The sequence below is a fragment of the Haliotis rufescens genome, unplaced genomic scaffold (genome assembly GCF_023055435.1).
Source record: "Haliotis rufescens isolate VD_foot unplaced genomic scaffold, xgHalRufe1.0.p SCAF_2, whole genome shotgun sequence".
NCBI lineage: Eukaryota > Metazoa > Mollusca > Gastropoda > Lepetellida > Haliotidae > Haliotis > Haliotis rufescens.
The window spans coordinates 60,147,875-60,292,053 of NW_025963890.1; the positions used below are offsets into that span (position 1 = coordinate 60,147,875).

General features: G+C 40.0%; 1 protein-coding gene across 1 annotated transcript; it reads left to right on the forward strand.

Annotated features, from left to right (window-relative positions):
* Positions 1 to 45,220: 45,220 nt before the first annotated feature.
* LOC124143754 (trissin receptor-like) lies at positions 45,221 to 101,382 on the forward strand. The gene is made up of 4 exons (XM_046512829.2): positions 45,221 to 45,309; positions 57,292 to 57,756; positions 91,853 to 92,013; positions 99,819 to 101,382. The coding sequence occupies exons 2-4, from the start codon at positions 57,591 to 57,593 to the stop codon at positions 101,037 to 101,039; spliced, it is 1,548 nt and encodes a 515-aa protein (XP_046368785.2). The 5' UTR covers positions 45,221 to 45,309; positions 57,292 to 57,590; the 3' UTR covers positions 101,040 to 101,382.
* The last annotated feature ends 42,797 nt before the right edge of the window (positions 101,383 to 144,179 follow it).

Sequence of the window (144,179 nt, forward strand, 5' to 3'; positions counted from 1 at the left end):
ATTATAGCTTCGGGTATTGCCCGAATTAACCTTCATCTCTCTGAGATTTAACATGATCTGCACGACTATGCGGTCATACTGGATACACATATGACTAAATGATACAATTGTCCAGAAATGGTTTGATGATAAAACTAAGTAAAGCATTGCATGGAAATGTAAATTTTGAAATGAAATTTATCTTGAATCTGTGTAATTATTCTTGTAGACGCAGGCGTAAATATATTACATTGCCATGAGCATTATCTCATCGATGTTAAGATCGAGATTTAGCAAACTTAGGTACATATAGTGTATACTCTGTGAAATGAGGACACGTTTTCTAAAAAAAACTACCGAAGTTACATGAATGAAAGTTCACATGCTTACCAAAGAGATACTTGCCGAAAATTGGTCCCGTCAATTCTGTTTTACAGAGTTAGTTCCCTTGATCCATGTTATTTCACTTGGTGCATAGAACCTGCAATGGTGACTTGCCGTAAAAGGCGACTATGCTTGTCGTAAGAGGCCAATAACGTGATCGGGTGGTCAGGCTCGCTGACTTGGTTTTATGCATGTCATCGATCCCAATTGCGTGGATTGGTGTTTATGATGTCAATCACTGGATTGTCTGGTCCAGACTCGATTATTTACAGATCGCCATCATATAGCTAGAATATTGCTGGATGCGGCGTAAAACAACAAACCAAACCAAACCTGCAATGGGAACAGGTTTCTAAGAAACTACTGATGTTAGCCTATCTAAGAGATTTCGATCAAGACTGAGTTATTTTCTCCAGAGAAGGGGCCTTTTGTGTGTATTAATTTCACATTTAATCATTTTTTCTGATGACATAAAACGGCCCAAGTGCCTATCTTTCTTCAGGGCTTTATTGGGCTCTGTTTTATACAAACAAACAAAATTCTAATGTCATAGCGACGACGCTGTTTTCTTGTATTTACATTGAAATGATTCCAACGGACATGAATTTATTTAATATGCTGCTCGAAATAGTTTGCCTATAAATCCAGTGTCGCTTTTGAATGCAATCAATCAAAATGAAACTCACACTGAGTACAAATTGAAGTATTTCGAAATGTCACTAAGCAGGATCTAAACTCTCAGTCAGTCCAGTTTTCAACACTTTCTCGGGTTTACAAGTTGTAAATCGTGTATTCTAGTGACACGGCGTCGCATCAGGACACCTCTCTGGAGACTCTTGCCATGACATGATCACAACGCAACAATTTATCTTGAACTTTCTCCCGTTGCAGCATTACTGATAAGTAGTCTTCTCCTCAATGGATTACGACAGCCAATCCGATTAATCCCACTTGAGGCTGACATATTTGCTGAAGAAATGCACATTTACCAATCATCCTGTCTTAATCCTCTGCCACACCGAGTGGTAGTTTCACAGCAGTTAACGGCTATCTGGATTAGGGTTAACAACATTATTACAACAGCCACTGACAAAATGGATGTGAAGTGCTTGATGTTGAGACGTCAGTTTCTGTTGAGAAAGTGTGCTCTTCTGTGCTTCCAATTGTATTTGTAATTTGAATTGGTAGAAATGTTCTGAATTCTATGTTAAATATATCTGGTGTTATCTTTACATCATAGTAAATATATAAATGTTCATTTCCCCTGACTAGCGGAACATATGGGCAATGCAAAATAAAGAAAGGGTCGCCATTACGCCATCTGTGTTGTAAGAACCGACAGAATTTAGAATCCAAGGCAAAGTCTACAATGTATGACCTGGTTGATTTTGTCTCCTAATATTGGTTTGCTGCGGCGGTGTAGCTGGCGTAATAATAACTAGGGTGAAACATTCATTCGTCAATCAAATGAAAACTATCCCACAGCTCACATCGATACCTGGAAAAGTAAGTACACTTGCATGTAAGGTAACTGTAAGATTATTTTAGTGACAGGTTATGTGCACTAAATGTGATAACAAATACATAAATGTCGTTTTCGGTACTATATGCCGCCTGACAAGTGAGTAGCGTCATTCATTAATATAAGGACAGTGTTACGAGGTGATTTCCAAATTGAAGCGCAAAGGTTAACCCAGAAATCAGTACTACAGAACTTAATTGTGAAATCATGTAATTACCACACAAGATCATTGAGTTATTTACAGATTATATGGAAACACACAGTTTGGTTAATAATCACAAAAGGCAATACAGCGGGTCCAATGAGTATCAGCAGCAATACGTCAAATGTCAAATGTCAATTTTGTTAAAAGAGGCGCGTGCTCTGTTCTTGAATCCGGAATAGTGTTGGAAGCTGGTTGGAATTTGGTGTCTTCAGATAAAAATCCAATCCGCACTTGGCAAATATATAAGGCGCAAGTTAGGTCGTAAAATGCCTCGAATAGCTCTCTTGTCGCTCTTACAAAGGAACAATCTCAGATCAACGGATCATTTGATATTCTAGGGTCAGCGACCGTGAGAAGCCGCAACTGAGATAACGAACAAACACGAGTGGGAATTCGTGTTTAGAATTGATAGCCAGCAACCTGTTTCTCGTAAGAGGTGACTTAATGGACTGGGTGGTCGGCCTCGGTGACTTGGTTGATTGCGTGACATCGGTTTCATTGGTCGCCGGCATTTTTATTTCAGGTGGGTAAATCAGTGGAAGGGAGTTGGCTATTAGATATCAGATCATCGCTATACCTGAAGCTATATTAAACCAAATTACCTTGTTTTGACTTTTCTAATCCGAGCAGAAATTCCTATTTATTTGCATGAAAGAAAGATCCGAAGGAATGGGAGCACAGTTGGTGTCCTAAATGTCTTAAAGCCAAATTTTACACACATTATTAATGAGCACAACATTACATATATTGTTTTCTCAGTAAACTTCAGATGGCATTTGCTTTTATTTTGACCCATGCTAATGCTCGTGTTACAGTGGAATCGAACAATGGACTCATGTCATGACGTAATAATTATGAAAAGAATCAGTTCTCTGTTTTGAGGACCAACCATAGTGGAGGTAAATGCAGACAGAATTGCAACTTGGACTTCATATGTCGGCAGCTGCTCATTACACGTAAGTTATGACGCGTGAAGATCCGGGTTAGAATCGGTCTTCAGCTACCCATGCTTGTCGTAAGAGCCGATAAACGGGATCGGTCTGTCAGACACGCTGACATGGTTGACGCATGTCATCTTATTCCCATTGCGTAGATCGATGCTCATGATGGCAATCACTGGATCGTCTGATCCAGACATGAATCTGGAATATTGCTGAGTGCGGCTTCAAACAACACACAAACAAAATATGTGATGTATGATGAGTGTTTTGAACAACACTGATAAAGGAGTCAAGATAGCTCGATAAGTGTCCTTTTTAACATATGTTCTATCTTACGTTAGTTGTATGACCTAGATTTGGCCATGTTTATACATTCGGTTGGTGAGAAAGAAGACACGGAACAACAAACTGAAAGCTTGTTCACCAATCCCAACTCATTTCAATGAATAAAAATATGTTTAAACCACAAACTGAACATTTCCAAATTGTTTGATTCATTCCAAACTGAAAGGCCACAGGCCCATAGTTCAACGTATCTACAAGGTATGGGTGTTTCTTCTAACTAATAATGCATGATGTATGTACAATGCAATATTTTGTTATAAAGTAATATTTGAAGTTGACATGAGAATGCAAAACAAATTAATATTTGGAAAAGTTATAAACTTCTTTGGAATATACTTGTTTCTTAATTGACGATAGAGTTTACACACAAGCATAAACTGATACTCATTATCTGCAACATTAAGGCCACATGATGTACAGATATTGTTAGACTATTTAAATATACCTTTATAGATCTTTAAACCATAATATCCTGCTCTGATTTTTTATTTACAAGCTGATTCTCGTCATCTCTCAACAAGCAAATATGGGTTAGTCTATTTAAAGCCTTGTCGTATGTTTAGGATCTTGCCGATGGCGCCTAATGGTAATACAATAATATGGATAATAGACGCTAATTGTGGAGTCTTTAGGCGCCGAATGTCATCAGCTGACGTTACAACAGCACAGTGGTGTAAAATAGGACAACTGTGCTACTTATTAACCCATATTTGAAGTGCACACTTCAATCTTACCATCCATTGCTGGACGCAATATAATAGGTCCCTGACTGTGGTGATTGTCTCCTTTCCTCCACACAGTAATTAACGGTCTGGAAAAACGGAAACAATTTTATGTATTACATGTTTGACATGTTTTACAACTAAGTACAGTCATTATGTTTCAACATCGCAATTTTACAACATTTGAACCCTGTAAGGTGTTTTTTCGTCCTCTTTCCAGCTTCTGGAATAAAATTCCAATCTTGATGAACTTCAGGTATATGCAGCCTGCTCTGTAATATGACCTTAAGGCACTAGTCTGTATAATTGTCATCTTAATATCCGTATTTGCAATAAAAGTATATCGTCGGTGAGAAAGTGTTTCTCATAAACAGAAGACGTATTGCCTTTACAAATACATTGATTACTTCACACCAGATCACCTGTATTCATCTCACCCCGAGCTTGTTCTTGACTGTAATGATACAGTTGGTTGGTTGGTTGGTTGGTTGTTTAACGCCGCACTCAGCAATATTCCAGCTATATGACGGCGGTCTGTAAATAATCGAGTCTGGACCAGACAATCCAGTGATTAATAGCATGAGCATCGATCCACGCAATTGGGATCGATGACATGTATCAACCAAGTCAGCGAGCCTGACCACCCGATCCCGTTAGTCGCCTTTTACGACAAGCATAGTCGCCTTTTACGGCAAGTATGGGTTGCCGAAGACCTATTCTACCCCGGAATCTGGTGGTGGTATGGGATGTGTGGGGGAGACGTATGTATTCACATACTCTGCTGTTACCGTGTCCCCTAATTCGTTCCTCGTTTATTATCAGGGGTCTGAGGGGCGATTCGTCAGACAAGCTGCCAATGTGTGCTGTAACACTGACAATGCATAAAATATTGGTATAGCTTACTTACATCGAATTAATCACTGAACTATAACTTTCGTTTATACTTTCTCGACGAAGAGTGGACGGACCCCACGTCATGGCTGACGATCCTCAATTTCGATCTGGATCGACTGTCCTTAATAGAACATTCACTTTCGATAAGATGATTAATTTAACAACAGCTAGTATTTACATATTATATCCAGCCAGAAACTATCATTTTTAGTGCTTGAAACATTTTATGTGACGTTCAGGCTGGGTTTTGGCTAAACAAGACAAATCTTTCTTTGTATTTCAAACAGCAAATGCAGATAGTTAATCGTAGTATACACAAGTTTACATACCGGTAATTATCCCAAGTATGTGATGACATCCTGATGAAGTGACTTATTAAAGACGTAAATGGACTGTAGGCATAAACTAACCTCAGTAATGAGCCATTTGACCGCCTCCGTGGTCTAGTGGTAGAGCGTCCGCCCGGAGAGCGGAAGGTCCGGGGTTCGATCCCCGGCCGCGTCATACCAAAAGACGTTAAAAGATGATACTTGTTGTTACCCTGTCTGGCGCTCGGAGTCAGTATACTGTGTCTGAGTGGGGTATTCATGTTAAACTGCGGCATGGCACCTCAGTGAGCTAGCACTATAAATCGGCATCAGTCCGGACTGGTACAAGCAGCCACACAAACACACACACGTACATGCACGTCGCTATATAAGTGCAATAATCTTGGACGCGACGTTAAACCCCATTTCACCTCACCACCTCATCAGCCATTTGTTGATACTCAATATTCACCATGTTACCCTTGGTCCCAATACTGATCTTACGTATCGATCTAACGTCTCGCATATGTTCGCGACAGTAACAATAAGCCGATGCATTAAGGACCATATAAATTCTCTTGAGCATACATGTCTTTCACAAGGTGTCACTGTCAAGGTCATTCCAGATGGACTGACACCTCGCGTTCACTTCTAATTGCAGTCAACAGCGGGATGAGCCTGTTGAGCGTAACACACTCTATACATGGTTGACATGTTACCTCGCTAACAAGGAAGTATGAAGTAGTTGAGACGCCATTTCTGAAATTAAAAGAGAAGAGGACAGGTGCCGATTTATACTTGGTCTAGGTAAGTCAAATCACATAATTTCAGTGTATTTCTAAGAACGTCAATTCATCACACAATGATAAATTGTGTATTATCCAAAGAAACAATTCTTTGGTCCAAAACTGTTACACCCAGGATGTTGCTACGTGTAAAATATACTGATCCATGAACGTTTACTTGGTGAATGGAATCTGGCGAATTATAGATGGTCTTCTTCTACTTCTTCGTATTATTTACAGATTGAAATACAAAATGCAAAGAGGGTTTGGGTGATCCTGTCACAGTCAGGCTGGTTAGGCCCATCATCAGCTCAGGGCCCTTGCACCCTTATACGCAGCCCAGACAGCGGATTGACTTTTCCCAGGAAACGCTGCCCAGTCAAACCTACCCAGATTATTTTCGAGAATGTGAAGACTACCTAACACTGCAGCCTCCTTCTCCTTCTCCCTCTCCCAGTGTCAGTCAACAGATTGGGAGGTGCCACACCTAATGCACCGAGAACAATAGGGAGTCGGACAACTTGGGATGCAAGCGTGACATTTCGAAAGCGATGTCCGCATATTGGCCATGTTTTTCCTGAATCTTGCCAATCATATTAGTGTCAAAAGGGACAGAAATTTCAATGGTATAAATGATTTCATTGGAATTATCAAAAAGGACAAGATCAGGTTGTTGGCCTGAATACCTCTGAGCCTGTAAACGGGCCCATTCGAAATAATTTTGTATTTATCATTTTCCATGAAGCCCTCTACATATTCCGGATCGTACCCTGGATGGACCTCTGTGTTCATAGATAGTAAGTGTGCCAACATACCTGTACACTTTCTGTTCAGTTCAAAAGGTGTATTTGTACAAGAAACTATTTAATGTGTCTTGACTCAACGTGGCTAAGCACAAATCGTAACATTATTATCGGGATAAGCTTCTACATTCACCCTATTTCACTATCATGTGAAAGCAATTTGCAATAGTTAGGAAACCTCATTGATAGCATTTAACAACGTGCCAAAGTGTTTGGTCCGAGTATTAGACATGGCACATAATTCTGGCTTTTCGTCTCACTGTCTGTGCTTCTGTGGCAAGTATTCATTGACGTGTGGCTCAAAATAGAATATTTATTCTCCATTTTAGCTACCCGTGTTCATAAGTGATGCCGTATAATTCTTTGAATTTGAAAATAAATCCTGCTAAGCGTAAAGCTCTCGAGCAGTTCGACGCTTTGACAGCACAGACTCAATATCTCCGTCACTGACTGTCTTGCCTGCATTCCCACTGAGCCATATATTCGGAAGGAATCCTTTTGTTAGTTCCTGCCAAAAGACAAACGTTTACGAACATGTTGAAGGTTGACCTTTCAGAAGCTGCATTTCTTTTCGTGAAAACAAGGTATAATCACCATTATATAATGATTCATAAACACATGCTTATGACATAATTGGAATCATACAATTGTCTCTGCTTTCAGCATAGATTTCTCAGAGTATCAGTGATCCATTCATATACAGTAAACTACGTTTATAACGAACACGCTTATAACGAACTGACGGATATAACGAACCTACTTTTTTGTCCCGACTATTTGCTGTCGTTATGCTGTATATATGCTTATAACGAACTACGGGTATAACGATCTAAAATTAGTGGTCCCTTTGAGTTCGTTATAACCGTAGTTTACTGTAGTTTTCACCGCTACTTGCGTTTTACGCCCAATGTCATCTGTTTTGTGCGGATATTCGAGGCTGGTTATTTTATGGAGTTGACGTTTTATGGTTATTATTATGGAAAGAGTTTTGTCGGCGTAGAATGTTGTTCATAATATCAGTCATTGGATTGTGTGGCCCAGACTGGATTCAATTTGTTTGCAGGCTGTCGTCTTACAGCCGGATTGTTGATGAGTGCCAACATGGAGTTTTCATATCTTCGTCCTCACTGGCATTGACTTTTTTAATGACACGTGACGCGTACTAGCGGTTAAGAAGGACATGAGTCCTTCGCATATTTTTCATCACAATTTTACTTTCTATTCGATATTTATTATTCGATGAAGAAATTTTATTCATGCGATGCTGAGGTATTGCATCACGCTCTTATCCTTAAGTTGGTGACTACTTTCCGTAACAGTACTCAGTGAAAGGTGACATGAGGTATTGATATTTAAACAATGATAGGGTGTTGTTCGTTGGTTAAGAAGAAAAACCGCTGAAAATTAACCGTGGTAGGTTTTAAGTGTAAAGGAATATAAACATAAAGTGTTTCATATATAATCCTATCTGTGTTTGATTGTATGTAGTTTACATGATAACGCCTGTCCGGGTGATATTTGACACAATAGGAACATGGGTAATAACACACATTCCTGTTTCGTTTTAGCTTCCTATTTCTCCGTTTGTGTAACACGTCTTTGATGTTTTGCAGACAAAGATGAACTAAATTGTTTGTCCATTAAACAATTATTTGTCAAAGACATGTTTGATTGATACGATCACAAATTTGATATGGATGAGCAAATTGATGCTTTCTGATGAAAATTGTCTGCCCTATGCCAATAGCGCATACCGTAACATCCGTTTAGTTTGTACTCAATGATGATTTTTCTACTCTCTCCACAACAGTAGTTCCTTTTCCGTGATATTATTTGCTATGATTAACAAAGGGTTCCTTTAATTTGCAACACATTTGGTACACAGCAGTGGTTGCTTCATCACTGATGTGCATAGAAGAAGTTCCTTTGTCCTCGATGCTGGCAACATTTGTTCCTTGGGCCTATCACTAAAGATTGTTTGAAGTTCGTTCTCGTCTCCTTGTTGTACAGACCCGTGAAGATCCGGGGTAGAATAGGTCTTCAGCAACCTATGCTTGCCGTAAAAGGCGACTGTGCTTGTCGTAAAAGGCGACTAACGAGATCGGGTGGTCAGGCTCGCTATCTTGGTTGATGCATGTCATTGATCCCAATTGCGTGGATCGATGCTTATGATGTCAATCACTGGATTGTCTGGTCCAGACTCGATTATTTACAGACTGCCGTCATATGGCTGGAATATTGCTGACTTTGGTGGTAAACAACAAACCAACCAAACTAACCAACCTTGTTTTACATACTATAGAAACGTCATCCGATATTAGGATTAGTTGGGTTTTTTTCTATCTGTGTTTTTTCCATTGATTGCTGGCTATAACCTTAGGTTTGTAGCTATAATGATCATACATAGCAATGATTTCTGCATTATTTACAATGTATGTGTATTGATGATATATATATTTCATTGTAATGTATGCACTAATGTTTCCTTTGTTCCTTACATTGAAATGAACCCCTATGCCACCTTACAAGTTATTAGGATGTTCTCAACACACAATAATATACTTCCATGAGTGAATACTAGTTCTGTGCATAACAGATTTTTGTAGCAGTTGCGATATCTACTGCAATACTTTAGGACTTACCAAAATAAGCTTAGGTTCCTAACAACTGTTAATACAGAATTAAGTAAGTTGTCAAATACAAAGATTACAAACGGAAGTCGATTTTACTAATTGTCAGACAGACAGACAGACAGACATGTTTATTTAGTAAAAGGCCAATGGCCCAAAATACAGCAAGTGAGCATGACATTTACAGGGCACAGAATTTATCATTAATTATTTTGTGAGCATAATATAAGAATTTACAAACTAGAAATAATGTTTGCTCATTATAATTACTAAGAATATTTATTACATGAGAATTACTGTAATGAGTAGGCATAGGAAGATTAACAAGGTATTTTTGTCTTAGGGCAGAATATAAATTACAATTAAAGAGTACATGGAATTCATCCTCAATGACATTAACTCCCTTACTACTACAATAGTTACAGAATCTGAGTGAACGGTCTGTTTTACTATATCTGCCAGTTTCTAAAGCTATTTTAAAATTTGAACATCTGAATTTAGTAAAAACAATTCTTAAATGGGTAGGGAGTGGACATGACAAGTACCCTTCAACATTTAACATGGATTTAAAATGCTTATAAAGATCACATTTTGGAGAAGAGTTTACAGAAGCACTCCAGAATTGCTGTAAATTATCTTTGAGCCTTTGCTTAAAATGGAGAATAAAAGCTTTAGAGTCACCCACCTCTTGATTGAGCCATACAAAACCAAACCCAAACTGGAATAAAATATTTCTAACTTTAGTCGCCTAAGTTACCCGCCAAACATCATCTAAAGCTAGATTTAAGCATTAAATAGCATTGGGAAGGTAATCTGTGGGGTTGAAGATGTAAGAGCCTGCACCAATATTTAATTACTTTAGTCATGTAAGTGAGTTGTAAAGGAAACCTCCCACATTCCCCTAAAACCATATTTGAGCTATTTAACTCATATTTTAACTAATTGTGTATATCTATAGTTATATATAAATTATACTCCCTGTCATCTTGATTCTTTGATTCGCAGTTGACACTTTATGTATCATGTATTATGTTACCACGTACCACCGATAGTGGTTAAAAGGGAAATAAAGATTCTGAATCTAAGCTTCCAAATACAACACAGCACAAGTAAGTGCAAAACATAACATAGAATGGAATTTTTCTCTCACTAACCTGCTCTATTCACCTTTCAGCAGCCTAATATGGATTAGCCTATTTAAAGTGTTGACCTATCTCTAGGTCATCGTAGAAGGAGGTCTAATGTGGATGCAATAATATGGGTGATGGGCGCTAATTGTAGATTCCTGCAAGAGCATAATAAGCGAGGACAGTATCCTTCGTTCAATCAATGAGGAACATTTAGAGATAATGACTCGCAAAACGCGAAGCTGTACGCTCGATTGTTAGCATCGAGCGAATATATGGATAGATCACTGGCGAATACCGTCAGTCGATCAAGAAATCCCACTTGCACTTGACGTGACTGTCATGATACATTTTGGTTTATTTGTAAACTAGGAACACTTCTCCTGCGTGTGATAGCGTGGGTCATTCATTTAACACCGCCCTGTATTTACGTCGTATCAGAAGAGACTGAATAAGAGGGTATTATTACACAGCACAAAAAATCTATTTCTATCTGACAATTCATTGATAATATTTCCCTAACTGAGTTTTCTTTTTAGTCTGTACGCAACACAGTAATTTACCGTCTGGTAAAAAGGAAACACCATACCCCATCTTGTGTGTGTAGGGCGTGATGTAACCGGTGATATATTCAAGTATATATTTCGACGGTAGGATGTATATTTAAAGCTTATTAGTTACCTGGAATATCGCTGAAAGTGGCGTTCTCCAAATCATGCTATTTAAAGACAAATCTGGTTCAAGATCATAGGAGTTGACGGTCCAGTATATTCAATGTGCTCTTTTATCATCTGCATGACGAACATTTGGTTCCATTTAGGTTCTGTGAACATCATGCAGAGAAAAACAAGGTGAAAGCTTCGATACTGACTGGTGAATCTGTTCACTGTACTGGTTGCTGGCTATCTATAGCCCATTTTTTTGTGTTGTTGAAAAATAATGTATTCTTTTCAATGTTCTTAACGTGTTTGGGGGCCACAGGTGGCCCAGTCGTCTAAGGCGCTGCGATTCGCTGTGCAGAGCTGCGTCCCTTGGGCACGCCAGAAACCTATGATTGTGGGTTCGAATCCCGGTTCCCCCTGATTATGTTTCTAGGTTTGTCAGCACCATACCCGTGCTCGTGGGTTTCACCGAAGTGGTAAACATCCGAGACCTGCATCACTTCGGGCTTTCCTCTCACATGAAACTGACACGCTGTGAAATAAATGGAATACAGTTAAAAACGGCGTTAAACCCAACTCACTCACTCGCGTTTTAATTTGAAACTGTGATAATTTAGTTATGATACTGTCCTTCGATGACAGGTTATATTAGTCTCACTCAATCACCGAACTGTGTCACTGATCTTTTTACCATGGTTAAAAGGGCACACAGCATGCCAAACTCCTTATTGGGACTTATATAGCTTTATAGGACGCCCTGGTGTGATAATATATACTGAATCGCAACAGACACCTCACCATGGATAGATATAAGAGAACCCTTATTTGTCCAAACACTGTAAACATATTTTGATACATATTAATTAAAAAGATGAAATTTGGCAAAACTGATCATCAAGGTTGAAATTAATGTGTCAAATGTTCTTAAAGTGAAACACAACACTCGTCTGATGTTATGGTTGAAATACTGCCGATTTGACGTTAAACTTGAACTCACTCACTCACACAAGGAATGGATGAGGCGCTTGACGAAGGTCATGGACACTTGAGCCCACACCCTGCGGAACGCCAGTTCAGCTGCAGCTGTCGGCCTTGGTCGGACGTCATTGGGCCGTCTTTGAATCTCGTCCCAAAGGTACTTTACGTCACAGTGGTATTTAAATCGGGACTGACAGCAGGCCACTGCATGGTGGAAGTCTCGTGTTGCTCTCGCAGTGTGGGCACGGGCGTTATCATGCTGAAACTCGTGGTTGCGGCGACGTGCCACATGAGGTATAGCGTGTGGTCTCAAGACTTGATCAATGTACCGAGCTGCTGTGACACCATTGCCTCTCCCAGGACCGATGTTCTGGAAGACCACAAGGCCGACCCTCTGTACAAGACCAATTCCACCCCACACCATGATGCCACCCCCAATAGTCTCTATCAACAACACAAGCATCAGAATAACGTTTTCCACGTCGTCGACAGACTCTCTCTCTGTCATCTGCTGTTGAGATACAGTAACGGCTCTTGTCTGAGAAGAGGACTCTTCTCCACTGCTGGTGGCGCCAATGTTGGTGCTGTGTTGCCCACTGAAGACGGTCCCAGCGATGACGTGGTGTCAGAATGGGTCCTCGGTGTGTCTGACGATCCTGACGTCGTATGGTGAGCCTTGGTCTTCCACTACGTGGTCGGTCATCTGTAGTGTTGGTGGTCTGGTACCTTTGCTGGAGCCTGTATATGGTCCTTACGTGGACTTGAAAGGCTTTGGCTCCTTGCCAGATTTTTATAGGGCAAGAAATGGGGAACGCAGGTGCATTTCAATTTGCACGGAACTCACGTGCATCGGGTTACAATGGCCGTTGTCGTGATGCGTTTGGGAGATCGGTTTTATTGTCATCTGCTTTGGGTTTTTTATCATCAAATTTCATTTTTCCGGACAAGGTAATGTTAAATTTTAGAAACTTTGACAAAAATTACCCGGCCAGATATTTAAATTGCAACTTTTCATGCAATGTTACTTGGGGGGACGTTTCTTTTGCGGTTCAGTATATTTCCATTTCAGTAAATACGATATAGTATTTATGATAAAGTGACTAGTAGTGTGCTGAGACAAATTATTTTAGGGACACAAAGTATTTTGTATCGAATATGTACATACACTTTGTACACGGGGTAAATTATTCTTCCACCAGAAGACGCTGTTTTCGGCAGCAAGGTTTTGAAGAGAGATGCGTGGGGTTTACGCCAATTTAAAGCTGTTTCAGTTTTTACAAACATTTAAAATTTACAGAAAAATCCAAGGAACTGATGAGGGTTCAATATGACAATCACATCGCGTCATACCAAAATACGTTAAAAAGATGGTACTTGTTGTTACCCTGTCTGGCGCCCGGCATTAAGGGGCTAAAACAAGGACTGCTCGGCTCGGAGTCAGTTTACTGTGTCTGAATGGGGTATTCATGTTAAACTGGTATTCATGGTATCTCACTAGCTAGCACTATAAGTCGGCATCAGTCCGGACTAGTACAAGCAGCCACACACACACACACACACACACACACACGTACATGCACGTCGCTATATAAGTGCAATAATCTTGGACGCGACGTTAAACCCCATTTCACCTCACCTTCCGGAGAGTAGAAAGTAGTAGAAGCTGGGATCCCAGTCATGGTCAATATACATCTTTGATAGCACTTTTCCTACCATCCATTATATACTATAAACATATTAAGCCCACCAAATGAAATCAAAATAAACGTCGTCATTAAAACTGCATCAGGATCTAGGACCTAGAATCGATTTCACAAACATGATTAACATAACTACTATACCTCAGGTTAAGCTTACCTGTCAGATGCACTGATCAATTAAAACTCCACACCTTTTGTATAAATGCTGTAGATGTAAACCAAACTAATGTGTTATTTTCTTGGCACAAAAAGGCCCCATATTCTCTTAGAGGCCTCTGTTTTTCCTCTGTTTACCTAATTTCTTACTTTTAATCAATTGTTCTAAACTTAGATATTGCTTGCATCGAGGAAAAACATTAATCTTTGTGTCACAGTCATGGTCACCTGAGCCATTCCCCGCCCTCTCCCCATCGAAAATTTATAAGCTCTTGTATAAAGTTGATAAAAAAACTAGCGTATCAAATAGCAAAAAGAATTGGGCAACACTTATTAAGTGATCAGTCATGAGGATTATGCTTTGGACATCAATATGCCAAAAGGAGTTGAAAATAAACACAATCTTGTGTTTTCTGTATCCCAAAAGTACAAAGATTTTTTTCCGCAAAACATGTCTGGAAAGTTATCAAGTGGTTCATGTAGATTTACTTACTCTCTTCGTAAACGTAAATTTATATGCAAAAAACTAATTCCGCACATTTGACAAAGAAAACAAGGACAGTCCAGTTTCACAGCTAATACGGTTTCATAGCTACTAGGATCTCATTTTCTACAAAGGTAAATTTCATTGTACCTCGAACGTTCGTACAATGCAGTCAAAGATGCATGCTACTTATAGTCAAAGCTTCATCGTATCATTATATGTAAAAACACGTATGTGATATTTACAACAAATTGTGAAACAATGTTATTTTTCCCTAAGATTCATGATTGGTCCATCCGTCATTATATTCTGTAAGCTTATATCAACAATTAACTGTCCTTGTGTATACATCATGTAAAACGCAAATGTACCACTTACCCGAGAACTAAATATCTGTTTGATATTGGAATGTTATGAACTACACTTTACGCACGCTTTACAGCTTCCGGAATGAAATCCTTTATTTAAATAAGCATTAGTTTTCTGTCTTCGTGTCTTTCAATTTGCTCTTTGGGTTGACTAATGATTAAGTGTATTGTTTTTCCAAATATATGGATCACTTTATAACAGAACACCTTCTATTTATCTCTTTCCCGATCTATTTTCTGACTTCATTGGTATAGCTTGGTGTATGTGTTTACATTCTCTTCTCATTAGTACAGGCTATTTGGAGTACCATCAACTCATCAAAGACCCCAATCAGCCAGGATCCTGTTGTTTATATTACTGGCTTCATTCTTTGTTTATGTCACTGACTTCACCGATGATTGTGGTTACTCCCCTTGTGTGTACATAACAGGCTTCTCCACTCCAGTATATCTACATCTGATATCTACTCTCCTGGATAAACATTGCCTCCTACCTGTATATATATGACCCGTGAAGATTCCGGGGTGGAATAGGTCTTCAGCAACCCATGCTTGCCGTAAAAGGTGACTATGCTTGTCGTAAATGGCGACTAACGGGATCGGGTGGTCAGGCTCGCTGACTTGGTTGATGCATGTCATCGATCCCAAATGCGTGGATCGATGCTCATGATATTGATCACTGGATTGTCTGGTTCAGACTCGATTATTTCCAGACCGCCGTCATATAGCTGGAATATTGCTGAGTGCGGCGTTAAACAACAACAACCAACCAACCTACCTGTATATATTTCTGTTAACCATACTCTGTCCACACTTGCTTGATAGCGGTGTTAGAACCTACATCGAAACGTTGCTCTTAATTGTAATAAAAAAGTTGTACATAGATAAATTCTTATCCTTAGTCTATTCTGTTTAGTAAATTATTGCTCGTGGTCTTCGGGACGACCCCTTAGAAATAATGTCAACCCATTGAGAGCGAATATTTACCATTCTGACTGACAAGTCATTAAACATTTGTTTTAAATAATACATCTGCCTCTAATACATCATCGACATCCAAACATTTAATCGTAATGGACATATTGACAAATATACTGAATTCCAAGTGGAAAAACGGAAACTGGTATACGATGACAAAATGGCAGCCACAACAACATCGCTCCCTGGACCGATCTGTAACCGATTTTTTTTTCTTTTAGAATGATATAACCACAACTGGTATTCACATATCCTTTCTAAAGAGTAACGCATATTTAGTTGAAGCAGTTTGATAAAGGCTTTAGTTTACGCAAGACGCTTTATCTGTATTTCAAACGCTCTGTGTACAAAGTCTATAAATCGAATTATACTTTTACTCTAGCTTACATAATATTGATAACCTAGACGTTTCTTATCCCGAGTTTGTTAGACTATTTTCACAAAAGGACACTTATTGAAGTCAGGGATTGTTTGCATAAACGGACTTCAGCTCACATAAACCCTTTGTTGTTAATCAATGTTCTTTATGTGTCCCTCGGTCCCAATACGCCTGTATTGATCCAACGTCTCAGATATGCTCTCCACTGTATCAATATTCTGGTGCAATAAGAAACCTTATGAATTCTCTTGAGCATACGTGTAGCCTTTCACATGTTTCGGCTGTCAAGGAAGGAAAGTCTCCAAAATAAAAGCGACAAACCCCGTTCCATATTCATAAGAAATATCTGCCGAAAGCAGGGTCGATTGTACCTTTCCGACTACATCATGTCAAATAGTGTTGATACCAGATGTTCGCAATAAGGAGAGCATATCCTGCCCTACCGGTGGCACCCGTCACAAACACATGCAAAGGGCAAGTCAATTATTCACCCGAATAAACACGGGCACATATGGTACAAGTCAAAATAGAGAATTGCATTTGACAATTCATTTACCTTTGTCACCTTTGCGTGATTTTGAATACCAGTTACCGAAAACGTTTTGACCTAATATTGTTATAGAAGCTATAATTTTCGAAACGCGTCCATTTGACAAAACAACTGAAATTATGACAGATGTGAAGCAAATTTGGAAAGATTAAAAGTCGTGAAAAGCTGTCGACAAAATCCTTAGTATCTTTTGCTGGGCTCAAAACTTCCTTCCTGAAAAGTCAAAATATGGACATCATTTTTGTCACTGATGCGTCAAATTTAAAAATGTCCTCCACATGTCTACCACAAAACACTTTGAAAGCTTTACTGAGGTCTGCAATGTTGTAAACCTTGACACAACAACTTATGACGCTCTTTGAAATCTTGGTAGAAAGAGCATGCTCGATTGTATTTCAAAAGTTATATATAAAGTATTGCTCGACATGGAGGGTAAAGTTGACGATTGAAAAGTTGAAGTAATCCCTCTTGTCATAGTCTTCCCTTGATCTCATGTTAAGGTTTCTAACATCCAAGTAATCAATACATGTACATTAGCTGATACCCTTAGACTCTTATGTCGTCCCAATTGCGTGATAATGTTTTCAATAATGAGCACCTTGCAGTATCACTGTCACAAAAGTGAGACGGGTATCGTACATTGAAAGCATCATCTCAAACGAAATATGTAACTATATTCAAACGGAGAAAACCAATGCACCCGTTGAGATATGGCCATTTCTTGATTTACAATTTTGCATGTGTGTGAACATATTCGGTACGAGTCTTTTACTAACTTAATCATAAGAAATTAAGAAAATAAGAGTCTATTGTACGATTCAGATATAGTGTTGTCAGGGACTATTTGCTTACGAATAATGCCGATAAGGAATAAGAGCGAAAAATACTTTCCATAATCATAAGAACTTTCCGTTTTACGATACCGACGTTATCATAAGCATTTGTTTATAAATCACTATCAGATAGCGATAACAGTTGTTTAACTTGAATTTTAGTAGTTTTTAATTGATCTGTCATATGCGGTTTCGCTGTCGATATATGTCTTCCGACAAACTTAATTACACTTATAAACATGCTTCCCCTTCTCGCGAGCATCCCGTGTCATCACTGAGTTTCAGTGGTCCTTTCATATAATTTTCACAGCTATTTTGCCCTTAAGGCCAGATGGAATCTGTTTCGGCAGATAATCAAGACGGATTATTCTCTTGCATTGACAAATTATATTTATAGAATTGTTAAAAATAATATTAAGTTCCATCAATTTAATGAGTACATTAGTTGCTGTAAATTCATTTATCTTGGTATAATTGCTGAGAGAAAATAGTTCATCTATTTATCTGAAACTTAGGTTCAATGTTTGAGCAAGGTGAATGTCCTTTCTTTGATTTGACTAAAGTAGTAACTACATTCGACTCGTATGCAGTATCAGTTTGGAGAAGGCACCACTTAGTGCCAATGGGGATGCCTACTACTTGTCTTAATTCAAAACGTTAACGCCAGAGAATAATCAATCTCGATTATCCCCCGAAACAGATTCCGCATGGCGCTAAAGACAAACTAAATGAAAAAATCACGTCATTGATGATAGCAGGTTTTCGCTAAAACAGTAAGCATGTCTAGCTGTACCGGTGAAGATGTTCTATCCCAAAATGTGACAAAGATATTCTCAATCAGTAAATCCAGCAACCTACATATTTGGGTATCATATGTTGGTTAACATCTTCTGATGTTAACTTTCACCCTTTTTCTTAAGAAAGATCACTTCTGTCTATTACAAAACCAGTAGAATGTTTGAATGTCACTTCTTTTATAACCAATATTGACAGTTAATGTATATGTTAAATGTTCCTTGTCTAAATGTCATACAGATTTTGTGATCAGTCAATAACAATGATTAAACTCCAACCCTCCTCTTAAACTGTTTAATAGTTTGTTTGGAAGGTAAAACTTTGAACTTGTATAAAGAAGTGACAGATTCACGCGCACAAATTATGAAGTGTCATTGGTAAAACTATGTTTAGCAGACTGACACGAATAATTGTCCAATTACTTTCCGATGGCAAAGTACGACCTCCTATCACGTTGTATTGTTTTAAGATGAATGTAATGTTTACTTTTATATTTATCACTTAAAAATGTCAGTGTATCTGCCAGTCCTGAAACAAATTAGCGAGACACGGACAGATGGAAATAAATAATTGTACTCATTTAAAGTACTTCTTATGCTTCCATTTTTATAAAATTGTACAAAATTTTTTATACAAATGTAGGATCGTGTCACAAGTGTCACGTATGACACTTTCTAACAATCGAACCGTGTACATGTCATTTCTTTGGTTAACAAATTTTCTTTCTGCCTCGAAGACGATGTTCATTTGCACATCATATGTCGCTAATGTTGAGATGTTCAAAATCCCCAGTTTCCCAAAGCCACGCATGGTGCCTCTCATACCCAAGTTCCAATAACCTGGAAGCCAGAGCCAGTTCACCTTGTAAATAATTGTTGGTGTATAGTTCTTGGATGTACGTGTCGGTTGGCTTGTACGCGATTGCCTGTGTGCAGTCAAATATGGATAAATGCGCGTCGTTTGGGTAGCATTGAAATATATGCTGGCTTGTTAAATAATACTTTTTGAGGTGATGTTCTTGTAGGATGATTTGTAAAAAAAAAAAGTCAAAGTAATTAGGTAGGCTCTGTAATCAAGTGTTATTTTACATATACTACTTTGACTACTTTACTTGTAGACAGACCCGTGAAGATTCCGGGGTAGAATAGCTCTTCAGCAACCCATGCTTGCCGTAAAAGGTGACTATGCTTGTCGTAAAAGGAGACTAACGGGATCGGGTGGTCAGGCTCGCTGACTTGGTTGATGCATGTCATCGATCCCAATTGCGTGGATCGATGCTCATGATGTCAATCACTGGATTGTCTGGTCCAGACTCGATTATTTTACAGACCGCCCTCATATAGCTGGAATATTGCTGAGTGCGGCGTTAAACAACAAACCAACAACAACAACTTGTAGACAGGGCTAATGGCCGATTGAATGCCGTACGTCATTTTGTGGAATGCAAGAGAGAAAGGATACACGAACCAACAGAATTGGGACTGTGAACAAAAGTATGTCTACCCCTTGTGCGTTTGACACAATACTATGATAGTCATGTGTGTGACTTGTGCACACATGGGAATATATGTGTATGGCAAACTGAAGAACAAATTCATCCTATAAATTACGGCATTACCAGTGTTGAAGTATCTCATATATTCTATGCAGTTATGAGGTGTATTTCATGTAAGTCTGAGGGGCGGTCGGGTAGCCTCGTGGTTAAAGCGTTCGCTCGTCATGCCGAAGACCCGGTTTCGATTCCCGACATGGGTACAGTGTGTGAAGCCCATTTCTGGTGTCCCCCGCCGTGATATTGCTGGAATATTGCTAAAAGCGGCGTAAAACCATACTCACTCACTCATGTAAGTCTGAGCGTTGCTGACTCTATCTTAGTAGTTTAGTTTAGCCGTAGACTTGGTGAAATCTAGTAGAAGTTAGTCTAGGTTCTCAGAAATTACGTATACTATTTTGTTAGTGGTAATAGTTCTTGTAAAACTGATCTTATGCTTTATGCCTTTCGTTCGTGGTCGCTTGTGTGCTGCAATTATTACTTAATTTATTTATTCAATTTAGTCCTTTTATCGTATGTTGTGCTGTTGACGAAAAGTATCAGAGCATTTAAATTTGCTATGATGGTTTTCTTAAACTTGGCTCCAGAAAACATAACTTGCATCCATCACACAATATGTAATTATCTAACAGTTGATATCAATTCTTCTATACATGAACTGAGAGGACGTGTCATCATTTATCTTAACTAAGTATAAATAGTGTAGTTCTGTCTTTACAGTGGAGTGAGTATTTCTAGAGCTGATCGTCGTATATATAGAATAAAACTTTACCGTTGTAGTCTGGCCGTATCTTGCAGGGACTATTGCTACAGACTGATATTAACTATCGTCACTGTGGAATTTCATTATGACGACACACGTCTCTTATCTCTATCGTTCAATTTCTGAAACGCTGTCGAGCTACAACGGATACCGTGGCTCACCTTTTATTCCATTTCAACACTCTTCAACGCATTGATAGCAATGTGTGTGTCCCGAACACTACCCACGGCACATAAATCAGAATCCACGACTCAGTGTCTGTGCCCTATTCATTGATGTGTTGCTTCAAATCGAATATTTATCTCCAAGTTTATCTACCTGTATTACAATGGGTTGCTCTAGAATTCTTTGGATTTATCAAGCAAAAAATATATGTGGACGAGCACAAAGTTCCCTGACTCTAAGACGCTTTGACAGCACAGACTCAGTATCTGCGCCACCGACGTGCCTTGTCTGCATTTCTACTAAGCCGTAGATTCTAAAGGTAGTCTTTAGTTCATGCACGAAGTAAAGTAATGAAATTTGTTAGATGTAGACCTCGTAGAGACTGCATTTCTTTCATACCTGTAGCATTAAACCTTCTATTGATTCATTATTCTGGAAGTAATATCTGAAACTGTCATTGAGTGTTTTTTCATGCCAAGTGTTTCTACAAGGACTAATGATACTGAAACGTGATAAACCAAGATACAAGAGCGTGATACTTATCTGTTATGATTAACCTAACTAGGTTTAATCTCAATTTCTGAAGCATCCTATTGTCCCAAACAATCGTATTCCCGAAATAGTGGTATTTGTTACATTGTCTGTTTTGATTGATCTTACAAAATCTCCGAAGCAACATATTCAAAATATATAGTATATATTAGGCGTTTCGTTATCCCCGCTGACATGTACAGTGGACCTGTCATCAGGTTGGTATATCATCAATATGTATATCTTTACTTTATCATGAGCTCCTATTTACTACGCTGTGATAGTGCTGGAACTGTGCTAAAAGCGGCGTAAACCATACTCAATCACTCGATCACTCCAGTTCACTCGACCTTTTAGCTTTCATTTTTGCAATGTTCCAGTCATATCATGGCGGTGCACATCTGAAATTGTACCAATGTGGGGAATCTAAAACAGGACTTCTGCGTGTCGAGCTAACGCTTTATCCCCTAGCCTCTCCATCCGCACACATCTAGTGACCAACAAGCATAAACCACTTTCCAAATCTATCGTGTTTACTTCAGTAGCTCGACTGCAATAAAAAAATCTTTGAGCATGCAACACATTTAATTACACATACAATTGTGTCGCCGTCAACCAACCAACATAGTTCTTGCACACTCAAGTCCTCTAATTACCCCTCTTCAAAACAGTATAGATAGCTACCAACTGTCACAAGACACTCCTACAGCAGTCATCAAACCAAAGTACATCCACACACCTTCGTGTTACTTATATCCAGCATAAACTATATCCTCATACCATTTTGTTACCATTTTCCAACTTATATTGCATCCACACCCAATAGTGTGTTACTTCTGCTGGTAGAGCAGGACATACTTATCCTTTTCGCGGACAACTGGTGTCGTCATTGGTTTTTAGCGATCCATTATATATTTTTCACCCCAATTTTTTTTGTTTACGCCCAATGAAATCTGCAGATATTCGAGACTGCAGATAATCTGGCGTTGACGTTTTATGCCTATACTAGTATATTTCATCCAACATTCCGATAGTTTTTAATTGATCTGTCATATGCGGTCTCGCAGTCGATATATGTCTTCCGACAAACTTAATTACGCTTATAAACATGCTTCCCCTTCTCGCGAACATCCGGTGTCATCACTGATTTTCAGTGGTCCTTTCATATAATTTTCACAGCTATTTTGCCCTTTACGCCAGATGGAATCTGTTTCGGCAGATAATCAAGACGGATTATTCTCTTGCATTGACAAATTATATTTATAGAATTGTTAAAAATAATATTAAGTTCCATCAATTTAATGAGTACATTAGTTGCTGTAAATTCATTTATCTTGGTATAGTTGCTGAGAGAAAATAGTTCATCTATTTATCTGAAACTTAGGTTCAATGTTTGAGCAAGGTGAATGTCCTTTCTTTGATTTGACTAAAGTTGTAACTACATTCGACTCGTATGCAGTATCAGTTTGGAGAAAGCACCACTTAGTGCCAATGGGGATGCCTACTACTTGTCTTAATTCAAAACGTTAACGCCAGAGAATAATCAATCTCGATTATCCCCCGAAACAGATTCCGCATGGCGCTAAAGACAAACTAAATGAAAAAATCACGTCATTGATGATAGCAGGTTTTCGCTAAAACAGTAAGCATGTCTAGCTGTACCGGTGAAGATGTTCTATCCCAAAATGTGACAAAGATATTCTCAATCAGGAAATCCAGCATCCACATATTTGGGTATCATATGTTGGTTAACATCTTCTGATGTTAACTTTCACCCTTTTTCTTAAGAAAGATCACTTCTGTCTATTACAAAACCAGTAGAATGTTTGAATGTCACTTCTTTTATAACCAATATTGACAGTTAATGTATATGTTAAATGTTCCTTGTCTAAATGTCATACAGATTTTGTGATCAGTCAATAACAATGATTAAACTCCAACCCTCCTCTTAAACTGTTTAATAGTTTGTTTGGAAGGTAAAACTTTGAACTTGTATAAAGAAGTGACAGATTCACGGGCACACATTATGAAGTGTCACTGGTAAAACTATGTTTAGCAGACTGACACGAATAATTGTCCAATTACTTTCCGATGGCAAAGAACGACCTCCTATCACGTTGTATGTTTTAAGATGAATGTAATGTTTACTTTTATATTTATCACTTAAAAATGTCAGTGTATCTGCCAGTCCTGAAACAAATTAGCGAGACACGGCCAGATGGAAATAAATAATTGTATTCATTTAAAGTACTTCTTATGCTTCCATTTTTATAAAATTGTACAAAAAAATTTATACAAATGTAGGATCGTGTCACAAGTTGTCACGTATGACACTTTCTAACAATCGAACCGTGTACATGTCATTTCTTTGGTTAACAAATTTTCTTTCTGCCTCGAAGACGATGTTCATTTGCACATCATATGTCGCTAATGTCTTAAATCAATGAGATGTTCAAAATCCCCAGTTTCCCAAAGCCACGCATGGTGCCTCTCATACCCAAGTTCCAATAACCTGGAAGCCAGAGCCAGTTCACCTTGTAAATAATTGTTGGTGCATAGTGCTTGGATGTACGTGTCGGTTGGCTTGTACGCGATTGCCTGTGTGCAGTCAAATATGGATAAATGCGCGTCGTTTGGGTAGCATTGAAATATATGCTGGCTTGTTTAATAATAATTTTTGAGGTGATGTTCTTGTAGGATGATTTGTAAAAAAAAAAGTCAAAGTAATTAGGTAGGCTCTGTAATCAAGTGTTATTTTACATATACTACTTTGACTACTTTACTTGTAGACAGGCCCGTGAAGATTCCGGGGTAGAATAGGTCTTCAGCAACCCATGCTTGTCGTAAAAGGTGACTATGCTTGACTGCAGATAATCTGGCGTTGACGTTTTATGCCTATACTAGTATATTTCATCCAACATTCATATCACCCACACAGTATTGTGTTACTCGTATCCAACATCCACTACATCCAAACACCAATGTGGTTCTTATATCCAAACATTAACTACACCCCGACGATATTGTGGTGCTAGCATCAAATACGAGTGTAGCCTACATCTACAAACCATTGTGTTCATTGTATCCAACATGCACTATATCTACACATCATTGTTACTTGTATACAACATATTCTACATCCACACATCGTTGTTACTTGTTTACAAAATTAACTGCAACCACACACCATTTGTGTTACTTCTATACAACATACACAACAGCCACACACTATTGTGTTTCTGGCATCAAACCTAACCTGCATCCCCACGCCATTGTGTTTCTTGCCATAAAAAAATACTTCACTCTCCCTTATATTAACTGTACACACATACACTTCAACACACCGCCATATGACCTTCGTAAACAATTGATACACCGCATCTTTATCCTACCTTGCTGCTTTCATCCAAAACTAGCTACCCTCTCGAACTCCAACCACACTCGGTTGTATTGCTACACTATTTATACACGGTCCGTTCCTGTCTTTCACAATAGTCTTCACAGCATCATATTTCTATCGGGGGTACGTGTACCATACATCATTTCCCATGATCCACAGCCGGAAGCAGGAATGGGTTTTTTGTTTTCTATTTGGGACTATAACCGACATCAGCATTAGCATGGCAGCGAAACCAATTGCAAGACTTATCGGTCGTTTCGTGTTGTAGAAGGTCTGAAAGCATGATACCACTAACGTAACCATCTCAGTGCTCTGGGTTGGTTGGTTGGTTTGTTGTTTAACGCCGCACTCAGCAATATTCCAGCTATATGACGGCGGTCTGTAAAATAATCGAGTCTGGACCAGACAATCCAGTGATTGACACCATGAGCATCGATGCACGCAACTGGGATCAATGACATGTATCAACCAAGTCAGCGAGCCTGACCCCCCGATCCCGTTAGTCTCCTTTTACGACAAGCATAGTCGCCTTTTACGGCAAGTATGGGTTGCTGAAGAGCTATTCTACCCCGGAATCTTCACGGGTCCAGTGCTCTTGGGATGCTTTGACTGCTTTGTCGTCTGAACTTATTCCCCTTCAGATAATCTATAACAAATCGCTTTTATTCTCAAAGGTCATATTTTCCTTGCCATCAGACATTGTAGCAACCATCGGTTTCACGTGTAGACAAACAAGTACCTCATTAACTTTCTTAATCTCTCATTAAGGTGTTTCTGTAACTCTGCCTGAAGACTCTGATAACAATGGAACCACACACTATTGTACAGTTGTGTTTCCCTGACGATGAATAATAATCTTATTAAACCAAGTGAACTCTTTTACCAGCAAACAAATGACGCTTTCAAAGTTGTACATTGCGACCTCAACTATAAAACATTCCGTATGCTTCGGGGGTACGGGTGGCCCAATCGTCTAAGGCGCCGCGATCGCTGTGCAGAGTTGCGTCCCCTGGGCATGCCAGAAACCTATGATTGTGGGTTCGAATCCCGGTTCGCCTCGATTATGATTCTAGGTTTGTCTGCACCATACCCGTGCTTGTGGGTTTCACCGAAGTGGTAAACGTCTAAGGCCTGCATCACTTCGACCTTCCTCCCACATTAAGCTGACACGCCGTGATATAACTGGAATAATGTTAAAAGTGGCGTTAAACCCAACTCACTCATTCACTCACTCATATTTCCGTCAGTCACAACTCCCACTGCTTGGAAGCCTTTGACGTGTACCATACATCATTTCCCATGATCCATAGCAGGAAGCAGGAATGGTTTTTTGTTTTGTATTTGGGACAATAACCGACATCAGCATTAGCATGGCAGTGAAACCAATTGCAAGACTTATCGGTCGTTTCGTGTTGTAGAAGGTCTGAAGCACGATACCACTAACGTAATTATCTCACTGCACTGGGGATGCTTTGACTGCTTTGTCGTCTGAACTTATACCCCTTCAGATAATCTATACCAAATCGCTTTTATTCTCAAAGGTCATATTTTCCTTGTCATCAGACAATGTAGCGGTTTCACGTGTAGACAAACAAGTACCTCATTAACTTTCTTAATCTCTCAATAAGGTGTTTCTGTAACTCTGCCTGAAGACTCTGGTAACAATGGAACCACACATTATTGTACAGTTGTGTTTCCCTGACGATGAAGAATAATCTTATGAAACAAAGTGAACTCTTTTACCAGCAAACAAATGAGACTTTCAAAGTTGTACATTGCGACCTCAAACATAAAACATTCCGTATGCTTCGGGGGTACGGGTGGCCCAATCGTCTAAGGCGCCGCGATCGCTGTGCAGAGTTGCTTCCCCTGTGCATGCCAGAAACCTATGATTGTGGGTTCAAATCCCGGTTCGCCCCGATTATGTTTCTAGGTTTGTCAGCACCATACCCGTGCTCGTTGGTTTCACCGAAGTGGTAAACATCTGAGACCTGCAGCACTTCGGGCTTTCCTCCCACATTAAGCTGACACGCCGCGATATAACTGTTATAATGTTAAAAGCGGCGTTAAACCAAACTCACTCACTCACTCACTCATATTTCTGCAATATATTAACAACTCCCACTGCTTGGAAGCCTTTGACGTGTACCATACATCATTTCCCATGATCCATAGCCGGAAGCAGGAATGTCTTTTTTGTTTTGTATTTGGGACTTTAACCGACATCAGCATTAGCATCGTAGCGAAACCAATTGCAAGGCCTTATTGTGGTCGTTTCATGTTGTAGAAGGACTGAAAGCACGATACCACTAACGTGATCATCTCAGTGCACTGGGGATGCTTTGACTGCTTTGTCGTCTGAACTTATACCCCTTCAGTAATTTGTAATCTATTACAAATGGCTTGTATTCTCAAAGGTCATATTTTCCTTGTCATCAGACAATGTAGCGGTTTCATTCAAACTGCATTATACCAATGGAAGCAAATAAAATGGTGTCTTCCTGATATGTTGTTCAGTTAATTTTTATATTTTTCTCACTGGCATTGTGTCCCAATAATGTTACAATCAGTTTGGGCAGATACTCAATTATTCTCTGTCGTTGACGCTTCTAAATTGCCAAGGTCGATACTGCATGCCCACTTTGATGACAGTGTTGAAGTTAGGGCTAGCTAATGGTGCAAATTGTTTAGCATAGATTTGCTATTCCATAAATTGAATATACTGAAAACAGCTGATGGCCATAAACGCTTGGGATGCAAGCATGGGACTAACTTATTAAGCAGTGTAATTGTTGGATGAAGGTTCTAAATTCTCAAAGACATTATGTTACAAATATAACAAACGTAGGCAGATCATCTCTGACAAGTTACTGTAAATTGTCCATGCAGTCATACTAATGACTAAACCAGTTATTACTGTACAACACGAAATCAAGTATCACAGGACATTGCTGTGCTATACTTCCAACTCCTGTGAAATATACACGAAATTAAATGTCGGAATATTAGAATGTAATTTGGTTATTTGGATTAAAACAATCCACATATATTATCCATTATATTATCGTTATTGTACTGAAAACAAATAACATTTATTTCACTTTCCTGTGGATTAAACACCATTCTTGGTTATTTAGAGGGTCGTTATAATTAAACTATAAAGTGGCCGATGTTAGTGACGAACTGGTCATAATATATCATATTAATATACTATTTTATAAAGAACGTAATTATAGATCATTCGTCATTCAAATAAATATTATACTTTACAAAGATTGCCTTTTGAGGAAAGTGAATCATACATTTCATCATATATTTATGAATAATAGTTTCCACATGCGACGAATTGAAGTATTTTGGGATGTCCCAAGAACCGATGACCCTCGATTAAATATGTGTACATATTTTAGGAAAGCTTCTTTTAAGTAAATTGCTTGTTCATATTGAAATATGGATGGAAATACTGGGGTCGCTATCTATTCTATTCCTCTGTGTTTGCCTTTTCGAATTTGTTTCGTCGGATAATCGAGACTGGTATTCTCTGGCGATGACGTTTTATCTTTATTTACCGCCGAACCAAATACACGTCACAACTGTAGCGTTCATAGTATTTCACCTTTTACATGTAGATCGATACACAATGTATCGGTAAAGGTAATTCGCCTATAAGAAAGTATCAAAATGTAGCACGTGTGTGTAGTAGCACGTACTATGGACTCAACGTTTAGCAGAGATCTCTTGTGATTATGATATAAATGGTTATGTCAGTGGTTCATTCGAGTACGATCCCAACTCTAGGTCTATCTATCTTAGCGCTTCGACAATCATAAGTCTAACCTTCATGAAGATAATTAAATGGTCTGAATGCTACAATGGCTTTGTGAATGGGACCCTGCCTCTCTTTGCCTTAAGAAACCGCTATGATACACTGTTTGTGAAGGCGGATTTGTTCGCAGTCTATTTCAATACATCGGTATTGTGCCGACTACTCTGATCTTGAACCTTTAAGGCTGGATGCTAACAAACAGGATAACACCTTTCATGTCAACATAGCTCCACACGTAACACATTGCCTGATCGTTCATTTTCTCAAATGGGTGATTGAGTTAAGATTTAGCGTCACATCGGCAGTATTTCAGCCATATCGTGAATGAGACAAATGATTTCTGGTAACGTATTCAGACTAACGAGACAAATAAAGGATGAGAGCAGTGGAGGACTGAAGACGTCATGTACTTTTTTCACGGCTCATTCTTTGTAGCATCTAATGATGTCTGGTATCTTCAGACAAGATTAAACCGGGGAAGCGGAAGGTCCGGGGTTCGAACCCCGGCCGCATCATACCAAAAGACGTTGAAATATGGTACTTGTTGTTACCCTGTCTGGCACTCGTCATTAAGGGGTATGCATATTAAACTACGGAATGCTATCTCAGTGTGCTAGCACTATAAATCGCCATCAATCCGGACGAGTACACTCAAGCAGCCACAAACACACACGTGCATGCTCGTCGCCATATAATTGCAATAATCTTGGACGCGACGTTAAACCCCATTTCACCTCACCTCGGACAAGATTAATTGAACACAAATGCTTCTTCAGTTGTGCACCATATCTTCCAATTTGAGAGTATCACTTCACATTATACACTTTGTTGAGACAGAAAGTATTATATAAGGCCACACATGAAATAGTTTTACGGGACAGAAGCATGCCTGTGAGCATGCGTTCTTCTTGCCTAAATATCCCATTCCAAAATGTCTTGCTGGTGTTATATCTGTGAGGATGTCCAGCATTTCACATATTGTTGTCTCAGTAAACTTCAGATGACATTTATTTCATATTTGACAAATTGTCTTGAACCTTTGAACAATGAGGTGAAACTATATCCATGGTCACCACGGTTGTGACAAACGTCCCATGGATCAAGGCATAAATGTAAACCCTATATTCTGATCTCCACTCAACAGTGTTACTGATGATAAAGGACATAGACATAGACGATAACCTGTTTTCATCATTGTGTCAGAGATTCGGGAGTGTAGATTTCTAAAGATAGAGTTTTTATTTTGCTGTTTTCAGTTTGATTCTTTTCTTATTTTGACCCACATCAATACCTTTCTTGTTTCTATGTATAACTGAGAATAATGTAGGGGATACAAACCAAGGATATAAAAGAACAATGGTGCTCTTAAGGACAAACCAGGGTTATATAAGGATTTGAGGATTTTTATATTGTGGTTTGTGCAAATTCAATGGGTTTTTTCCTACTTTGCGCACTCATGTTTTCAGTCACCCGTTTACCTGAGACAAATTGATTAGAAAGATTGAAGATTGCTGACGGTGGCGTTAAACAACATTCACGTAGATCCGAATGTGCTCGAGAAAGCCGGTTGTGAGAACCGAGATCGTCCGCTTAAGAATGTTTTCGTTTATCTGAAAATTGTAATTAAACATGATTGAAAACACACTTGAATGTTAAGTTTCGAAAAAATATGTACGGGGCAGTAAAAGTTAAAATTGGCTGTGGAGAGTTGCGACCATTAAATACAATACAAGGATTCACTGGTAAGGGGAGTGATGGCATTCGCCACGATTATTACCCTTGGTATACCAGCACCCATGTGGCTCTTTCACCGATGTGGTAACTGTTTCTAGTCATATCAGTTACATACTTTTCACCGTTATCTATTTCGGCAGACTATTCTCTGGCGTTTACGTGTTATTTTACAATGTGTCGGTGTTGGCTTTCCTACCACAATAAGTTTGTAATCCGTATCTGTATGAGTGAGTGTATGAGGATGATTAACGCCATCTTGAACAGTATTCCAGTTATTACGGCACGTCAGCTTGATGTGGTAGGAAACCCCGAAATGATGCAGGTCTTAGACGTTTACCACTCCGGTGAAACCCACGAGCACGGGTGTGGTGCAGACAAACCTAGAAACACAAGTATTTGTCACAAAGTGACGAAATGTCCGCCGCCTTTATATACACCATAGTATCAAATATGAAGACAATCCAGCGATTAGTTCTTGAGATATTGCGGCAACACCATTTTCCAACACCAAAAGCAGATTTGCCTGCTGTGACCTTGAAAATGGGGTCAAGGTCACCAAAACCGACTGGTGTCTGCGGAGTCTGTATATACACCAAAGTTCCAAATATGAAGACAATCCAGCGATTAGTTCTTGAGATATCGCGGCAACACCGTTTTCCAACTCCAAAAGCAGATTTGCCTGTCGTGAATACCATATCCCCCGCTCCGCGCTTTCGCGCGGCGGGGGACAATAATCGGGGCGAACAGGGATTCAAACCCACGATCACTGGTTTCTGATGTGCCCAAGGGACACGACTCTGCACAGTGAATTACAGCGACCTACAACTGGGCCGCCCTTATCTAAATTACTGTCCAATGCGACGATGAAAACAATTCATTCACTCACTGAAATACGATTCTAAATACGATATTATACGGAGAGTCAGTAACAAATAAGACCTTACGAAGTTAGATTTCTGTTATTCCGACATCATTGGCTCTTCAGTCACACCGGCTCTTTATACCTGATCAAAAGATAGAACACCACCGGGTAGAACTGTCACTGGTGATGTAACTAACTCACTTTCAATTAACAAATAAAATATCAGACTTACACGTGCAAGGAAGGCAGCAATCACTTTCTACAAGAATCATACAGAAAAACTATATGTAATTAATGAAATGCCACGCACAATGTGGACATGGTGCCGAGCTTACCCAGTGCTATCTGTCACAGTGTCAGAGGTAATTGTTGAACTATATTTTAAACCAGTCAGCCTTGGTTTCAGCCATATGCGTCTAAACCCCGTCGGCTTCTTGCGTTTGGTCCCCTTTGTAATCCTAACTTTTTGACAAGATACAAGGAAAACAGAATGCAAACTCGTCATTTTAAACACTTTTGTCATTTTAGGCATAATTGTCTGTGCATAGGGAATCAATATGTTACTTTCCGAAAACCAATCGAAATAAAGAAATCGACTTGCCAACAAACACCATAAATAATTCGAATTCCAGTGGGTTTTCGTTTTTTTTAACTCGCCCCGGCCAGTTTCGTCCTAGATCCCCAATTTATCATCGTACCCATGCTTGGGTTGTTTGTCCTAATATAATACCTCTTTAACAGTCATTTAAAGTCTGTATTACCTACCGGTATTCAATGTGGTGTTAAACTTGACTCACTCACTCACTCACTCACTCACTCACTTATATAAGAGAGCGTCAATACACTAAATATACATCTGGAGACAAGTTCGACGTTGAATTAATTAAATGGAATACCAATTGTTTTTACAGTTATCATTAAATCAAGAATGTGAAATTCAATGTAAATAACCACTGTGATCTCCATGGACCCGAACAACTGTATCACATGCAGTATACAGTATTTCAAGTGTAATATACAGTATACCACATGCAGTAATATACAGCGGGCTGATATGGCACTGCAACTTGATACTGCCTTAAAGGTCAAGAGTAAGATCATCCGGGCGACCACTGCACATGAGGACGAGATACTACGTGGCATTGCTGTATTACCTTATAAAGAATAGTGTGAATGTTAGAAAGAGATATATCCATCTAGACCGGCGCGAGCTGGGCAGTGGAGATCTGGGAGCTAACACGAAACAGCTGGTGAAGCTCCCATGCGCAATAAAAAGTTGTGGACCCGCAAACGGACTTGTGTTTTAAATTTGAAGAATAATCCCCTAGGAACAACAACCATTTTCTACGGCGGATAACTGCCTGGCATTGTCTGGGCATATGATGGATGAGGGATGGAAGTTTTTGGGCAAACAGTTCATACTGTAAGACAATACATTGCGTTCGCGAACGCCAAGTTCATTCTTTACTGTATCTGCAAAGCTCATGGGCGTGTCTCTGAATAACCTCAATTCGTCACTGAACATGAGATGACCGCAGTGCCCAAACAGCCTGACGTTATGACTCCGTGCCAGTTCCGTTCTTAAACGTTAGTTACCTGCAGCCAATTCGAAATCAGTCACTGGGCGACGACTTGCTGCATGCAGCTCCAGCGAATACGATGTGTGCTTTGGTAATTTAACCCTCTATATTTCCTTCCCTGAATGTGACAACAATATGGATTGATGCTAACAGAGACCATATGATGCAAATCACTCCTCGGGCGACACTTTTCCATAATTTTACATCAAAAATCGTATTTCTGAATTCAAACAATATATAAATTCTCAAAACAATAGAAACGAAACATCCAAGGTTCCATTGCATAACATGATATGGCAAGGGTGAGCATGTTCTGTCCTACTATGTGAAACATATATCTCTATAAAATCAATCTCATCAAGTATATAACTCAGTATCACCAAAGAGCAGTCATTGGCTATGCATAAATATTTAAAGCAATAGGAGACAGGTGGCCCAATGTTCTCAGGAACTCAACAAGCAAAGTTGGGTTTTAATCCAGGCAAGATTCTTCTGGAGGAGGTTCGAATTCCACATATGACGATCATTTGTTGGTCATCAACAAATACGTAGTGTTGTAGTACATGTGCACAACGTTGGCGTTTCCTGTTGCATTTCGCTGACACTACTTCAAATAACGGGCTCATTTAACTTATATATTTAGGTTTGCGAAAGTTACATGGGGATGAGTAATAGTTGCAAAGATGTAACCAAACGTTATCTTTGTCTCACATATGTATAATTATATGCGTACATACAAAGTAAATAAATTATTATGAAAATATTCCTTACTTAATTATTACACTAAACAGGTTTATGGTATTTGCCAACAAGCATAAGAGGGAGACACGCCCTGTCCTAGACCTGCAGCCTCTAGGAGGTGAAGGGCAGGGCACCAGTCTGGCTCTATCCGACCTATTTCCCCATACAGCATTTCACTGCGGTGAAACGTTGACCAATTTACGTGAAGCGGGGCTGTCTGTCGAGACAGACCTACAGCATATAACTATGCGTTAACCGTTAACCGAGTGTTTAAGTTTCCGAGTAGCGAGATTTTAGCACTTTTGGAAAGTGTGAATAGCTATAGGAGTTAACATTTTACCATTAGGGGGGTAACTCTCATAGAGAAGTATTGTTCATGGTTAAAATGAACAAACGCACTCACAACGTTTTTGGTTTCATTTTTAACAATATCTGCATGTCACCACAAATCTTCTTTATTATAAATAATGTAGCTATTACATTGAAAAGATGAATTATGAAAAAGTATTAATAACTTTACTACTGTAGATATACCAATGTCAACAATATCACGTATACCACAGTAAAAGTGTCAACTTAATACCCCTTGTTCCTTGAAATCAATAACAAGCGTTTCAGGAAGTCATTGTTGTGAAAACATATTACCAGTTTTGTTTTCATAATATGTTTGCTTTCTACTTTTATATTACAGAAATATTTACGGGATCGGGTGGTCAGGCTCGCTGACTTGGTTGATGCATGTCATCGATCCCAATTGCGTTGATCGATGCTCATGGTATAAATCACTGGATTGTCTGGTCCAGGCTCGATTATTTACAGACCGCCGTCATATAACTGGAATATTGCTGAGTGCGGCGTTAAACAACAAACCAACCAATCAACCAACATCAATATTTCAACTGAAATGTGCCATATTCATATTCCTGATTCTGAAGTTACCAACTGCAAATTACAGTTTGTTCTATCTTCTGGGTTACAAATCTGCGCTTTATGACAGTGTAGGTACTTCAATAATTTATCTGCGCCGTGTTGATCCTCTGAAAGTTATCGTGTAACTGATGTTGTACAACCCCCTTGATTTAAGTGTACCCGCTGCCTGCCATATACACAATATATTGTTAAACGCACATGTCTGTGATCATGAACAAATAAGTCAGTAACTGGATTCGATCGGCTGTAATTTTGCACATTGTCTCGGTAAGTGACAACCGGGACGCTAGACTTCCAGTCACACTCAAAGTAATTCGCACCTGCCGCGTTATTCATAAAATATATACAATGTGAACCACATGTGACACGTTTTTTGGCACAGTTGCAATATTCTGGAAGCGATTTTAACACGGTATAAACACAAAGAACAAATGGCTGTGGTTGTTTATGAAGTTCGTAGGATTATTTTCATATTGCTTGTGTTTCTTTTTAGGAGATTCATTTTGCTACAATCTGTCTGGTGCTTCCATGTTTTAACTTAGGCGTTGTTTATGTCTTTAAATAAAGATCAATATATCATAAGAGACCATGATTACCAAGTAGCTCAGCATAGTTTAAAGATGGACATTATAGAAATAATCATGGCAATTATGAATTCAGTTTTTTTATTAAACAGGGCACCAGAGTTGTGTTTTATTTAAATATATGGTCATACGCAAAAAAAATATACGACTGGTAGGTAGGTGATTATCACGCTGCTTTTAGCAATATTCCAGCAATATCACGACGGGATTACCAGAAAATGGGCTTCACAAATTGCACCCATATGAGAAATCGAACCCGCACCGTGGGCGTGACGAGCTAACACTTTAACTACTAGGCAACCTCACCGCCCCACAGGTAGGTGGAGAAGAAAGCAAACCAACAATACATTTGGAACGATTCATATATATTCCTATAACTAATGTTTATCAACGTTCCCAAAGCGTTCGCAAAAAATGCTGTTTGGGGTTTTTTTAATATTTGCCGTGATATTTTAGACCGTACGTGATATGTCAAAACTTTTTCACACTTTTATGATTCGGATCATCGCTATTAAACAACATACAACACAAAGTTTATAAGAGATAACAAAGTTAAGCTGCTCTTTCTGTTATCTTATCTGATGCCCGCAATTGAAATTTGAAGCATCTGCATCACGAACCCCTGCCATATCAGCCAATGAAGCCGTTTGTGGGAATAAAGTCGTTACTGTTATTTCACCGATTCCGTTTTCAGTGGCACGTGTTGACATTTCACAATTACAGACCATTTCTATTTGACGTAATCGCTGGCTGGTTGTACGTGCGAGTCTCTGGGACTACAGCTATATGCACACCAAGCCCGTCCCGGTGGAATCGTTTACTCGAGTGAATATCTCTAAGAGATCACGACAGTTAAGGTAAATTAGTAAACAAATATATCTTGACAGCTCTCCGACAAAATGTCATAAATATGTGAACAATTGGTCGTAAATGTTGTTTACGTCTGAGAAATACTGAAAGTCATCCATCTTAAAGTTAAATGATGTTTTACACTGCGTATGTATCAGAAGTGGTGGAACGACCTCTTGTCATGACATGGCAATGTATTTTATGAATGTTTTTATATTTCCTTTTGAAAGCGTGACAAATGAAGCATTCTGATGTGTCTAGTTTTTACTACCACCGAAAAATAATCCAACTGACAAATACAATGCAGTTCCAAAGCGTTTGAACTCTCAAACACTAACGTGATCGACAGTGTCATCTCAGGTAGTCACGAAAAATGTGTTTGCGATACCTGAGCGATTTCACTATCCAACTTGTAGACACCATGTATGTTTAGTGACTCACGTTAGCAGCACCTTGAAACTGTTACTTCAACCACTCGATATCCCGTTTACGATCAATAATATGGTCTGGGTGAGAGTAGTGGGCAACGGATATGTATATTTATACATATATACGACCCCCCTGAAGATCCGGGTTAGATAAGGTCTCAAGAGGCGGTCATACTCGCTGATTTGGTTGATGCATGTCATCGTATCCTAAACACGCAGATCGATGCGCGTAATGTCAACCGCTTGGTTGTCTGGTGCAGACTGGGTTAACTACAGGCCGCCGTCATATAGCTGGACTGTTGCTGCGTGTGGCGTAAACCAAAACAAATGTGACAATCGATGTAGATGCTGGTACTTAAGCTGTCATATGCTGTGAGACCTCGTTACCATAACTCCTCGGAACCGTCGTGTGTTTGTTTGTTTGCAGTCAACCAGGTCACCTGACACCTTATCCATTTTGTCAACTCATACAACAACAGACCCGTGAAGATTCGGGTAGAGAATAGGTCTTCAGCCCATTCTTGCCGTAACAGGCAACTATACTTGTCATAAGAGGCGACTTTCGGGATCTGGTGGTCAGGCTCGCTGACTTGGTTGATGATGCATGTCATCGTATCACAATTGTGTAGATTGATGTTCATGATGTCAATCACTGAAATGTCTGGTCAAGTCTCGATTACTTACATACCGCCGTCACATAGCTGGAATATTGCTGAGTGCGGCGTTAAACAACAAACCAACAAACAAACAAAATATACAACAACACAGGTTCCTGGGCACCAATTGAGAGAACACAGAAGTAAGTAAATTCTGTCTTCATGTCACGGTTTAGTTCTTCCCTGGCCACCTCACAAATCTATATTATACATCTTATAAACCCACTACACATATTGCAGACAGTTGAGGTGACCACTGACCCAAAAAGCCGTTTAAACTACACATCAAGTACAATACTGACTTTATCGGGTTACGGAATTCCACTAAGATACCTTATATAAATTGATATCACGAACATTGATCCACGCAATTATGATCGATGACGTGCGATCCCGTTAGTTGCCTCCTACGACAAGCTCAGTCGCATTTTACGGCAAGCATGGGTTGGTGAAGACCTATTCTACCCCGGATCTTCACGGGTCAGCATCTCATGTGGGAGCTTTGACACCTACGGTAACCTATAGTCTAAAACTCATTTTATCTTATAAAGTGTAAGTGAAAGTGTTGCAATTTAGATAAACGTTTATTGCCAGTAAAACGTATGCTTATAAATACATAACCTCTTTAGGTGTTTCAGTGTTCTATTTAGACATACTTGCTCAAATAAGATATCATTCTCCTATGTATATTATCATTTGTTGCAGGAGACTTTAACGTCGAAAGAGATAGTGATATTTGTCTTAAACTCAACTTGGCAAAACAAAAAAGTAGCAAGGGGACTGGGCTCCGACTAAATTTGATTCAAATCCTAAAAACACAACCTCATTGTCTTCTATCTAAATATGTTGTCGCACTCAGCAATATTCCAGCTGTATGACGGCGGTCCGTAAATAATCGAGTCTGGAACAGATGATCCAGTGATTGACATCATGAGCATCCATCCACGCAATTTGGATACGATGACATGCATCAACCAAGTCAGCGAGCCTGACCACCCTAGCCCGTTAGTCACCTCTTACGATAAGCGCAGTCGCCTTTTATAGTATGCATGGGTTGCTGAAGACCTAGTCTACCCCGGATCTTCACGTGTCACATGGAACAGCAGCTCCTGATATCATGACTGCATCCGTCCTCTAGGTTATCTTCATGAACGTAATGAGTGAGTATTGTTTTACGCGGCTGTCAGCAATATGACAGTTGGGACACACGAAATGGGCTTCACACATTGCATCCATCTGGGGAATCGAACCCGGGTGTTTTGCGTGACTAGCGAACGCTTTAACTATTAGGCTACTCCTACGCCCCTTTGAACTGAATGATACCTTACGTTATAAATAGATTATGTCTTATTTGTATGTGCTGAACCTTCCCCTGCAACTGTCATTTTATTGTGAAAATGTTGATGAAATATTCAGGGTAGCCACTGACAAGCAGTGGTTTAGATACAAGAACCTCACACTCACATATAAGCGTGTCATCGGCACAGGGCCGGCTCATCTTGGTGAGCCAGTTTAAGAGTACTGTCCTTCGCAACCCCTACGCCAAGTCATTTGAGGTCCCTGAAGTGGATCTCAGTTCCTTCGGAGCGAGATCTGCCGCCTATAATACAGCTGTTACGTGGAATTCATTTCCTGGAGAAGTAAGATCGGTTCAAGAAAGAAGACATTCCTGTAGATAATGATTTACATATTGACTTTCAGAACACATTGGCGTGGATGTTAGTGCTGTATTATTATTCTCCAAGGAAGCGCTGCCTAGTCAAACCAACCGAGAACTTTTCGTAGAATTTGAAGACTCCCCAACACTGCAGCCTTCTGCATTACCCAGATTGTCAGAAGGACGGTATTCCTGGCTTGCTAGCAAACCCGTGTACTCATTATTTTTCATTATTATTACTATTATTATTATAATCATTTACAGATTAAAATAAAAAATAGAGCAAAGAGGGTTCTGCTGCTCCTGGCACAGTCAGGCTGGTTAGGCTCATCATCAGCTCAGGGTCCTTGCCCCCTCTACACGCAACCCAAACTTCAAATGGGACATCTCCCAGGAAACGCTGCCTAGTCAAACCCACCGGAAAATGTTAAGACTCCCAACACTGCAGCCTTCTGCATTACCCCGATTTTCAGAAGGGCTGAATTCCTGGTAGCAAACCCGGGTACTCCCCCAATGTCAGTTAACAGATTGTTGTTATTATTATTATGTACAGATAAAAATATTGAATGCAGCAAACAGGGTTTGGGTGCTCCTGGCACAGTCAGACTGGTTAGGCTCATCAACAGCTCAGATAGCTTCTCATTGAAAAAACTGATATGACACATCACTTGGTTGACACTCATTTCTGTACCGTCCAGAAGTACAGAGCCATCAACAAAGTCAACATTGACATTGAGATTATGTCACACATCCTTGGCTCTTTTAAGGAGTCTGTGGAATGCCTTGTTTTCATCATGAGTCTTGACATGCTTCATAAGAGGATCATCAGACAACTAAATGTGCGCAAGGTGCACAACACAATTCTATCATGAAGAACCTTCATGTTAATCAATCCACACCCTGCCATATAAGCGATTGAGGGAGCGAGGGTGGTGGGATCTATTGTCTGACATGATTCTTCGTGTGAGGGTGTCAATACCCTGAATTTCTTGTTTCGTCCAATCAACAACACCAACAAAGAATACGAAAGGACGGGTACAACTTATTCATATGATGGTTTGACGTTATTGCGAGCGTTCAGCTCTAACTTCCAGATTTGAAATTTTAGGAGCATTGTGTCTCATACGGTTTAACTTAAATATCATTTTATCAGACCATGCTGAAAAATATATTTGAATAATGCTACTTTAATCTGTTTCATGGGACATACAGTTTACAAATGTGCTATAAAACGTTCATATAACTAAAGGAGCACTTTATGTAGTATATCGTCTTCATTAGAGATAATATACTAAGTAAATATAATTTAATTATTATTCGATATTTACATAGAATCAATACATTCAAGGCTTGCCCACGCGCTTGTCAAAGCGTTACACTGTTTCGTCATGCAAATAAGTAAGTATCATTTCCATGTAGATTATGTCATCTGCCATGCGTTTGAAATCGGGCTCTGTAAGAACTTCCCGGTGTACTCCGTAACATCTTAAATCGCTGAATATTCAACATGAAATTTAGTTCGTGCAATGCGCCAACTTTCCATGAAGTAAAATTGTGAAACATTTGAAGTATATATATATTGTTTTAGCCCACCTGCCCTGTATTCTAATGGTCACTTAGTGTTGTGCGTCTTCTTTTGTGCTACTGTAAAGGGTATGTTTAAACTTGTTTTCTTCTGCTTTCGAAAAGCATGACGAAATGATCGGAAACTTCTTGCAATCGTGTCTTGTCTGAATGGGACTGAAATCCATTTAATGCATTCAAATTCAGTTGGGTTTTAAAATGAAATTGAAAAGGCTTTCAAAATCTTCTCGGAAACCACAAGTTTCAAAAATTGAAACGTTAAGTGCATGATAATGACTGATAGGAAGTGAAGTTAGAAGCATTATGATCGGCCCTCAACTGAAGCAGTTGTCTGCGGTGCTGCAAAAACAACGTTTTCGGCTTTACAACTGCTTTAATTAACGGATTGGACGAAAACGTTTTCTTAATGTGACAATACCAAAAGAAAGGTCCAAGACATCCCAGTGTAGAATATTCAGTTGGGTTTTATCATTAAAAAGTATATTTCTGGAGAACCTAGGCAATGTCATATCCAATGTCGTTGTTATGTCTTTTAATTAATTAATTATCCCACGTACTAGGATGACAATGTCATTTGATGTACAATTAATACTTTTATAAATTTGTTGAACGTATCATAACTTGATTAAAACGGACCTGATAAGAGTACAAAGCATTCGTCCACAGTGCAACTCAGTACTGATCTTGATGATGATACTTCCCTCTGAGGGGGAATGTAAGACCATGTTGTTCAAATTATATTTATTCCTGCCATGTTTTATAATCATAGCATATGTGTTGTTTTAATGTTTGGCTCAATTTGTCAGCCATCGCAAACAACTGAGGGGACGATGCAAATCCTGCTGGGGTCCATGTAGGTAGCAAAAGTACTGTTAGTCCCCGTGTTCCCCAGTGTGGTGATCTGCCTTCAGTTGGTGGTGATCTATAGCCCGCTTTTATATTGTGTTGTTGAATGCTAATTATTTTTATATGTTATCAAACCAGCTTCACATACGTCTGTGATAGAGCGGAAGGTCCGGGGTTCGATCCCCGACCGTGTCATACCAAAAGACGTTAAAAGATGGTACTTGTTTTTACCCTGTCTGGCGCTCGGCATTAAGGGGCTTAAACAAGGACTGGTCGGCTCGGAGTCAGTATACTGTGTCTGAGTGGGGTATTCATGTCAAACTGCGGCATGGTATCTCAGTGAGCTAGCACTATAAATCGGCATCAGTCCGGACTAGTACAAGCAGCCACACACACACACACACACACACACACACACACACACACACACACGTGCATGCACGTCGCTATATAAGTGCAATAATCTTGGACGCGACGTTAAACCCCATTTCACCCCACCTTCGTCTGTGATATTCTAGTTATTATACTGTCCTTTGACGACAGAATGTTATATAGTTTAAATATATATTAATAATGTCAAATTTTGTCTTTTCACGATATTGCTGAAATATTGCCGATGTGACGTTAACCTTTAACTAACTCACAGATAATGATACTGAGACAAAAGATGTTGAAAGTATCAATAATTCCTCTTTTCGGTTTTATTTATCATATGAATAAAGCTGGATGCTGCTTAGATTAACATTGTATTCGTGAGTGAAGCCCATTTCTTGTGCCCCATGAAGATTCCGGGGTAGAATAGCTCTTCAGCAACCAATGCTTGCCGTAAAAGGTGACTATGCTTGTCGTAAAAGGCGACTAACGGGATCGGGTGGTCAGGCTCGGTGACTTGGTTGATGCATGTCATCGATCCCAATTGCGTGGATCGATGCTCATGATATTAATCACTGGATTGTCTGGTTCAGACTCGATTATTTACAGACCGCCGTCATATAGCTGGAATATTGCTGAGTGCGGCGTTAAACAACAAACCAACCAACCAACCAAGTTAGTTACCATTCACATGTGTACAAGCCATTTCCATGACAATCATATCTTGACTGGTCACTCAATTGGTGTCGGACAATATATTGAAGCATATTCGGAAGCAAGTCGCAAATTGCAGAAAGTAAGACTGGGATACATTCCCACAATGGAAAGCGACTGAACAATTTGGAAGCTATGAAAGATATCCCCTCATCAGGCGCGCTGCTCTCGTTCTCTGCCCCACGGCGCTTGGACTGCAAGACTGTTGATGAGGAAGCAGGAATAGGTCGGACTCTGTGGACAACAGTCAGCGTGCCACTTTCTCATTCCAGATGCACACCTCTCAAACACTTGGCAACCAAATACATGACCAGGAATTACTGCTCTGACATTACTCGTCATGATGGGTAGATTGTTGACTGTCTCTTAATTCGGTGCATTCATGGACATATTTCGTATTTGAGATTCTGACTATTAAAGGATACATTACAGATGCCAATAACCTATGGGATGTGATACGCATCGTCAACAACGAATCATCGCTCACTCATTCTTGATGCAATATTCCACTGGCTTTGGAGACTGACTTGCTTTTATGGGGAATTTACATGACTACACGTAATAGTATCGTTCTCTCTAACCAATGAATCTTTCGGGCTAAATGCGTCCGTAAACACCTGAAGTCAGCTATGGCATTGCAGAAATGCGATAATCTTATTGGAGGACAGCAACTTGGATTTTCAGGATAGGGGACTTTGCTGATCTGTCCTCGGGCCACGTGGGTCGTTGCGCGTATTGTTAGTTATTGCTTTGCTGGTTCAAGATACAATTAATTAGAGGCCGCCTGTATATGGCTTAAATATTGCTCACTAATAAATAAATACTGTCAAATACCATTCAGTTCAATCAGAAAGTTTTCATGTGGAAGTCGTTTATTCAGTGAAAGGACATTACTCCCAATTGAAGAAGTCCGAAACACATTCTACATGTACCTAATGAGGGGCGCATATATATACAGTTAAATGAACATTACTACGCGACCATGCTACGTTTATTCCGAAGAGCGTACTTCCGGGCGATTTTGCTGCATTCCATACCACTCGGTGCCACGTGGCAGTTACACCATTCGGATATCCCTCAGCTTGATCTTTCAGCTACACTTCATAGCTCTCTACAGGACATTTGTGCATTTGTGCGCGCGCCTGTGTGTACGTGTGTGTGTGAGAGAGTGTATGTATGCGTGTATTTGCGTGCGTGTGTGTGTGTGTGTGTGTGCCGCACAATTCGAGATATATGACGGTGGTCTGTAAATAATTAGGCTGGACCCGACTATCCTTGGATTGACACCACCACGCAATTTGGAAACAATGTCACGCAGTCATCCGAGCCCAACCACCCGTTCTTTTCAATCACATCTCACAACAAGTAATAGGTCAGACTCGCTTGAGTGCTTGTCATTGTTTCCTAATTGCGTGGATCGATGCTCATGGTGTCAGAGACTGGATGTAGTCGCGTCATACAACGAGTAATAGGTTGCTGAGGATCTATATTTATATCCGAGGTATTCAGGTTCATGTTTGTCAGCAGCAACCCATATTTTGTGGTAATATTCATTTAGGAAGGTTTAGTGGTCACCATACGTTGTCTGACTGTTTATGTCTAACGTATTCCGACAGAGTGGATTAACAACTTCGGATCGAGTGGTCAGGCTCTGTGACTTGGCGCATTGCGTGTCATCGTAGCCGAGGGCGTGGAACGTTGCTCCTGCTATCAACCACTGATTTACGTGGCCCATGCTTTTGTATTGATTGTTGCGGCGAAAACCACCATTCACCCCCACACCCTTCATATTGAAATATTACTGGTCTCTTAGTTTGAAAGCAATATTTGAAAGGAAGTCATTTGAAACATAACCGTCATAGGCGGTAATGATGATGTCGTTTTCTTAAAAGAATAACTATCAGGTGAAATTTATAAATATGTCCATTTTATCATGACGGTCACGTGAAACATAAAGCAAATTGTATTCTTAGGACGCTACTATTTACAGTGAGTAATTCTGATTGAAGTGCGTTGGGATCTCGACCGTATTTGACGTAATAAGCGCCAAGAGCGCTCTCAAAATTAGAAATATGGGGCTCTTAATAGAATATTATTTTGGTGAAAAAACAGAGTTGAAAGATCGTAAATTTCGTGGTTTATGCTGACAGCCTGAAATGTTCACATACGACAGATATATTTTTCCAGAATTTAATTGCCCGTGATTAAGGGTGTATATATAACACACGAGTGCGTATTATACACGAATAAATAAGTCTTGTGTATATTGATCAATCGGAAGGGGTGCTGATTTGGATTGTTCACTAGCCAATATATTAGCAAATATCGCCGTGGGCGTTGATTAGAACGGGGCGCGTATTACGTTGAATACGGTAGTATTCCATTTACTCTCCCAAAATAGGTCCCTGTTCCTAATCAAATCAGAAAAAAAGATTGTATTTTTTATTGTTATTATTATTGGAAAATACTCAATACGTTCAAACATTTAAAATAATCGTTAGAAGTACAATAATTGCACAAAGGATCAAACTTACACCTTATGTAGTCCTAAACCGTTTGTTGTGTGTCTATCCCAATTGGTTGTATCCTCTTCAAAGATTTACAAATCAAATCAAGTTCAATTTCCACAGTTGCCCCATACACTATTAGTGTTTATTATAATTTCTTGTAGCTACTAATTTGATTTAAATCAGAAAGGCAACAATTACATGTTGGCGCCCTGTTATAAGGTAGCAACGTGTATACACTTGCACGTGGCACCATGGCACAATCGTCGAGACCCCCCCTGACTAATTGAGTCCAAAGAACAACCACATCTACTGGTCGTTAATGGAGCAATCCTAGGAAAGTCCCCGGTCCTGTGACACTCGAGTATTTAGATCCCAGGCCATACGCGAGCAGAGTTTGCTCAGCCCATGTCTAAATCGATCGAAGGCTGGGCATAGATTGGCTTTGACAAGACTTTAGCGTCAGTGCATCTGGACATTCTGGAGGCTCTGGACGTTAGGTAAGTTCATCCCAGCTTTACCTTTCTCCAAATCAGGTATTTAATTGAGTAGCAAATATTTGAGTATACATCATTTGACGTATTCCTTCTACGACTTGTATGCCGTGTCATGATAGAATGTGCGATGAATCTCTATTGACTTGCTTTGGTATTTTACATGTAGAACAACCTTTAGGAATCCGTAGAAGGTTTTTAATTTACAATTGATCTGTAATAACCTAATTAGATTTTAATCGAAATAAAACAACGAAATCAAAATGTATTCAGTATTCTTCTACTTTGCCGTTAAGAGAATTTGGAAGATAGCTTTCTTCGGATTAAACTTGGAGTGTGTAATTATATGTTATGACAGGAATTCGAAAATCGTTTAAGACTAAGAACTGGCCTTGAAGTCTTTAATAGGAACAAATAGGACGAGAATCATAAAATTTAATGTGTGCATACTGCAGTTTAACAAAGTATTAAGCTTTTTATTTTAAATAATTATTAAGTAGTCACACGAAGACAATCAAGTGCAATGGATATTGCAGCATGACTATCACAATTTTATGGTCCCATTTGAAGGTCTAATGAGCGAAAGAACGTTCGTGATAAAAACCTGAACATCGACAACAATATCATGTTCTTTCTTTGATCAAGGGAAGTGTCCCAAGAGTAAGACTGTTGTTGCGTTACCTATAAAGACGCTTCCTTCATCATGAAACCTTTACACAGGCTGAAGGAATAACAAAGCACAAATCGTCCTTCATACGCACAGTAAAGCAGCAGTATAATCATTCAGTATCGTCCGCCTACCCCTACATATTCGATATCCGATACATACGACGGAAGTAACATGTGACACTGTATGTTCACATCGTTACGTTACTACAGCATTTCTGTATGAAGAAGCTAAGTATCTGCATTCACATTAATTCGTTTGTAGCATACTCTCATATTGAAAGGATGATAGGGTAGGCTAGTGACTAAAGTGTTAGTTTGTCACGCGGGTGGTTCGGGTTCGATTCCCCCCCTGGGTACAATGTGGGAAGCTCATTACTGGTGTCCCTTGAGTGATATTGCTGGAATGTTGCAAAAATCTGCATAAAACCATACTCATTCACTCAGTCACATTGCAAATTGCTTTATTCAAAACAAAATACCCAGCTTTTAAAATGTCTTATTTGCAATGATATATATTTTTGTCAGATAATAGAACAATATTTCCTCATTCACTGTTTGTTTTATAATTTATGAAACTGTTTTCAGTATTTAGTACCGTGCTATTATTTAAGTAGTTTTCATCAAAACGTTAAACGTCTAAGGCCTGCTTTTAGCGTCATTTGGACTTTCCTCCTTACCAAGCTGACACGCCGTGATAAAATCGAAATACTGTTCAAAGCGGCGTAAAACCAAACGTAAAAGTGTTTGTCACAAAACCGGTGTTCCCCTTGCAAAATTAATCCTATTGAAACGATCATGGTATTTTAATCTGTACGCATATGTTTACCCTTGTTCAGATGTGTTTGTTTATATGCTTTAATGCATAACAACTCGCGTCCTCCCTCGAACAAACTATAATCCCTCTCTTGAAGCATTAAAAAAGGAAATGGTAGCGGTAGGAATACATTCATCAGGGTAATCCTTCACTCAAATCTGTCCCAAGCCGTTCATGGTGAGAGCCAGTTATCTGTAAATGACCTTTAGCTAGTATCGTAAGACCTCGCCCCGCAGGGAAGCAAATGGTTTTGATTCCTTTGGATTCAGATGAAATACACAGTTACATCATTAATACTGTTGATGTCCTGCTGCTCGTTGGCCTTGATCCTTCTGCATTCTGTAATAACGTAGTTAACGTCGATTTAAGAGGGTTAAATTATTTTAATTGGATGTTTGTCTTAATTTTGTGTAACCTCACTTTTGGCGATAGGCAATGTCAATAGCTGACAAATATTACATTGCAATGGGCATGCCTGATAGATGCGTTTATGGATGAGTTGTTTGTGTGAACGCATGAGCAAGAAGATAAAAGATTGGAGATTTCTAGTTCGTGGTAACATACACGAACAGATGATTGCCAGTTCAAGCTTAAGGTCGGGGTAGAACACATAATAGCAGAAGTTAAGGCCAAGGTCAAGATTACATTCACAATAGCATGATCAAGGAAAACGGTTAAGTAAGAAAGTGTGTTACATAACGTTCCATTATTGAGTTGGGTGAATACGTGTGGTAGTCCAGCAATATGTGTCGTTGACAGTATGCATTTGCTGCCGATATGCGCCTTTGGAGTACCATAAAAATATCCTTAATTACTAATTCATTCATACTTGATGCATGAAGACGTGTCAAGAAGATATTAGGGGTTTCCTCATCTGTCTAGTCAATTTCAAGTTAATTAGATCGCAGGTCGGGGGGAGATAAAGCAACAGATCAGATCCAGGTTATCAATATACATTATATTGTTCTGAAAAGAATTACTACAACAATAGCCTCTTGGATTTTGAAAAATAGTGCATTAGATTTCTTAAAGTTGGGACAGATTTAGACTGCGATATTTATATAATGTATTTCATTTTCTTTCATTTTGAATTCGTTTGTCGTTTACCGCCGCACTCAGCAATATTACAGCTATATGACGGCGGCCTGTGAATAATCGAATCTGGACCAGATATGCCAGGGATTGATGTTATGGACTGTTGAAGTCGTTTGATCAAGCTTCAAGGCCTCAGGAAAGCCTTCAAAAGTTCCAAATTTTGACGCATCAGTGAAAATGATTATGGTTGATGCAATTCCCTATTTTGACTCCGTGTTTGTTTCAGGTGAACAATTGTCTTGTTTTCGTGGCAGGTGACACCGGTGTCGCTCACCTTTTCGCTAACACCTGGTATCATCACTATTTGTTATTGGTTCATAAACAGATACTCATAACATAGTCGTAATCGTACAATCGACTCTACGTTTAGATTTCAGAGAACGCATTTCATTACATCGGAAGGAGCTTTCTATACTTGTAATAATTATAATAATTATAATAATAGATCCCACCACCCTCGTTCTTCCCTCAATCGCTTATATTTTACCAATTATACTGGGAGGGCGTGGTTTGATTAACGTGGAGGCTCTGTATTGTGCACTTTTACACACATTTACTTGTCTAATGATCTTCTTGTGAAGCATGTCAGGACTCATGAAAACAAGGCAATCCACAGTTTCTTAAACGAGCCAAGTAAGTGGGCCATTATCTTAATGTCAATGTTAATTTTGTTGTTGATTTTGTACTGCTGAACGGTACAGACATGAGTGTCAACCAAGCGAAATGCCATATCAGTTTACTCATTTCTTCAAGCAGAGGCTATATGAACGAGCACTGTACCGAGTTATGTGCAGTGTGTTGAGATCAGCAACCCGGCAGTGTCCTTCGCTTGGATGACGTCGGCTGGTCTGAAAAATGAGACAGAAGGTTTTCTGTTTGTTGCTCAGGACCAGTCACTTCCCACTCGAAACGGTGTGTGATTTTGCATCCAAATGTAAATATGAAATGTAGGTTATGCAATGAATTTAATGAGACTGTCCAACATACTGTCAGCGGGGCCCAGCTTTGGCATAAACACAGTATGCAAAGCGACATGATGGGAGTGCCCTCGGTCATTTATTACCGTTTGAGCCATGCTTGTGGTTTTGACACAGAGGTCCACCCATGGTACATCCAAGAATATGTAGAGGGCGTCATGGAAAATAATAAATAAAAAATTGTTTGGAATAGGCCCGTATACGGCCTCCGACGTATCCAGGCCAACAAACCTGATCTTGTAACTTTTGATAACTTTTTGATAAATCAAATTCAATCATTTATATCGTAACTTTTCTGTCCCTTTTGACACAAACGTGATTGACAAGATTCAGGAAAAAACATGGCAAATATGCGGACCTCGTTTTCGAAATGTCACACTTGCATCCCAAGTACCAACTTGTGCGACTCCCCATTGTTTTCAGCGCCCTAGGTTTGGTTCCTCCCAATCTGTTGACTGATATTTGGAGAGTATCCAGATTTGCTACCAGGAACACAGCCCTTCTGACAATCTGGGTAATGCAGAAGGCTGCAGTGTTGGGGAGTCGTCACATTCTCCGAAAAGTTCTGGACAGGTTTGACTAGGCAGCGCATCCTGGGAGAAGTCCCATTCGCTGTCTGAGCTGCGTGTAGAGGGGGCCAGGCCCTGAGCTGATGATGAGCCTTACCAGCCTGACTGTGCCAGGATCACCGAAACCCTCTTTGCTACATTTTTTATTTTAATCTGTACATAATAATAACAATCCGTTGACTGACATTGGTAGAGTACCCGGGTTTGCTACCAGGAATACAGCCCTTCTGACAATCTGGGTAATGCAGAAGGCTGCAGTGTTGGGGAATCTTCACATTCTCCGAAATGTTCTGGGTGTGTTTGACTAGTCCCATTCGCTGTCTGGGCTGCGTGTGGAAGGGGCAAGGGCCCTGAACTGATGATGAGCCTAACCATCCTAACTGTGCCACGATCACCCGAACCTTCTTTGCTGCATTGTTTCGTATTTATTCGTAAATAGTAATAGTTACTATTATAATAATATTACGGACATGTGCAAAGCGTTTCACTATTATTACCCCAGTCAATGGATCACTGCGCCTGATTTCATTCTCAGCCCCCTGTACTGCAACGAACCCTTCGAGAAGGTCCAACCAACAATTCTGCATGTGGAAACAAAGTACAAAGGGGATTGCCGCCAACTTGTATGTGCTATGATTATACGAGCCACACGCTGTCACACATTCATTAGCTTTTGGGTCTCATGCATCCTCCCCATTCTGATAACAAAGTCGATAACAGTAGCTATTCAGACATTCTTAGCCTGTAGGCGACACGACATCTGTACACAGCTTAATTAGCCTGATATTGAAACATGAGAATTCCTTTTTTAAACAAACAGTTATTGTTGCTACAAAATGAAGAGCAAATTGCAACAGATCCACAAATAATTGTTCACACTGCAAAGGTTGCGGCTTCATTTGAAACCTTGACGGATGGAACGTCAGCGCACGACGAATAGGCCAGAGATGGAAATTGTTACCTCGTTGATTTCAGAGTAAGAAAGTTGGTTCGCGCTTTCTAATAAATCTCAAATACGACGCCTTGTTGGATTTAGGATCCGTTACCTAACCCAAATGTTCTGCCCACGGAACTGATGTCATTACACGAGTCAATCCATCTCAGACAAGTAACACGCTTTCATCAGCCCTAACGACGCCGACGTTTGAGGTTTGTTTTCAATATCTGCGTATTCCTGGCTTTCCTAGAAATCACGTTGAGTGAGTGAGTGAGTGAGTATGGTTTTACGCCGCTTTTAGCAATATTCCAGCAATATCACGGCGGGGGTCACCAGAAATGGGCTTCACACATTGTACCCATGTCGGGAATCGAACCCGGGTCTTCGGCGTGACGAGCGAACGCTTTAACCACTAGGCTACCCGACCGCCCAGAAATCACGTTGAAGCGTACAAAGGCGTCTAATATAGAAGTTAAAGTTCAAATTAATTTGTGCAACATTAATAAACAAATCAATGACTACCATCTTGTTTTAACTATTCTTTAATGATTAAAGCGTAGACAAAAGGTACCACCCATTAGATTTTAAAATGTTAAAACAATTTCTTATTATCAGAAGACATTAGGCACAACTGACATTTTCTTTCAGCTTGGATATATTTACAGATATATTCTCAAGGACAGGCTCTCATAAGCAGTTGAATAAGACATACTTTATTAGCATCTGTGAAATTGAGAGAGCACATGTGTCTGTAGTGTAAACGAATGACACAACGTTTCTTGATGGAAATGTTAGATGAAGTGGGCGCCGTTTCACAAAGCGCTCTTAGCTTACGCTTGTCACGACTTAAGTGGGTCTTACATTGACTGTGTATTTCCCAGGGACCAGTTTCAATAAAGTCATCTCAGCGCTAAAACTACGTAGCTCACTACTCTATAATAGGGCGATGGCCGCAGCTATGGTCTGTGGAGCCAAAACGTGATTAGGCGATGCAATCGGTTTTGAAGGCCAGGTCTCATTTCACAACGTTTGTTTGTTGTTATTATTAAACGCCGCAGTCAGCAATATTCCAGGTGTATGACGGTGGTCAGTAACTGCTCGATCTGATTAACACCTATCTACGTAATAGCATTCATCAACCAAGTCAGATAGATTGACCACACGATACCGTTAGTCGCCTCTTACGACCTACTCGTAGTCTTGACACTGTCGTAAGTTTGTTAGGTGGGCAGGTCTTGGTCCTATTATATTTGTGTAGACCGGTTTTGAAAAATATATTTCAGTGTAACAAGGTTCAGGAAGTGGTGTCATCATCCTACCCGATCTGTGTTATACTAAATGACTTGTAAAGATTTTACAAAACTAAGTTTGTTAACTTTCTTATGTGAGGTGGGCAGGTCTTGGTCCTATTATATTTGTGTAGGCCGATTTTGAAAAAGATATTTCAATGTTACAAGGTTCAGGAAGTGGTGTCATCATCCTACCCGATCTGTGTTATACTAAATGACTTGTAAAGATTTTACAAAACTAATCCATGCACGCTTATGCCGTATACTTTGTAACGCAGAATAGGTACCTTATAATATTACGAATATTTTATCAGCAATTGAATGTTGGTCCGACGTGAAATACGTAGCGGGCACAATTACTGGCGTCACATAAAAATATAATGTTTATGCAGTTTTGCCTCTTTTACTCTACACACATACGAATATGTAAAATCGTTAGACATTGTCCTGTTTAATTAACGTTGTGGCAACTGACCTACTTTCTTGATTAGTACAGGAAAGTACGTAGACTAATGAAAGCAATAGATTTGTGCTGAATATTGACTTATTCCTTCCCACGTGTTCTATTCTACCATTAAGGCAGACTATTACGACCATGGTCTATGAGGTTTCACGATAACATTTATCTTTTCATTGGAATGTCAATATAACAGAAACATTATTAATATTATTTACAGATTAAAATATAAAATGCAGCAAAGATGGAATGGGTGATCCTGGCACAGTCAGGCTCATCATCAGCTCAGGGCCCTGGCCCCCGTCTACACGCAGCCCAGACAGCAAATGGGACTTCTCCCAGGATGTGCTGCCTAGTCAAACCTATCCAGAACTTTTCGGAGAATGTGACGACTCCCCAACACTGCACAGTCTTCTGCATTACCCAGATTGTCAGAAGGGCTGAATTCCTGGTAGCAAACCCGGGTACTCTCCCATGTGGCAGTCAACAGATTGGGAGGTACCAAACCTAAGGCACCGAGAACAATGGGGAGTCGGACAAGTTGGTACTTGGGATGCAAGCGTGACATTTCAAAAGCGAGGTCCGCATATGTGCCAGGTTTTTCGTCAATCTTGTCAATCACATCAGTGTCAAAGGGGACAGAAAATTCAATGATATAAATGATTTCATTGGATTTATCAAAAAGGACAAGATCAGGTCTGTTGGCCTGGATACGTCTAAGGCTGTAAATGGGCCTATTCCAAAGGATTTTGTATTTATCATTTTCCATGACGCCCTCTACATATTCCGGGTCGTACCATGGGTGGACCTCTGTATCATCCACTGACAATATATTGAACAGTCTCATTAAATTCATTAAGTAATCTACATTTCATATTTACATATGGATGCAAAATCACACATAGACGGTTTCGAGTGGGAAGTGACTCGTCCTGAGCAGCAAACAGAAAACATTCTGTTTCACTTTTCAGGCCAGACGACGTCATCCAAGCGAAGGATTCTGCAGGATTGCTGGTCTTCTCAACATACTGCACATAACACGATACAGTGGTCGTTCAGAACTGAAGAACTGAGTCTGGGCCGATTTGATATGGCACTTCGCTTGGTTGACACTCATGTCTGTACCGTTCAGCAATACAGAACCATCAACGAAATCAACACCGACAATTTAGATTATGTCTCACATCCTTGGCTCGTTTTAGAAAACTATGGAAGTTTTTACATGCTTCACGAGAGGATCATCAGACATATAAATGTGTGCAAAAGTAAACAAAACAATTCTATCACGAAGAGCCCCAACGTTAATCAAACCACGTCCTCCCATAATGATTGGTAAATATGACCGATTGAGGGAACAGCGAGGGTGGTGGGATCTATTGTCTGACATGATTCTTCGTGTGAGGGTGTCAATATACTGAATTTCTTGTTTCGTCCAATCAACAATACCAAAAGAATATGAAAGGATGGGTACAGCATAAGTATTTGTGGCTTTTAATTTATTGCAAGCGTTCAGCTCTGAACTCCAGATTTTCTTAAGTCTACATTTGTACTTTGCCCGTAGTTTTTCCTTGATATGGGCATCCTGGAGTGTGTACATAATCTGTAAGTACGTATAGGCCTGACCTTCCATAAGATGGACAATAACTCCTCCTCCAAGTAAGCTGACTGATCCTCCCTCTTCTATCTAGCCACGTTTCAAATGAAGAATGTTGCATTTGTCGAGTCCAAAAGACATGCCGATATCATTAGAAAATGACTCGACAAGGAGAATCTGTTTTTTTAGTGTGGATAATCCATTGGCAATAAGTTCAAGGTCATCCATGTAAAGGAGGTGAGTCAGGGGTGTTGGGAATCTGTGCTAAGGTGGTCCAGGATGATAACCTTCCTCTTTGCTAAGCAAAAAGCTTAAAGGATTTACTGACAAACAGAAAAGCAAAGGGCTAAAAGGATCGCCCTGAAATATTCCTCTTCTGATAGAAATGGCTTCCGAAGTCACCACCTGTCCCTGCGAGTACATCTCAAGTTGAGTTGACAAGCAATACATTAAATACTTGAGTAAAACAAGTACTCGCTCGGGGAAGTCAATACATTCAGTGGCCGCAAAATCCATTAGTGAGATACAGAATCATAAGCTTTCTTGTAGTCTATCCAACACATTGAGAGGTAAGACATCCTGTAAATATTTTGTTTTCAAACAAGTAATAGGGCGGACGTTTTGGGGATCAGTCAAATCACCTTTCTTTTGGGGAAGTATTGTTCGACCCTTGCACAACCAAGGCGAAACATCCACTGTTTCCACAAGAGAATTAAAACAATGAAGTAATGGTGTTTGGACACAAGGAACCAGTTTCCAAAACCGGTTTCGAATACCTTGAGGTCCTAGCGCCGTATTAGATTTGGACTTTTTAATCACATTTTTCAGGCAATCAGGTGTAATGAAACACAACAATGGCGATTTTATTTTTCCCGTACACAATCATTATATTCCTCTACTCATGGTTCCTCGAGGTTACAGATGCCAGGTATAGACCACAACTGTTTCCAAAACCTTTCACTGGAATCCACGATGAGTCTTTTCTCATCACTGTCATTGGATGTATTTAGTTGCCTGTAAAATTGTTTTCTTATTAAATTTAAACCATTTGTTTTGTCTGATGAAATTATGTTTCTTGTCCCACTTTCTTTTTCTTTTTGTCCAAACCTTATTATTAGTATCATTATGTTTACCGTGAAATTCTTTGGGTTATTTATAGCTTATAAGTAGATATACATCCACCTAAATCAATAAATACTTTTCAAAAAGAGAGTTGATGATACATATATGGCAACCGGCCTGTTTCACGATAAACATTGCAAGATAAAGTTGGATGTAGTACTCTACTACGCCCTTTAATCCATACTTGTGAAACACATGACGCTCTTGACTTCGACTAATTTGAAAAGAAACACTAAACGTACGAGTGAGTGACATTCTTTACTTTTTCGTCTCTTCATATTCTGAACGTTATTGAATTATATCGTCTGTTATGACAGTAATATACTTCACAATTCCTCGAGCTTCGCCCTAAATCAGATTAAACTGCCTTTCAATGAAAAAGTAGAAGCTGTGAGCGTTTTATCTGAAACTGACTTTTTGCAAAGACAAATCAAATAAGAAGTTGTTTTTTGTGTGTTTTTATAAGCTTCGAAACTGACAGTCCGAAAAAAATCAGGGGACTGTATATGCTGTGTTTTAGACGGACATTCATAGTTAAAGAAAAAAGCAATCATTACGAAATTCTTATGAAAAATTACAACATAACAATATATTGAGGTACCCTCCAGGCGATAACATGTGAACATATGTTGCAAGGGGATGGGTATAATATGATAGCACAACATACCGCAGATATGGCAATAATTGTGCCATCACATTGAGAAACGAGAATATTTAATCTATCTGATGTCACTGAAATTGTACATACATGTACACTGACTGAACCGTAGCTTATTTCCATCATATTTCCTGTCCAAAATGTATTTTCACGCTTTGAATAACAGAATACAATGATAGCCCATACAGTTCCCTATTTTGACTTGTATCATATGTTCCGTGTTTGTTTCAGGTTAACAGTTGACTTGCCTCTGCGTGTAGTTGTGACGGGTGCCACCGGTGGGGCAGGGTACGCTCACCTTTCAGTGATAACCTGGTACCACTATTGGATATTGACTCATAAACACATGTTCATGATGTAGTCGGTACAATAAACACTGCCAAAAGCAGAGATTTCATGTGTATATGCAAAGGGTTTTATCGCTTTTATTTGAATAGTATGAACCTGCATTTTTTACATATACTACTCAAAAGAAGTTAAAGAACACCCGATTCTTTCATATTACTATAGTTAATCTGTCTTGGCATGTGAGATTAACTATAGTAATATGAAAGAATTGGGTGTTCTTTAACTTCTTTTGAGTAGTATATATTCGATAGTATCAGTATTTACATTGCTTTAGTATTGTCGTGAAATTATACTTATGTACATACGATGGTTGCAAAATATGCATGAAGATTTATGTACTTTTATAGTAAATTGTTCAATGCCATTGGAGACTAAAAGCCAGAAAACAGAAAACGCTTTTTTTCGCCTCTTCCCGAGGCAAGAGCGTTAACTGACTTTAAAGTCCAGTTTCCACCCTTGCCGAACAAAGCTGGAATTCCTGGGCTTGATCGTAGCGCCACCAGTTTTGTTTGTTTATTTGTTGTTTAACGCCGCACTTAGCAATATTCCCGCTGTATGACGGCGGTCTGTAAAATAATCGAGTCTGGACCAGACAATCCAGTGATTGACATACGTTAGTTAACTCTCTTGCCTCGGGAAGATGTACATGTACGTGTATTTACTAGTTGTGAGACGGACGTTCATGCCGTCACTCTCCAATGTAACACATGCATGGCTGAATACCACGCTTTTTGGCCTTTGAAAAAGATCCTTACAAAGAAGAGGATTAGAACGCCATGGTCAGTCCAGAAGATTTGAAGGTTTCGAGCCCATTTCACATCATAGAGTTCTTGAAAGGCATTTAGAGGTGATACACATAAGGAAGAGAATTTATGAATGTCAATTTTTTTTATTATGAGGCACACAACGTTTCGGGGTACATACTTACTCCTTTATTCGCCTGAATCAGTGTCAAATAGCGATGGTCCCAGGTGTTTGCGAAACTGTGAGCGTATCCTGCCCCAAGAAACTAAACGCATGTTCACATTTGCTTTAAATTGTTACCTCATTTAACATTTCCACACAAACATCTCAGCTCTTTGAATAAACCATTTACGTACATCATTAAATAATACTTACGACCTCAATCTCAGTTTAGTCTACGTTGACTTTTCAGAGCCAATAATACATACGGCCTTCACAGCTTAATAATGTCATATGTCATGATTGCAGAGCCGTTTCAAAAGTACATACTAATACATAATTTATATGTGAGACTATTCTCGGCTCAATGCGTACATATAGCTCATCTTTTGCAGCTCGGTCTGGTTTCTAAATGGTATTAAGCAAAGGTGCGTCCATGTCAACCCTAATCTAGAAGCTGGCTCTAATGATCTTCAACATATTTCTTTAGGATTACACAACAGGATGACACCATGACATTTTAATATTTTAATATGACTTCTTTCATCTCTTGCAGCCACCACCTTTGGAAATGTCATCTGGTACCGACAGTCTGACAAGTATCTTAGGGTGGGTACAGATCAATGAGAAGAATTAACAAGAACGCTGACATTTTGTGTGTGGAGGATTCCAGGAATTAAATCTTTTTGCATATCTAGTTTTAGAATAAGGTGAAGTAATCTCCAGCTATTTGTGACAAAATTGGAAGTGGAGACGTTGCTACGACGTACCTGGACCTATGGCGGAAAGGTTTCAGAAGCATCCGTGACTTGGCTATCGTTTAAGAAAGTATAGACGTTGAGGGGTTTTGAATTTATGAAAATGGATTTCATGAAGAATTACAGTTTCCCCAATGGGTCATATGGGAATGTTAACTTTTCCTTCATGCCAAGGCAGAATTTTGTCAACCCTCTATCGGACACAAGTATGAGAATTCTCTTCATCGCAATCTACGCCTTTGTCTTCATATGCTGTTTCTTTGGTAAGTATTTTCCGGAATTCACCTTTATTTTGAGCCTGTGGTTTCGGTAAATGATATTAAAATATTGTGAAAGTTTCAAACATTTGATCCCGAATGAAACAATTCGATCAGCTTGGTTTCCGAGATTACCATGTGTCGATCAAAAAGGGTTCCGATATGATGTATAAGCATATTGGTTATAGTTGAGATTCTAGGTACATGGTTTCGTCTTTTAATGCTAGATATCTCTTAAATCAGTATCTTAAGCTTGATAACTTATTAAAATTGGATTTATCTTAGTCTTATCAAAATATTTTCCAAAGTAACGTTCGCCTCCGTGCTCTCGTGGTAAAGCGTCTGTCCCCGGAAAGCGGAAGGTCCGGGGTTTGATCCCCGGCCGCGTCATACCACAAGACGTTTAAAGATGGTACTTGTTGTTAAAGTAGTGGGCAGAAGAACTAACACGTGGCGGGGAGAGCCTTGAAGACGAACCCCGTCCAGGAAGGCCCGTCACGTCAGCAACACAAGAAATAATCCAGAGAATCTACGATATGGTGATGACTGAGCGTCATATTGCCCGTTCAGCAGGCATTTCCCAAGAGACAGTCATGTACATCCCACTATCGCAGAAACTTTGGCAATGAAAAAATAATAGTTCCTTCGGTTCCAAAGCTCCTAACATCTGACTAAAAACGCACCTGGCACAATATATCTCATGCTAAGCTAGTTGATACAGAATGGTTCTTGCAACGATTTTAGACTATGAGTGAAACCTGGGTACCTGGGTTCACTACTCTAAACATCACTGAAAACAGTGAAAGCATTTGACATCACCACCACGAAAGAAGGCAAACCATTCCGTGTTATGGCATTCTGAGGCATGCTGAGGGTCATGGTGGACTACCATCCAAAAGATCAGACAAATCAAGCAGCATTTTATGCTGTACTTTTGAAGCACTTACGGGATGAAATTTAAACATTAATACAGGTGGAAATCAGTGAAAAGGTATGCTCTCCAACCAGGACAAGTCACCAGTGCTCACTCACATCAGTGTTGCATGGCTACTATTCACGAGTGTTTCTTTGAACCCCTTCAGCCACCTGATCTGGCTCCGTCATACTTCCATCTGTTCCTTAACATAAAGAAAGCTCGAGCCCATTTCCACTCCAAAGATGAGGGCATAGCAGCTGTGGAGAACCTATGGGACAGCCAGGTGAAGGACTTCTACAAAACTTAGATAAACTCCCCCCAACACCATTGGCAAAAGTGTATCAATGTGGAAGGGGATTGATGTTGAAATCAGTGTCTTTAAGGGGGCACGGGTAGCCCAGTCGTCTAAGGCGCCGCGATTCGCTGTGTGGAGTTCGTCCCTTAGGCACGCCAGAAACCTATGATTGTGGGTTCGAATCCCGTTTCGCCCCGATTATGTTTCTATGGTCAGCACCATACCCGTGCTCGTGGGTTTCATCGAAGTGGTAAACGTCCGAGACCTGCATCACTTCGGGCTTTCCTCCCACATTAAGCTGACACGCATTGATATAACTGGAATACTGTTAAAAGCGGCGTTAAACCCAACTCACTCACTCACTAATATCTTTAAGTCAAATCTTTGCACGTAAGGCTCCGAACCTCTCGTATATACATGTGGGGCCATAAGACGTTGCCTCAGTGGGGTGGCCAATCTAGTGCACGACCACATGCTGGTCATTTCCAATATTTATTTAGCTGTAGATCTTTTAAAGAACATATGTTATCATATATACCACAAGGACACCATGTAAACCTATATCACAACTATATGCAAGGGTAGTAAAGAAACTGTCACGTATTATTGCCCTGTAACATTTATATTGTGTTGTTGTTGTTGTTTAACACCGCAGCCAGCTTTATGACGGCGGTCTGTAAATAATCGAGTCTGGACCAGACAATCCAGTGATTGATACCACGAACATCGATCTACGCAATTGGGATACAATGACATGCATCAACCAAGTCAGCGAGCCTGACCACCCGATCCCGTTAGTCGCCTCTTACGACAAGCATAGTCGCCTTTTACGTTGTAGTATACAGTGTGCAGTACAAGCATGGTCGCCATTTACGCTGTAGTATACAGTATGCAGTACGACAAGCATAGTCGCCGTTTACGCTGTAGTATACAGTGTGCAGTACGACAAGCATAGTCGCCATTTACGTTGTAGTATACAGTGTGCAGTACGACAAGCATAGTCGCCGTTTACGCTGTAGTATACAGTGTGCAGTACGACAAGTATAGTCGACATTTACGTTGTAGTATACAGTGTGCAGTACAAGCATAGTCGCCTTTTACGTTGTAGTATACAGTGTGCAGTACAAGCATAGTCGCCATTTACGCTGTAGTATACAGTGTGCAGTACGACAAGCATAGTCGCCATTTACGTTGTAGTATACAGTGTGCAGTACGACAAGCATAGTCGCCATTTACGCTGTAGTATACAGTGTGCAGTACAAGCATAGTCGCCATTTACGCTGTAGTATACAGTGTGCAGTACAAGCATAGTCGCCGTTTACGTTGTAGTATACAGTATACAGTACGACAAGCATAGTCGCCATTTACGCTGTAGTATACAGTGTGCAGTACGACAAGCATAGTCGCCATTTACGTTGTAGTATACAGTGTGCAGTACGACAAGCATAGTCGACATTTACGCTGTAGTATACAGTGTGCAGTACGACAAGCATAGTCGCCATTTACGCTGTAGTATACAGTGTGCAGTACGACAAGCATAGTCGCCATTTACGCTGTAGTATACAGTGTGCAGTACGACAAGCATAGTCGCCGTTTACGCTGTAGTATACAGTGTGCAGTACAAGCATAGTCGCCATTTACGTTGTAGTATACAGTATACAGTACGACAAGCATAGTCGCCATTTACGCTGTAGTATACAGTGTGCAGTACGACAAGCATAGTCGCCATTTACGTTGTAGTATACAGTGTGCAGTACGACAAGCATAGTCGCCATTTACGTTGTAGTATACAGTGTGCAGTACAAGTATAGTCGCCGTTTACGCTGTAGTATACAGTGTGCAGTACGACAAGCATAGTCGCCATTTACGCTGTAGTATACAGTGTGCAGTACAAGCATAGTCGCCATTTACGCTGTAGTATACAGTGTGCAGTACGACAAGCATAGTCGCCATTTACGCTGTAGTATACAGTGTGCAGTACAAGCATAGTCGCCATTTACGCTGTAGTATACAGTGTTCAGTACAAGCATAATCGCCATTTACGCTGTAGTATACAGTGTGCAGTACAAGCATAGTTGCCATTTACGCTGTAGTATACAGTGTGCAGTACGACAAGCACAGTCGCCGTTTACGTTGTAGTATACAGTGTGCAGTACGACAAGCATAGTCGCCATTTACGCTGTAGTATACAGTGTGCAGTACGACAAGCATAGTCGCCTTTTACGTTGTAGTATACAGTGTGCAGTACAAGCATAGTCGCCATTTACGCTGTAGTATACAGTTAGCAGTACGACTAGCATAGTCGCCATTTACGCTGTAGTATACAGTGTGCAGTACAAGCATAGTCGCCATTTACGCTGTAGTATACAGTGTGCAGTACGACAAGCATAGTCGCCATTTACGCTGTAGTATACAGTGTGCAGTGAGAAAATACACATGCTGTCACTGGGTTAGCCCTTAGAAGATGATTATATCAGCATATTCTCGTTTTCATACCAACCCCTAAGATAGTCCTTCTGACAGCCGAGCCACTTGGTGTGTCCTCATAACTTCAATTATGACGCGTGTTGACAACACACTGGCGTTATCTTTCCAAATCATATTACCGATGTAATCTAAGCTGGATATTTTACCACTAACAAATCACGAAGTGATATTACTCTGCAATAACAGTAATGAACCTGTCACTTGGTACATGAAGTAATAGCCATGGTGACACATAAACAGTTACATTTTAGATGGGCTTGATATCAACCATGTTATAAATATCAATGCACGGACAGGGGCTGTAACATCGGCATGAGATATATATTTCAGTACTGACGTTTCTGCAGGTTACTTTATTTCCCATTTATAACAAATGTGTTTAAGACCCACACTGACTACAAATAGCCCGCAAGGTGTTTCAGTTTTTAAACAATGACGGACAACGTAAACACAATCGAATGTCGAGAGAAGCTTCTTGATATCCGTACGTCAACAAAGACCGTCAAATTTCCTATCAACTTGAATGACAAACCTTGGATACCACAAATGGTACCATCACCCGTCAATACAGTGTCTGTAGTTTTGTCATACAAAATCGAATTGGTCGTGTTTGATCGTCTTCATCAATCACAGTGGGCGGAGCGTATTTAGAGTTGGGCTATAAATAGCAAAGAGCATGGCCATGTGGACTATCCTACTCCGTGTGCGAAATACGCATCAGTCGGAAAGCGCACGTTAAATCTCCAAAGTAAGTAAGTAAGTAAGTAAGTAAGCCATGTGGACAAGTGACATATTTCATGCATTTGTGATCAAATTGCACATTCGTGACCAACTCGTGTTATTCCGGGACAAGCCGAATAGCGACTCGTGCCCCTCTCATGGCCATTTTTGCGACCGGGTTCCGTCTTAGCGCAAACGGACATACCTGAAACTCGTTGCGTAATGGTTCACATATATTTCCTCATATATTATATATATTTCAGATGCAATTTCGGGACGAGCGGAATTATACAGTATGATTGAACACATATAACTGTGTCTTGGGTATATTTTTAGATGCAAGACATGTAAAATCAAAACTTATTTCTGAGGGATTCTTTGGTGAAGAACTTGAAATCATACGCGCATTCTGATTGGTTTGTCGTGTTTTTGCACATAACATTCATCGATAGGGGGACGAGTCTTCTTCCAGGTTACGGAAAGAGGCGAGTGGTGACGAATGCAAATTGCATTGTGATGTTGATATTTACGGATGAACAGCAGCACAACAACAGTTGCGGTTAATATGACAGTAACGATACATAAATACGACATTGACGTAAGTTACGTGGTTATTAGGAATAAGATTTTTTTTCAGTTTTATCCGAAAACGCCATTGATATTTTGGTATTAAGTTAGTTTTGGTCACTTGTATTCAACAGTTATCATATCTCACAATAATCAGAACGCATTTGTAAACTTCAGTTCTTTTAACGTGTTTTTGCATAGGCCTAATTTGAAACACTAGAAGTTACACAAATATTTCTTACCTTGACAACAATATATGACTATGTCCCGTGTATCAACATAACAATAAACAGATCCCAATAGGTAACGAAATAAAACTAGATATTTTGACCTACTTTAGGCCTATCTTTATAATATTGTACTTACCATAAACGAAAAATCCAATACACATATTCAAAGAGATTTTAATTAAGAATTTCCTTTTTTCACATACTTTTCACACACAAAACTGAGTTTCATCATCAGATCCACATATTTCCCATGTATGCTTGTTCAGTAGATTTGGATACACTTCGTCTTAAAACACAATCTGTCATCACTTCCCGTTTTGTCCACACCAATCCTTCACCTACTCCTACGTTAAATATCCGTTACTTCAAGACCAAGTATCTAGGACCTCTCCAAGCACTTCGTCTATTCCAGCAATATAGTCCAGATGTGTTTGTAGCGCTTTTTGCGAATGAACGAATTTCTGCAACTTGGTGGGGCACCATTCCCTAACCACGACTGCCTGTGTTCTGTCACGCATCATCGCATGGTTGACAAAAGCAGTGAGAACAGACATTTTCGCCTTCATCTGGTTCGATAATGAAATCTGGCTGTGACACTGATCCAATAATCCTAAAAATCGGCACTGAATTTGTCAAAGTTTCTGTTGCACTTGCAAAGGCGGGAAGAGAAGCGCCATCTTGTTGATTCGAGTTGACAAGCGGACTGATGTCATCTTGAATTAGAACTCCTCGATAAAGTCATCAATGTGATAATCGAAATGACCCAAGGCTTCCCTGATCATCTCGAACAACTCTTCCGTCAAATTATGCGTCACATGAAAATGCTTGTCACAAGACAAGTGAACTTGCAAAGTACGTCACAGTTGTTGGAAGCCGTAATCCAGTTTGGATGCGTGCTCTGGGCGTGGTTACAAGGCGATTGCGTGGTCGGAAAGGTTTTAGAGAGTGAGTGAGTGAGTTTGGTCTAAGGCCGCTTTTAACAGTATTCCAGTTATATCACGGCGTGTCAGCTTAATGTGGGAGGAAAGCCCGAAGTGATGCAGGTCTCAGACGTTTACCACTTCGGTGAAACCCACGAGCACGGGTATGGTGCTGACAAACCTAGAAACATAAACGGGGCGAACCGGGATTCCAACCCACAATCATAGGTTTCTGGCGTGCCCAAGGGACGCAACTCTGTACAGCGAATCGTGGCGCCTTAGACCACTGGGCCACCCGTGCCCCCGGTTTTAGAGAGTTATCAGAAGAATATTGTTTCATTAAATCGTGCCTTATCCCATTTGTAACTTTTATATACCAATAAGTGCAATCAAAGAATACCGTGAATAGCATGTCTTTTTTATAATAGTATTCACGTAAACAATTCTTTCTTAAAACTGCAAATTAATATGTTTTAAATCACCTCGGGGTCCTAACTCTGATCACGTGGGTGGATTGAGGTGAAGGAATCTTGTGAGAACGCCGTGATTGACCAGGAAGATTATCGAAGCATTGACATTATGACAGACGCTCGTCATGGATGGAGTAAAGCTGCAGCTGAGAGCGATATAGTTGTTATGAGCTGCCGGACCAAAACATGTGTTCATACCGAAGTATTCACAAAGGAGAATGATCCGTGTGGCCAGCGACATGAAATGCATGGTGTTCGTAAATTGTATAACAATCGTGATGAAAATAATGTTGAAATCCATGTTCACGCAAATTACAGAAATACCAGTGTGAGCAAATATTTATCTGCCCATCGTTTCGAAGTATATAAGGTTGTCCGTATTTTTTTTAGTTCCCCATCTCCGTTCCGATGTTTTCGTATGTCATTTTTTCAGGGCTGTTGAAAATTGTGCACCGATCTGATAAAAACTGATTACTACCATTGCATAGTCATAAAAAACAAGCCAACTTTATCTTTCTTCAGCTGTTTATTAAAACTTCGTTTCCGAAGCAAATTTTAAATTGACTTGATCTACGTCATGAATTAATTTAAAGACTGATATGTGTTTTAAACTTTAAAATATCCTAAAATATGTTACAGAATTACTGAAAGAGAGTTTTAATTTTTAGGAATACATTTTTTTCGCCCTCCCGCTCTCATGTTGGTTGAGGTTGCAGTTGAGAAACTATGAATATAGAAAAAAGAACGGAATAATGCAAACGCTACTGAGCATGCCACAAAAGGAATCAACAGGGAATTAAAATCTGGGTCACGATGACCCGCGAAGTATCACAGAGTGACTTAGCCTCAAGAGCTTTCCGACAAGTGTGCCTCTGCCAAAACTATGGTGACCGAGAGGGGACATCGCTTTCTCGCTTTCAATTACGGTCGCGAGAAAGCGATAAGGTGATAACGTGAGACGAGCAAGTGATAACGTGAGACGAGAAAACGATAGCACCAGTCGAGAAAGCGATAGCACCAGACGAGAAAGCGATTGCACAAAACGAGAAAGCGATATCTCGTGTTGTTGCTTTCTGGCTGTAAAGCAATATCGCCCACAATATTATAAGGGTCGCATATGATATCTAATTCATTTGTTAAACCACACCTGTTTTTTTCTTCATTTTGGAGGCCTGAGGTGGGGGGTTTTCATAAAAGAGAGCTGCGATTTTTTTTCCTCCTTTGGGTTCGCTATCTTATTCGTGTGTTGAAAATATTTTTGTAACAATAATTTTCAAACTTTTGGGGAATTTTTATGCACTCTCAGATATTTCTCTTGTATGTCTGATAATGTTTTGCCTCTTCAATAATTGTACATAGGGTGTTGTTTATCTTTAATGATACCGTTGGATAGCCTATGTTCTGCGCTTTATTATAATACTTACATCTGGCGTATGGATCTAGTAGTCAGTTTGTTCTTGTTTTCCACATGTTTAGAAACAACGTTGGCTAAGCGGCCCAGACTATCGTGTTCCCTGCTGTCCAGGAGCGATATATATATACTTCTGTCAGGATCTTATGTCTTTATCCCCAGGCTTCGTTAGATTGTTTACGATTGTCTCACGACTGGGTTGTCTCGCGAAACTCAGGTTTCGATAAGAAATGATTGCGGGCACTTTTGATCTAGTACTGACTTACTCTGGTTGTATTGAGCTAAACTTAGAAACTAGGGTTCCCCATACTCAGTTTAATTTTCTAGTAATCCATGGATAACCAACCTTCTGATTGTCTAGCTTTTGGGGAATTTGAGTATTTCCTTGCTCAGTCAAAGTGGCTTGCTGAATCTTTAGTCTTTTTGACAAGTTTGATATTCAGACGTTCTCGTCTAGTTTATAGTCCAAGTGACTTTTTTTAGCGCGATAGGCACTCTGTGTTTATTTCCCGTCCTACAACTCATTAGAGTGTTGAGTCAATTAACTCAGGTGTTAATTAGTCGCAGCCGACTTAATTGGCTGTCTACGCATCTGGTCTGTGTCTTGTAAAAGTGTTGTTTTAGCTACTCTTATTTTATTACTGTAATACAGTGGCCTAGCCAAGGTGCTCGTGTACTTGCTCTGATTTAATTAATCGGCGATCTTTGTCAGTTCAGATTTTGATCCTATTATTGTCATCTATTGGTAGAATTAGCTGTTATTGATAAACCTGTGAATCTATTGCCACGTTGTCATTATTACTTTATTCTTGTTCAGCGACACCCTTGATCATTGTAGCACAGCTCCGTGACACACGACAATCACCTGAAGAATGTTGTAACCCTGAAACAACTTATGAACAGGAGTCGTATTGCGCACTTTGATTCTTCGTAGTAAGAGCAAGCTTGAACGTACCTCAAAATTTTGAAATGTAGACACCAAATATTGGAGATGCTTGAATATTACTCGAAATAAATGCAAAGTTGACGACATGCCTCACACAGTTCTATGGAGAGCTTTTGTCACTCTAAATGCCATATTAAATCTTATAATATAAAAATTATAATCTCCACCTTCATGTCGGGAATCGAACCCGGGTCTACGGCGTGACGAGCGAACGCTTTACCAACTAGGCTACCCGACCGCCCCTCTTACAATTTGTGTTGTATGACAGACAAAAACATAGTGGCGTATGAATGACTATAATAAGATTGGTTAGGATGTCAAATTGTCGGAGCCTGAAAAGAGTTGTACATTTTGTTATCATAAAGTAACATACAAGTTCGTTTTGCAGTCCTGCTATTGTTGTTGAGTAAGTTACAGCGTTGTTGCACGTTTACTTTTAGTATAGACGATCACTTATAAAACTCTATATGTTCAGTATGCTGCAAAAAGCAGGTGCGCCTCTACGCTGGATGCTCAAAGCACACATACTTATACTTAGTGCTGTCCGGTAGTATAAGCTAGTGAACAATGCAGATAAGGAATATACGCGACAAAACCCTTTCCACTCGTGCCAAACTAGGCAGTAATAAAGGAATTATACTTTGGCTGGACTAACGAGTCTGTGCATCGTCCAATCAAAATCGCGTATCGAAATCGATATCCGGTTCGTAAACTGCCATGCAGATTTCGGTCGCATGCAGAATTTGCAAAGCATATCAACTTCGCGTCAACAGATATTTGACTATCGAGCCTAGACATTCCAGCATAGTTCGGCAAGGGTGGAAACTGGACGTTTCAGTCAGTTGACTCCCTTGCCTCGGGAAGATGGAATTTATGAATCACTATCAAATAGCGACGATACAAGATGTTGGTGAACAGAACAAACAAACAATCTGGTTCGAGAAACTGTTAAGCATACCATACGAATGTCATTTATTTGAATGTCAGAGACAACATATTAACCTTGATATCACATTTAAGCATATTGTCATTGTCATCATTTCTAGTACGGCTCTGATGAATCCCACGGGGTGTAAAGTCGATAACACTGCATTGTAGGTACCATCACAGCCTGCAGAATGTGCCATTGGGGAGATATGTATTCGAAGGTTTCTGATGAAATGGGGACATAATGTGTCCGTCAAACGTAAGGATGTCCGCATAGTAAATTGAAAACGCGAACGCCAGAGAATAATCAGTCTCGATTATCTGTCGACACAGAGTCACCAGCAACCCATGCGTGTCGTAAGAAACGACTAACGGATCGGGTAGTAGCCATTAACAATACATAATTAAGAAAGCTGAAGACATTGTGTTAACCTGTAATGAGTAAGAAAGCAGGATCTTAGTCTGTTTCAAAATAACTAATTGTTGAACATGCATCGTATTCAATGAATCCAGACATTGATGCAGGTCCCTGCCTTGTTGAATATAATCATGATCATGAGGACTCGTTTAGCGTACTTCTTAACGTCAATTCAAGGCATATATGAATACGATCTTTCCGATCAGGTAGCCATGATATATCGTTAAAGACGGTTTTCGTTTGATTTACCGTGGCCATGAATGATGGTGTAGCGTACCTCGTTGCATCTAGACATATAGGTTTCTTGGAGCATAGTCGTGATTTATCGAAAACCACGATCTTAGGTTGGTTGATGGTAGCTATGAACATACCACTCGATCTTTGATAGGGATATTCTGCGTGTCCTGGTGGGGACAGAATGTAATTGATTGCTTGGATATGTCGTTATACCACTACGATACTATACTGTCATGGACCTAACACATTTTAGCTTCATCTCAAGTTTGACTAAACATCAGTAAACATGTTCAGAAGTTGTTTCCCATGAGTTTCTCAACATTATAAAAGAGTTTGGTATAAAACGTTGTAACAGTGTACTATTTTGACACACGTCGTAGCATTAAGGCGTATTCAAACTGCATAATACATCCATGTTTGGTCGTTAATTAGAGTAATGCACATGTGATATATATAATACTGATATGAATATATCCACACATGATTTACAATCTCGAGACTGTTTGTGTCGACTTCATAATCAGCGTCTCTTTATAAAGTGTACATACCTCACAATCGCTATCTTTATAATAGGGCTCAAAATGGAATATGATACGCCTCCTAGTACATTTCCAGTTGAAGTGTTTAGTACCGTCCGTGAAACCATATTGACATTGATTTCACATTTGAGCATAGTATCATCATTTCCGGTATATGGCTCTGATGTATACCTTGGGGTGTAAAGTTGATATCACTGTACATTGCACGTACCATCACAGTTCGCAGAATTTGTCATTGGGGAGATATGTATACTACGGGCCATAATACGTCTGTCAAATGTGAGGATAACTCTTTAGTTAATTGAGAACGTGAACACGAGATAATATTCAATCTCGATTATCTGACGAAACAGAATACACTGGGTGGACATTTACAAGGCAAGGCAGTTGTGCAATTAACATGTGATGACATTAGGTGTTCGCGAAATGGGTAAGAATGTCCTGATTTTGATTGCTCATTTTATTTGTTTCCTCTCACCATTGCTACACCCTCAAACCAAATGAATAAATTATGTACAATCTCAATGAAAACCGGTGCACAAAAAGGTCATGTGTATGTAGATTTGAACGCGCATATATCAAAATACAAAGTAATGAAATAAATAAGGCTAGTTAGTTACCTGAGGAAGAAATATGCCAAAAATAGACATCGGGACTATCAGCTTTCGAGTTGACTCTTAAACCTAAATGTTCATTCCTCTTTTGTACTAGATTCAAAAGCTACATACAAATCCCCGCTAAAAAAAAATATATGTATATATATGTATATTGATGGATCCTGCAAATGTACAACCACATTCATGTCTCAAAGATTAACCACAATCATTAATACAAACCAAGGAAGGGCGTTTTTTGAAATCATGGAAAGTTCTTAAGACATGTAGAATAAATACTATGTGGGGAACTTTTGCAAATGTCAGAAAGAAACTACCTTGAATTAACTAAATTACCTCAAACTATTTGATTTGTCAGCTTTGGGCGCCACTAGCCCACACCGCAAACTAAAAGGAAATCGTCATTCATTGTCCCATGGGTCAGTACACGTGGTGACCATACACATAGTTACATCTCATTATCTAAAGGTAATGTCTGTTTTACATATTTGCCAATGACCTTGCGACATTGATTGCACGATCGCCACTTACAAATACAAGGCAGCCTAACCAACCTACACTACACATATCTAATAGTGTGGTAGCTACACTGTATACTGGGACATGTCGATGTCCATTCATTGCTGCCTCGCAGGGCTGATATACAGAAAGTGAACTGTCTAGAAAATTTCCCCTCAGCGTCAAATGTAATTTGCCCGCTATGGTTTTAGGGAACTTGGCATGAATAAATCATAGAACACGTGTGTATGTGTCTGGTACAGAAGAAAGGGATATTCGTCATTCGTTAATATGTTTATCTGTATCGCAGCTAGGGGCGGTCGGGTAGCCTAGTGGTTAAAGCGTTCGTTCGTCACGCCGAAGACCCGGGTTCGATTCCCGACATGGGTACAATGTGTGAAGCCCATCTTGGTGTCCCTCGCCGTGATATTGCTGGGATATTGCTAAAAGCGGCGCAAAACCATACTCACTCACTCACTCACTCACTCACTGTATCGCAGCCAAACAATTTTCATAATCAGCATCCTGAAACTTTAAAGCTGTAAAAATGATACATAGAGAATTTCACCAGAGTGTCTTTTTATATCAAATATATCAACACGACTTGATAAAAGTGTTTTCCACTTTTATCAACGAGTGTTGATATATTTGGTATCAAAAGACACAAGGGTGAGATTCTATTTACCATCCAACATCATTCTTCCAACTTTTTCAGTTTGTAGACAGTAATAAGCAGTGTCTTAAATGTAAAACGTACTGCTAACAGCTTCACTAGCAGAGCCATTAGTGATGTCATTTGATTGTAACGTCATGGTAACGATAACTTCACAATGGTCTGCAAAACATTGTGATGCAATTTCATATATATATGTACAATGTAGATATCACTTGATCTCACACAAACGATATCTCCTATAGGAACCAGTTTTGGATGATAGAAATTTCTCTAATCCGTGTTGCAAATCACAATACATAGGCTGTATCCTTTTCATTGCATGGTTGTGTAAAACCGTCAAAAGAAGTGTCAGTAAAGAGAACCTGGCATTGAAAAGTGGAGGTGCAAACTTCCTAATCTCATTTTAATATATCTAATGCTAGGATATAATTTCAATATAAACAGGCGGCGATTCCGGGTTACAATGCACGTTCACAACAACCTACCGGGTTTTGATCGATAAGTTCTGAGCCTCACATAGAAGGAATTGCGTGACAGTGTAATCTTTTGTTGTGGACATTACATGATGTTATAAAGGTACTCAATTGCGCAAATTGTTTTCGCTGTCAACAGCACCAGAAGTAATCCAGAGAAAGTCCGACATGGTAAGGACCGGCCGGCGAATGACTAAGCATTCATTATATTGCTGGTTCAGTAGGTATTCCCCGCGAGAGAATACATTCCACTAGCACAGAAACTTTGGCAATGCATAAAGTGTCAGCTCGTTGGGCGCCAAATCTTCTGACATCCAACATGTCTTCTTGTGCTTTATTAACTCTGTTTGAAGCTGATCCAGAAATGTTCTTGCAACGTAGTGACCAGGGATGAAACCTTTGTTCGTCCAAAGAACAATAAAAACAGTTGAAGCATTTGACATCACCACATCCAAGGTCATAGATTGTCCCGTCAGCAGTTCAGGTTATGGCGTCCGTATTCTGGGATACCGAGGGTGTCATCGTTGTTGATTATCTACCAAAAGGCCAGACAATAAAAGGAGCGTGTAAGCTGCACGTTTGAAGCAATTACGAGATGAAATTAAGACTTAGAGTTGTGAGAAGCTGGGTAAAGGCATGCACTTCCATCTGGACAATGTGCCAGTGCACAAATCGATCATTACCATGGCTACAATCCACGAGAGTGGCTTTGAACTCCTTCCGCACCCACCTTCAGACTTCCACCTGCCCTAAACATGACGAAAGATCCAATCAGAACTTATTTCTACTCCACGATGACGTCATATCATCTGTGGATAACGAATGCACGTGATTGTATCCTAATTGTTTGCATCCATGTTCATATTGTCAGTCACTGAATTGTCATGTCCAGAATCGATTATTTATAAGTCGCCGTCAGACACCTTGAATATTGCGACGTGAAACAAAGATACCGTTCTCGGTCAATTCAATGAATCCACACATTATGATATGTGAACGTTCGACAGTGCTTGAGGCCAGTGGTCTCTTGTTGATACAACTGTCACATAATTAACCCGCTTGAATACATAATATATACATATTATTTTATTTTATTAATATTATAGCTATATGGAAGAATTTAATATCCTTGAAAAAAAGGTTTGGTACATTGAGGAGGAGAAAACACTCATGTATAACTTTATTAATGCCACAGGTTCCAAAATACTAATATTTTGAACTTTTCTCATTTCATTCGGTAAAGTACACACATATATACGTGTGACTAGATGTGCAAAGATCTCGTATTTGTATTATAACCAAAGGTCTGTCATACCCATATGCTTTTGTGGTCGTTAAGTTTAATGCCAACTGGGCAATATGAGGATGGGGATTGTTTGAGCATTCGCGCTACTGATACCTGTAGGCGCTGTGTCAGACTTGGTTATTATGTCTGTCTGCGTTTCTCTGCGGGTCCTGATTTGGTTCAGAGTGATCGTAATGATCATAGCAACACTAGTGGCATGAACTATCGGTTTACCAGAATAACATGCATCATTGAGTGAGACTCAATTGCCTAGAACTATGGGACAGTCTGTTATGTTACTAAGCAAATGTCATCAATATGTGGAAAGTATTATTCGCAAGACAAGCGCGTATAAATTTAATCCACTATACGTGTTCGGTCCCAAGTAATGTGTTCTAGTAATGCTTGGTGACGCTTGGCATACATATGTGTGAAGAAGCAATACACAGATAGTCGTTCTTTTGCAGTAGCTACTTATTGAATAATTCCATGCTGAGTTAATAGTCTTCAGAAGCACGTACCGCATGCACCCATCTTCGTGTGGAAAGTACAAGAGTTTCTACTTTGCCATTTCATTCTTCAAATACTAAATCGATATCCATCGATGCAGGTCAAGCATCTCTGGATAAATATTACTCTCCCTTTGGTCTTCACATAATAATTACATACAGCTTAAGGTCATACTTATTAACACAGCTTGAGTTTATACTTACTAACATACTTTATATGTCGTCAGATGTTCAATGGAAATAGTTATCAGAACAACGATTACAAGAAATTAACAATGTCATCATATTCTGTAAGTTATTGTGAAATACTAAATTTGTCTTCGTGTATCCTGTCCTTATCGCTATGTATTATTGAGAAGCCCTGTACTTCTGTTGTTCTCTTACGGAAATGAGTTTCGATATATGTAATGGGAAATGTACAACATGTATTGTCTGACTTAGTCTTCAATCTCTGTGTGTCCCTGTCAGCATTTTCAAGATATTAACCCCATTTCATCTCATCTATCTTATCTATAAGGACATAATTTGATCATTTGAGACCTTGTTTCAAGATGATTGAGTGCCTGGGGATATCTTTCATGAGAAAAAAGACATTACAGTCTACGATGAGACTATGAGCCATGTTTTCGATTTCTTTATCTTTAAATAGATAATACAGTGCACGCAAATATATGGCATAATCGCTTTATTATCCACAGGGTGTTATTCAACATTGAAAACCGTGTGATAACAGCGTCACAAAATACGTCACAAATGATTCACCAGGGATATCAGATTTCACTCTGGAAGGAAATTATTCGGGCAATGCTTTCTATAATATATATACGATAATACTCAAATTGTCATTGTATTGTATTGACACAGTCGTGTTTGAACTCACAATCCAGTGCTTATATTAACCAAATTGACAGTATGGGCTAATCGCAATCTTGCTGTCAAAGCAAGCGATCCCTAGCCACCTGTTTCGTTACAAAGGAAACATTAAGTGGCATTTTCCTTCCACTCCGTATTCAATTACGATCAAAGACTGTCGCAAATGACACATTGATTGTGGATCACCGGTTATACAACTTTGTGCATTAATTCTCATCAAGGTCCAAATTCAAGTATCTGTCCGGAGTATCGACTGTTTTTGAATGCATAAATCGAGCGAAAAGATTAAACCACATCATTACGCATACATTGCCGTCAAAGTTACATAATTTTGTTTGTTTGTTTGTTTGTTGTTGAACGCCGCACTATTCCAGCTATATGACGGCGGTCTGTAAATAATTACGTCTGTACCAGACAATCCAGTCATGAGGATCGATCCAGTTTTGTTAATATGCATGCTATTACTTGCAGCTGTATTATTTGTACATCTTAATATTAATATTGTCTTGTTTATATTTATGGTTTTGTTGTTGTTTTGGGGGTGGGGGTTGTTCTGGGTGGGGTATTTTTTATTTTATTTTTTATTTATTAATTTTTTATTTTATTTTTTTTGGGGGGGGATCTTTGAAAAGACAGTGTGTTTGAAGATGTGAGTTGCGACTAACGCCGCTTTAAAAACTTTTCACAGCGTGTCAGTTTAGAAGATATATTTCATGGCTTTGAGAACTGAGGTCGTGATATGAATCATTGAGTGCTCGAGATATTTGCAATATGCCAAATGATGTCACTATTGTGAAAAATTTCGCTTGCTGTGTATTCGTAGGATTCCGCCAATTACATTTCTTAAGGTCCCTTTAACACAAGATATACGGTAACTCAAATTTCTCTATGATCCTAATGTTATATTTACAGATTTAAGTGTTTAATTGCAGAGTTGAAGAGAGTTAGCTGAAATATTGTAGAAAAGTGTTCAAAATGTTCACAATGTTCCTAGTTTCAAAGCAAGAACTCTAGTAACTTTGTTATTGATCTTACGTGGTGGTGGTGAGGTGAGGTGAAATGGGGTTTAACGTCGCGTTCAAGATTGTTGCACTTATATAGCGACGCGGATGCACGTGAGTGTGTGTGTGTGTGTGTGTGTGTGTGTGTGTGTGTGTGTGTGTGTGTGTGTGTGTGTGTGTGTGTGTGTGTGTGTGTGCGTGTGTGCTTGTGTATATGTGCTTGTACTAGTCTGAACTAATACCGATTTTATAGAGCTCGCCCACTGAGATACCATGACTACCCCACTCGGACACAGCATATTAACTCCCAGCCGACCAGTCCTTGTTTTAGCCCCTTAATATCGAGCGCCAGACAGGGTAACAACAAGTACCATTTTCGAACGTTCTTTGGTATGACGCGGTTGGGGATCGAACCTCCTACCTTCCGCTCTCCGGGCGGACGCTCTACCACTAGACCACAGAGGCGGTAGGTGATTTGTGTAATACGTCATACGAGCAAGGGTCTCTTGACGAATACCATCATACCCATTCGTAAGGTCTACGGTCAGTTTCACCGGATAGATCTGCCACCGACTATAATAACATCATAGTTATTTCTTCTTGATATCATTGCCTTTTAATGTTAAGTACGTACGATGATGAGAACTCTAACCCAGGGTATTGCGACCACCAAAATCTATCGTAACCACAAATCTGATAAAAATAGTCGATAGAGTCGGGGGAAACTTAAGATTTCTTAAACCAAACCTACCTCGAAACAGCAGCGTATTTGCCAAAGCCAAAACCTGTTATCGTTGATTTCACCAAAATGACCATTCTTCTTCTTGGGGATGACCACAATCAGCTTGATCAATCCTCCACTCATCACTTCCTACAAGAGATACTACTGTCACTGAATTACGATCACATTAATTATGGATGGTAAATACAAGGGCCCATTACTTTTGACTGAGATTGTAAGCTCACATGGGCATAAAGGCACCTTAGGAGGTGGGTCATGTCAGCACGGATCACGTTGCCATGATGACTGTCAGTCATGAAAGTCTTTAAGACGTACATGGTTAAATGGATTCCCCAGAATCGATGAAACTTAATACATGCTCATTTTCTCGGATTCAGATTATTTCATTTTCCTAAATGAGATGTTTACGTAAATAGCATCTTCATCAATTTTAGGTGATGTGTATGGTTGTCAGGTTGCGTAGGTGAGCATGACGCAAATAAATCGTTACCCACATCTGCATTAAATCAGTGACTCGTTAAGCCAACATCTCTGATGTCATGATTTTGTACATTTGCCTTTGCCACGAACGTCTGTCGTGCTGTATAAAGGACAGTAAACTGTGGTTGCAATAACTGTATGGCGGCGGACGTAATATAAATGTGTTAACCAGTGTACACCATCAATCAGTTGATATATACCAATCCGATAATCAGATAATCTACTGTACGAAAACCATTTATCTCTGTAGGGTTGGTGGCAGAGATTCATTATACTTAATTTCAAGGTTGAGAGGATTTATCCTTGATTTATTAGACATCTTCTTGGAAATAGCTTGGGCGGCAAGAAGAATTTCATACTTTCACACGTTTCCCAAAAATAACTACATGTCTGGACCAGATTATCTAGTGATTGATGTTATAAACAACGCTCCACGCCGTCGGGGTACGACATCCAATCAACCAGGTCAACGAACATGACCTCGTCTCCATTTTGTCAAGATTACGACGAGCACGGGGTACGGTGTATAAATGTACGTCAGTGATGTAATATCGATATCTCACAAGCAACATATCCAATGTGTAGTGGGTGAAGATGAACAGAAACCTTTAAACTTACCACCTTCACGTACAAGGAAAGTCCTTTATCATTTCTCTTGTGCGCTTGTTCTTGAGTGATGTGTGCCACATTCATCCGTGAAAGTTTATTTAGTTTAGGTTTTAGTTATTTTGCGCCTGTACTCTCAGTGTTGAATTTATACAAGCAAACACGTGAAGTCTGTAAGCTAAACTATCCCTTTAAAGCCTCAAGCGAGAATTTACTGTATCATTATTCGTATCTCTCGAGATATTTTGTTCGTGAAGTACTAGTATACATATCGATCAGGAAAAGTAAAGTGTATAAGTAATGTTATGTAATCTAATGTGTGGATTATCATGTGCTCTCTCTACGTGGCTGTAACACATTTAACATTTTTTCAGGACATGGACGAATTGTTAAAGCCAAAAACCTTTTGCCTCTTTTTGTCTGAAACAAAACAAATTTCTTCTAAATCCCAAGTGCACCGTGTCATAGTTGGTAAATTCGTCGGAAGATCAACCATAAAGTTTCTGGAATGTTTCTTAAGTTTAGTTGTAAGCATAATACATGTTTCCTTGAAATGAAACACTAAAATGACATAGTTGGGGCACGGGTGGCCCAGTCGTCTAAGGCGCCGTGATTCACCGTGCAGATTTGCGTCCCACCATGCTAGAAACCTATGATCGTGGACTCATATCCGGCTTCGCCCTGATTATGTTTCAGGGTTTGTCATCACAATACCTCTGGGTTTCCCCAAAATGTTAAAACATCTAAGACCTGCTTCACTTCGGGCTTTCCTCCAAAACTAAGCTGACATGACATAGGAGAAAGACAAGTTCTATGGATGAACAACTTCTTTATTACAATTGTTAAAGCCAAAAACCTTTTGCCTCTTTTTGTCTGAAACAAAACAAATTTGTTCTAAATCCCTAATTGTAATAAGGAAGTTGTTCATCCATAGAACTTGTCTTTCTTCACCACACCAACTTCTAAATGCCACTGAAAGAAGTGACATGACATAACTGAGATGCTTTTCCAAGCGGCGTTAAATCACACAATCCACACAGTCATTTAATCCGTTATACCCGAGTTGAGACCCGATTCTGGAAAGGCATTTTTGGTTCCACTTAATTTTTGTTTACAAGCCATGACATCACTGACATAATATCCACAGCCTAACCAAACCCATCATCTCACCACATCCTTTCAAAATTATACCGCAAAAAATGTGGCTCTGAATGGTAGAGCATTATGCCCAGCAAGGACTCTGATAATATTCCTTCTGTGGATCCAGTCGTTTAAGGCTCCGGAATTCACTTTCACTCCGGAATTGCAGAGCGCGTCCCTCACGCATCACAAATCATACGTCCATGTGTTTGAATCCCGGTTCGCCCTGATTATGTCTCAAGGTTTTTCACCATACCTGTGCTCGTAGGATTCACCAAAGTGGTAAAAGTCTAAGACCTGCAATTCATGCATATGCTAAAACATGTTATGAATCTAAATTACGACTGTTAAAGTACAAAATACAGTTTTTACAACGTGCAGCATATGATCAAAGTAAGTACACACACTAGAATATTCCCGGTCCTAAGCTTAAATCATATTTAAAACTGGATTGTTGACACTTTGTCTTGTATCTCCCTCGTGGTGGTTGAAATCTTCTTTGAAGGCAGAACAGGGTTTAATTTCAGGAATCTAGTACAAATCTCTGTTCACATTATACCGCCTTCAGGGATTTTCCTCTCCGCGACATTGTGACAGGACCAATGCCACATGGCCTCAGTACTGATATGGCAAGTAATAAAGGTCAGGGCTTTCAGCGTCAGCCCTTTCCTTGAAAACGGCTCCATGGTAACCTTTACATAATTAAGGCTAGTAATTCAGTGGACGCTGTTACAGTTTATCCCCTCTTTCAATTATGTTCTTCAAATGAAGGTGGTGATGAGATACACATTCAACTAACTACCATTAATGTGTCGATTACGTTGTTAAACTTAATCCTGACAACAGCAAAGTCAGTAGGGGAAATGTGTTATACCATACATATTGGGGTATATAGATGATCCTATATAGTTTAATAACCATCAAAAGGCAAATTAACTTCCACTGATTTACCCACCTGAGCTTGAAATAAAGGAGAGATCAATTCAGAGTGATAAAACACGCTCCACAAGACTGTATGACAAGACGGATGACTTCAACTTTTCAGTAGTCAACTTTCCCTTAATGCCGAGCACAACTCGTGACGCTCCAGCCTTGAGTGTTCACACATCTTTCACAACTATTGAGCTACAATTTGAGCATGCTCTTTCTTCCAATATTTCACAAAGCGTCTGACGACGCTCAGAAGTTGTTGGGTCAAGTTTACAACATTCAAGGCTTCAGTTTATCTTTCAAAACCTTTCATCACGACAAAAGCCATCGTATTACTGTGAACATTAATGAAATACCGACATTTTGTGTGTGCGTGCGTGCGTGCGTGCGTGCGTGCGTGCGTGTGTGTGTGCGAAACGGGTAGGCACCTATCAGGAATGATTCTTGTTTTTGAGAAGTATCGCATGTAGTATTTCAAAACTGGTGACAACTTAATTGTACAACCAAAACCAAACAATGAAGGTGATTTGATGTCTCAAACCATGCGTTTCTTGCGAATTTATAGTGATAGAAAGTCGTTGCATTGTTATGTAGTATCTGTGTATAATTCACTAGAGGATCCAGAGGGGGTGTGCGCCCCTTTTTGCAAAGACCATACACCTTAACGGCGCGCCCTCGGCCAATCCTTTGTGGATTGGGTAGTATGTGCAACCTCTCCCCCCACCCTTCCAAAATAGGATATACAGACAGACAGTTTGTTTATTGGAGTCTCACCTCACAAAAATATTTACATAGATACATATAACAGGACACATAAGTGAGCCATCCGTTAAGGGTTACGAGAGACTTGAAATATATCACAGTGTATACAGCATAAATATCTTAGTGTAAAAGAGGTATAAAATAAACTACCCGTCACTAGCCATATCAAATTTTTTTTTCTTCGTTGGAGAATTAAAAAGCGGGTTTTGGCTGTAACATATACATAATGTTTAAAAAGTAAAATAAGTTTATCAGTATTGCATGACTCTAGAAAGTTGGGATAGCTAAAACTGACCTTTTCGTATAAAGTTTCACGCAAATCATCGTGCACAGGGCAATCCAGCAATACATGACATTCATCCTCAATACGTTCCTTAAAACACTGAAAACACCCTCTTTCATTCACATTCATATTCGTATATCTGCCTCTTTCCAACTTTAGAGGAGCAGTACCTGATCTAAATTTGGAGAAGGCAGAGCGGTAAGAACGAGGCATATACATATTTACATAACTTTCACACCCATACACATCTTTAAACATTCTATACGTACGTAATTTATTACCACCCATTCTTCCGCCAGCCTTGCATAACAGTTCATTCCAATCAGACACATACTTTCCCATGCATATATCATGCACACGTACAACTACAGTTTTCACTTTCATTCACAGAAATATTCAGACCCCATTCGTTCAGTTTTGCCCTCACACGAAAATTCCAGATCATCGTATCATACAATTTGGAATAAGTAGTGGATTGCATACCTCCGATTACCTTATATTTACGTATAAGACGACCAAATGCTCTGTTTGCCGATTGAGCTTATGCTTTTGCCATAGCATTGTAGTCAAGATGTTCCGTGAGCAGTAGGCCTAGATAACAGAGTTACCAATATTTAAAAATGCTGTTGTTCTTGGAACGCTTACATTTCTAAAGTGTACAATCAGTCATTATTAATAAGGATACTATTATCAACACACCAAATATTCATAACATGTAATAGACGATTCAAATCATCTGCCGATTCTGCAAGTAAAATAAGATCATCAGCATATGCTAAGGCTGCAATAGTAATACCATCCACACAAATACCAATACCAGTTTTATTTAGCAAATCATTAATAAAAACGTTAAACAGAATTGGCGAGAGTAAACATCCTTGTTTTAAACCCCGATTAACATTAAACAAGGGTGTAAGCATACAATTTATACGTACACTGCATTTCACATTATCATATAAAGATTGAAGTGCTTGAAACATTTTCCCTTTCACACCAATGTTACATAATTTCTCCCACAGCAAACCTCTACACGCTACAACAGCTCAAACAATTGAATCTGTAATTCATTCACAATGGAGAACAATGTACAACAAACTGCAAACACCCAACCATTAGAGTTTTTCTAAAGCATTAACATAAGTACGTGTTATATAGAAATAGTAAACTCTAGTATTATTCCTATAATACCAAGTCCAATGTCTTTATCTGTACGACCGTAAAAAGACACAATCCGTTTTACCGAAGGCACTTTTAGCAATTTGTTTTTTTACAAATGAGCTACTATAAATTCATTTTTTTAAAATATTTTTTCTTTCAAATCATTCAAACATTAGAACAAATACAGGCCATCCAATTGGCTGATCTTCAAAAGTTGTTTGTGTACAAATTAACCATATCGGGTAAAATGAACACCTACATCCATCGATGTACATGTTCGACAAAATGCATCCCTTCAAAACAAAAAGAAGATGTCTGAAATGTGACTGAGTATATCTTCAACCGTCAGGTAAAAGGATATTTGACACTTACATTTACAACTTTAAGATGTCAGAATGAAGAATCCGAATGTAGAAATGTAAAAATTTGGTTCACATTGACAAAAAATTCGCATTCGCATATATTTTATTTGTTAATGTTGTCCAAAAACCAAGTACCGGAATGCATTGAATCGGTTTCCGGTAAACCATTTCTAATGTGCAATAAATAATGGATGATGCTTATACGCCTGTCGAATTTGATGGGATTGGTGGTAATGAAGTGAATAGCGACGCCCAGTTGCAGACGTTATTTCCAGTGTTATGCCACTCATTTGTCGTGTTAATTAGGAAATTGCCACTTCAATGTATACCACCTATCTGTCTCCTGATGCTGATTAAGATGGCTATGTAATTATCATCGTGTCCCTTGCAAATGTCAGTATGGCTGCGTTGACACACAGATACATTACCTCTTAACAGATCAGTTACATGAACATATCTTGATCCGACTTGATCCGACAGATTTCGCTGGTGAGTTGGGACAGTGGTGGCCCAGACGTCTGCGGCGCCGCAATTCGCTGTGCAGAGCGTCCCCTGGGCACGCCAAAAACCTATGATCTGGGGTTCGAATCCCATTACGTTTCTATGTTTGTCGGCACGATACCCAAGGGTTTCACTGCGGTAAACTGCATCACTTCGGGATTCCCTCCCACTTTAAGCTCACACGCTGTGATATATCTGATACATCGAAGCGGCGCTAACCTTACTCACTCACTCATTCACCGACTCATATGTCCATCATTATTACGAACGTCAACATCAATGAAAAAAATGGAAGGAGATAACATGTTCTTAACTGTTCTTAAGTACACACTCTTCATATAAATCTACCGGGCGGTCGGGTAGCCTAGTGGTTAAAGCGTTCGCTCGTCACGCCGAAGACCCGGGTTCTATTCCCGTCATGGGTACAATGTGTGAAGCCCATTTCTGGTGTCCCCCGCCGTGATATTGCTGGAATATTGCTAAAAGCGGCGTAAAACCATACTCACTCACTCACATATAAATCTAACGAAAGCCTTCCCAATACATAATGTATCTCGACTGTCCGCTGGTCGCCTGTTTTGTAGGATCGTTGTGATTAATGGTTCGCAACAGCTTCAAGAGCGACAAGAACCTCCCCCGAAACTAATTCCGAGAGACAAGATTACCACGCACTGCAGATTTCTCTGACCCTTGTCAATCAACATATGAAGTAAATCACCGTTTGAATAAAAGTAATTTTCTAAACCAACACAATCGATCTCTCATCACTCAGCAAAACGTCGGATCTAAGTGTACTACTGGGAAAAAAACGATTAGGGGTCATTTTTCATTTGCTGTGCAAATCCTTTTTTCTTGAAGGTAGTTGGGCTGCAACCAAAACGGAACACTTTCCTTAAGGTTTCTAGCACAATCACAATCTCCTCACGGTACTCTTCAATGCTGAGGTTCTTCTAGCGTACGGAATGGAGAGCTCAAGTAAAGCCTCTAATAACAGTGATTCAAACAGTAATCTCAATGTGATCGCAGAAACTGTGATGCGCCCACTTGGCAGCTCGCTGGAACTTCATCAACGTCTTCAGAGCGTCTGGGATGATTAAGAAACTAATTAGTATGTACATGATTCTACATGGCTGTCATTCTCAATCACAGATATCAATCATTTAAATACACCTGTCGGCTCCTTTCCTTGTTGATTGATTGATAAATTCAAGTGTAACTGGGTCGTTACATGTATTTTACCTTTCAAGGTAAAGCGTGTTTTCAAAGAGCCAACGTTTTCAAAGAATTTAGCAATGAAACATGTTATATTCTAAATACAACAGTTACTTCTTCTCGGACATAAATAGCTGTCGTTCAATAAAGAAAACTATTGTCATAAAAATCCATTTCCTGGCTATATCCGTTTTTATTGAGAAACACATTCACTGTGACCTAACAACTTAGAATACGTACATTTTCTATCTTGTATTTATAATTACATGCACTTTAATGCCAACAAAATGTCAGAATTTACAATTTAAATATCAGTATGCACGAACTTCGTGATTCACTATGACTAAGACAAACTCTTAATCATAAGTCCATAATCATAAGAAATCTCAACTAAATGCAGAGTCCGACCCGTGAAGATCCGGGGTAGAATAGATCTTCAGCAACCCATGCTTGCCGTAAAAGGCGACTATGCTCGTCGTAAAAGGCGACTAACGGGATCGGGTGGTCAGGCTCGCTGACTTGGTTGATGCATGTCATCGACCCCAATTGCGAGGATCGATACTCATGATATTAATCACTGGATTGTCTGGTCCAGACTTGATTATTTACAGACCGCCGTCATATAGCTGGAATATTGCGGAGTGCGGCGTTAAACAACAAACAAACCAACCAACTAAATGCAGAGTCCATTGTACGATTCCGACTATATCATGAGCATGGGTCTTCAGAATCCCACAAACAAACTTCATTCCTTGTTCCACGGGACCTCTGTCCCCAAAACGTGATGACCACAGATACAGTCACATATCTATCGTCAGAGGTTCAGGACAATATGTCAATCTCATTAAAATCAGATCTTAGTTCTCGCTATCGCTTAACAAAAATCTGAGGACATCCCATTACGGATCACGACAGAACGACCTTTCATCCGACCAATCAAAGCGTCGCTTACCAGATCATAAAAGTGACAGTCGGAATGTGTTTTCTAATCATGCAATCTCGAGAACGTTAACACGGGGTAATCCGAACGACAATACGTCCCGTACGACTGATTCCGTCACAATTATCGTCTATCTCTCGCTTCCGTGGGATAAACCTTTGAACGGAGGAGGCGTTGCACAGTACGTGGGAAGCACTGCCACACAATCTCAACCATAAATTTGGCTTTCAGGAATGTTCGTTTGTCAACATATTTATTCTGAAATGGAAGTCGCCAGGTTGAAACGAGTGCCGTAAAGCTCGAGAAAGCTGCTTTCTAATTGGCTAATAAGTGTCGACTTCTTGTTAGTCATGTCACTGGTCGGTAAGAGTTCACGAAAGGTCGTAACGGGATGTCCTCAGATCTTTGTTTAGCGGCAACTTAGATCTGATTTAAATGAGATTGGACAATATGTCAAAATGAATGCAAACGCCACCTGAAGAATACAATATGTGAGATGCTGTACTTCCTCTTTGATAACATCTATGTATAATTTGGGGGAAGACATTTACGCAGGTAGTAGGCATTCCCATGGGCACAAGTTGTGCCCCCTTCTTGCGGATATGTTTCTTAATGCATAAGAATCGGAATTTCTGCTCGGATTCGCAAAGTCGAAAGAAGGCAATTTTGGCCAAGAAGTTTAACTTAAAACTCAAATATATCGATGATCTGATATCGTTCAAAAACCATGAAATAGCCAATTCCCTTCCACTGATTTACCTTCCTGAACTGGAAGGAGATCTAGACCAGTGAGACCGCCTCATCTGTTTCATATTTAGATCTATGCAGACAAAACACGACAAGACTGTATGCCAAGAGGGATGACTTCGTCTTTCCAATATGTCGAGCAATATTCACGCAGCTCCGGCCTTCGATGTTTACATTCCACAACTTCTGAGGTGTAATCGAGCATGCTACATCTAGGAAGAACACCATACGACTCAAAAGTTGTTAGATCACGGTTACCACAGGACTCAGTGAAACTTTCAAAAATGCTCTATGGGAGGCATGTGGAGGACATTTCCAAATTTGAGGCATCAGTGACAAAACCTATGTCCGATGCAATTCCCTATTTTGACTTGAAAGAAGAATTTACATAAACGAGGACTACATAATGCGTCTCAAAAGTATTGTTCCCGTTATATCTGTAATAAACCATGGAATGGTTGTAGTGATTGTAATGTGCGCTACAGGTAACATACCAACCATCAGTTACGTCATGGACATTCGATCAAGCCTGAATTGTGTCAGTTTCTTTTCATATTTGTAGCAACATTAATGAAATATCTAACTGAGGTGGTCAATGAGTGATTTGTTTCAGTTTATTGTTTTGGTTTAACGCCGCATTCAGCAAATATTCTGGAAATGTTTCGAATACGATGACATGCAACATCCAAGTCAGTGAGCCTGTCAGACGTTCTTACAAGCGTTGGTTGCTGAAGACCGGTTCTAACTAGGAACTTGACGGGATTGTAAATGAATGTGATTTACCACATTGAATCATTACATCTTTTTCAAATAAGCCTCAGTTCTTGTGTCTCTCGTATTGTGCGGTTGTTTATGGATCGATATTCTCTCATTAGTGCTACCTGCCACCAGTCACTTCCCTTTAAACAATTGTTATGGGTGTATCTACTACCTTCCCTTCTTTCCGCTGTTGTTCACGGACTGTCACACAAAACAAAGTAATGAACAATGTATACGCATAAGTTGAGCATCATTATATCAGTATAGCCCATTACAGTTATAACAGATAGTTATAACAGATAGTTATAACAGTAGTTTTAGCGCACAGTTATGACAATATATTCCGGGAAATCCATTGTTGTCTTCCATCACCGAAAACAAAAACTCAACAATTTCATTGAAAACTGTCCAAAATGTAAGGGTTGTTTTTGTTGTCAAGTAATCTTTATTTCTCGTAAAAAAAACAAAGCTAAGAACATTAAAGAGAATAATATATTGTTTCAAGACTCAAAACATTTGTTACAAAGTGTATCGGGGAGTTCCGCTATGTCAGTTTGATGTATTGCATAGAAGGTGTTGTAAATATTTATGTTCGGCTATGAGAATCCATCCCCCAACAACCGAATGGGGTTAACCATTCCAGTGTTAGTTTATGGAAGTCTGGGTATTTCCAGAGTAGGATAAATCAGGGAGGGAAATGATACATAGTGATGGGGGGAGGATGATACGGTCACTGTAAATGGATCCGTTAATGACTTCATTTCTTATTCATGAACATAACCGGGGAAGCTGATTGCAAACAACGTTACACCTTAAAGACTTCGCAGAAAGTATTGAAACATTATGCTATATGATACAATGATACCATTATATAGGTTCACGTGGCATTTTCGGGAAACAAGAACAAAGTCGTCTCGATAGTAGCCTGCCTGTGCAAGCTACATACATCAGTGTTTACTGTCCAAGATTTTATAATGATGGCTACCATGCTCCTGAGACGGTTGGGAAGCGGTGGTTAGGGTTTGCTCGTCACGCCAAAGGCCCTTCATGGGTACAATGTGTGAAGCCCATGTCTGGTGTCCCCCGCCGTGATGTTGCTGGAATATTGCTAAAAGCGGCGTAAAACTCACACACTCACTCAGAATGCTCCTTGGTCATTTTACCTAAGGCACATATAACTGTGTGATTAATTTGTGATCTCAAGTTTCAGTTATCTATCACCACTTGAACTAACACAATACAAAGGTCACTTCAACTGTCTAAAATCATTATTCTAAATATTAGGAATATTGGAACGCAAATAATGGGAGGAGTGAAAATTTACATATAGATGAAGACGCGTGAGCATGTTTGTTAGACCTGTCTTTCAACCGTATTTGAATTATATCGTGGCGTGTCAGCTTCATATGGTATGAAACGTCGAAGACATCTATTTGTTTTAGACGCACAAAGGGTTATAATCTGTCATTACTCTGATTCATTCTGGCCCGCCTAAAGGATGAACTCTCCACAGTGAATTCCAGCGTCTTGGACGAATGATTAAACTGCGGTATACATGTATGTACATATAAACATGAAGACATAGGTGTCCCCATTCTAATCTAAGGCTTATTTAATGAGCTGCCTCTTTGTATCTCATTGAGCCAGCATTTAATGTAAATGATTCTAAATTTACTCAATACGATTCAATAATGTTTTTGTCGCCGTTTATTTATGTGATGAGTTTACCTAGTAACTTAATTATTTGTATAAAAACGTAATCAATAATGAGATCATCGACATTTGCTGTATTGAATTTAATCAGTGTAGAGGATCCTCGCGTCCTGTGTTTCCGAGCCCCTAAGAAGTATTTCTGATAACGTGTTTAATAACAATCCTCTCACACAAAATTATAGTCTTACGTTTGAGAATATTTGGTGGTGAGGTGAGGTGAAATGGGGTTCAATGTCGCGTCCAAGATTATTGCATTTATACAGCGGCGTGCATGCACGTGCGTGTGAGTGGGTGTGATTGTCCGGACTACTGCCGATTTCATAGGGCTAAGTCGCATGAGTACCCAACTCAGACTCCGTGCTGACCAGTCCTAGTTTAAGCCACTTATATAGGTTAACAGCAAGTACCATCTTTTAACGTCTTTTGGTGTGACGCTCTACCACTAGGCCACGGAGGCGGTCAACACTTCGATGGTCAAATGACCATGTCTTCAAAATTTTATAGTGATAATGCCTCGCACAGCGAAACAAGTCGTTCAGGCGCCATCTTGTCATCGTCACGTGATTTCGAGCCCCTCCATTACTTTAAAGTTAATTTAAAAAATAGTTGCACAACATGATCAGTCACATGACATTACAGACAGGATGCTTACAAACAGCAGCCGATGAATCATTGGTGCATTCGATTGTTCTGATGCAAAAATAAGTTTGATTCAGATGTGCATTAGTGAAAAAGTAAGTAAGTTTGAGGTATGTTTTCATTACTTGTTGAATATGATACCTAATGTAGCTTAATTTGTAACATAACTTCAGCGGCAAGTGGCGAATACATTGAGGTCTTCAGTGGGCTTTGAAGCGTCTACCTTGATTACGTGTTTAAGCACGTGGTCACGTATTGTTTATGGGCTCGAACAGAGGTACCCGTGAATCTCGAAAACATGTGACAAGGAGGTATGATATATTTATACAGTTTTCAAACGATGTAGTATGTTAAAAAACCGTGGTAATTTCAACAGAGCCTATTAAAATATCACTTTCAAATATAATTCCTATTGACGACATCCAGTGAAGCTGTATGTAACATGAATAATGTAACACGACTACCATCAGTTGGTATCTTTCCTTTATCGATTTTATCAAATATAATCATTAGACATACATTGTAGAGACGTCCAGCCTCTGTGGGAATACCGTCTGTATAATGTTATAGATGACTTCCTGCAAGCTTGGCGATAATTCAATCGATGTATTGATTTGATATTTGTCGGAATTAGTCAGACGGTCTTTCGTGTTTTAGACATACACTACGGTCCGTTTAGCTTTGGTGTAAATGTGCCTAAGGCAATAAATTAGCTCTTTCTTTGGGACTCTTCGATGTTCTGCTCATGGTCGGAATTTATTGGCGTTTCAACAACTGCCAAGTGCCAGAACCGTTGTGAGAAGAAATACATCATAACGTTCTAACGTTGTTGTCTGTTGAGATCAAAGTATTTCACTCTTTCCAAGGGGCGGGTGTCCTGTCATTCTTTGCCCTTAAAGGCCATGAAATACACACAACTTTCATTTCACATATCTCCGCGCCAATAAATTAAACACTCCAAGACGCCCCACGTCTGAAAACAGTGTAATGAGACTCAGCCATCACGTTTCCAAAGACGCACGTCGTAAATCTCCCACATAGTATATTCCTTCCTGTACAAGAAAGCATCACTTATTGTAAAGACGTAACATCTTAAATGCCTATGCACTCTGGAGAGTCGACGTCTCATTGGGATCTCGTATAATTAGGCAGGCAATGCTTGGTAATGTTAGAATACCGAACGCTAGTTATTAGTTGTCTGCCGTTGGCATCATTGTCTGTGTCATGTCCCGTGTGCGTCCTGCAGCTCTCGGTCATAATGACATCAACTAATATTATCCCAAGGAGGGCAAATTCTTTTTTCCCATGATTTTCAAGATCTTACAAGGACTCGACATCCAACCGCCCACAATATTAGATTATACTTCTATAAAAATGTTCGTATAAAAAGTAAAGTAGGCGTTCGGAGAATTAAACCATGAAAGGAATCTCTACAATGCTAAATGCCAGCCTCTTTTATTAATTTCAACACATTTTCTGGATTACACCATAAAAACAACAGGCAGAAAATATATAAAATATTAACAAGTAAAAGCTCTTAACAATTTGATATTTTTCAACAGAAAGTGTTATTTCTACAGAAAGTAGATGGGATATATCGTGGATGTCGTTTTCGACTGACTAACTCACCATGACTAAGATAATGCCATTTATTAGTGCTATTTTTGTCTTGTTACATACTGTTTACGAACGAATTCAAATGGTAATTTGTGGAGCTTTCTTCCCAAACCATTAGGCAAATGGCTTTGTCACAGCAATATCTCCAGCTATCATGTGTTTATACGTCTAGAAATCTCGTTAGTTCTGGGATTGACGTATGTGTACATGTGACTGATCATGAGGTCTTAGCACACTGTAATTATAGGATGCGGACGGTGGGTACCTTAATACCAATGTAAGGCTAAGTGGACGTGGGAGCTAAATATGTACCTACAGTCTGTGTTCATAATTGATGATCCTCTGACTGCCATTTTCTAATACAATATACAAATAGCAAATTCGACAAGATATTATATTTATTGACATTGTGACTGTAATACAGACTTGTGGGCGCGAGTAAGCTAATCACTTACTCAGATAGAAATGATTACAACTGGTCCCCCAGTACTGGTGTACTGAATGAACTATATGCCTTTCTGAGGAGACCCTTGGGAGCCGATGTACGTTTTCATGGCCGAGTTTAGTAATTTGTCAAAAGCCGTATTCAAAAACTGTGATTCGTCTGACATTTGGCATCGCTTTTATATTTTTTACCCTTACACTTTACAGCATATATTGTACACCTTGTTGGTACCATACTATGAATTACACTGTATGTGTCCATGGTGTACGTGTCCCACATTCACACAACGTAACGACTACCCTCATGCGTAAGATCGCCGGAAACATTTTCTCCCTTAAGAGGATTTCAACCCCATTTGACAAGCACAATTACAAGGCTATTTTGTGGTCTAATGCACGTCCAAAGCCATCAATCATTGTCCTTCGCTGTCAATTTTCGACCAGAGATGAGATTATAGATACGTCAAGTTACAAAGGTTATATTGTTCAAAGACTAAAATAAGTCTGCGAAAATATGGGACACTTTGATAAACCATTAAATATTCACAAATCCCAGGCATCTTAATCGCCTTTAGGTGTAATTACTATCCAGTGGAAAACATGTCAGACGCGCTGTATGCTTTGCCAGCCACTGTAAACAGCGCAGTGACGTTTGAGACAGGGAGTCTGATGCAGGACGTGGGGTATATAACCAAGAAACGATACTTGACTACACATTCATAGGCACTATATCTAATGACCTCCAAGATGCTGACAAACACAATCATTTACCGGGAATCTCAAATCTGATGATATACTGAACATCATGTTCTACTACTGGACTGAGAAAGACACAGTTTAGCTCTTATAGCATTATGTCCTTTTGCTGTCAAAACCGATGGTTACATTTTAGAACCTAATAAATGCATTTAGTCCATACATCTATTTCATAATGAACAATGGATGAACAATATTTTCCTTACGTGGAATATGGATCGATATTACCCATCAACTATCAACCTGATTTAGGATGCGTTTGACATTTTGATAGAACATTGGATTTCACAATGGGATTTGTCAGTTTCTAAAATTTGTTTTGATTTTCTAAAGACCGAGACGCACAGAGTTTTTAAGACATTGAAGAATGGGGAGACTCTGCGACTGGTATAAATGGCTAAATCATACGCGCCGCATAATTGTGAAATGGCGTGCTCTGCGAACTATTCGATCGAATGCAGATTTAGTATATTTTCATTGACATTTGACTAGCACATTGCTGCCACGCAAAGAATTGCTTGCTTCCTTTTGGGGCTTACTTCAGGAAGGTGGGTGCCAGATATCCACTGACTTAATAAATGTTGTTTTTTTTACTTCTTAATTCTGACAGTGCTTAAAAACAGGATTAGTGGCGTGCCCAAGTTTTGACGAAACAAGTTTAGCCAAGGCATGTTTGTTCAGCCGAATAAGTCAATTAAAAATTGATAAGCCGGTATGGCATCGTGTCGGAAGTGCTGCTATAATTACTCTTAATTCGCTAATATCAGTTTATAGAAACCTACTTCCGTGTCTGAGAACACACTGATGCATAGCATTCCGGGTATAGATTAATTTAGGAATGAAACATGAGAGCCGTGAGCTACGTATTTACAGTATGCTAACTTGCATCTGATTTTAAAATCCCCAAGTCAGACCAGAAGATGATGTTTTTTGTCGAATATTTTGACAAGCGTGGTTTTCGTGGGGCCTTTTGATACCCGGTATTCCCACACATGTCATGTATACAATATATGAAGCGAACGTTTTTTTATGCTGGACACGCATGCACGCACGCACGCACGCACGCATGCACACAATCTGATCTTGTGTCTCAAAGGGATGGCCCAATGATTCTATTTACTCACTGTTCTGCCTCATTGTATGTCTGGTCGCGCCGATTATTATCCTTGATCTGTCAGCGTCATAAAAGTGCTATTTGGTTTCACTAATATCGTAAATGTAAATATTATACGGAGCATGCTAAGACATCCTGTTCGAAGAAGTGATTATTCCCGCTCTTAACTCACGTATATGTTTCAGGGAATGTGACAGTACTGATCGTCATCATCAAGAACAAGAGGATGAGAACACGGACTAATTTCTTCCTGGCCAACCTAGCAGTAGCTGACTTTCTTGTAGGCATCTTATGTATCATACCAAACCTGTCCGTCAACCTCTCACCGAAGTGGCGTCTTGGACGTGTAAGTACTATGTCAATGCTGCGGTGTTTCAAAATGTCTATTTTCTTAACGTTTCGATATTTGTTACTGTACAAAACGTTGATTATACGTAATCAAAATAGGATTATAACCTCGACACACCGGAATCCATTTCAGTCATGATCCACACCGTAATGATAACGTTGGTACATGCTTCACTGTTTAACTGCCGTCGTAGAATAAGTAGAGTCTCCGAAAAGAAATCTAAATATAACTTAATATAATTTAATAAAACTAATATAACTTAATATCACTCCACCTTAGTAACTTCTTTGATAGGCATTTAGAAGTTGGAGTCCTAAGTAAGGATGAGAATTTATGGATGAACAACTTCTTTATTACAATTAAGAGCGACGTTTCGATGTAAGGATACTCCACATAAGGAAATAAAAGCAACAAATCCTCGAACTCACTCACTCAAGTCCAGATAAAACTGCTAATAATATTAATCCAGTACGCATTCAGCAATGTAAACAACAGTTAAGACGTAACTGCTCACATTCCATACAGTAGTAGTAAAATGTTTATTGAAGTGTCACACGCACAACATGTACAATACAAAATCGATGTAATAAGATAAAAGGTTTTTGGAGTGCGTCCAGCCAGATATTGGCTCATGAGACACTATATACAATATATATACAATATACAATACAAAATATATACATAATATATATAATGTGAGATTTGGGAAATTAAGCTACGAAATCAAAAGACTCACAGGAAACAATAACAAACTCCTCGATTCAACAACGAAAGAAAAAGAAAGGATAGGTAGAGAGAGAGGTAATTTAATAATCATGGCGACGACTGTCGTCTCTTCAACATTTTTAAAAGCGTTTTTTTGTAAAAGATTCATTAAGTAAATAAATTTCTCTTCTTCGCATATCACATAAAAATAACGGTTGTTTTCTTTAGCTGCACAATATAAATCATGCCGTAAATCTTCATAAAAATTGCATTGTAGTAAAACATGACATTTATCTTCCACCAAATCACATTTGCAATATTTACATAACTTTTCCGATAGTGGTATAGGGGGCTTGGAATATCTGCCTGTCTCAACAAACTGAGGTAAAATTCCACATCTAAACTTGGCTAAAATACGGCGGTGGTCTCTTTACAAAATATTTTTTAACATAGAAATCAACAGAAGGTGTACACTTATACTTTCTGTAAGTACGTAACTTATTTCCATTTACATTACCCGTATCATTCCAAAGCGAAGTGTGCCAATTAACTGCATCCTCTTGAAATAAGACGTTTTTAATACACCTAACACAGCGTTTAACACCCTATCTGATTTCCAGTAAGTGAGTACAATTATACTGGTTCAAAAGGTTCATTATTTTACTATCCCAAGATGTGGTAAAACATCCAGACCATCGGTGAATAATAATAGGCTGGCGCGCTCTTGCTGCATAGATACATGTATGGAAAGCAATATCTTGCATTTCTCCACGCGATAATTAACTCTTGGCATCAGGTGTACGCCGTAGCTGGGGTGTTATAAGCCAACAACAGCAGCCCTATTTTATTGTACAGTTGTGACGTTAAGGGATACAATCAGCCTCCGGAGATATGTGTTTTATCACTAATGCTCAGCCATAAGACCCTTTTTACAATCTAACAGCTTTTAACACTCTCCACTCGCATTTAATCATAATGACTTAGCGCGATAGTTATAACGCCATAGGCTCCGTGAGGATTCCAGGAGACAGTTATATCAGGTGATTTTATGTCATTACTGTATGGATTATGGGACAGCAATTAACACTGGCGCGTATGATGTTTCTTCAGTAAGTATATTTATCGAGAAAAGTGAATTGCCTTTTCTCACTCTTTGAAATTACAGATGTCAACATAATCATATTCAGTGTAAATGGCATAGACAATGGCATAATTCGTTTGGTGGTGTTTCATCTGTTGTTTTGAAAGCCGTTACTAATGGTGGATTTATAGCTCACTTAGAAGCCAATACAGAGACCAAAAGTGGGATTCACACTTCGTCCCCATTGGGGAATTGACGCCAGAAAGCCCCTATAGTATGGTCAATGGTCAGTGTAGTGCTGAAGTGAAGGAAATTAGGAGATAAACAAATTGTGTTTTCAATGAAGGACTATGTTACCTGTAATTTTAACAGCGCCAAATTGAATTTGGAACCAAACGCGCACCTGTTTCAATCAGAGGTGGTTATTGTGATTTGATACCTCTGATTTAACAGTCAGAATCGAGTTATTTACACATTCGAGGTATGTATTTACGTTGACATCCTGAAGATACACCATACACCATATACCAGTTTTTAACCCAGTGACTTATTTTATTGCTAAAAACATTATATGAAACTGGCCAGTATGAATAGTTTGTCTTATGTATTCCTCTATATGTTTCAATTATGAAATATATGTATGTGACTTCTACGGCATTGTGATAGAACCAAGATTAGAACTCAGTTTGTGTGTCTGCACACAATGAGAATGTGTCCTTGTCAGTAGTTGAATTGAGACGGTCCTCGATACCAATGCATTTTTTTAATTATCAAATACTTATGAGTGAGTGAGTGAGTTTGGTTTTACGCCGCTTTTAGCAATATTCCAGCAACATCACGGCGGGGGACACCAGAAATGGGCTTCACACATTGTACCCATGTTGGGAATAGAACCCGGGTCTTCGGCGTGACGAGCGAACGCTTTAACCACTAGGCTACCCGACCGCCCCAGATACTGATGATACCAGGTATCATTTTCTCGTTTGAGTTATGAGAATGTGTCTTTGCCGTCAGCTGGAAAGCATCACGTCTCCGATACTAATGCAGTAATTAAACTATCAACACGGTTCAGTTTGGGAGCAGTTCTTGTGAAGGCAATTTTCCCGACATCTCTAACCATCCCTTGGAGATACTGTAAATCCGATTTCAAAAGCTCGTCTATTCGTAATTGCTTTCGGTTATTACTTAAGGGAAGTCACAGCGCTGTAGAGATACTTAAAGATGTTTGTTTGAAACATTTCACCTTATCGCAATGAACCTACAAACTTTTGTTCCAGCTTCCTATCCTTCCGACACATATAAGCCGAATATTCTAATTATTACAACAGTTCCTTGAAAATCGTATGCTATTAACGTTCCATTAACATTATATACACGTAAGCTTGTATTTACAGTAAACTACGGTTATAACGAACATGCATATAACGAACTGACTGATGTAACGAACCTATTTTTCAGTCCCGACCATTTGTTGTATAAATGTCGTTTATATGCTTATAACTAACTACGGTTATTACGAACTAAAATTAGTGGTCCCTTCGAGTTCGTTATAACCGTAGTTTACTGTATTGAAACTTTTCAGTTCATAAATGAAACGATACAACTATCGATATTTGAAGGTTGAGCTATATCAGCGCTCACGTCAAGTATTCACGATCCTCGAAATATGTAATCTTAACCACACCAAACGGTGTCCCAGGTACACGCGGCAATCTTTAGGCAGTCGAGCCAGTCAACCAATAGGTTAATGATATGCGTCGATGGGGCATGATGTGACGAGTTCCTTCACCTCATCTATCCATCAGAGTTGGGAATCAAAGAAACAACGGAGAAACCATATTCAGTGTCTAATCTGGATCTATACATAGATATTCAAAATGATGGCAGTCTCTGTACCAAGCTGTGCGACAAAAGAGATGATTTCGATTCACCAATCGTGAATTGCCACTTCATGTCGAGTTCTATACCATCACCTCCAACTTATGGCGTCTACATGTCTGCTTAGGTCCTTTAGCATATGCACCATTAAATTTCACGGAAAGACACTTTTTGCTAACAACTAAGCTTTTCAATCAAGGTTTCACCACCAAAGGTTTATTTTAATGATTCCTGAAATGTTATGTAGACAGTCAGAGAAGTATACTTAGGGACCCAGCGTTTAATATTTGAGGGCAAGGTTTTTTTGTTGGAGACAGGATATTTGTTCGCTCTCTGCGTAAAAAAACGCAGATATTTTCTGTGCAATTAGGAGCTAAACAATTTTTTTTTGGCCACAACAGGTTTGTTTAAATGTTGTTTGACACCCAAGTCAGCTGTTGTCCAACCACCTGAAGTCTTCCTGTTAATAATCGAGTATCGGCCAGACAGACCAGTAAATGATAGTTTGATCAACGTCCCTCGACGTCGGTGTAAAATGACCAAGCCACTGAGTCTGACCTCCGGATTCTATTTAGTCGGGCGTGATCGCCTTTTAAGAGAGATACACAGAGTCATTGAGCGCTAACTTCTGTTTGGGGAAATATCAGGAGTTATATTTTTCTTAGTTATTGAAAACGAGAGATAAGAATCGTAAGTTCGTGCTGTTGGTTTTGTTGTTGGTAACTACATCCCTGAAATGTTGACATGGAACACTGGAAAATAACTGTCATTAACGTTTTAATAATGGTTATCCCCGCATATAATAAATCCCATGGGGACCAGATTACACCCATAAAAACCTATTGCTGGTTGTAAGAGTCGACTTAATCACCTGCCCATTCCTACAAGTGTCCACATAAAAATATCTACTATACTATTTTTCCTTTCTTGCCCAATGGATTTTGTTTTTGCAGATTTCCTCTGGTGTTCACGTTTTAAATTTAAGTACAGGTACCTTATATGGTAAGGCTCCTCAACATGTCTGTTTTCGTCTTGTCGTGCGCCGATGTCTTTAATCATAGCTCGTTCTGTGGACGGCCTTTCTGCTAGTCCCAACTTGGTTATATACAGGCTGATGGTGCAGGAGTGCCTAAGACGTGTACGATGCCGTAATCGGCCGTGCTCCGAGTTGTGTCTCCCAATTGTGCAGGGATCATATGATTGAATCTCAGCTTCGCCATGATAATGATCCTTTATATGTCAGGACAATATAAGTCGTTTCAACCAAAGTGGTGAAGCATCAGAGGACTTTACTAAACATGAGTGTGAGTGAGTGCGTTGGATTTAACGCTGCTTTTAACAGTATTCCAGTTACATCACGGCGTGTCAGCTTAATGTGGGAGGAAAGCCCCAAGTGATGCAGGTCTCAGACGTTTACCACTTCGGTGAAACCCACGAGCACGGGTATGGTGCTGACAAACCTAGAAATATAATCGGAGCGAACCGGGATTCGAACCCACAATCATAGGTTTCTGGCGTGCCCAAGGGACGCAACTCTGCACAGCGAATCGCGGCGCCTTAGACGACTGGGCCACCCGTGCCCCCCGACTAAACATGACATGTCGCTTGTCATCTTCATTAACTATACTATCCCAACCAATGCCTTTAATTTACACGGAGTGTTCACACCTCACTTTATAACAATTGTGTGAGCGGCGGGGGATAACGGTAGAGCAGGACATGCTTACCCTTTTCACGAACACCTGTTGTCATCACTGATTTTCTGTGATCCATCACAATTTTGCCTATAGAATCTGATTTTGCATATATTCCACAGTTTTTAATGTCTTCTGCCCTTAGCGTTTAGTCTAATATCTAAACGATAAGGCAACACATAAGGTAAAATAATACAGCACATAGAAAATACCAGATCCAAGAAAAAAAGTTACATGACCTTATAGGCATTATTCCTTGACATGCGTCCCCTTGTGGTATTGGTCAGCTAGAATGTCTGAGTTGGATCAATGACACCCTGGCGTTTCAGTTATATTGTGAGGACCTCAACAAACACAAGTGACAAAAGTCGCTAACGTTTACAGTTTGGTTGAAATCCAGGAGCACAGGTATGGTGCTGACTGACGATGTGTTATACAATGCCAAATACCAGGATAACAGAAGTGGTTCTTGGCATGTTCAGCAACGCATCCCTGCACATGTGACACCCTTTCTCTACCATTCCATCCTTGCCCTGATAATGAAGCATGTATTCATAATGCGTCGTAAGCACCGAAGGCATGTACACAGCTATGGTAGAGTATTTTGTGTTTCACATTCAACAGACAATATGTTTGAGCTCCTACTTTCAAACAAAGTGTTTAGGACCACATAAAACCTTATGGATAACAACTTATGGTTTATTGCATTAGCGACGTTTCGAAGTAGTTTCTTACATCGTTATCAGGCTGGAGTGACTACAACCAAGTGAAGAGGAGTGGTAACACGATATATTGGGATAAGCGTCCGATAAATAATAACAACAGGTAACAGATAACACTTACATGTAGCACACAGATAATTGGATGAATAACAAATAGCACACAGGTAATGAAGCCAGATAAGGATTAAAAGGTTATAACAGGCTGATTGGGTACTAATTTAAAAGGGTCGATTGCTTGATTAGGTCGCTTGATTAGATCTTCATGGGCAGACGAGATGTAAACCATTGATCGCTGTTGATCACAGGATTTCTATGGCTTCTAAGAGTTTTCTTTTAATTGAAGTCCTGATGTTGGGTAGAGGGGATTTAGACTTTGTCAAACTGAATGAAATGGCTCGGAAACTTTTACTGGTGGTCTGATAGGGCTGATGTCCCGTCTGAATTTGCTATCAAAGTTTTAGTTTTTGTGAAAAGAAACCGGAAGATGGAATAAAACTCCGTTGAATGAACGTTTATGCAAGTTGGGTGATTTTTTTACATTGGAGATAAATTCCACTATATCTTCAAATGTTAATATTTCAATGAAGAAAGGGACTTGTACATCCCAAAACACTATTTTAAAAGACCAAATATGTTAAAACTCCAGCAATTATTTAACTGTCATAAGATCTCTGTCCAAAAGAAACCATGTAAATTTGTTAATATTACAATGAAAGTTGTAAAAAAAGACTTCCGGTTAACCTCTGTCTACCGCGATGTAAAATACTGTTTGTACTTCATATGCCGATACACTCGGCCTGAGAGAAATAGAGTGTTGTTCTGTGATGCGGGTATCTGCTGGGTGGGAGGTTTCACCAATGTACGTGTCACCACAGTCACAATTTATCTTCCAAATCACTGCTTAGGGGTGTTGCTTGTTGGAGGGAATGTTGAGTGAAGATGGTATCGATGTCTGCTTCGTGCTTGAGGAATCTGCTGATTTAATCTAAAGTCTTCCCAGTGTAGTGTATGGTGATCCTGATGTGTGCGGATTCTGGTATGGGTTTTTGGCTGGAGTGTGCTGGAGATGGTCCTCTTCACTAGCTTGGTTAGAGGAGACATGCTGCAGATAATTAAGTTCATGGTCAATGTGAAGGTTGCTGGAGCATATGCTCTTTCCTCTCTTGGTCAATGTGGAGTTCATGCCAGACTGGTTATTTATTCTCTTGCATTGACAATTTATGTTTAGTGGGGTGGTTGAATGCCAGTCAAACAGAAAGAAAAGGCTGTTTAGAAAAAGTGACAGAAAAAAATATTGTAACAAGTCCCAACACCTCCTGTACAAAGTTATGATTCAATAAAATAAATTTAAATTCATCTTGTGCCTAGCTAGTGTGGTTTCATTGTTCGCGTAAAACGACTTCACGTGACCTGCCAGGACAACATTTACAAGAGACGTGTTGTGTGCACAGTTGTAGAATCTTCAAAACTACATAGTTTATATCATAATGTTTAATAGTAGTTTAACAATAATGTCAAAAAGAAAAAAGAAAAATTCCGTATATAATGTTTAAAAAAATGATGGTCTACCATAACCAGCCCTTTTCATGTGAATGTGGTATGAGTCTGATTAATCAGAGATGCATACACTCTCATTTAAATCAGATCTTCATACAAATTCAATTCTATTTGTTTATGACAATTTTAAAAAGTCTAAAACGATTATGTGTGTTCTTCTTTCAGGCGATGTGCAAGATCTATTACTTTGTCCAGAACATGAGCTACACGGCATCGATGTTATTTCTCGCCGTCATCGCCATTGAACGTTACGTCGCCATCATGCATCCCCTGCGATCACGCCAACTCTTCACCAGCGTTCGACTTCAAATAGCCCAGGTCTGCATCTGGCTAGTTGCCTCCATCTCCAATGTACAATTATTATTCATATTCGACATCCATGGAATGGTGGGGTCCGACGGTACATATAGTGAATATTGTTTCCATACTGCTTCAATATTTACAATGCGAGCTCTCGCGACCGTCAACATTGTTCTTTGGTATACGGTTCCTCTAGGCGTAATGGCGATTGTGTACACTCGTATTTCGATAAGTTTATGGTCCACAAGTAAAAATGCTTTGGTTCAATCAAAGGAGAGCGATTCCTACAAGAAAGACCAACATGCCATTCACAAGAAGCCTTGTTCGTGTGTTCGGCTGAATGACAGTCACAGCAGTGATCTCGACGATAAAGAAGTGACCAAGGTTACGTGTAATACAGGTGTTACGGAAAATAGTTCTTCTTCTGAGACAAGAAACGAAAAAGGTTTAAAATCAAACCTTCGTAATGGAAGTACGAACAGCAGTTCCTGTCATGATGGTCGACGTTCTCCAAATAAAGTTCGATACTGTCTTCCTAACGACAAAGGCCATGCACACAGGCAGGAAAAGAATAAGACACACCTGTCAACAAGTCGGTCCCTGTCCCCATGGCAAATCCGACGTTCCACACAAGCCCGTCAATCACCCAAACTTTCCAAGCGTGATTCGCCCAATTCGCTCAAGATGGAGGTGTCCACGGACATGTACAGTGAAGTGACATTTAGTGAAGACACGGACAGTGTTCGGAGCCGGGTCTCGGTAAGGAGGCCTCGCAACACACGGATGAGCTCCCGGAAGGCTCTGTCCTCGAGACGTCGGGTTATTAAGCTGCTTATGGCGGTGCTTGCCACGTTCGCCATTTGCGTTCTGCCACATCACTTGCGCCTTCTCCTTCACTACTGGCAAGTATTCCCGGGACCAAATGTCAGCCTCTTGCCACCGATAACATTCATAATGCTCTATCTCAACAGTGCCTTGAATCCTCTTCTGTATTGGTTGTTTTCAGACAGCTTTCGACGGAGTTTCAAGGATACATTTTTCTGTTGCCGGAAAATGTCAAAAACTGGACGTTATACTGTCACTTAGAATATATAGTCGGGTCATCGCGTTTCGTACTATGTATTTAATAGAGTCACCATTTTATGAAATAACTGTCTAAACTGCTTATTCAATAGTTACATTTCTGACATTATTGTTTCGTGGATGAACTTCTATTTTACTCGACAGTAAGTCGAGATCCGTGTTGCAATATTTCATGTTCCAGTGTGTTTGATGACCAGACACATCTACAAGCTGAGCCCTCGAGCTCGTTCCTTAAAATTATATTAGCTTGGATTTTAACGAATTCGTAGCACATTGTCATGTTCAGACACCAAATATACAAATGTTCTCCTGTATAGTTTCTGTACATGTTGTTGGCAACATTGGGTATTATATACGTCTGTTAAATGTGTATCTATGTCATGTAATGTTTTGTTTCGTATACAGACAAATCTCGTTACCCCGAACTAAATTACTTCGAATAAGCGTGTCGATAGAATTGCACGGTTGAATTACTCCCACTCGGCTCAATTCGATCTTGGGATAAATCAGTTATAATTCGTTCGATTACCCACGTGACGTCGAGTGTTATAAAACCATGTCTTTCATTATGATACCGGTGGGATGGAGAGAGAGAAAGAGAGAGAGGGAGGGGGGGGGGGGGGGGGGGGGGGGGGGGGGGGGGGGGGGTTGTTGGTATTTTGTTTTAGAATACGATTGCCACGTGTTGGGATATTGCGTACGAACGGCTAACTGCTGTATTCTTAAGTTTCGTTATGTTTATGGTGTTTATGGTGTTTATATCATGTGTCGTGACAAAGGCAAAACACAGAGATCGTGATATTATGTGTAACGCTGATGCAACGGTAGATTGGTGATACTCCTTTTCTAACATTGAGTTATATATGCTGTCGCGGCTGGTTTAAGAGCACACACATATATATATATTAATCCTACAACGTACATCTTCAAATAAAGTCGCAGTAAGTATCTCCGCAACATGGTGGATCGTGACACCCTGTGAGTATTTTCCGCACCCAATAGCATTCCCAAATCCTTGTCGTACGACTATTGTAAGTCTAGGTTAAGGTACAAGAACTACAATGATGTGACGTGGAGAGGGTTGTTGCTCATGCTTTCAGTCTCGTCCAGGCTCTATTGTTGCATGTTGCCATGGAATATTGTTGACTACCGTGTAATTCAACATTAAAGATGTGAGTTATACTAGACCTTCGGTAAAATATCCATAGGTATTAGATGGATGGTTTTCTGTCCCTTTTCACAATATTCCAGCAATATCGCGGAGGGGGATCCCCGAAATGGTGGGAATCTAACCCGGGTGTTCGGCGTGACGAGCGAACGCATTAACCACTGGGCATCTCCACCGCCCAAAATGCATATATGGTAACTTTGAAAATGAACCCTTATTGAAAAATATGCAACCACATCGGTAAACTGAAATAAATTGATACTATATGCTAGCAGCTACAGATAATTTGTTGATATATTTGCGGTTGTCACATGCTACATAAAACATATGTTAACTGACAATCACGTGCTGCACTAAAACTGCAACCTTAAACTCCATGTTTTGGTTCAGTCTTAAAGTTCAGATTTTAAAAAATAACATTCTCCTTTCTTCGCTATCCAATTATATAATTAATCAATTTCTTTTGATGAATTCCTTTGGATATTTAAGCGATGTAATTCGAAGCTGATGGAGTTTCTTTTAAGCTGACAATCCTTGCGTTGATTTTGGCAGGGTTGATTTCGGCAACCGGAGTCGTAAATTAAAAGTCAGCATGTATCAAGAACACTGCGTTAGGATTAAATTGAAATTACGTTCACCATTGAAGCATAAAACATCAGCAATTCGATCAGTCAAATAACACCCATCTCGCTTGCACGCGATCTCTGCAAGAGATATTCAGTACTAAGGTTACACAAACAATCGGCTTATTAAGATTCGTAACCTATGTCAGTTATGTGTTTCCGATTTAAACTGAATAACAAGAATATTCTATAATGGTTTGAGGCGAGATCATCGTCTAATAGACACCAGATACTGCCATGATTCGTCGCGTGTAACACTCCATCGGCAAAAGCAGCCTTTTCTCGGTATTAATCGATATGCGGTCACTTATTCAGAGTTTCCGAAATTGGACGTCCTGGTCAACATATTATCAGACAATTTGTTGTCCAGTCAAGCAAAAATATCAGGACACGGCATGCTCCGACGGAGGAAATGTTGTCAGGTGCGGGGGTGATATCCGTTACCGGCCACAGATATCCTTAAACTTAAAACCCTCAGTAATTTAAGTCACGTCAAGATGTTTTTTTACACCAGTATGGCCGACGGCGTCCCTAATCGACAGCGTCCGTGTATTTGCCGGCTACAACTAGTCATGCTTTCGTGTCACAAATGAAGTGTAACTTAATATTTCTGACAATTTCCAGGGAGGAGAACACTTCATTTTCTGAGCTTCAGTGATACTCTTTCGAGAGGTCACCTTAATTTTCACTTCCGTCCCAGTAATGGTAGTAGTGAAAGATCTAGAGTTACTGACTTCGTCATTGCCTTCGTCATTGCCTTCGCCTTCAATGTCAAGGTAACTGGCCAAATGCACATATCACTCATAAGGATTTGCATTTTGGATTTTATACTTCTTTCGCTATGTTTTGTTTGGGCCAGAAATGGTGTAAGATAGATACCTGTTTAGATACTTCGCCTCTTATTTTATTAATTACCGACAGTGGGTAAACTAATTGTGAGAGTATCACTTTCCTAAAATCAGGTGAGGGACCCTGCATATGGATATATAATTGTGATAGAATTTCAACTAAAAATAATAAATTATAAAAACGACAATATAAACAAAAATTGAAGTAAAATATGTCTATGCATCATCAAACTATAACAATTGGTGACCGTTTGTTTGTTGTTTAACACCGCACTCAGCAATATTCCAGCTATATGACGGCGTTCTGTAGATAATCGAGTCTGGACCAGGCAATCCAGTGATTGACATCATGAGCATCGAACTACGCAATTGGGATACGACGACATGCATCAACCAAGTCAGCGTGCCTGACCACCCTATCCCGTTAGTCGCCTCTTACGACAAGCATAGTCACCTTTTACGGCAAGCATGGGTTGGAAGAACTATTTTTACTCGGAAGCTCAAGAGTCAAGCATCATGTAACACACACACTACATAAGATGATGCCTGGACCTCCTACTCCTCGAATGCTAATAACAAACAATTACATTGTATCGCGGACCCCACGAACGCATCTCCCCAAAGTTGCATGACAATGAACAAATTATCAATCTTGTATCAACTGTGCATTGCCATACAATTGCTTCACACAATGTACCAATGTCGGGCGTCGAACTCGGGTCTTCGGCGTGACGAGCGAACGCTTTAACCACTTGGCTACCCGACCGCCCCTCTGTGTTACAATCATCCTGTCGTATAGTATAGTTGTATAGTGGTGTCTTATGGAAAACCAGGTAACTTGTACAACTCAAGGTATACAGGTCCTCTTGAGACCACTCCTCCAAGTATAGAATATTACAAGAAAGGTAGACAATATCTGTAATTGTTCACGGCAGCACGTCAGCGTGCAAGAAGAGTCGCAGCCGAGTGCGATATCGCACAGTCGACCGTGTGTGTCAGTGACAGTGACTTATCGAAGTATATCCGTTGTACCAGTATCAAATGGTCCAGTAATAGTATTACATAACTACCATCTTAAACTTATTGTTTATCTTTGGTGCACTCATCGGTCAATTCGATCAAGTGGGTCCACTTTTATCGTTACTTTTTTTACATCGATTAATCGGAAATACATTTTGATTGTCATAATGACGCACCTGTATGTGGAATATAGTAAACAACAATTCACTAATGACCATGTGTCATATACATGGTACACATTATATGTTATGCATACATCGTATTGAATTACTCGCTGTTTGACGCTATTAAGCGTAAGGTGAAACAGTATTGTTCCTGTTTCCAGCCACGCCCTCGATTGTTGTTCCTTTCAAGTGCGGATCCCTTCAACGCGCTCACGGACGTACATACACTGTAAGGCAAAAGAAACGTCATGTGGATGTATCATATAAATATCTTTATTTTCAAATGCTTATATATGTAAGGAAAGACATCGGAGAAAGTCAGTGTTTGACCCTCATGAAATTAACAGTCTGGGGAATGTTTTTGCGAATTGTGAATTTTGGGAGGCACCAGAAGACATCACAGCTGGGTGGTTCAAAATCAGTACCTTGTGTTGCCACCACGGGCGTTGACTACAGCCACACGTCTCCTGTACATGGAGTGGACTAGCCTGTTGATGAAGGCCATTGGGATATGGGCCCATATCCTCAGGAACGCTACACGCAGTTCTACGCGGTCGGTCGTCGGTGGTGTTGGTGGTGTTGTGGCGATGTTGCAAACGATATATCGTTCTGACGTTGACAATGAATGCATTAGCAACGACCTGTGCACTCTGGCCTGCTTGTAGTCTTCCGATCGCTTGTTGTCTCCCATTTCCTGATAATCTTGGCATGGCTGATGAATCGAAATAACGAAAGCCAGCTTAACAGTTTTGGGTGTCTTTTATACCCATACCATCCACGATATGCACGTGCATCATGTTTTTGACAAGACTTTTCCGCAACTGAGTCCCATTGCACTTTTGTAGGCTGCGTTTGGGCAAAGCACTCCATTTAAAACTAAATTGTTAAATGGTCTTTAAGGCAACAAAAAGAAGCAGTAGGACGTTAAATGAGTTTATTGACCACAGAACATGTAACTGCCAGTGTCTGTTAAGTTCTATCAGTATTTTCAGAAGTGACGTTTCTTTTGCCTTTCAGTATATATATGTGGGGGCAACTGAACCTTGTTCCTGTATATTTGTACAAAAACAGACAATTTAGAAATCAAAATCATGTGTCATCGCATTAAATTCACTAATGCCGAGAACGAGAATCAAGACCTTTTCGTTGACTTGATTCATTTCATTTGGTTCTTGTATCGTCCACTACATTCTGTGAATACACCTATTTGAGATCCACACACGTTTGTGTTTTATTTTGAAGCACAGCCTTTTTTGGAAGATACAGCTAAAGTCAATGGTGAGCTTGTGTAAGAGGAACCGTAACCATCAACGCAGACCTTCTCATTGAGTGAGTGAGTATGGTTTTACGCCGATTTTAGCAATATTCCAGCAATATCACGGCGGGGGACACCAGAAATGGGCTTCACACATTGTACCCATGTCGGGAATCGAACCCGGGTCTTCGGCGTGACGAGCGAACGCTTTAACCACTAGGCTACCCGACCGCCCACCTTCTCATTGGCTCAGGGTGGTGATTTAAGCAGGATGTGACGACTGTAAGATTTAATAAGGAATTTCTTGTATATAAATAAGAACTCTTTTCTTTAACATAAGAAATCTCTGCAACATAGCAGAGTCCTTTGTACTATTCAGACCCTATCATAAGCATGTGTTCAGGAATCACTATAAAATAGCGATGATACCAGGTGTCCTGTGAAGTGAGTGAGTGAGTATGGTTTTACGCCGCTTTTAGCAATATTCCCGCAATATCACAGCGGGGGACACCAGAAATGGGCATGTGTACCCATGTCGGGAATCGAACCCGGGTTTTCGGTTTGACGAGCGAACGCTTTAACCACTAGGCTACCCGACCGCCCTAACGGTGGCACTCGTCACAAACACACGCAAAAGAGTTGGAAATCTCGTGTATGTCTACCATAAAAGTGAACGTTTTACTAAGGCCTTGACCGTTGTAACCGTGATCCAACAACGTTTGAGCAAGAGTCGTATGACGCCCTTTGAATTCTTCCTAGAATGAGCATGCTCAATGGTACCACCAAAATTGTGAAATGTAGACACCCAATGCTGGAGCTGCATCTCAGGTGAAGCTGGAGGAAATAACAATTTTCAAGTCTGGTGAAATCTTTAGCGGCCAGTGTCTAATCTTCCTATTCTATCTAAAATGTGGGAAAAGGCAGTTAAAGTGAGGTTATGCAGAAACAATATTGTACCGTCGAGTGACGTAGTACAACCCTTCACGCCTGACAGACAACTCTTCACACAGTGACTTGTGGGACCTTACAGCCCTTCACGCCTGACAGACAACTCTTCACACAGTGACTTGTGGGATCTTACAACCCTTCACGCCTGACAGACAACTCTTCACACAGTGACTTGTGGGATCTTACAACCCTTCACGCCTGACAGACAACTCTTCACACAGTGACTTGTGGGATCCTACACCACTTGTTCACTCTTGCTACATGGGCCTGTAAATAACAGAGTAGGGTCCAAATAGTGGTCCACAGAATGATCCACGTCATCGGGACATGGCAAGACGCAATCCGACAAGTCAAAGATCCTTACCACCCGATCTACCTGTAAGTAAATTCAAGAGGTCAAAACCATAGAATAATTATCAAATATCTGCCGAAGCCGATTCCATATGGCGAAGATGTCAAAATGGTGAACATTTCATGTGGAATCTTTTATAAATGGATAGGTAATCATGTTGCCTCTTACGAGCAACGTAATGTAATCCTATTGGGACCAATAACCTTTTTCTAATGTTTCATGTCAGTATTTGAAGCATGTGCATATATTTACCAATAACAGGACTAACAGCACAAACTGACATTTCCCTTGTCAGAGGTTAGTACTCAAGAGGCTTGTCACCTTACCCCGACATCGAGGGGCTTTACTCAAAATATCAGTTACTGGTCTGTCTGACCGATACTCGACTGTTTTACAGGTAGACGTGAAGTCTGGGAAACTGCTGACTGTGGCGTTATACAACATTCTCACTCACTCACTCCCTAGAAACACACTGGCGCTATTACTTGTACAGCAGGCCATGTGAACCGTACTACCACGAATACACGGCTTGTGTTGCCTTGTACCATCAGTATACATGGTGCTACGTTGTTCGCATGATCCCCAGTATGCTGAAAGAGTATACTGTTAAAGAGAGTTACGTGTCATGACAGTCAACCATGCAGGCCAATCAAATGAGGATGATAGGGTAGCCTAGTGGTTAAAATGTTCGCTCTGAAGGCCCGGGTTCAATTCCCCATATGGGTACAATGTGTAAAGCCCATTGTTCCCACGCCTTGATATTGCTGGAATATTGCTAAAAGCGGCGTAAAATCATACGCACTCACTCAGTCTGATGAAGGTGGGAAAAGAGAACAACCAAGCTCCATATGTGAAACAAACTGAATGTGAATCGCCATTGAATACCGTGACAAAATTAAACTCCTTGGTGCCAGCGAAGATACAGAATAAAAGGGCATAGTGAGTGAGTGAGTGAGTTGGGTTTAACGCCGCTTTTAACAGTATTCCCGTTATATAGCGGCGTGTCAGCTTAATGTGGGAGGAAAGCCCGAAGTGATGCAGGTCTCAGACGTTTACCACTTCGGTGAAACCCACGAGCACGGGTATGGTGCTGACTAACCAAGAAACATAATTGGGGCGAACCGGGATTCGAACCCACAATCATAGGTTTCTTGTGTGGCCAAGGGACGCAACTCTGCACAGCGAATCGCGGCGCCTTAGACGACTGGGCCACCCGTGCCCCCCAAAAGGGCATAGAGATGAGTCCATACTCTACATTAAGTTGTTGATCTGAATGAAGGAAACACCAGCTTACGCAAGCAAGCATTGGGTAGCACTACATTGCGTCACTCATTTTGACCTTAACTATTTGACGTCATAGTCAGATATAGAAATGCGCCATGATTTCACACTCTTTGATGTCACTTAAACGGAAGTCTATTTCTGTCATGCTTTCTGACCAAAACGTATTGCCACACATACTTTGATTATTGGAGTTACCACATGTTGCAACCTATGATTGTACATGTTAGTTATGACGCGATTTCGACGTGCATCTTTGCCGTTGATAATTGAACTGTGTCTTTAACTCATCTATCTCATATAATTACTTGTGCTGGAAACCCTCACTCGCCTGTCTCGTCTTGTACAGGATATACAAAACAAAGCAATTTCCTGCTAAGAGATTACATTAAATATTTTAAAAAGTTCCCTTTTTAAATTGATTTATTCAAATACAAACCTACCTGAAGTAAATACTTTAGAATATCAAGATGACAGGTTGTGTGCTAAAGTTGAAGGCATGTTTACAATAGTGCCTAACCTTTTTTGAAACAATGAAAATTTTCATATGTCCACGTAAGTCGATTATATGTAGATGTACAGGAACGAGTATACACCAGGGAAGTGATGTTGCCGATAATAATTGGCTTTGAACTGCAAGAAATACATCATTAGAATATCTAATTTAATATGCATACGGAGAATTCCAAACTTCAAAGAATACAATCTTGTCTTTTTTTCTATTTTTGTAGATTAGAAAAGGCCTAAAAACGCAAGTCCCAATAATCGTTGTTAATCATGTTAGAATCTGAAAAAAGAGCGCTATTGGAGGACGAGATGTGATATTGGCCCTTTTTGGCCCACTGGGAAATTTATTCATTCACACACTTTAATAAAATCGACAAAACCATTAACTTCGTCCACACACCTAAATAAAATCGACAAAAACCCTTTCGTCATTCAAAAGAACTTTTGGTAAAAGAAGAGTCCATTTAACAGTTCCGACCAAATCATGAGCATGTGTTTTTTATTCACTATCAAATAGTGATGTTACCAGGTGTTTGACAAAAAGATGAGCGTGTCCTGTCCCACATGGTGGCACCAATCACAAACACATGCAAGTGCAGGTCAATTGTTCACATGAATAGACATGGGACCTGCATCAGACATCATTTTGTCACTGATGTATCAGATGCGGAAATATCCTCCACAAGTCCACAATAAACCTTTCGGAAGCTTTACTGGGGTCTTGAATCCATACCTGGACAACTTTTGAGCAAGAGTCATATAGCGCTCTCAGAAATCTCCGTAGAATGAGCATGCTCGATTGTAACCAAAAGTTGTGAAACATAGATACCAAGGGCCGAGGCGAGTGGAGTATTGCTCGACATAGAGGGAAAGTTGACCATTGGAAAGTCGAAGTCATCACTCACGTATTCGACGTAATAAGCGCCCAGGGCGCTCTCAAACTTAGAAATAGGGGGCTCTTATCAGAATATAACTTTGGTAAAAAAGAATTGAAAGATCGTAAATTTCGTGGTTTATGCTGACAGCCTGAAATGATACAAAAGCAAAGTGTGTGCGTATTATACACGACAAATGTATTTTTCCAGAATTTCCAGAAGGTTGCATATAACACACGAGTGCGTATTATACACGAATAAATAAGTCTTGTGTACATTGATCAATCGAAAGGGTGATAATTGGGATTGTTCACTAGCCAATATATTAGCAAATATTGCCGTGGGCACTTATTAGAGCGGGGCGCTTATTACGTCGAATACGGTAATCAGACGAATTTTAACATAACATGATTGATACATGTATTTATATTTGTTACCATTGTAGGGGGCGTGGGTGGCCAAGTCGTCTAAGGCGCCGCGATTCGCTATGCAGATTTGCGTCGCTTGGGCACGCCTGAAACCTATGATTGTGGGTTCGAATCCCGGTTGGCCCCAAATATGTTTCTAGGTTTGTCAGCACCATATCCGTGCTCGTTGGTTTCACCGAAGTGGTAAACGTCTGAGTACTGCATCACTTGGGGCTTTCCTCCCACATTAAGCTGACACGCGCGATATAACGGGAATACTGTTAAAAGCGGCGTTAAACCCAACTATCTCACCATTACCATTGTACACTGGAATAAAGATTTGACCAAATGTTTATCTCCTTTCATAGATTTCATCTGATATCCACACATTCTAATTGAAATTGTTCCGTTGAACGATTTATACGTTTAATTTTCCAGGTGTCATCATAAATATGGCGACGCAATTTACTTCATCGGCACCAATGTCCTTTTCAAAGGAACAGTAAAAGTTTCATTAAAACTTTCTGTTTCATCTTGAGCAGGGTTAAAAGCCTATTTTATCACGGTCGGAAGCCACTTTCCTGTCGTCGTTATGCAGCCTGTACTGCTAGCCGACACGAAAGAAGTCATACAGGCGATACAGACTCTGACGCCATGACTGTGATAATCGTAAGTTTAACAACCTGCTGTGCTACAGATTATTTTTACAACTTATTATTGGAAACAACTGCTGTTGAACAACGGGGAGAATTTTATCGCGTATCATATTGAAAAGGTTAAGCAATTAAGGATCTCAAAGTTGGCGTGAGGTGTGCGATCATTCAGGTTGCATAGTCTCACGAAAAAGGTATAACAGCGTTGACCAAGTAAAAACCACGTCCCGGTCGATACTGATATGTCGTAATTCAAAAATGAAAGACGACCATCACCAGCATGAAAGATCTTTCTGTTACGAAAGCATAACAACCAGGCGTGGGAGCCGCTGCTTGAGTCTAGGTTACGCTAAACGTGGATTATTATTCTAAATTCGGATCCTAAAGACTTTTTCGGCAGCTAGATGACTATAATTTAAGATCCATTAAGCAGATCAGTTGTTCAATCTGAAACAGTGAGACATCAGACGCTACTCCGTCCATCATGATAGACTTTGACCTTTGTGTGTAAGCAGGATGAGACTAGATGTTGAAACTTTAAAAGTCACAGTTCCATGTCTATTGTTGAAATAATGAAGATGTTAAGTTTAAGCTATCAGGAGGTGCTGTAACCAAACGGGAAAACCATCCGTTCGTCACACCGAAGCCCAGGGTTCCATTACCAACGAACATATGGATACAATGTGTGAAGAACATTTTCGGTGTCCCCCACCGTGATATTGATAGAATATTCCTAAAACCATACTCACTCACCCAACCTTACAGAAAGCATATTTATGTTTGTTGTTTAACGCCGCACTCAGCAATATTCCAGCTATATGACGGCGGTCTGTAAATAATCGAGTCTGGACCAGGCAATCCAGTGATTGACGTTATGATCATCGATCAACGCAATTGGGATACGATGACATGCATCAACCACGTCAGCGAGCCTGACCACCCGATCCCGTTAGTCGCCTTTTACGACAAGCATTATCGCTTTTACGGCAAGCATGGGTTGCTGAAGACCTATTCTACCCCGGATCTTCACGGTTCGAAAGCATATTTAAGGGAAAATGATGATGCCTAAGTAAGTTTTGTTTAACTTTGCACTGTTAAAGCTGTACGACGGCAGCTCATGTGTAATCGAGATTCCTTCCTGGAATCCTTAGTGGAGCGACGCGTGAAGGTTCGGGTAGAGAATAGGTCTTTAGCAACCCAAACTTGCCTTAACAGCCGACAATGCTTGTCATAAGAGGCGACTAACGGAATCGGTCAGGCTCGATGACTTGGTTGATGCATGTGATCGTATCCCAATTGCGTAGTTCGATGCTCATGATGTCAATCACTAGATTATAAATAATCGAGTCTGAACAGACAGACTGCTGGAATATCGTTGAGTGAGGTGTTAAACAACAATCAAACAAGCCTTAGTGGCGCTGATAGTATATGTGAACAGAAATATAGTCTTCTGGTGACATCGCATCCAACAGTACGAGAGACCATGTAATATTGTGCAATGATACTGATGATTGTGATTGGTCCAAATAATATCAAAAGCAGGTTTCTAATTCCATTTCATACCTTAAAATAAACGCGCGTTTTCACACAAAAATGTGTGCAGGTGAAGATCAATCTACTGATAGCCTACGCATCGATGCCTATAACATTGGCTGTCGTAAACCCATTAGAAAATTAATGTATCCATGCGATTTTGAAACATTATCAGGTGTTCTTGAAACTCACTGCTACTCTGCACACAAGAGCTAGGAAACACCAGGTTATCTATCATGATGAAGTCTATAGTCGTAAGAGGCGACTAACGGGAACGGGTTGTCAGGCTCGCTGACTTGGTTGATGCATGTCAGCGATCTCAATTGTGTGGATCGATGCTCACGATGTCAACCACTGGAACTGTCTGGTCCAGACTCGATTATTTACAGACCGCCGTCATATAGCTGGAATATTTCTGAGTGCGGCGTTAAACAACAAACAAACCAAAACATACATTCAGTGAAACATAGATTAACCTCTATGTTACAAAACATTAGCAGTCACTTATGTTCTGCAAATTTTAAAAAAAACGGTGGTATTCAGCCATAATAATTCAGGGAGGTTCCGTTGTAAATAGTAAACCGGTAAATCATCAGGTTAATGTTGAATATTACTACAGATAGGTATTGTCATATGGTTTCGTGCAATTTGTAAATAGCACTGTCACCATGAATAACTAAGTATAATGGTAGCCAAAGACAGTGAAGAGTAAAGGAAGTAGGTAAAATTCAGCCACTTCGGAATGAAAAGATAATCATTCTTAAAATGTATTACAACATCAGAATAACTACAATCCTGTTTTTTATAAAGTCATTTGTCGAAATATATTAGTTCAACATTTTTGTCATTATTTCTGCAACCTGTCACCCATCAATGGGAGATGTTTTCATTTCCATGAAAATGAAACTTGTAATATTTATTTCCAAGAAAAGACTTGGTTAAGCAATGCACATATGCAACCGATTGCGATGAAATAAATAAATATCTTTGAAGGGTTATTTCATCAATTCTTTCTGAAAAACAATGTAGTTCATAACCTTGTCTTAAAACTAGTCAAGAATATAAGTTATTAATTTTTTTAAATGTTTTTGTTCATATATGTCACAACCAGTGACCCCTTTTCAACACGGCATCTGGCCTATTTGCCCATGTGCAAGTACTTCGACCATTTTCAAAACGCGCTTTCCGTCGTTGTAGAAAGGAGATTTCAAAATTTCAAAGGCAATTTCAGAACACAGTATGTTTTTGTGAGTCATTTTTGAAGAGACAGTGCACGTTTTCCGTTAGCTATACAAAACACATTTATACTCTGAAAGGCGAGGCGCAAAATCACTTTGGGGGGGGGGGGGGGGGGGGGGGGGGGGCGGGATACAGCACATTTATAGAACACCCTGCATGTTCAGTCAGCTTTTTATCTAACAATCCCATTGATCTCCAGTTAACAGTAGCCTTTAAAGATCATTTAAATCAGTCATCAAGTACATAAATAAAAGGGGGAAACAAAGCTCTTCTAATAGCAGTGCCCTATGTACGACTCCGACTATGTCAAACGCAAGTGTTTATAAATCGTTTTAAATTATTTTAACATAGTCCCCTCACAGTTCAATACACTTCAGGTCAGTTCTCCCTGTTGTGAAGGTCAAATCGTGTCTAATCACCATCCCTCCACACCAGCAACCAACCCATGGTCTTCGTTAACTCTCTGACCAAGCAAGATGGTAGTCACTAGAGCATAATCAGGTGAATAATGTGTATGGGGTAGAAGTACGTATCCCTTACAACAGCTGTAGCAACATGACTGATGTGAACAGAGCGTTGTCCTGATGAAGGAGAATACCACGTCGAGGTTTGCTGCGAAGCTTCTCTTTCATAGACGTACGACAATCTTTCGCAAAGTTGGCATAATGTTCTCCATTCATAGCTGTTTCACATTGTAAATAATCAGTGTGGGTTATGCCTTTTCTGTAAGAAGGTGGCCATTACTTTCTCAGTTGATCCAGTTGCTATGAACGTCTTGGTTTGGGGAGACCCGGGCCCACTTGCACAAAGCGATCTTAGCGCTAAGATGATCGTAACTCCCATACTTTAACATAGGCTTACAATAGTTGTAGTGCTAAGATCGCTTTGTGCAAGTGGGCCCCGAAGTGTTTCCACTCTATGGACTCTTGTTTCTTCTCGGGATGATAGGTGAGGTGAAGTGAAATTGGGTTTAACGTCGCGTCCAAGATTATTGCACTTATATAGCGACGTGCAAGTACGTGTGTGAGTGTGTGGTACTTGTCCGGAGCGATGCCGATTTATAGTGCTAGCCCACTGAGATGCCATGCCGCAGTTAAAATTAATACCCTACTCAGACACAGTATACTGACTCCGAGCAGACCAGTCCTTGTTTAAGCCCTAATGCCGATCGCCAGACAGAGTAACAACAAATACCATCTTTTAACGTCTTTTGTCACTGGAATAAAATGCAAATTTGGGTTGCGATAATATCTGGTTCACAGGGCATTAGAGGTGCGTAGCTCTTTTTCAGCCGACAGCATTCTGTGAGCCCATCGGATACAAACCTTTGACATATGTAGACTTTATGGAAGAGCGTTTCTATTGTGGTCTCCTCTAACCCATGGAGTGTAATACGCCTATTGTTTAGTACCAGGTTGTGGTCTCGTCTTTTGTGGTGCTGATGGTCGGTCGGCCAGAGCGGGGTCATCTACGAATTCTGAAATTCCTTCACCTAACGTTTTATTGTGACAACCTCCCCTAAAGGAGCAAGCAACCGGTCGTCTATATTCATTGGTGATTGCCTCTAGGTTATACAAATTGATGACTGCTCTATACTCAGTTTTGTCTTGTTTCAATGCTTAGGAGAAAGGAGCAGGGTACACCCCAGACGAAGTCAATTCTCAACATGACACTGGACTGAAACATGCCAAATTGTGAGAGATTACTCAATACACTATATGTCAAACGTAAGCATAACATCGACCTAGAAATGCCAAGCTGACAGACAGGTTGTATCGCATAGACAAATGTAACGTTATTGAACGTTTTCCTGTTTCATTTCACATCAGCATAATCAATGATAGGAGACAATCTAAAAGGCTTTATATGTCTAAATCTCACAAAGATGAGAAACAATTTCACACAGTGGATATACTGTCTGTGTAGGCGAGACTGAACAAGGATACATCAGTGTCTCTGTCATTAAGCCAAAGGTGATGTCGGTCTTAGACATTAATCAGTTTGGTGCCATGGTTCATATAAACATTTCTCATATCAAGTGAGTAAGTTGGGATCAAGCAAGAAATATTCCAACAATACCACGGCACGAGACATCAGAAAAGGGCTTCACCCATTGTGCCCAGTGGGGAATAAAACCCATGCCTTCGGCGAGACGAACCACAAGACTGCCCCGCCGAACCTTTTCATACCAAGGTCCAGTTACCTTTATACTCAGTATGTTTGTTGTTTTGTGTTTCCAATGTCGATCTCGGAAACATGTGACGTTGGTGTGTAGATAGTCGAGCCAGAACCAGACAAATCGATTGAGTAGTGATGTACTGTGTTTTTAGGCATATTGCAGGTGTCAGTGATGTACTGTGTTTTTAGGCATATTGCAGGTGTCAGTGATGTACTGTGTTTTTAGGCATATTGCAGGTGTCAGTGATGTACTGTGTTTTTAGGCATATTGCAGGTGTCAGTGATGTACTGTGTTTTTAGGCATATTGTAGGTGTCAGTGATGTACTGTGTTTTTAGGCATATTGCAGGTGTCAGTGATGAACTGTGTTTTTAGGCATATTGCAGGTGTCAGTGATGTACTGTGTTTTTAGGCATATTGCAGGTGTCAGTGGTCGGTGGACTTACCAAAGTACCGTACCCTGTGAGGTGTCATTGCATTGCAAGCAAGAATACCCAGGCCCTTTTAATGATTATCCAGTTTAGTTGCTCTGCCCTAGTTTCCGACCACAGGGTAAGTAATCGATGGTTTTATGTACACGAAGGCAATGATACATCACAAGTTTCCCGTCTCAAAGGGAAAAAATACATGAAAAACTACTTCCCGAATGTATTCGACTACAAATGGATTGGTAATGTAAACATATACCGACACCTACTTGAAGGAAGAGACACATGTTAGTCTGGTAATGTGATCACCAGTACTAGTGTTCCATTGTTTTTTACCGATGTGGGTTTTTTACTTCAAAAGACCTTGGGGCATATGCTACCTTAACTTGGCATATTATATCATTCTTACACCAAACATGGTGTCTGATGCAGTTCTCCATCTTGACTTCTACCCTATGTTCCCGTGAACATTTGCCTTGCCTTTGCATGTGTGCCACCGATGGGTCAGGATTCGCTAATTTGTTTCGCAATCACCTAGTTTTATCACTATTTGATAGTAATTCATAAACAAATGCTTATGATATAGCCGGAATCATACAATGAATGGAATGAAAATAGTTTTGTCGCTTATATTCACAAGCTGAACTGGAAATCCCTTTATTGTTCCTGAGGCTTGCATTCACCTTACTGTCTACACTAATATGTGTACCAAATACATTCCAAGGAAATAAACTATAATGATAGTCAGGACGTGCGGTAATGCTGCCTATCCCCGCTGAGATAATGCTTGGAGTGAGTGAGTGGGTGAGTATGGTTTTACGCCGCTTTTAGCAATATTCCAGCAATATCGCGGCGGGGGGACATCAGAAATGGGCTTCACACATTGTACCCATGTCGGGAATCGAACCCGGGTCTTCGGCGTGACGAGCGAACGCTTTAACCACTAGGCTACCCGACCGCCCCGATAATGCTTGGACATTAGTAAAGGCAGTGTAGAAGCAAGCATACCAAATCACTATTCAAAGGGATGTTGAATGTCATTCGCCACAGTGTTTGTCAAGGTTTTGGGGAAGCAAGACCTTCTTAAATCACATGTGGATCTTGAAACAATCAAAAGATTTCCTTGACGTATATTGACGTCCAAATGAAACTATACCAAGAAACCATGACTTCAATTGCGTTATCAATTGGAGCATGGATATGAAATGCTGCTAATTACAACAAATGTTATATTTGGGATAACACTTACTTAGTAAAGTACAGATTCTCGTTCTTTTTCGGTTTGAGTCCCGTCCGGTCACGGCTCCCATTACATTAGACCACTTTCTAAATGGCATTGTGTGTGTTCACTGCTTAATTTTGTCGCCCAGATACAGCCAAACATATCCGATGAATTAAAACCGGTGGACGAGTTAATTACCAAAATAAACGTGCATTTTACATTATGACGTATGAACACGTGCCACGAAATGCACCTGCTATGCTGGTATAACACCGGTAACAACATTGCAAGAACGTTTGGTTATGACCGTAACCAGGATGATGGAACGTTTACGGCAGACAAGGTTGGTTGGATGGTTTGTTGTTTAACCCCGCACTCAGCAATATTCCAGCTATATGACGGCGGTATGTAAATAATCGAGTCTGGACCAGACAATCCAGTGATTGATATCATGAGCATCGATCCACGCAATTGGGATCGATGACATGCATCAACAAAGTCAGCGAGCCTGACCACCCGATCCCGTTAGTCACCTTTTACGACAAGCATAGTCACCTTTTACGGCAAGGATGGGTTGCTGAAGACCTATTCTACCCCGGATTCTTCACGGGTCTGAATCAGCGCCGTATTTTAGCACGATAATGACAGATCACACACAGCGCAACGTACATCGGCATTCCTACACAACATCAAAATCCAGGTCTTACCATCGGTCCCTTGATCACCAGATTTGAACCGCATTAAACATTAGAAGCGGTGCGACAGTGTCAATTTAAACTGTCAATGCAAGAGAATAACCATTCTAGACTTTCTGCCGAAACAGATTCCTTTTGGCGTAAAGGGCAAAAAGCTGTGGAAATTATATGAATGGACCACAAATCAGTTATGACACTAGTTGTTCGCGAAAAGGGCAAACATGACCTGCCCTTGTCCAGCTGGTACTGACACTACAGGCCGAGTGTGTCATCATTCCCTAGTCTGATCCGTACCGTCATTGCTTCCATTGGCAGATGTCAGGAAGTCCTAGACTCCCAAGTGGGCACCCATGACACGCACCTGTCATCGAGAGTCAACTGTGGTAGCGAGTGTCATCTTACACTGGATCCATTAAATGTATCTATCAGAATTGCTAAAACATGCATTTGCGTGTCTTGGAGAGGGAGTATTATATTGCGTCACAAGGTCAATGATTAGTCAGACAGACAACGTAATTCGTCTGCTTGGAGATAGGCGGATGTTGGATTGGTGTGGTGTCATCGTAGTTAACGATGTCGTTCAAGTTGCCTGTGATAATCAGTCCCATCGTGCGTATTGGTATCCCATGCTATGACCTTTACATCGAGATTTCGACCCGTGAAGATCCATATAGCTGGAATATTGCTGAGTGCGGCGTTAAACAAGAAACTAACCAAACAACATCGAGATTTCAGTGAGTGAGTGAGTATGGTTTTACGCCGCTTTTAGGAATATTCCAGCAATATCACGGTGGGAGACACCAGAAATAGTCTTCACACATTGTACCCATGTGGGGAATCGAACTCGGGCCTTCGGCGTGACGAGCGAACGCTTTAACCACTAGACTATCCCACCGCCCCACATCGTGATTTCAACCTCCTCTTTGGAACTCCCTTTTATGAAACAATCTATGAGTGGCGGATGCTACCGGTCGCGCGTAACATCCTTACCATTTTGCCCCTGGTATGACACATGGGTTTCAGTAATCCGTTCATGAAATATTCATCAATATTTTACGTTCATGCCCTACGGAATCTGTTTCGGGAGATATTCGACTCTGATCTTTCTGTTGAGTTGACGTTTTGAATTTACACTGACCCAAGTGTCCTCAATCAGGGACTCTAGCATGTCATACACACGCATTTCCAATTGCTTGTATTTGTTGGAGGAATCGTTTGCTGATTGAATGAAGTGTCTAGAGCATTGCAAGATGATAGAAATGTTTCTTTTCCCAAAAAGAGTTAACAGGACATAATAAAAAAATATGTCTTGGAGTGTATGATGTTAGAATTTCAAACAGTTCTTTTTATATTCACCTCTGGAGACACTTTTGGCAGTCGACGTCGGAATCATTTTCAGGATTGTTAAGCTCTGGATAGTGAACTGAACTAATACGTATTTCCATGTGCCGCTGCAGACCAAAAGACACCCGTAATGGTCTTCATACATTGTACCCATGATGGGGATCGAAACCGGGCCTTTCGCGTGACGAGCAAACGCTTTAACCACTAGGCTACCCCAAAGCCCCTGCTCACCTCTGAGACCCAGGATGTCATATGCTTTAGGCCTTTGGTAATCTTGTTTAAAGCTTTGTGGTCGTGAACACTGAGATATGAGCCATATATCATAATATTGTTTCACTGAAAAGCGACTAGGGCCAAGCCGTGGCTTAAAGCCGAGTTAAAATTGAACACTTCAAATGGATATATTTGAATATTACGGCGTTAAACAACCAACTATACAATATTGCCGGGTAATACCCGTTAGCTTCAGAATCTTTTTATCTCTGTTCAATATCCGATGATGAAGATCCGGGGTAGAATAGGCCTTCGGCAACCCATGCTTGCCGTAAAAGGCGACTATGCGTGTCGTAAGAGGCGACTAACGGGATCGGGCGGTCAGGCTCGCTGACTTGGCTGATGCATGTCATCGTCTCCCAATTGAATGGATCGATGCTTATGATGTCAATCACTGGATTGTCTTGTTCATGCTCGATTATTTCTCAGACCGCCGTCATATCGCTGGAATAATGCTGATTTACAATATTGTCATTACAATTAATCAAAGTCTGTAGTAACATTTTCACAGAAAGTTAAAACCAGATCGTCGAAATGACAATTCAATAAGAAGAGGGTGAAACATATCATCAACGCGTTGGCAGCCCCAGATACAAACTCTTTCTCTTGAGTCGTAAACGGGTTTTTTCTTCTCAAGTGGAATCAGCTTCGTGGATTGGGAAGTTCATCAATTTTGTATTATCATTTGACGGATCAAAAGAGTAGCACTACTATATTTCCAAACTCAAGGTCGATACATTTCTGACCAAGGTTAATTCCGAGTGACATCAATGGTCACGTGGCTGCAGTGGGTTGAGTGAGTGAGTTGGGTTTAACGCCGCTTTTAACGGTATTCAAGTTATATCATGGCGTGTCGGCTTCATGCGGGAGGAAAGCCCGAAGTGATGCAGGTCTCAGACGTTTACCACTTCGGTGAAACCAACGAGCACGGTATGGTGCTGACAAACCTAGAAACATAATCGGGGCGAACCGGGATTCGAACCCAAAATCATAGGTTTCGGGCGTGCACAATGGACGCGACTCTGCACAGCGCCTTAGACGACTGGACCACCCGTGCCCCCTGTAATGGGTTGACATTCATACTCAGTGCTAGTTCAGCCTTACGAGTAAGAGGAATAAGAGTCTGTCTCTATGGTTTTAAATGGGTGTATTAAATATCAACTGACTATACAATGCTGTCGTATTATGTGACAGGACAGGATGGCGCCAATACATTAATGACAGGATGAAATATTGTTTTCGCAACATCGCCTAAGTTGAATGTCAGTGATGACACCTGAGACAGACTTTTTGTACTATCGTTACCATCAAAACATCTACACGTAGTTGGGTTTTTTCATTTGTAAGAACGCTAAGAGATTCAAATTGTTTTTTTGAAAAACCAACTCCAGGAAAACAACTAAATCATTTCTTTAATGCTGTTAAACAATTTGAATTCCATTGTTGTGTGAGCAGACAATACAATTTCCGTATCTTTTTTTTTCACTTATTTAAGAAAGGACATGATTCATGAACTTGTTTTCTCACAAGACTGTTTCTTTTCTAACCCCCAAAACAAAAACATGTATTTATGAACACATGTATGTCGTATTCCATACATTTTAACATAAAAAGTTTAAGCTTGGTATACTTTATTTGTGTACTGGCAACCCAACAACATCAACGCCAAAACGTCTTTTTATGTTGTTTTCTTCACTGTACCACGACCCGGGGTCGAGTTTCCTCATGGGTACCATGCGTGAAGCCAATTTGTGATGTGACTGGAGTATTTCTCTTAAACGACATGAAACCTCACTAACTCAGTCATTCAACCTCTTGGTTGATTATGGCATGTTGTTTGAAAGAATGTACGTAGCATTTAATTATTTCTAGTGTTTCTAACGCGGGGAATGTGTAAAAACGTCCGTCAAGCGACGTTAAATAATTTTAGAAAAAGTACATGATTCAATAAATTTGCACATTTCAAGGAGTAATTGGTTTTTCAGAAATGTTTGGAGAATATTAATGTTACAAACTATGCAAATACTTCTGGGTTTTTTTCGAAGTAATATTATTTTCGAAGCTTTGTCAGGAAACAAGTCTGCATACTTGAAGGGCCTTCTGTATTTCTGCTCCAGGTTCGCCCTTTTTTTCATAGAAAATGCTTAAAAAATGAGATATAAAATTAAGTAAAATAAAAAAATCGATATTGTTCTAATGCCTGTTAACAAGTTAATAGTTATTCAAGGACAACTGTTTTTCCTTCGCCCTCTTTTTTATAACATGTTAGAACAAAGTTCCAATATATTTTTGTTGCATCTTCTTTGTTTGATTGTTAAAAGTTATTTCCATCATTATGTGGTCATGGGATCGCTGACTTGGTTGAAGCATGTCTTCGATCCCAATTGCGTGGATCGATGTTCATGTTATCAATTACTGGATTGTCTGGTCCAGACTCGATTATTTACAGACCACCGTCATTTAGCCCAAATACTGCAGAGTGCGGCGCTAAACAACAAACCAACCAACCATTACTTACATGATATTATTATTGCATGGAGATAGCTCTAGGTCTGCTTGTAATGGAAATATAGCGACAAAACCCTTTCAATATCCAATAACAATCTCTACATCAAGCGGAGTTCGATTCCGACTATATCATGAGCATGTGTTTATGAATCACGACCAAATAAGCGAAAAGCTGAGTGTATCCTGCCCAAATTGAGGCACCCGTTACAACACATACAGAGGCAAGTCAACCGTTCACCTGGAAAAAAAACATGGAAAACATATTTTTACAAGTCAAAATAGGGAATTGCCTCTGACATCACCTTTGTCATTGATGCGTCATAACTAAATCCACCATAATCTCATTTTCACCAGTTTCCTTGATTGGCTGTGGGGTCTTGATGGAGTTTATTTATAAACATGTCTCAAGCATGTATATCATGTCTGGCATTGTGGTTTCGAAAAAGATCAACTCCACTCTTGATAAACGTGTATGGCTTTCTGATTGACATCTAAAGCCTTTGAAGTGACTTGTAGTCGACTTGAGCTGGAGTTGAAAGGAATATCAAACCACATTATATGGACTGTCAAGTTATAAAAGTCGTAATTAGTCTGTACTTGTCAATATGACACCAACGGTTCAAAAAGGAAGCGCCCTACAAGGCCATGCCTTAGATATTTACTTAAGCACTGTCTCCATGACGCATATTCGAGACCCGTGAAGATTCCGGGGTAGAATAGGTCTTCAGCAACCCATGCTTGCCGTAAAAGGCGACTATGCTTGTCGTAAAAGGCGACTAACGGGATCGGGTGGTCAGGCTCGCTGACTTGGTTGATGCATGTCATCGATCCCATTTGCGTTGATTGATGTTCATGATATCAATCACTGGATTGTCTGGTCCAGACTCGATTATTTCTCAGACCGCCGTCACATGGCTGGAATATTGCTGAGTGCTGCGTTAAACAACAAACCAACGTACCAAATTATGACGTATAATCGTGTTTTTCCTTTGCTGGCTGCATGCTTCTAGACATATTTTGTGTTTCGAACACGACGGTCAAAGGATACCAACTGTTTGATTGGTATTCTAGAAGTCGGTGAGTAGATAAGAAAACGTACGACGTACACTCTAGGTTGATAACGGTGTTCTAATGTACATCGAAACGTCACTGTATGCAATAACGTTGTTATCCATGAAGTTGTACATTTGCTTAGATTCCCAGTTCGCTTAATAGAGTGGTCTTCCTGAATCTTCCAAGGATCCGTTAATAACGGTTGTGAATTCCGATTCGTCCTATCAGAACCTTTGGTTTATCAGCGCCCAAACCAGTCTGTGGGTTTCAATGTGGTCAATGGCCTGCATATACCCATCATACGTTACATAACGTATTCCCACTACAACTGAATCACGATTGTGTGTTTTGCTGATTAAGAAAGGACGCCAAATCACTTAAGCTTTATCGAATTTATTCTAGCTCACAGTCACATGTAGAACTAACACTTGTTCTTAGTTGAAGATTGTCGCTGTGATAAATAGTTCAAATACCGAAGTAGCATTGGCGGTTTGATTGACTGCAATACAATACAGAAACGTCTAAGAAATATACTAATATTTAGACACATATGTTCAAATAAATGGTCACGTTAGTTAATGCCTTACTTCTCGGTTACTGAAGTTTTTATTTAATTGAATAATTACCGTTTTCTAACCTCTAACGGTAGTTTCCTTTAAAGCTTAAATGAAGCCCGCTAAATGTAAAATTAACCCAAACAATTATTCCAACAACAATTCACAAAGCGGAAAAGCCAGTCACTCATCCGCTGATCGTACCTGTAAGCCCGTGGCGATGCTGAATTACAGGTCCCAGCAACAAGGGCCTGTCTCACGAGTCGATTTGATTGATTGTGTGTCATCATTGCTCATTATACCAATCACTGTTTCGTCTGGTCCAGACTCGATTATTTACAGAACGACCTCAATTATTTCTGAGTGCGGAATTAATCAAAATGTACCTGTACTTCAGTCACCTTACCTTACATTGTAACAACTCGTGAGCATCGATCTACGCATTTCAGAAATGATGACATGCCTCAACCAAATCGCGTAGATCGATGTTCATGATGTCAATCACTGGATTGTCTGGTCCAGACTCGATTATTTACAGACCGCCGGCATAGAGCTGGAATGTTGCTGAGTGCGGCGTAAAACAACCAACCAACCAACCAACCTCAACCAAATCAGCTAGCCTGACCGATCCTGTGAGTCGCCTTTTACGACACGCATGGGTTGCTGAAGGCCAATTTTAACGCGGGAGATTCCAATATATGAACATAAAGCCATGATGTTGAGTATATTATTCAGTGCCCTTATTCCCTTAATGGTCCTGTATGTCTTGGGCCAAAAGAAAAACGATGTGTCCGGCTAAATACTTCGGATCAATCATACTTTTCAATTTGCTCTCGGGAGCACTGTGATCATTTTCTGAATGAGATGGCCTAACCTTAGCTAATAGCTAATAGATATAGTCCATTATGACATGAATAAAGATACAATGAACTGTATCCACGAAACCATCAATTTTCAAAGATGACAATTTTTCATAATAGGAAATATTTCTACATTCATATTTTACAATGCGAAGGAAATTCACGTATGGATATTTTCGTTTGATCACTGGATATACACACTGTATTGTGTCTCGTTATGTTCCACCGTTTTCTGTCTACCCCGAAGCGTGGCTGGGTTTAGGTTTGAAGTGTATAAGAAACAAAACATATACATTTTATCTGACTGTTCTGACATTCGTCAGGATAGAAAAGAATTCAGCTCCGATTTTAGGTTATAAAAATATCGTATTCGATATAATCTCATTCTGTTTCACAGTTTAATGTTTCAAGAGAGTATAAAGGTTCTTACCTTTCAGGTAATTCTGATTGATGAATTTCTGAAGGTTATAGTGATTGGGGAATGATTGTACATATTTTTAGCACAAACCATAAATAGGAGGAAAGGTTTCATTTTTTCGTTTGGGGGCACTCGTGGCCTGGTTGTGTAAGTCGGACATCATTGTATCCCAGCTGCATGGATCGACGTTCATGATGTCAATCACTGGTTCAGACTTGATTTTGTTTGTTGGTTGGTTTGGTTTATTGTTTAACGCCGCACTCAAAAATATTCCCGCTATATGACGGCGGTCTGTAAAGAATCGAGTCTAGACAATCCAGTGATTGACAACATGAGCATCAATCCATGCAATTGGAATCGATGACATGCATGACCACCCGTCTTCACACAATAGCAGGAATATTGCACAACACTTACTCAATCACTCCTCTCATAGTATTTTGCACGAATCGTTAGTAACACACAACGTTACTTATTCTCAGGCGTTTTATATTTAAGTATATCTATAGTTAAGATGTCAATGCTATTAACGTGTACGTGTAGAAGTGTGGATAAAGTGTAAATAACAAAACGGATGTGTGTGCTGATCAAATTTACTATATGCCAAACGATCAGCACTTGTGTGGTGCTGATGTGACGGCCACTGAGGTTGTTTTAGCAAATGGACTCCTCGATCATGTGCCACCAGGGATGTCTTGATAGCTGCGTTATTATTGCAAGGCAGTGCTATACTCCCCGCCCCCCCCCCCCCCCCCCCCCCCCCCCGTGCTTTACTCCCCTCCCCCCCCCCCCCCCCCCCCCCCACCACACACACACACACACACACACACACACACACACACACACATCTTAAGTCTACTTAAGGTTCATCAATATCTTGTTTCTGAGAAATTTTGCCCTTTGCTGTAATTATGATAGCACGTTTGATCCCTTCACAGACAACAACCTGACCCGTGTTTACATGCCGGCTACTGACAAATTGAACGAGACCAAATCCATAAAGATTAGTCAAATTGTTCGCCCGGAAACCAGTTGCAGGTCAGTTTTATACACGATGACGTGACCATGCCAAATACTTAACAACTTGTCGAAATATCATTACTGGGCTGTCGTTACATGTGACGTGTACAAATTGGGTTTGGTTGAAATCCATCAATATTTGTCGCCCTGAAACCATTCCCACATCGGTTTAATCTGATAACGTCGCCTTTAAACTATTTATTACCAACCAATTAGAATTGTTTGTCTTCAACAGGAATATCCCGAAACCAAATATTTTTTAAATCCATCTTTATTGGTTTGTCTTAGCGCCCGGAAGCTATAATTATTACAGGAACGACGATCACGACGGGCCACTGGAAAGAATATGCCGCTCTACGCCTCTACCTGTCTGCTACTGGTTGAACCAGGGAATATTGAATAGACTCCGAGGTTGACCTGACATTCTTTCACAGTCAATCATGTGCAACTATGACTGTTAAGTAGCATCACCATTCGTTGCGGCCTACACATATACCATCGTCTTGAGGATTCCGGGTTCGACTAAAGAGGATCACGTCGTGACACCCGGATGATTGTGGCACATCGTAAACCACATCGTAAACCGATTGCGCACGCTATCAATCACAAGGTAGACGTGTTACAGACGCTATAAGAAGCGAGTTAGTTAATTGCGTGTGATCGTTTCAGCAGTATGGTGCGTTGTTCATGCTATCAATCACTGTTCATCATGTAAATAATAATGATTGCTGCCCCCCCCCCCCCCCCCCCTCATCTCTAATTAGTTAATTGTGTTCAATTAATTTGGATTGACATAGTTTATTGCAATACATCAGACAGTATAAATTAATAGCTAAATATAAAACATTAACACAAGCAAATTATCAGTCTTGAAACTTGATATTTGTCTGTCGAAACATACAGTGATCTACGGTTATAACGAACACGCTTATAACGAACTGACGGATATAACGAACTAACTTTTTAGTCCCGACTATTTGCTGTAGTTATGCTGTATATATGCTTATAACGAACTACGGTTATAACGAACTAAAAATAGTTGTCCCTTTGAGTTCGTTATAACCGTAGTTTACTGTATTTCATTTGAGTGTAAAAGCAAAACATCGGTGCATGTTATCTGAATGGGTCAGTGTGAATCAGTGATTAAAGGGTACGCATGACCTGCCCTTTCGGCATCACATCAACACATAACAGTTCAGAAGAACTATTTCGCCAAACAACATCCAACTGAAAGAGAGTATAATATCTATAACAACATAAAACTTCGTGTGATCAGTGTTGTATCATAACAAATTCATTGACAAAACCCATACTGACACGTCTTAAAAGAGGGGTGGTGTAACAACTCAATTAACAATGTTAAAATCGGTGTGACCACAATTCGCGCTGATGCAGGTCCAGGCAGCGGTGGCGCTTTGAAGACGCCGCATGATTGAAAACAGACCAGGGGAGGTTGTTCCAAACGTCGATCAAAAATTGACCCAGCTGACGTTGCCGGTTAGTTCTGGTCATGCAGTAGGCGTCCTTCCATTTCATCTCATGTACCGCGGGGGAACGGTCTTGCGAAACAACCGGCCAGAAATGTTATTTATCATAAAAAAAACTGGCTCCCACAGGAGATATCGCTTGGATGAGATCATGCGATATCTACACTGTAGATATCGCTGCAATGAAATTACATCACAATGCTTTGCAGACCATTGTGACATCACTGGTTACCATGACGTCACAATCAAATGACATCACTAATGGCTCCGCTACTGAAGCTGTTTGCAGTACTTTTTACACTGAAGACACTGCTAATTACTGTCTACAAATTGAAAAAGTTGAAAGAATGATGTTGGATGATAAATAAAAGCTCACCCTCGTTGATTAAAGTGGCAAAAATCCTCGGCAAGCCTCGAAATTTTTCCACTTTTATCAACTCGTGTTGATATATTTGATATCAAAAGACACTCGGGTGAGATTCTCTATGTCTTCAAACAGTCTGTTACAACCCGTGCAACATGTGGGTGGGCATTTTCCTGATGCAACGTGACTTGGCGTCCCTGCATTTGCACAAATGGTAGAGCATGATGTCGTCACGGTGGCCATTTAAACTGCCCTTAACATTGAGTTGTGCTCTCTCATGAGTTGTGACGCCATCCCATATCATTACAACCCCACCCCACCCCCAAACTGACCACGTTGAGTAACGCTAACGTCGCTAAACCGTTCTCCTGCATGCCTGTTGACCTGTCCACGAACATCGGAGCTGCCCCATTCTGGTCTTCTGAACCTCAGATACTGTCTACACCAAGCTAGGCGTACCAGACAGTGGCGAAGAAGCCAAATCGGGCGAATCGCTGGACGTCGGGGCTCCCTCAAACTGTTGCGTACTGTTCTGCCACTGTCCGAGCTGTTAATGTGGCAGTTTAAGTTCAATTCCGTTGATGCACCAACCGAATATAGATATCTTGTTGACGTGTCGTCACGCGTGGACGACCGGCCCGTCACAAGTGTTTCCCTGCTGTAGATAACGTCTCCAAGGAGATGATATTATGTTTCGATGAACATTAGAAAACGTGGCAACTTCCTTGGCATTGCGTAAGCCATGAGCCACAGCCTTTTAACACAGGACTCTAGGCAAAAGTAATAAGGCAACAGTTTTAGTAAGAACGTTCACGGATATACATATTTGACAATTTACTAAAAATAGAGATTGTCCATGCACAGGGCATGACATGACCAGCCGATTGATAGAACCCGTTCTACCACCCGTCTAGGTGAATAAAGCGACAAAACCCTTTCCATATCCAACAGAAATATTTGCATAAAGCAGAGTCGATTGTACGATTCCGACTATATCATGAGCATGAGTTCATGAATCACTATCAAATAGTGACAATACCAGGTGTTCGCGAAAAGGTGAGCACATCCTGCCCAGCCGGTGGCATGTACATGCAAAGGCAAGTCAATTGTTCACCTGAAACAAAAAACACAGGAACATATGGCACAAGACAAAATAAGGAATTGCATCAGACATCATTTTTGTCATTGATGCGTCAAATTTGGAAATGTCCTCCACATGTCTACCATTAAACTTTTCAAAGCTTAACTGAGGCCTTGAATGTTGTAACCTTGATAAAAAAAAACACCTTCTGATCAAGAGTCGTATGACGCTCAATGAAAGCTTAGTAGAAAGAGCATGCCTGATTGCATAGCAAAAGTTGTGAAATCGAAACACCAAAGGCTGGAGCTACAGGAATATTGCTCGACATGACGGGGAAGTTGACTATTGGAAAGTATCAGAAAACTATCGATTGCTGATCTCTTGCATGTACATGGTGGGCACTCGCATGTACCAGATATCATCAGTCGTTGACAGCATGAGCAATTGGGGTATACCCGTCAAGTATTAGTCAGACAACATATTGTAGCCACCCGATTCAATGGAGTCAATTCTTTGGACGAGCACATTGTAAAGCATGGTGTCCTGGCATCCCCACTGGTGTGTAACACTACATGTATCGACATAATAGTATCAAGATCTTAGTGCCAAAAAGGTACGAAATTTCCTTGTCAATGAAACAGAACGGTTTCATGTTAATATTCCATTGGTAAATAGACGGTATTCGATCCAGAATTATTGTCATCCTTGACCTGTAATGATTATGCCAGTTCTCTCGGGTTGCACAGGAAGGTGGACGTCTTTGGGCGTCCCTCCAACATTATTTGTTTGTTGTTTAACGCCGCACAATATTCCAGCTATATGACGGCGGTCTGTCAATAATCGAATCTGGACCAGACAATCCAGTGATTGACATCATGAGCATCGATCCACGCAATTGGGATCGATGACATGCATCAACCAAGTCAGCGAGCCTGACCACCCGATCCCGTTAGTCGCCTTTTACGACAAGCAAAGTCACCTTTTACGGCAAGCATGGGTTGCTGAAGACCTACAACATTAAGCTGACGCGGCGTATGTAACAACAAATACTGTTCAAAGTAGCGTTAGGGACGGTCGGGTAGCCTAGTGGTTAAAGCGTTCGCTCGTCACGCCGAAGACCCGGGTTCGATTCCCGACATGGGTACAATGTGTGAAGCCCATTTCTGGTGTCCCCCGCCGTGATATTGCTAAAAGCGGCGTAAAATCAAACTCACTCAATCACTCAGAGTAGCGTTAAACCAAACTCACTCGTATCAATCTCACGTAAGTGGGAGACTTTTGATACTGTTGAAGATTATAAATTTTTAAACCTGTGACGGAATCGGACAATCTACGTTCACGTTGCAGAGAAACCTCCAATTCCTTTGTGTAATTCTGAAGAAAGCAACATGATTGCAAGATTTAAATATCTGTCTACAGGGAAATTAAGTTTCAAACTGATTTAGCGGAATAGCGTTGCCGCCTTTCTTTTTCACCAAAACGTATTCGACGGTTTCCCCAGCACACCAACTTTACTGATACAAGTCAAAGAAAGGAAGGAGAGTTTGGACAGCGTAGAACCTTCAAGTTGGTTCGCCTACGGAAAACAATTCAGGGTTCTGAGGCACTTGACTTATAACTAGGATCTTACTGTATACACAGAATTATTTTGGTGTTTATAAAGTATAGATTAGATACACGCAAAAACCCATGCTTGCCGTAAAAGATGACAATGCTTGTCGTAAGAAGCGACTAACGGGATCGGGTAATCAGGCTCGCTGACTTGGTTGATGCATGTCATCCATCCCAATTGCGTGGATCGATGCTCATGATATTAATCACTGGATTGTCTGGTCCAGATTCGATTATTTACAGACCGCCGCCATGTTGCTGAAATATTGCTGAGTGCGGCGTTAAACAACAAACCAACCAACCAACCAAATACATTGGATTTCGATACATTAACTGTCCGATTAACATCATTATCATTATTTTGTAGTATCATGCATCGTCATTCCACAAAAGAAGCATTTAACACGTCTCGTTAAAAACAAGTAACCACTTGATTTGCTTGCTGGCACCTAGGCCGTTTTAACATTTATGATAAAAGTTTCTATTACAATCAATACTGCTTTAGGTCACCATTGCCGTGTACTTGTATAGTACAGTGTGCATTGTGTTTGACATTTACACAGTGCAAAATATGATGTGATGAAAAAAATGATTGGTCAATATGTCATCCGATATCATTCTTAAGTAGTCACTATTTCCAGGAACCATATAAGAAAAGACATTTTTTCATGTTCACTTTCAACAAATCATTATTCCCTGTCTGTTATCGCTAGCATCCACTTATCGGAACAAAAAAATACCACAATAAATCACAAATAGTGTTAATAGGAATATGTTATCATGACACGCCTCGGTATGTTGGACATTGTATCCATGGTGTCATCAATCATCCGAGGGGACAGTTTCCATTACTGTTTCCTCCTCACAATTTATTTTTTCGATGTCCAGGAAATGACTCCAATGACATTATGAAAGGCGGCGCCGGTGTCGTTGTTAAAACTATTGTCTATCCCTTGCAACGTTACATATAACGTGACATTTTAAGTTAGATATACAAAACCTTTTTATCAGAATTCCAATAAGCGTCACATTCTTCTCACCGTCCTTTCCTTCTTCCTGATTGAAGGCTATGGAGCTTATGGCTTCTCCCACAAATCCTCCTTTCTGACTTACAGATCGTATGGTCTCCTTTTAGCTCACTGACCCAGTTAATCCTTTCCAGAAACAAATATTTTTATTCAATTTGGTTCTTTTTTGTGGTATATAGGTAGTGTACGGTGGATGTTAAACAATATAAAGTATTTGACTTCTCTGAAAACCTAAAGCTAATACTTTGAAATCCGGATCACTGATGGTCCGAGCTCGGGAGTATTTATTTTTGTTGGTATTGAAAAGCTCGAGGATGCCGTTTACGTTTATAGATCCGTTCATTGTACAGAACGTATTCAATCTATCAGTAATGGTTTTCTTAATTTTCGTAAAACTGCAATAATAAGAACGGATGTCTTTTTTAAGGGACATTATTCTAATATCCTCCACTCTGGAACTGGAAAGGCGCCTTAAAGGATTTTTTTTCCCGTTTCGCAACATAAACAAAAACGCAATGAGAATTGCTACTCTTTCAGCATAAAATTCTCTCGTTAAAATCCGCTGCGATATTATCTCTACTCCTACAGGCGGAAACCGATCCAACTTTATTACTTAAAGTTTCTCAATATTGCATTGTTACTGTGTTTGAGTCTCTGATTACACTGGGGTCTATCAGGCTGTATGTCGCATGATCTTCTTTATTACAAGAAATTATCATCGATGCCTTATGATATCTTAAAGTGCAGGTCTCATGCATATATACAACTTTTCAGGTTTGGATCATAGATCGTAACAGATGTTCCCGAGGCAAGGGAGTAAATTTACATTAAATGTCCAGTTTCGATCGTAGCGCCACCAGTGGCTATTACCAGTTATGTCCCTTCTATTTTCCCCCTACTGACCAAACAGTCTCCGCCTCTTATATCACTTGCATTTTCTTCACACAAAATGGCGGTGCCCAGTCAAGACGATCTCATCAATGATAAAAAAAATATTGTAATAAAATGGGCTTTACCTAGCGATGTGCATCAAATCACTTGAGTATCTTGAAAAGATTTGGAAAATATCTGTCGACGCTCAGTTGACGGTACCCATACTCAGCAAATCCTGCAATCGAACGAATTGCCATGTTGTTTATGAACTAGATGCCGATATCGTTCCGGGATTTTGATTGGACTATGCACAGACTCGTTAGCCCAGCAAACAATAACACCATAATTCCAACCTAGGTCGGCAAGGGTGGAAACTGAACATTTAAAGTCAGTTAACTCCCTTGCCACCGGAAGATGATCGTTACATCGTTAATGCAAATATCGTATTCGAAGCATCGAGTAAATGTTGCTTTAAGCCGCATCAGCAATATTCTTACTATTCGCTAGTCTATTCAATTTCCTATAGTCAACAACATTTAAAAGTGATGACGACGATCACTGAAACTTCAGTCCCTTATCACAGTTAACAGTAAAAACTGACATTCAAAATTTAAAATCGACATCTTTTCATACAGCTTAATTTCTTTCAAATAGTAAGTGGTTAGAAACAGTATTGAAAAGCTCAGAAATAGTTTGAACAGTATAAAAGCGTTGACGAATAAGTGCAAAATCAACACATGCCAACAAAAGGTGCGTGATAGTCAAAGGACTATATGGCAAGGAATACATCCTCTCCATTCAATAAAAAGGAATGAGTCAGATGACTGTGTCCAATACGACACCATCGGATAACAACTTCATCCTGACGACTTAATCCAGTAGGGCCATGATTTCCAATCAAGGGTTGTATGGCATGAAGCTTATCCAATACTTGTTTATTCCAACTTTGCTGCCACATATTGCCAACATTAGGTCAGTATATGGGAAAGTACCCATCGAGAAGGATTTCCCTAGAGCCGCTTAAGCTGCAGGTCCGCTGCTTTAGTATTTCCATTGATGCCAACATGACTGGGAGCCAACTAAAGATTATGTCATTATTAGCAACGGACAAATTCAAGTGACATTTCAAAATTTCAACTAAAAAGGGATTGTCAGTTTTACGTTGTTGATTGCCTGTAAACAGGATAAACTATCAGAAAAAAAAGATAAAACTGTTCTCTTACGAACATTCAATAAGTTGTAAGGCTAACTATAGCCTTAGCCTCTGCTGTAAAAATTGAACTTCCATCAGTTAATCGTACTGATAGATTACCATCATTCGTGACAGCTGCAGCTGACGCCTTCTCATCATTTTTGGATCCATCAGTGTATATACTTGTATATCCATTATACTGATGTTTAAGTTCATGGAATTCTTGTTGATATGATAAAGAGTTGGTATCTGCCTTTTTCAATTTTGTTAACTTAAAATTGACATAAGGCTGTATTGACTGCCATGGTGGCACTTCAGGTAGTTTAAATGTTGCAAATGAAGAAATATTTAGATCCGCATGTAATATGTTGTTGAATACGGATACCAAGGGGAGGAACTGAATTAGGTTTCTTGTCATACAAAGTCTGATAAGGGGGATTAAAAACAATGTTAAACGCCGGATTGGATGGATTGGAATGGAGTTTTGTAACGTATTGCAGTTCTAGTTTTATCTTTCTGATATCAAGACAAGGTTCATTGGCTTCATCATATAAACTTTCAGCAGGGGAAGTTCTTAATGCCCCCAGACACAATCTTAGACCTTGATGGTGAATGGTGTTAAGCTCTTTAATGTACGATTTACGGGCTGAACCATATATGAAACAGCCGTTATCAATTTTAGACCGAATCAATGTTCTACAGAGATGTAACAGAGTTTGTTGGTCTTCACTCCATTTAGCATTTGATACCACCTTCTGGATATCAGAGCTTTCAGACATCTAGCTTTCAGATCTTTTACATGTATATGAGGCATAAAAGATAACTTTTGATCAAAGGTAAGACCCAAAATCTTGGTTTCTTTGACTACTTTTATTGGAGTTTTATTCAAAGTCAATTCTGGATCTTTATGTAATTTCCGTTTATTACAAAAATGATTACAGCAGGTTTAAGTTTTGGAGAACTTAAAACCATTTTCTAGAGACCATTTATGTAATTTATTGAGACAAAGTTGTAATAGTCTTTCAATGGTAGTCATATTTCTACCACGGCAAGATGCATTGAAATCATCAACAAATAACGAACCATGAATATTATCAATTAAAACTTTTGCAAGGCTATTTATTTTTATGCTAAAAAGTGTCACTGATAACATACTACACTGAGGGACCTCCATTTCCTGATCATATACCTCAGATAAGGTGGAGCCCACTCTAACTTTAAATTGTCTATCTTCTAAAAAGCGTGTGATAAAATCAGGCATACGTCCACGAAGACCCATATTATGGAGATCTTTTCAAATACCCCATTTACATGTTGTATCGTATGCCTTTTTCAAAATCAAAAAAAGATTGATACATCATGTTGCTTATTAATAAAACCATTGCGTACAAATGACTCTAATCTAACGAGATGATCAATGGTGATCCTCTGATGCCTGAAACCAGACTGAATATCAGATTATTAGATTCCAAATACCAGACAAGACGCCTGGTGTTTATTCGTTCCATGGCTTTACAGATGCAACTTGTTAAAGCTATTGGGCTGTAATTAGAAGGATTCGTGTGATACTTCCCTGCTTTTGGCACAGGAATGATAGTAGACTCATGCCAAGAAGAAGGGAAATTACCCTATTCCCAAATATTATTGAAAATGTACACGAGGTTTGAAAGAGATGACTCAGGTAGATGTTTCAATAGTGGATAATGGATATCATCTGGCCCAGATGCTGTATCATGAGCTTTATGTAGAGCCTCTTGCAGTTCACTTAAGGAAAAGATTCAATATAATCTTCAGAATTATCGGATCTGAAATTCAGAATCTTCGCTTCCTGCTGATTTTGATAGATTTGAAATTTGGGGTCATAGTTTGTAGATGATGAATTTTTACTAAATGTCTCTGTCAGCTTATTAGCTATGTAATTTTTGGATGTTAGTGTATCAGTATCAGTTTTCAAGTGTTGAGCACTGCTTAAGGACCCTCTGCCTTTTATTCTTCTAACCATGTTCCAGAACTTATTGAGAGGAGTACGAGTAGTCAATGTGGAAACAAAATGTCTCCAGCTGCAACGTTTATTGTTTTTAATTGTTCTACGAGCCTTTGCTCTTGATATCCTTAAGTGGTTTAAGTTATCTTGAGTCGGATGTTTATTGAAAACTCTTTCAGCCTTTTGTCGAAGTCTTAGAGATGGTTTCAATGACAATGTTTAATAAGGTATCAGAAAACAGTTTCATTTGGTCCTGATCATTTATGAAATTACCAACTTTCATTTGAGTGCTACACAAAGAGCTAAAAGATAGCCTATCAGCTTTGGAAAATTGCCATTTGGAAATGGAACTATCCTCAAAGGGAGATATAACTTTAAGCACGGTAGGAAAGTGATAACTGCCGCACAAATCACCATGAAAATTCAATAAAAAGTGATGGGTCAGAAATGGACAAATCCATAGCTGAGTACATACCTGTTGCAGGATTGATGTACGTGTTACTTCCATCATTAAGAAGGCATAGACTATGCTTATCTAGTAACTCTTCTAGTACTTTTTTTTATCATTATAATGGGATGAGCCCCATAATGGATTATGACCATTCACGTCTCCCATAATCAAAAATGGTTTTGGATGTTGATCAATAAGATTATCCAGATCCCTGCATTGAAGAGCACATGAAGGAGGAATATATAAAGAACACAGATTTATTGTAATATGCAACGTTATACGCACTGCAACAGCCTGTAGGGATGTATTTATTGTAATAGGGCTATAGAGTGTTCCCTGTTTCACTAATACTTGTGCCACCAGAGGGCTTATCATTAGTCACCCTTGCAAACGAACTATAGTTTTCATACTGACGTAAAGCAAATAGTTTATCATCTCTTAAAAATGTGTCCTGGAGGCTAAATGCCACTGGAACAATCTTAAACTAAAAGTTTGACTTCATCAAAATTAGCTCTAATTCCTCGACAGTTCCATTGTATTATATTATGATTCATGGAAGGTGAACCTTTACCCTCTTTCCTTTTTGAAGAGTGGCCATGTATGAGGCCACGTTTACCTGGTTCAGGAGTCACTTTCATGTCTTCTAGCAGACCAAACCAATTGTAAATTTGGACAGGATCATGTTGTCCTTTTGGACATCTGTCCGTTTCTGGTTTGTTTTGAACTCTTTGTTTAATTAAAGGGCGTACTACTTCTGCTCGAGCTACTTCTGGTTGGGGTGTTACCTCTATTGGCAATATTTCTGTTTGTTGCTGTGTTTGGACATATGTAGGGGATGTTTGAACAGAAACTGAAGATGCATTGTCAGATTGATCTGTGTTCAGAGGAAGATATGCAGGAATGTCTGTCTTGACCCATGTACAGTCTGTGTGACACATAACATAACTTTTGGTAGGTTTGAGAGCTAATTCATAAGGTGTTTTGGGGTCCTGCAGGAGAATTGCCACTGACTATCTTCCGTGAATCAACGTAGCCAAGATTTTGTTCTGTCTTGACCCGCTGCACTGCTGACTCAAATTTGAACACAGGGCATTCAGGGGAAGATACCATTTGATCTTCCTGGCAGTTAGAACATTTGATGATAGCATCACAAGCAGAGCCTTCATGGTCTCAATCTCCACATCCATAACACACAATATGATTTCTGCATGAAATCTGACCATGACCAAACTTTTGGCATTTGAAGCAGCGGATAGGGCATGGTATGAACAAATCATAGCAAAACAACCTACCTTTAAACGTTCTGGCAGTTAAGTGTATCAAACGTTAAGAGGTATGTGTTAACGTTGGAAGGTGAAATGTTCCCATCTTTTTTAACGTGAAATGTTTGGCTTCAATAACACCTTGATCTCTGGGCTCAGAAACAATGTCATCAACTGACAGGTCATTTAAACTACGATCACGGTCACGGATGATCCCTTTGCTGAAGTTGAGAGATTTATGAGCATAGCTTTTGATCCTGATATCTGCCAGTTTAGTGGATTCAAGAAGGGTAGCAGCTTGTTGACGAGATTTGCATTCCACTAGAAGAGCGCCAAATTTCAGTTTCTTTACATCAGTGACTTCCCCAACTTTACCTTTCATTGCTTTTTCCAGTAGAAAAGGTGAGTAGGATGTAATTTGCGTTCTTCAGTGGCCTCAAGCACAATTAACTTAGGCCAAGTGTCTCTCTCTGAATAACACAATCGACCAACTATTTCATCATCCAAGGAGTCAAGTTCCCTTTCTGAATCACAATTTGTTCTTTTCGCCTTTTTAGAATTTGTTTTGGGTGCCATGGTTAAGTGAATAAGTTTCATCAATCCTGATCCCCGCCCACCACGGAGCGCCTATACTAGCGATGTTAAATGTCAGTGGATCTCCAGCAGACTAACACCAAGAGGTTACAGGATAGATATACTCAAGTACTGTAACGTACTAGATTGGCCCATTAGCCACCGCCTTCTGGGCATAGGACTCTAGGCAAATTATTGAAGTGAAGCTATACATTCGAAATTCAACGGAACATTTATAAACAGAGGCTCCATTTCTGATCGACTTGGAGGAAATTAACTCCAAAATTGCATGCTTGATTGCACAAGCTACCTCCAAAACTACACGCTTGATCGCGTTTCGGTGCTTTTATTTTGTTGTGAGACTTTGACAATAGGTTCCAGTTATCATGGAATGTGAATGTTTCTCGGAAGAGGAATTGGTAATTTCGGAAGAAGTACAAATGAACCCACCTGTGACCGACAATAGTGACGAAAACAATCAGGATCCTCCCCATCTTGGACGCATGGATTACAAGTGATTGCAACCAAAAAAAATTGGTTCATTTGTTAGGTATATTTTCCCCAAATCACAATTTCCTATTGTTGTCTTGAAATAGATATACAAAGATGAAGCGACATGTCACATGTCATGATACTTGCATTTTAAAAATTGATACGGAGAGCCACGGACGTTATCCGTCACGAAATGTTTGACAGCATTGATGTTGAGTTCATTTCAAAAACTGATTGTTTTCATTGTTAGAACAAATTGTATATTCTTAACAGTTGATAAACACAATAATGGGTAATAATAATATGCCCGTAAAGTTCCTTTTCATGAATCAAAAATAATCTGTTAAACGTACAGTAAACTACGGTTGTAACGAACTGAAATTGGCCACTCATTTTAGTTTGTAATAACTGTACTTCGTTATAAGCATGTATACAGCATATATACAGCAAATGACCAGGACCAAAAAAGGTTCGCTTTCTCCGTCAGTTCGTTATGAGCGTGTTCATTATAAACGTATTACTGTATAAATGAATGGAGCGTTTGGTTGGTTGGTTGGTTTGTTTGTTGTTTTACGCCGCACTCAGCAATATTTCAGCTATATGACGGCGGTCTGTCAATAATCGAGTCTGGACCAGACAATCCAGTGATTAATATCATGAGCATCGATCCGCGCAATTGGGATCGATGACATGCATCAACCAAGTCAGCGAGTCTGACCACCCGATCCCGTTAGTCGCCTTTTACGACAAGCATAGTCGCCCTTTACGGCAAGCATGGGTTGCTGAAGACCTATTCTCCCCCGGATCTTGATAGGAGGGGTGACTGAAAACCGCTACCACGTTGTCATCAAGTATCCCCTAACTGAAACTGCTAACAGCCATACATGTGGACATGTTGTCGATGGATGAGTTTTGGGTTAACCGCAGACAGAGATTAAATAGAACACTCAACGCGAGAGAATTGGGCGTAAAATGTCCTACTCTACCGGTAGCAGCCGCCATCACAGTAATTGTATAACAAAGGCTTGATCTTTGCCCAACGCTGTACCGAGCAATACTCCTGCCATTCCACGGCGGCTTGAAGACAATCGACTATGGACCCGATTCTCCAGTAATAGCGAGTTTGGACCACACAATCCAATGACACGATAGCGTGTGTACTGGTTTTGTTGAAACTAAAGACGATACGTAATTTTGAATTACTTCTGCTGTGTACAAGCGCTGAGCGTCAGCTGCTAACGAGCAAGGAGAAACACTTACGAAATATACTCTCTCAAAAAAGAAACGCATAGAAGAATTTTAACTACAGATTTCTTTTTATTTTGATACACAGTGGACAAGTTAATAGCAAATGGAATTCGAAGAAATTTTACACAGGAAATGTCAAGGTATCACTGTTTAATCACACATCGGAAAAAGTCAATTTATGAATCACAATCGACGTTTGATGGCGCTGAAGTCAGTACCTCGTATGACCACCATTGGTGTTCAGAACTGCGCGACATCGTCTCGGCATAGAACGAATAAGTCATTGAATCTGATGTTGCTGCAATGTAGCCCACTCTGCCTGTAGTGCATGTGCTAGTTGCTGGGGTGTCTGGGGCTGTTGGTTACGCTGTCGTACCCGTCTGTCCAGGTCATCCCAAAGATGTTCTATCGGGTTTAAGTCTGGTGATCTGGAGGGCCAGGGCAGCACATTGATGTTCTCATTCTGGAGGAAGGCCCTCGTGACACGTGCCGTATGAGGTCTGGCGTTATCCTGCTGGAATAGCGCCCTCTGGCGGTTGATAATGGGAAGGAGGTGTGGACGAAGGACTTGATCGCAGTAGCGTTGCGCTGTCAGGTTGCCTTGGATCAACACCAATTCACTTCTTCCAGTGTAGGATATGGCTCCCCACATCATCACGCTGCCCCTGCCGAATCTGTCCACCTGAGAGACACAGGCGTCGGCAATACGTTCATGGCGTCGGCAAAACGTTCATGACGTCGTCTGTACACCGCATTCTTCCATCGCGTCGTTCCAACAGAAATCTCGATTCATTGTTGAACCAGATTCGACGCCAATTCACCAAATTCCAGGCCTGAACGTTTGTACACCATTGAACGCGATGACGTCGATGCTGCTGACGCATAACGGGGCCAAAGTAGGGTCTTCTTGCTCTTAAACCTGCCTCTCGTAGTCTGTTCTTGACAGTCTGTGCAGATATCCTTCTCAATCCGGGTATTTGCCTAGCGGTAGTGGTCGCTGTAGGTCTTCGCTGACGCAGGTGATGTACCCGGATGTACCTATCTTGCGCCGCAGTGGTGACTCGAGGACGTCCACTTCTAGGTCCATCTTCCACCGAGTTCTGCTGCCGATATCTCTCCCAGAGACGAGAAATCGTGCTTTGATGAACATTCATTCGACGGGCAACAGTAAGTTGAGATTGTTCTGCTTCCAGGAGACCTATGGCGATGTGACGATTGGCGCGGCTCAGTCTTGGCATTTTGCAGTCTTCACAAACTTCCAAATAAAGTGAATGAAAAAAGACGGAGATCGATCTTTTATACCCATCCACGACACGATGCGATCCCCGAGTTTCCCGCGCATTGCACGTGCAATACGTGTTCTGTGACATTAAATGCGTCTGTCGAAAATCATGCTTTAACATACGGGTTTTTCATGCGGGATGCGTTTGGATATGGCGTTTTAAGACCAAAAAAAACAGAGAAAACATAAGCAAAACAAGTATTTTTGAAAAACCCACCCTGTACCCATACATTGAGGCATCAAATTACCATTTCCGTTATGCGTTTCTTTTTTGAGGGAGTATATGTTCGTTTTGAAACACAGTGGTTATCATTTTAACGTCTTGGCCCAAACAATATTTTTTTGTAGTTCATGAATAAACAACAGTCAAACAGTGAAAACAACTCACGTCTGTTCCATCAGCTGACAAGGTGATGGCTGCGATTTTCTGAGATTCCAAAGGAATCGGACTGGTTGACAAGTCAGGCCAGTTAATTACCAATATTATGCTAATCTGCTTAGGTAATTGCGTCAGAATATTAATGCTGAACGTCGTGTGTTGTTCGATCAAAACGATGCACCTCCGCACATGACTGTTGTCATCATTAGCACCCAACTCCATCAATGCAATCCATCATAGTTTCGCTCAGAGGTTTTCAGCGATCCCTTGTTCATTAAAAGTAAATTGGTATTGCTAGACCATTGTGGTGAAAGGAAAAGGTGACAAAAGAAGCATGTTAACGCAGTTGAGATCTATTGTTATTGTAATGTATACGACTAAAGCATTACCTGTGCATATAACACCTAATATCTCTTTCAAAGTGTGGTATTCACTTAAACACACATATCCTGTTTCATGTTTCCTAACGATAATAATAGGAATTCATAACCACTCTGTCACACATCCACGGACATCATTTACATTCAATATCTTGCACAGCGTTTTTATCTGAAACACATTAAGTGAATTGCGTTTACCACCACTTTTATTTGTTTGTTGTTTAACGCAGCACTTGGCAATATTCCAGCTCTATGACGGCGGCCTGTAAATAATCGAGTCTGGACCACACAGTCCAGTGAAGCATCGATCTAGCATCGATCTAGGCCATTGGGATACGATGACATGCATTAACCAAGTCTGCGAGTCTAATCACCCGATCCCTTTAGTCGCATTTTACCCGACCAATTGGAACTTCATTTAAGGCTTGTTTCGTCAATTTGGAAGGACACTTTTGTGAAACCCACTATTAGCGATTAGCAGGGATTTTATCGAAAAACAATTTTTTTAATTAACCCCGAAAATTCTTGAAAATAATAATTATGCTTCATATTGTTGGAAAAAATTGTCTGAGATTTTATCGACAAAAAAAAATTAAATATCTGGTTTTGCAGTTGTAGGTGACAAAATATATGGTCTAACTGACCAATAGAGATAGATATTTGTTTACCCTTCATAACTGTTATAAGCAATAACACTGGGAACAGTAAAGCTTTACCTGATCACATACCCAGAGACCCGTGAAGATTCGGGGAATTGGTCTTCAGCAACCCATTTTTGCCGTACAAAGCGACTATGCTTGTCGTTAGAGGCGACTAACGGGATCGGGTGGTCAGGTTCGCACGCTTGGTTGATGCATGTCATCGATCCCAATAGCGTGGATCGATGCTCATGTTGTCAATCACTGGATTGTCTGGTCCAGACTCTATTATTTACAGACCGCCGTCATATGGCTGGAATATTGCTGATTACGGTGTTTACCAACAAACAAACAAGCAAACAATGCCCGATGACACTCAGGTTTAGCTGATTTCACGATCAACATAAATCAGGCTACAAATGTCACATTCACTGGCATGACTCCTTACTCGATGTAAACTCTGGTGCCGCGCAATCTCCCCATACTTTTGCAACGTTTTATGTTGGGACCACGACTGTCTGCTTTATGTTCGTTATGTGCGGCGTTAAACAACAAACAAACAAACAGAACATACCCAGAATTTGTATTTGGAAATGAAATGCTTGTGAAATAATACCATCATCCGAAGGAAGTTTTTCTATATTATTTGAATGGATGTTTTCTTGGATGGATAATCACCTCTCTGAAATATCACTGTATTTCCTAAGGTGCAATACAGGATGTGATTTCGACACGATAAGGCTGAAATATTGCCGATGTGACGTAAAGCATTAACTCACTCACGGGATGTGATTAGACACTGTGCGATGTACTCTTATCTGAATACATTAATTTGTAGTTTTGTTTCAAAACGTTTGAATCTTTTCATGACTGTTGTACATAGGTTCTTGCCCTGTACTCTTCAGGTGCGGTCGGGTAGCCTAGTGGTTAAAGCGTTCGCTCGTCACGCCGAAGACCCGGGTTCGATTCCCGACATGGGTACTATGTGTGAAGCTCATTTCTGGTGTCCCCCCGCCGTGATATTGCTGGAATATTGCTAAAAGCGGCGTAAAACCAAATTCACTCACTCACTCACCTGTACTCTTCAAGTGAAACAACAACCAAACGGAGGCGTTAAGAAACAGTGTTGATATTACCGAGTTTACAATGTATTTTACAACTTTACTATACCCGATGGATTAAGGAACTACAAAAATATGCAAATTCCCGTTCATGCAGTCAGTTCTGCAACGTAAACAAATACAAATGAATGACACAATGTCATCCCCTGACAATTAAGAGTGATTTTTATAACAATGTCTCATCATGATACTGACAGGTGCACAAAAACCCTTTTCCCACGTCACAACAAATTATTTCAATCATTGGGATAGAGAAGAATTCATGAACTGTG

What these genes read in the sequence shown, in the direction of transcription:
- LOC124143754 (XM_046512829.2), top strand. Translation starts at nt 57,591, where the DNA reads ATGAAAATGGATTTCATGAAGAATTACAGTTTCCCCAATGGGTCATAT. An exon ending in CTTCATATGCTGTTTCTTTG is followed by an intron (nt 57,757 to 91,852) that starts GTAAGTATTTTC and finishes TATATGTTTCAG; the next exon opens with GGAATGTGACAGTACTGATC. An exon ending in CGAAGTGGCGTCTTGGACGT is followed by an intron (nt 92,014 to 99,818) that starts GTAAGTACTATG and finishes TTCTTCTTTCAG; the next exon opens with GCGATGTGCAAGATCTATTA.